Raw genomic sequence first — 141237 nt, 5'->3', positions numbered from 1 at the left:
CTCTATGCTACTTTCTCCACACCCCGCCCTCCTGTCATATATCTATCCACCCTTCAGGCACCGTGCCTGTATTGCTGATGAAAGGCTTTTGCCCGAAACGTCGATTTTACTGCTCCTTGAATGCTGCCTGAACTTCTGTGATTTTCCAGCTCCACTAATCTAGAATTCGTTCCAAGTTTGTTGCTCCCAATATTTCACACTGCATCCCTATTTTGATTCAGACAGACAGAGGCCGAAACCAACTTATGATGTGGTTAATTCTCATTTTAGTCAGGTTTTATGGAGGGGGTTTCTCTCCACAAAGTGAAGTGCATTTTCTCATGATACCATCCCCAATCTGCCTCATTAACTACCCTTCCTGCCCACGTAGTTGTCTTCTCATCTGACACTAACGCAATGATTTTTCCCCTTCATCGTAACAGCTGCCCACTGCCTGGATATCCCAGAATGCAGTGGCCTCCCTGTTCCAGGTGCCATTTGTAAAAAGACATTACACTCTTAGATTGTCAATCTGAAACTACCCTGGACATGGCAGAGGGGTAAAACTGCGGCTTCACTTTGTGGACAAGCCCCTGAGGTTCTGGTGAATGACATGGTGCAAGAGAGGGACATTATCTTCCTCCAGGACTGGCAGGGAAGGCTATGACACCAGACTATGCCAGCTTTGTACGAGCCTGACCCCTGGGTGAATGCCCAGCAGAGTAGGAAGAAGGTCAGTGACCTTCCCCACTCCACCAGGGGAAGTGCCACCATCTGCATTTTGTGACCTTGCCCTCACTCTATCTCTGTTACTGCACCCACCTCCCACCAAGGCTCATGTTCTCCCACTGTCACTGAATGCAGCACCTTCTGTCAGTCTCTCCAATCTCATCACTGCCCCTCTACCCAACTCTGCCTGGTGTCTGTGCTGCTTAATCATCATTCAGGACACCTCACTAGCTTATCCCCCAGCTGTACCAGCACTAACAGCAGCACCAACCTTTTCCATCTCCCTTAATACCTCTTGCTAATTTTTACATTCCAGAAGGAACCATCCCACAATAGGAGAGAAAGAGCCAAGAGAGATAGGCATTTCCCAACATTCAGCTCCTCACCCCCTCACAGGGGAGGGATCCTGACCCTAACAACCACGATAAGCTGACTGACCGTGTCCAAGCTCCCGGATTTGGACCTGAGACTCCCGTTGACTGACTGTGCTGGGCACCGTGACTGACTGTGGACAATGATATCAAGCATCCTGTGTTTGTGTCTGTGCTAAATACCAAGACAATACAGCAGGCGGATGAGTCTGGTAGCTCTGGCTGAGGGGAAACACTGCTAAAGGCAGGGTAAGGCAAGGCAATAATTCTGTAAGTATTCAAGTCTGCTCAAAGTGAGTGTACAAACACGGAGTGAGCACACCAGCGGGACAGTCCATGAGCTGAGTGTATGTCCCTGAGAACAGTGTCCTTGTGGCAGCATTGAGTGTGTACAAACATGGAGTGAGCAGCCCAGCAGGACAGGCCATGATCTAGTTGTGTATCCCTGAGCACAGAGTCCTTGCACCGGTATTGAGTATATACAAACACACAGTGAGCAGCCCAGAGGGACAGTCCATGAGTTGTGTGTGTATCCCTGAGCAGTGTCCTTACAATTAGAGTTGTCAGTCCACCCCGAGCTGCAGCATTGAAGTACAGAAGTGTACTGTCAGTGGGTCGGAGATGTGCTAGGAATACATGGTGAGGCTGGCATGTGACAGATGCCAGCATTGGTGGGTGTGGAGTACATGTAGTTTCTGTTCGTGCATTGTCACCCGAGACGTTGGTGTCCAAGAGAGAAGGCCGCAAGATCAAGGTGCAAGATGGAGTCACCAGTTACCAACTCTGGCATTCATGTCAAATTCTCCATATTGAGCTTCCCCACAGTGGGAGGGAGGATATGAAGTTGAAAATTGATGAGGAGAGATCTACAATAATGTGGCTGTTGATCATCAGTCATCATTCAGTCAGCACCTCGCCACTGCTGCGCTCAAATCTTGACTTAAAGAACAGTCCAGCACAGGAACAGGCCATCCCGCCCAGCAAGCCCACACTGACACATGATGCCCTTCGAAAGTTCAAACGAAAGTTTTTGCTTCTACACATTCTATGTCATTCTTTTCGCTGCTTTCTTTTCTCTGTGCCAAGATACCTCTTAATTCTTGCTATATTAGCTTCTTCCCCTCTATCAGTGCATCCCAGTCACTTGCACATTCTGTCTGAAAAAGCCAAAAAAACTTACCTATTATGTCTCCTGAACTTTCTCCATTTTACATAAAACCTATGGTTCCCCCTAGTAATTGATATTTCTCCTCTTGGAAAAAGCCTCTAACTGTCCTTCTATCCATGCCTCTGATAGTTTTGTAAATATCTATCAGGTAGCCCCATAGTCAATGATGCCCAGGTGCAAACAAACCATGTGTGTTCAATTTCTCCTTCTGGCTAATACCCTCCAAACCAGACAACACGCTGGTAAACCTTTTCCATATCCTCTCCAACACTTCCACATCATGTGGCAAACAGTACTCGACAGAATATTCCAATGTGCCCAAACTAATTTCCTCTACAGCTGCAATATGGCCTGCTAATTTTCATACTTCATGCTTCCATGCCTGTCTGCAAGTTTGCCATCAGTCTTCTTGATCACCCTGTCCACCCGCGTTGCCACTTTCAGGGAACTGTGGAGCTATACACCTAGATCTCTTTGGATGTTGATGCGGCCACTAGTTTTTCCATCCACTTCTCTCCTTCATTATATATTCAAAAACACATCACGTCACAGTTGTCCAAATAAAGTTACACCTGTGTTTTCTCTGTCCAAGTCTGCAGCTGACCTATATCCTGCTGTATTCTCTGGCAATCATCCTCACAATCTGCAACTCCACCATCTATTTACAGATCTCCAGTCACACAAACACTGTTCCACCACTACTCTGTCTTCTATGACCAAGCAGTTCTCTATGCACCTTACTAACTGACCGCTGATCCCATTTCACTTCACCTTCTGTATGAGCCTGCCATAAGGAACCTTATCAAAGGCCATGCTAAGATCCAAACGGCTAGCATCCATGCCCTCATCAATCAATTTTCCCACTTCCTCAAAATAATCAATCAAGTTTGTGAGACAGGATCTTCCCCACACAACTGTGTTGCCTGTTGCAAGTAAGTCCATACTAGAGTATTGTTGGAGCTGCACTAATTCAGATAACTGATTATTCCATCATATTCCCGACTTGAACATTGAAGAGTAGATTAGATTCCCTACAGTGTGGAAACAGGACCAGCGGCCCAACCAGTCCACACCAACCTTCCGAGGAGTCACCCACCCAGACCCATTTGCCTCTGACTAAAGCACCTAACAGTATGGGCAATTTAGCATGGCCAATTCACCTGACCTACACATCTTTTGCCTTTGGGAGGAAACCCACGAAGACACAGCGGGGGTGGGGTGGGGAGAGGAAACGAGCAAACTCCACACATTCACCCTAGGTCCGTGGTGCTGTGAGGCAGCAGAGCTAACGACTGAACCACCATGTCGCTCTTGATGGTTACCGTAGAGAAGGAGGCATGTTGGAACGTGATGGTTACTGTACAGTGGGGGGTATGTCAGGCCGTGATGGTTACTGTACAGTGAGAGGTATGTCGGGGTGTGATGTTTACTGTACAGTGGGAGGTATGTCAGGCCGTGATGGTTACTGTACAGTGGGAGGTATGTTGGGCCGTGATGGTTACTGTACAGTGGGGGCTATGTTGGGCTGTGTGGTTGCAGACTATATGAGTTGTGCAGAATATGATTCTGCTCCTGCCGATGGCCCTCTACACTTCATGGATGCATCATTATTAGCTTCTCAATCTATTTAAAGACTGTGCCATTCACTGCCCAGGGGGCTACATATCATGGTGAGGTGGGTCTGCAAAATGTAAAGATAGCCCTTGCTCCCCATAAGGACTGTGCAGTGACCATTCTTACCGATGTATGAAATGGAGGGGTGTACCTGCAGCTGGCAGATCGGTGATGATGTGGTCAATTATAGGTTTCCTTTTTATTGATTCCCCCATAACCAGCCACAGAGCAGTCTAGCAGCCACAGGATCCAGCATCAATACCGAGCACTATACTGACTATATACCAAGGAGCTGCCCCCTCAGCCTGGCTATGTGCTGCCAGTGGGGCAGACCCCACCAGAGAGGGTGATGATGTTGCCTGGGATATAGTCCTGTTTACAGAATCCTGCTTTACAGACAATATCTGACTGTTGCTTGATTAGTCCTTGGGAAATATAAAACAGATCACTTTTCCTTTTTGTATAATGAAGAGTTAACATCACTTTTCTTACATATTTAAAAGAAACCAAACATCATTATTTTTCAGTTGAAAACAATTGAAGTGAACTATAATTGAAATACCAGAGCGCACACCTAACTATTACACAATTCAGTGACTGTAGTAAACAGCTCATTGATGTTCAGATGAATGAACACACCATCTTGCAGGCAGCAAAGCTGTTGAAAAAGACTTTCAGAAAAAGCCTGAATTCAGACACAGTGTTACTGGGCCTCACCATGACCTCCAAAACACTGGCCATCTCCAACATCTGTCCAGAGAGCTTCCAAACTGGAGCTGGGCAGTTACTGACATAATCCCTCACAATGGACTGGTAGAGACATATCTGCACAGCAGGGAGATGTGAGTGGGGAAAACTGGTCAATGTACTAGCACATGGCGCTGGTCTAGACCCAGTTCAACATTTGTAACAATGACCTATGAACAACCATGTCTTGCAAGTATATCTCTTCTGATATGGCCCCTAAACTCTGTAATTCTGCACCTTGGACCCGATCCTGAATGAAGGTGTTATAAAGGTGATGGGCTCCTGCAGCACATGGCATCATACATTGAATCCCTCATAAAACATATCCAGTGTTATAATATCCAATATCCAAACAGAATTGTGCAGCTCCATTGATGGCCAGTATGATCCCAGCCCAACAATCTTATGTGTAACTTGAGCTGGAAATGTCTGTGTAAATGTTTACAGCGTTGTTTTAACCGTTAACTGCAAAGTCTCTTTACTGAAGGAATGATAGCCTTTCATAATACCAACTTTTAGATTGTCCAAAAAGCCCAAAATCCACCCATTTATTCCGTTCACTTTTATAACAACGATATGATGAAAACAGTGCCCAACTCACGGTAAGGAGCATTGAAATGTTGAGATGCATTACCACACCCAAGACCAAATTATTATTAAGTGCAAGGACTTTGAAAATATGCAATTATTTTCCTTTGTATTACTATTGTGAACTAATAGTTGACCCTCCTGTTCCTCAGATGCTGCCTGAATGGCTGTGCTTTTCCAGAACCACACTCTTTGACTCTGATCTGCAGCATCTGCAGTCCTCACTTTCTCCCTGCTAATATCCATTCATAATCATTTTCGTGGCAACAATATCACTGTGTGTTTAAACATGTTACAGTCAGATATGGATATATTTTCAATTGCTTCTGCCTATCTTAGAGCGTAGTAATGTGGGATGTGAATGTCAGTGTATGTGTGATGCTCGGTATGTAGGCCATGCGTCTGAAAGATTGACAGATTATTTCAAACAATATATCCCTTCAGCTGTTCAGAACAAGCAAGATACTGCCTAGACCCAACCAGCCTGAGCTCACAAAGTCCAATAGTCAGGGTCCAGCATTTGGCATGTTTGGACAATATTTTTCATTTTAATTTCTTCATGGAATATGATTGGGACGGTATTTCTTGCCTGTTTCGCGTTGCCCTTGAGAAGGTGGCGTTGAGCTGTCACATTGACCCGTTGCAGTTCATATGCTGTAGATGTGCATTAGCGAGGGTCTTTGAAACAGTGGCACTGAAGGAACAGCAATATACTTCCTAAATCAGGATGGTGGATGGCTGGGATCGGAACGTGAACATGGTGGGGGTCCCATGTATCTGTTTCCTTTGTCCTTGTTGATGGTCGGGCTTCAAAGGTACGTTGTAAGGAGCCTTGGTAAATTTCTGCAGAGCACCGTGTAGATGGCAGGTATTGCTGCTATTGAGTGTCAGTGGATGAGGGGTGAAGCTGCACTAACACAGGCAAACGGTGGGTATTTCATCACACACACATTCAGTGTGTGTCTTCTAGATGGGTGACAGGCTTTTGGAAATCATGAGGTAAGTTACTTCTGCAGGATTCCTCGCCCCTGGCATATTATTGTAGTCGACTAATTTATATGCGTCAAAGTGTAACGCTGGAAAAGCACAACAGATCAGGCAGCACTGAGGTACAGGAAACTCGACGTTTTAGCATTAGCCCTTCACAGGAATGGGTAATGAAATTATACGGTCAGTCCAGTTCTGGTTAATGGTAATCCCCGGGATATTGCTAGGTGGGAGTTCAGTGATGGTGGTGGCATTGAACATTAGAGAATATGGTGCAATTTTCTATTGTTAGAGGTAATCGTTGTCTGGCACATGTGTAATGGAAATGGTACTTGTCACTATTAAGCACAAACCCGCATATTTCCAGGTCCTTGTTGCATTTGGATAAGGATTGCTTCAGTACCTGAGTAAATCACAAATAGTGTTGAACATTGTCCAATCATTAGCAAGCATCTCCACTTGTGATTTTAGAGCTTAGGGATGGTCATTTATGATTAGGCTTAGGGCAGAGAGCACTCTGAGAGCTCACTGATTCTGCCCCTCTCTCTGAACTAGGAAGCTGGCTTCGAGTTCGACCTGCTCCAGAGGTTTCTGACAACATATCTGAACGGATTAATGTTACAATATTTATCCCAAGAAGCTGAGTGAGGACTTGGTTAGCTCAATCGGTTGGACGGTTAGTTATTAATGCCAACAATACGGGTTCAATTCCTGTACTGACTGGGGTGACTAACGGACTGTCCTACTCAACCTCTCCCTTACTTGATGCATGATGACTGTCCAGTTAAATTGCCACCAGTCGTCTCTGTCTAACAAGAGAGCACCCCTATCATCCTGTAGGAGTATGGTGGCTTACTCTTCAATTTCTGATCTGCAGGCTTACCCAGAAACCCCTCCCCCGGAGAACTGGAGCTGAGATGGCTGCTCCCCACCAACCCCAGCCACGTTCCTTTGTACCAGGTATCACTTCAGCCAGTGCAGACGATTCCTGTTTGCTCCAATTTTGCCGTCAATCCTGGATACAACACTTGATCAAATGCGGTTATGATGATGTTAAGTTCAGTCCCTGTCGCCTCATCTCTAGAATTCAGCAGTGTGTTTTCTTGTTGTACATAGTTAAACCAAGGCTTCAATGAGCACAAGGGATGAGAGCCCAAACTGAGCTTTAGTGAGCAGGTTGGTGCTGAGGAAGTGCTGCTTGATCCCACTGTGAGTGACATCTGCCATCACTTTATTAATGATAGGGATTAGAGCAATGGGGCAGTCATTGATTGTCTGATGTTTTGTCTGTGTGAGTACAGGACCCGCGCGGATAGTTTCCCACATTGTCAGGTAGGACCAGTGCAATATCCCTGCTGGAACAATTTGAATGGAATGCTATCAGAGCCCATATCCTTTGCATTATCCCATCCCATCAGCGTTTGGATTTACCACACACACTGAATCAAATTAGCTGAAGACTCCCATCTGGAGAAGACTAAAATAGATCAACCTATCGACACTTCGGTCTGAACATTGTTGTGAATGTTTCATCCTTAGCTTTTCCATTGTTGTGCTGGGCCCTTCCATAGTTGAGGAAGGTGATATTTGTGTATCCTACTCTTCCAGTGAGTTGTTTAATTGACCACGCAATTCACGCTGATTGCATGTGACAGGATTGCAGAAATTAGATCTGATTTGTTCGTTAGATCTGTCTGTCACTGGCTTTTTATGCTATTTGGTGAGTAAGTGGTCCTGTTTGGTAATGTCACATCATTGTGAGGTGTACCTAGTGCTGCTCTTGACCGGCCATCCTGTGTTCTTCATTGAACAAGGGTTTATCCCCTGGCCTGATGGTCAGGGTATTGTGGAGCACATGTCAGGCAGTTACAGTGAAAATTGTGCAGGTGTACAATTCTGCTGCTGTTGGTAATGTCCCGCATCACCTCACACATGCCAGTGCTGAGTTCTAGATCTCTTTGAAGTTTGTTCCGTTGAACATGTTGATAGTATCTCTCACATGTGTGCTCATGTGTATGCACACACTCACACTCTCACTCTCACTCTCACTGTCACTCTCACTCTCACTCTCACACTCACGCTCACACACTCACTGTCACTGTCACTGTCACTGTCATTCTGACTCTCACACTCACTCTCACAATCACAAACACAATCACACTCACACTCTCACTCTCACTCTCACATTCTCTCACTCTCTCACTCTGACTCTTTCACTCTGACTCTCACTCTCTCACTCTCTCTCTGTCACTCACTCACTCTCTCACACTCTCACACTCACAAAATTCACAATGTAAAATCGGGACTTTGTCTATAGAAATACTGTGTGTGGTAGTCACCTTTCCCAATACTGTCATCGATCAATGTGCCTGCAGCCCGTAGGTTGGTAATGACAAGGTCAAGAATGTTTCTCCCTCTCAGTCGTTCCCTTTCCACTCCGTGCAGTCCCTGTCTTGCAGCTATGTCCTTTTGGACCCGACCGTCTTGATGTGCAATGCTGCTGCTGAGCCCCTCTGGGAGGTGGTTCTGAAATGGCCCACCCAGTATATCTTCTCCAGCTTTGTCACTCTCGGCTTCCATCAGAGGGAAACTGATCCATCAGCTGAGGGAAGGGAGTCAGCAGGAGGTTTCCGTGTCAGTGTTTGATCTGACATAATGAGGTTTTGTTATGACACATTGTTGCTTGAGGAGTCTGTAGGACGCCTCTCCCACATTTAGCCCTAGCCCCCAGATGTTAGGAAGTAGGGATTTCCAGGGTCTGCAGGGCTTTTATTTTTTGTCACGATCAATCGAAGGGCCTCTTCTGTGCTGTATGACGCCCACTCTATGACTCTTGTGATTGGACAGTCCAAGGTCTCACTCCTTCAGTTCCTCCAAGTGCCTTGTCTATTCCACAGATTTCTACAATATTTTCTCCATAACGGCATTGCATAATTCCGTTTTTAAACTATCTACGTGTATTTCTGTTTCTTTCCCTGTCAGCTGCTCCAGTTGCAACATTCATTTGTATCTCAGTAACCCACCGTATCACTACAATCTTTATCTATTACTCTAGTACCATCTATCGCTGTAAATTCGGCCAGCCCCTACAACGGTCCCTATCTCTCTAATCTTCAGTTGCTTCATCTTTCCCCATATTCTGTAAATGAATATAAATATATCTCGCTAACCTAGTCTAGCATTAACACGTCACACTATCTCTGTAACATTTCCAGCCTTGCTTTCCTGTGTCTGCAACATCCCAAGCCTTGTTTTCCTATCTCTGTAACACCTCCAGTCTTGCTTTCTTCTCTCTCTGTCACATCTCCAGACTTGCTTTTCTATCTCTGTAGCATCGCCAGCCTTGCTTTTCTCTCTCTCTTTGATATCTCCAGCCTTGCATTCCTTTCTCTCTGTCACATCTCCAGACTTGCTTTCCCATCTCTTTAATATCTCCAGCATTGCTTTCATCTCTTTGAGTCATCTCCAGCCTTTCTTTTCTCTCTCTCTTTGATATCTCCAGCCTTGCTTTCCTATCTCTCTGTAACATCTCCAGCCTTGTTTTCCTCTCTCTGTAACATCTCCAGCCTTGTTTTCCTCTCTCTGTAACATCTCCAGCCTTGCTTTCCTCTCTCTGTAACATCTCCAGCCTTGCTTTTCTCTCTCTCTTTGATATCTCCAGCCTTGCATTCCTTTCTCTCTGTCACATCTCCAGACTTGCTTTCCCATCTCTTTAATATCTCCAGCCTTGCTTTCCTCTCTTTGAGTCATCTCCAGCCTTTCTTTTCTCTCTCTCTTTGATATCTCCAGCCTTGCTTTCCTATCTCTCTGTAACATCTCCAGCCTTGTTTTCCTCTCTCTGTAACATCTCCAGCCTTGCTTTCATCTCTTTGTGTCATCTCCAGCCTTGCTTTTCTCTCTCTCTTTGATATCTCCAGCCTTGTTTTCCTCTCTCTCTGTAACGTCTCCAGCCTTGCTTTTCTCTCTCTTTAATATCTCCAGCCTTGCTTTCCTCTCTTTGTGTCATCTCCAGCCTTGCTTTTCTATCTCTGTAACATCTCCACCCTTGCATTTCTCTCTCTTTAATATCTCCAGCCTTGCTTTACTGTCCCTCTGTAACATCTCCAGGTTGCTTTTCTATCTCTGTAACATCTCCAGCCGTGCTTCTCTCTCTTTAATATCTCCAGCCTTGCTTTTCGGTCTCCCTGTAACATCTCCAGCCTTGCTTTCCTCTCTCTGTAACATCTCCAGCCTTGCCTTTCTCTCTGTCTTTAACACCTCCAGCCTTGCTTTCCTTTCTTTGTGTCATCTCCATCCTTGCTTTTCTCTCTCTCTCTCTGACATCTCCAGCCTTGCTTTTCTCTCTCTGTGTAACATCTCCAGCCTTGCTTTCCTCTCTTTGTGTCATCTCCATCCGTGCTTTTCTATCTCTCTTTGATATCTCCAGTCTTGCTTTCCTCCCTCTGTAACATCTCCAGCCTTGCTTTTCTGTCTCTGTAACATCCCCAGCCTTGCTTTTCTGTCTCTCTGTAACATCTTCAGCCTTGCTTTCCTCTCTCTGTAACATCTCCAGCCTTGCCTTCCTTTCTCTGTAACATCTCCAGCCTTGCTTTCCTCCCTCTGTAACATCTCCAGCCTTGCTTTTCTGTCTCTGTAACATCTCCAGCCTTACCTTTCCATATCTGTAACATCTCCAGCCTTGCTTTCCTCTCTCTGGAACATCTCCAGCCTTGCCTTCCTTTCTCTGTAACATCTCCAGCCTTGCTTTTCTATCTCTGTAACATCTCCAGCCGTGCTTTTCTCTCTCTTTATTATCTCCAGCCTTGCTTTTCTGTCTCTCTGTAACATCTTCAGCCTTCCTTTCCTCTCTTTCTGTAACATCTCCAGCCTTGCTTTTCTCTCTCTTTGATATCTCCAGCCTTGCTTTCCTCTCTCTGTAACATCTCCAACCTTGCTTTTCTCTCTCTTTGACATCTCCAGCCTTGCTTTCCTCTCTCTGTAACATCTCCAGCCTTGCTTTTCTATCTCTGTAACATCTCCAGCCGTGCTTTTCTCTCTCTTTATTATCTCCAGCCTTGCTTTTCTGTCTCTCTGTAACATCTTCAGCCATCCTTTCCTCTCTTTCTGTAACATCTCCAGCCTTGCTTTTCTCTCTCTTTGACATCTCCAGCCTTGCTTTCCTCTCTCTGTAACATCTCCAGCCTTGCTTTTCTATCTCTGTAACATCTCCAGCCGTGCTTTTCTCTCTCTTTAATATCTCCAGCCTTGCTTTTCTGTCTCTCTGTAACATCTTCAGCCATCCTTTCCTCTCTCTCTGCAACATCTCCAGCCTTGCTATTCTGTCTCTCTGTAACATCTCCAGCCTTGCTTTTCTCACTCTTTGATATCTCCAGCCTTGCTTTCCTCTCTCTGAAACATCTCCAGCCTTGCTTTCCTATCTCTGTAATATCTCCAGCCTTGCTTTCCTATCTCTGTAACATCTCCAGCCTTGCTTTCCTGTCTCTGTAACATCTCCAGCCTTGCTTTCATTTCTCTGTAACATCTCCAGCCTTGCTTTCCTATCTCTGTAACATCTCCAGCCTTGCTTTCCTGTCTCTGTAACATCTCCAGCCTTGCTTTCATTTCTCTCTTTAACATCTCCAGCCTTGCTTTCCTCTCTTTAATATCTCCAGCCTTGCTTTACTGTCTCTCTGTAACATCTCCAGCCTTGCTTTCCTCTCTCTGCAACATCTCCAAGTTGCTTTTCTATCTCTGTAACATCTCCAGCCTTGCTTTCATTTCTCTCTTTAACATCTCCAGCCTTGCTTTCCTCTCTTTAATATCTCCAGCCTTGCTTTTCTCTCTCTCTGTAACATCTCCAGCCTTGCTTTTCTCTCTCTGTAACATCTCCAGCCTTGCTTTTCCGTCTCTCTGTAACATCTCCAGCCTTGCTTTTCTATTTCTGTAACATCTCCAGCCTTGCTTTCCTCTCTCTTTAATATCTCCAGCCTTGCTCTACTGTCTCTCTGTAACATCTCCAGCCTTGCTTTTCTATCTCTGTAACATCTCCAGCCTTGCTTTTCTATCTCTGTAACATCTCCAGCCTTGCCTTCCTCTCTCTGTAACATCTCCAGCCTTGCATTTCTATCTCTGTAACATCTCCAGCCTTGCTTTTCTATCTCTGTAACATCTCCAACCTTGCCTTTCTCTCTGTCTTTAACATCTCCAGCCTTGCTTTCCTCTCTTTGTGTCATCTCCATCCTTGCTTTTCTCTCTCTCTCTCTGACATCTCCAGCCTTGCTTTTCTCTCTCTGTGTAACATCTGCAGCCTTCCTTTTCTCTCTCTCTTTAACATCTCCAGCCTTGCTTTCCCATCTCTGTAACATCTCCAGCCTTGCTTTCCTCTCATTGTGTCATCTCCATCCGTGCTTTTCTATCTCTCTTTGATATCTCCAGTCTTGCTTTTCTATCTCTGTAACATCTCCAGCCTTGCTTTCCTCCCTCTGTAACATCTCCAGCCTTGCTTTTCTGTCTCTGTAACATCTCCAGCCTTGCTTTCCCCTCTCTGTAACATCTCCAGCCTTGCCTTCCTTTCTCTGTAACATCTCCAGCCTTGCTTTTCTATCTCTTCATTATCTCCAGCCTTGCTTTTCTGTCTCTCTGTGACATCTTCAGCCTTCCTTTCCTCTCTTTCTGTAACATCTCCAACCTTGCTTTTCTCTCTCTTTGACATCTCCAGCCTTGCTTTCCTCTCTCTGAAACATCTCCAGCCTTGCTTTTCTATCTCTTTGATATCTCCAGCCTTGCTTTTCTGTCTCTCTGTAACATCTCCAGCCTTGCTTTCCTCTCTCTGTAACATCTCCAGCCTTGCTTTTCTATCTCTTTAATATCTCCAGCCTTGCTTTGCTGTCTCTCTGTAACATCTTCAGCCTTCCTTTCCTCTCTTTCTGTAACATCTCCAGCCTTGCTTTTCTATCTCTTTGATATCTCCAGCCTTGCTTTTCTGTCTCTCTGTAACATCTTCAGCCTTGCTTTCCTATCTTTCTGTAACATCTCCAGCCTTGCTTTTCTCTCTCTGTAACATCTCCAGCCTTGCTTTTCTCTCTCTCTGTAACATCTCCAGCCTTGCTTTTCTCTCTCTGTAACATCTCCAGCCTTGCTTTTCTCTCTCTCTGTAACATCTCCAGCCTTGCTTTTCTGTCTCTCTGTAACATCTTCAGCCTTGCTTTTCTCTCTCTTTAATATCTCCAGCCTTGCTTTCCTATCGCTCTGAAACATCTCCAGCCTTGCTTTTCTCTCTCTCTTTAACATCTCCAGCCTTGCTTTCCTATCTCTAACATCTCCGGCCTTGCTTTCCTCTCTTTGTTTCATCTCCAGCCTTGCTTTTCTATCTCTGTAACATCTCCAGCCTTGCTTTTCTCTCTCTTTAATATCTCCAGCCTTGCTTGACTGTCTCTCTGTAACATCTCCAGCCTTGCTTTCCTCTCTCTGCAACATGTCCAGATTGTTTTTCTATGTCTGTAACATCTCCAGCCGTGCTTCTCTCTCTTTAATATCTCCAGCCTTGCTTTTCCGTCTCTCTGTAACATCTTCAGCCTTGCTTTTCTATCTCTGTAACATCTCCAAACTTGCCTTTCTCCCTGTCTTTAAGATCTCCAGCCTTGCTTTTCTCTCTTTGTGTCATCTCCAGCCTTGCTTTTCTATTTCTGTAACATCTCCAGCCTTACTTTCCTCTCTCTTTAATATCTCCAGCCTTGCTTGTCCGTCTCTCTGTAACATCTCCAGCCTTGCTTTCCTCTCTCTGTAACATCTCCAGCCTTGCTTTCCTCTCTCTGTAACACCTCCAGCCTTGCTTTTCTCTCTCTTTAATATCTCCAGCCTTGCTTTTCTATCTCTGTAACATCTCCAGCCTTGCTTTTCTATCTCTGTAACATCTCCAGCCTTGCTTTCCTCTCTTTGTGTCATCTCCAGCCTTGCTTTTCTATCTCTGTAACATCTCCAGCCGTGCTTTTCTCTCTCTTTAATATCTCCAGCCTTGCTTTTCTATCTCTGTAACATCTCCAACCTTGCCTTTCTCTCTGTCTTTAACATCTCCAGCCTTGCTTTCCTCTCTTTGTGTCATCTCCATCCTTGCTTTTCTCTCTCTCTCTCTGACATCTCCAGCCTTGCTTTTCTCTCTCTGTGTAACATCTGCAGCCTTCCTTTTCTCTCTCTCTTTAACATCTCCAGCCTTGCTTTCCCATCTCTGTAACATCTCCAGCCTTGCTTTCCTCTCATTGTGTCATCTCCATCCGTGCTTTTCTATCTCTCTTTGATATCTCCAGTCTTGCTTTTCTATCTCTGTAACATCTCCAGCCTTGCTTTCCTCCCTCTGTAACATCTCCAGCCTTGCTTTTCTGTCTCTGTAACATCTCCAGCCTTGCTTTCCCCTCTCTGTAACATCTCCAGCCTTGCCTTCCTTTCTCTGTAACATCTCCAGCCTTGCTTTTCTATCTCTTCATTATCTCCAGCCTTGCTTTTCTGTCTCTCTGTGACATCTTCAGCCTTCCTTTCCTCTCTTTCTGTAACATCTCCAACCTTGCTTTTCTCTCTCTTTGACATCTCCAGCCTTGCTTTCCTCTCTCTGAAACATCTCCAGCCTTGCTTTTCTATCTCTTTGATATCTCCAGCCTTGCTTTTCTGTCTCTCTGTAACATCTCCAGCCTTGCTTTCCTCTCTCTGTAACATCTCCAGCCTTGCTTTTCTATCTCTTTAATATCTCCAGCCTTGCTTTGCTGTCTCTCTGTAACATCTTCAGCCTTCCTTTCCTCTCTTTCTGTAACATCTCCAGCCTTGCTTTTCTATCTCTTTGATATCTCCAGCCTTGCTTTTCTGTCTCTCTGTAACATCTTCAGCCTTGCTTTCCTATCTTTCTGTAACATCTCCAGCCTTGCTTTTCTCTCTCTGTAACATCTCCAGCCTTGCTTTTCTCTCTCTCTGTAACATCTCCAGCCTTGCTTTTCTCTCTCTGTAACATCTCCAGCCTTGCTTTTCTCTCTCTCTGTAACATCTCCAGCCTTGCTTTTCTGTCTCTCTGTAACATCTTCAGCCTTGCTTTTCTCTCTCTTTAATATCTCCAGCCTTGCTTTCCTATCGCTCTGAAACATCTCCAGCCTTGCTTTTCTCTCTCTCTTTAACATCTCCAGCCTTGCTTTCCTATCTCTAACATCTCCGGCCTTGCTTTCCTCTCTTTGTTTCATCTCCAGCCTTGCTTTTCTATCTCTGTAACATCTCCAGCCTTGCTTTTCTCTCTCTTTAATATCTCCAGCCTTGCTTGACTGTCTCTCTGTAACATCTCCAGCCTTGCTTTCCTCTCTCTGCAACATGTCCAGATTGTTTTTCTATGTCTGTAACATCTCCAGCCGTGCTTCTCTCTCTGTAACATCTTCAGCCTTGCTTTTCTATCTCTGTAACATCTCCAAACTTGCCTTTCTCCCTGTCTTTAAGATCTCCAGCCTTGCTTTTCTCTCTTTGTGTCATCTCCAGCCTTGCTTTTCTATTTCTGTAACATCTCCAGCCTTACTTTCCTCTCTCTTTAATATCTCCAGCCTTGCTTGTCCGTCTCTCTGTAACATCTCCAGCCTTGCTTTCCTCTCTCTGTAACATCTCCAGCCTTGCTTTCCTCTCTCTGTAACACCTCCAGCCTTGCTTTTCTCTCTCTTTAATATCTCCAGCCTTGCTTTTCTATCTCTGTAACATCTCCAGCCTTGCTTTTCTATCTCTGTAACATCTCCAGCCTTGCTTTCCTCTCTTTGTGTCATCTCCAGCCTTGCTTTTCTATCTCTGTAACACCTCCAGCCTTGCTATTCTATATCTGTAACATCTCCAGCCGTGCTTTTCTCTCTCTTTAATATCTCCAGCCTTGCTCTACTGTCTCTCTGTAACATCTCCAGCCTTGCTTTTCTATCTCTGTAACATCTCCAGCCTTGCTTTCCTCTCTTTGTGTCATCTCCAGCCTTGCTTTTCTATCTCTGTAACATCTCCAGCCTTGCTTTTCTCTCTCTTTAATATCTCCAGCCTTGCTTTTCTGTCTCTCTGTAACATCTCCAGAATTGCTTTCCTATCTCTCTGAAACATCTCCAGCCTTGCTTTTCTCTCTCTCTTTAACATCTCCAGCCTTGCTTTCCCATCTCTGTAATATCTCTAGCCTTGTTTACCTCTCTCTCTGACATCTCCAGCCTTGCTTTTCTCTCTCTCTGTAACATCTCCAGCCTTGCTCTTCTGTCTCTCTGTAACATCTCCAGAATTGCTTTCATATCTCTCTGAAACATCTCCAGCCTTGCTTTTCTCTCTCTCTTTAACATCTCCAGCCTTGCTTTCCTCTCTTTGTGTCATCTCCATCCTTGCTTTTCTATCTCTCTTTGATATCTCCAGTCTTGCTTTTCTATCTCTGTAACATCTCCAGCCTTGCTTTCCTCCCTCTGTAACATCTCCAGCCTTGCTTTTCTGTCTCTGTAACATCTCCAGCCTTGCTTTCCCCTCTCTGTAACATCTCCAGCCTTGCCTTCCTTTCTCTGTAACATCTCCAGCCTTGCTTTTCTATCTCTTCATTATCTCCAGCCTTGCTTTCCTCCCTCTGTAACATCTCCAGCCTTGCTTTTCTGTCTCTGTAACATCTCCAGCCTTGCTTTCCCCTCTCTGTAACATCTCCAGCCTTGCCTTCCTTTCTCTGTAACATCTCCAGCCTTGCTTTTCTATCTCTTCATTATCTCCAGCCTTGCTTTTCTGTCTCTCTGTGACATCTTCAGCCTTCCTTTCCTCTCTTTCTGTAACATCTCCAACCTTGCTTTTCTCTCTCTTTGACATCTCCAGCCTTGCTTTCCTCTCTCTGAAACATCTCCAGCCTTGCTTTTCTATCTCTTTGATATCTCCAGCCTTGCTTTTCTGTCTCTCTGTAACATCTCCAGCCTTGCTTTCCTCTCTCTGTAACATCTCCAGCCTTGCTTTTCTATCTCTTTAATATCTCCAGCCTTGCTTTGCTGTCTCTCTGTAACATCTTCAGCCTTCCTTTCCTCTCTTTCTGTAACATCTCCAGCCTTGCTTTTCTATCTCTTTGATATCTCCAGCCTTGCTTTTCTGTCTCTCTGAAACATCTTCAGCCTTGCTTTCCTATCTTTCTGTAACATCTCCAGCCTTGCTTTTCTCTCTCTGTAACATCTCCAGCCTTGCTTTTCTCTCTCTCTGTAACATCTCCAGCCTTGCTTTTCTCTCTCTGTAACATCTCCAGCCTTGCTTTTCTCTCTCTCTGTAACATCTCCAGCCTTGCTTTTCTGTCTCTCTGTAACATCTTCAGCCTTGCTTTTCTCTCTCTTTAATATCTCCAGCCTTGCTTTCCTATCGCTCTGAAACATCTCCAGCCTTGCTTTTCTCTCTCTCTTTAACATCTCCAGCCTTGCTTTCCTATCTCTAACATCTCCAGCCTTGCTTTCCTCTCTTTGTGTCATCTCCAGCCTTGCTTTTCTATCTCTGTAACATCTCCAGCCTTGCTTTTCTCTCTCTTTAATATCTCCAGCCTTGCTTTTCTGTCTCTCTGTAACATCTCCAGCCTTGCTTTCCTCTCTCTGCAACATGTCCAGATTGTTTTTCTATGTCTGTAACATCTCCAGCCGTGCTTCTCTCTCTTTAATATCTCCAGCCTTGCTTTTCCGTCTCTCTGTAACATCTTCAGCCTTGCTTTTCTATCTCTGTAACATCTCCAAACTTGCCTTTCTCTCTGTCTTTAAGATCTCCAGCCTTGCTTTTCTCTCTTTGTGTCATCTCCAGCCTTGCTTTTCTATTTCTGTAACATCTCCAGCCTTGCTTTCCTCTCTCTTTAATATCTCCAGCCTTGCTTGTCCGTCTCTCTGTAACATCTCCAGCCTTGCTTTCCTCTCTCTGTAACATCTCCAGCCTTGCTTTCCTCTCTCTGTAACACCTCCAGCCTTGCTTTTCTATCTCTGTAACATCTCCAGCCTTGCTTTTCTCTCTCTTTAATATCTCCAGCCTTGCTTTTCTATCTCTGTAACATCTCCAGCCTTGCTTTTCTATCTCTGTAACATCTCCAGCCTTGCTTTCCTCTCTTTGTGTCATCTCCAGCCTTGCTTTTCTATCTCTGTAACATCTCCAGCCGTGCTTTTCTCTCTCTTTAATATCTCCAGCCTTGCTTTCCTGTCTCTGTAACATCTCCAGCCTTGCTTTCCTCTCTTTGTGTCATCTCCAGCCTTGCTTTTCTATCTCTGTAACACCTCCAGCCTTGCTATTCTATCTCTGTAACATCTCCAGCCGTGCTTTTCTCTCTCTTTAATATCTCCAGCCTTGCTCTACTGTCTCTCTGTAACATCTCCAGCCTTGCTTTTCTATCTCTGTAACATCTCCAGCCTTGCTTTCCTCTCTTTGTGTCATCTCCAGCCTTGCTTTTCTATCTCTGTAACATCTCCAGCCTTGCTTTTCTCTCTCTTTAATATCTCCAGCCTTGCTTTTCTGTCTCTCTGTAACATCTCCAGAATTGCTTTCCTATCTCTCTGAAACATCTCCAGCCTTGCTTTTCTCTCTCTCTTTAACATCTCCAGCCTTGCTTTCCCATCTCTGTAATATCTCTAGCCTTGTTTACCTCTCTCTCTGACATCTCCAGCCTTGCTTTTCTCTCTCTCTGTAACATCTCCAGCCTTGCTCTTCTGTCTCTCTGTAACATCTCCAGAATTGCTTTCCTATCTCTCTGAAACATCTCCAGCCTTGCTTTTCTCTCTCTCTTTAACATCTCCAGCCTTGCTTTCCTCTCTTTGTGTCATGTCCATCCTTGCTTTTCTCTCTCTCTTTGATATCTCCAGCCTTGCTTTTCTATCTCTGTAACATCTCCAGCCTTGCTTTCCTATCTCTATAAAATCTCCAGCCTTGCTTTCCTCTCTTTGTGTCATCTTCATCCTTGCTTTTCTCTCTCTCTCTTTAACATCTCCAGCCTTGCTTTTCTATCTCTGTAACATCTCCAGCCTTGCTTTTCTCTCTTTGTGTAACATCTGCAGCCTTGCTTTTCTCTCTCTCTTTAACATCTCCAGCCTTGCTTTCCCATCTCTGTAATATCTCTAGCCTTGCTTTCCTCTCTCTCTGAAATCTCCAGCCTTGCTTTTCTCTCTCTGTGTAACATCTGCAGCCTTCCATTTCTCTCTCTCTGTAACATCTCCAGCCTTGCTTTCCCATCTCTGTAACATCTCCAGCCTTGCTTTCCTCTCTTTGTGTCATCTACATCCTTGCTTTTCTCTCTCTCTTTGATATCTCCAGCCTTGCTTTTCTGTCTCTCTGTTACATCTCCAGCCTTGCTTTTTTCTCTCTCTCTGACATCTCCAGACTTGCTTGCCTCTCTCTGTAACATCTCCAGCCTTGCTTTTCTATCTCGGTAACATCTCCAGCCTTGCTTTTTTCTCTCTCTCTGACATCTCCAGACTTGCTTGCCTCTCTCTGTAACATCTCCAGCCTTGCTCTCCTCTCTCTGTAACATCTCCAGCCTTGCTTTTCTATCTCTGTAACATCTCCAGCCTTGCTTTCCTCTCTCTGTAACATCTCCAGCCTTGCTTTTCTATCTCGGTAACATCTCCAGCCTTGCTTTCTCTCTCTCTGTAACATCTCCAGCCTTGCTTTTCTGTCTCTCTTTCACATCTTCAGCCTTGCTTTTCTATCTCTCTTTAACATCTCCAGCCTTGCTTTCCTCTCTTTGTGTCATCTCCAGCCTTCCATTTCTCTCTCTTTGATATCTCCAGCGTTGCTTTTCTGTCTCTCTTTAACATCTCTAGCCTTGCTTTCCTCTCTCTGTCACATCTCCAGCCTTGCGTTTCTGATTCTCTTTAACATCTCCAGCCTTGCTTTCCTATCTCTCAAACATCTCCATCCTTGCTTTTCTCTGTCTCTCTTTGATATCTCCAGCCTTGCTTTTCTCTCTCTCTTTAACATCTCCAGCCTTGCTTTCCTCTCTCTCTGTAACATCTCCAGCCTTGCTTTCCTCTCTCTGAAATCTCCAGCCTTGCTTTTCTCTCTCTGTGTAACATCTGCAGCCTTCCATTTCTCTCTCTCTGTAACACCTCCAGCCTTGCTTTCCTCTCTTTGTGTTATCTCCATCCTTGCTTTACTCTCTTTGATATCTCCAGTCTTGCTTTTCTGTCTCTCTGTAACATCTCCAGCCTTGCTTTCCTCTCTCTGTAACATCTCCAGCCTTGCTTTCTCTCTCTCTGTAACATCTCCAGCCTTGCTTTCTCTCTCTCTGTAACATCTCCAGCCTTGCTTTCTCTCTCTCTGTAACATCTCCAGCCTTGCTTTCCTCTCTCTGTAACATCTCCAGCCTTGCTTTTCTCTCTCTCTGTAACATCTCCAGCCTTGCTTTCTCTCTCTCTGTAACATCTCCAGCCTTGCTTTCTCTCTCTCTGTAACATCTCCAGCCTTGCTTTCCTCTCTCTGTAACATCTCCAGCCTTGCTTTTCTATCTCGGTAACATCTCCAGCCTTGCTTTCTCTCTCTCTGTAACATCTCCAGCATTGCTTTCCTCTCTCTCTGTAACATCTCCAGCCTTGCTTTCTCTCTCTCTGTAACATCTCCAGCATTGCTTTCCCCTCTCTCTGTAACATCTCCAGCCTTGCTTTCCTCTCTCTCTGTAACATCTCCAGCATTGCTTTCCTATCTCTGTAACATCTCCAGCCTTCATTTCCTACCTCTGTATCATCTCCCGCCTTGCTTTCCTACCTCTGTAACATCTCTAGCCTTGCTTTCCTCTCTCTGTAGCATCTCTAGCCTTGCTTTCCTCTCTCTGTATCATCTCCAGCCTTGCCTTCCTGTCTCTGTATCATCTCCCGCCTTGCTTTCCTACCTCTGCAACATCTCCAGCCTTGCTTTCCTACCTCTGTAACATCTCCAGCCTTGCTTTCCTACCTCTGTAACATCTCTAGTCTTGCTTTCCTCTCTCTGTATCATCTCCAGCCTTGCTTTCCTGTCTCTGTAACATCTCCAGCCTTGCTTTCCTGTCTCAGTAATATCTCCAGCCTTGCTTTCCTGTCTCTGTAATATCTCCAGCCTTGCTTTAATATCTCTGCTTTCCTTCACACCTCAGTGAATTTGATTTTACGTACCTCAGTGAATTGTTTATATATCTGCTTCCTGAATTTTCATCTTCCTGGGGCTCTATAAAATATCCCCAGCAGTGTGTTTGTCATCATTTTGACACTAACCTCGACCCATAAAGCCTCATTTGAATACACTTCCAAGATATCGTCCCTCCTTATTGCAGTAGCTGTTCCTTAATTAATAATGCAATACCTTCTCCTCTTCAAAACCCTCTCCCGTCCTGCCTGTAGTTCCAGTACAGCAGAGTATTGAGTTGTTAGTCCTGATCTCCCTCAAACACGTCTCTGTGATGGCAAAAATGTTCCACCTCCACATGTCAATTCATGCTATTATCACATCAGTCTGTCTGATAATGCTCCCAGCATTAAGGTAAGCTGGATTATAACACCTGGAATACTCTGTATCTCGGAGTTCCTCAATAATTCACTATTTATTAATAGGCTGCCCAAACCATGAACCAAAATTGTAACGCTGGGACTGAATGACTATTTGTTGAATTGTAATTTCTTTTTTAAAAATGTATTTCTCAAGTGCAACTTTCCAGATCTGAGCAGTCAGCTCCACATACAATGAGTTTCTGATGGTTAATTCCCCGCTCAGTGTGTAGAGGGGATAGCCCTCAGTAATGGAGAAAGCAAGGACTACAGTTGATGGAGATCAGAGTCGAAAAGTGTGGTGCTGGAAATGCATAGCTGATCAGGCAGCATCCCAGGATCAGGAGATTCAATGGTTCGAGTATGAGCTTTTTATCAGGAAGGGATTGGTGCATTTCTTTTGTTTTTTTCTGTGATTCGAAGGACGTTGGAAACCATACTTGCTTAGGAAGGCAGCACTATATATTGCACTGAAATGGAAAGCAGTCAGTCAGTTGGTTGGACAGGGGGTAGTCAAGTTGAGTGGAAGTACAGACTGATTGAAGTACAAACATTTCCTGGGCCAGATCGGGTATACACGAGGTTACTCCAGGAAGTGATGGCAGAGATTGGTGTTCCTTTGGTGATGATCATTGTGTCTTCACTGTGAACTAGAGTGGTGCCAGATGATTGGAGTATGGCAAATGTTATTCCCTTGTTCAGGGAAGGGAATAGGGATAGCCCTGGGAATGACCAAACAGTCAGTCTTACATCAGTGGTGGGCAAAGTATTGGAGTCGCTTCTGAGAGACAGGACTTACAATTACTCAGAAAATGATAATTTGATTAGAGATAGTCAGCATGGCTTTTTGAGGAGCAGGTCATGCCTCACAAACCTTATTGAATTATTTGAAGATGTGAAAAAAAACATGTTAATGAAGGTAGACCGGTAGATGTGGTGAACATGAATTTTAGCAAGGCGTTTGATTAGGCTCCCCATTGTAGGCTCATTCAGACGTTGAGGAGGAATGGGACACGGAAATGACACGGAAATTTGGCTGTCTGCATACGGGCATGACTGGCCCATAAAAGACAGAGGATGGTAGCAGATGGAAAGTATTCAGCCTGGAGGTCAGTGGCCAGTGGTGTTCCACAGGGATCGGCTCTGGGACCTGTGCTGTTTGTGATTTTTATAAATGACTTTGATGAGGAAGTGGAATAGTGGGTTAGTAAGTTTACCGAAGACATGCAGATTGATGTAGTTGTGGATAGTGTTGTAGGTTGCAACAGAACATTGACAGGATGCAGCACTGGGCTAATAAGTGGCAGATAAAGTTCAACCTTATAAAGTGTGAAGTGATTTGTTTTAGAAGGTTGCATTTGAAACAGAATACAGGGTTAAAGGCAGAATTCTTGGCAATGGAGAGGAACAGAGGGATCTTGGGGTCCATGTCCATAGATCCCACAAAATTGTCACCCAAGTTGATAAGGCTATTAAGAAGGTGTATGGCGTGTTGGCTTTCATTATGGGGAATTGAATTTAAGAGCGACGAGTTTAATGCTAAGGTCAATAAAGCTGTGGTTCAACCACACTTGGAATATTGTGTTCAGATCTGGTAGCCTCAGTATAGGAAACATGTGGAAGCCTCAGAGAGTGTGCAGATGAGATTTACCAGGATGCTGCCTGGACTGGAGGACATGTCTTAGGAAGAAAGTTTGAGGGAGCTAGGGCTTTTCTCCCTGGAGCGAAGATGAATGACAGCTGACTTGATAGAGGTGTACAAATGCTGAGAGACAAAGATTGGATAGCCAGAGTCTTTTCCCATGGCAGAAATGGCTATCGACAAGGATCATAATTTTAAGGTGATTGGAGGAAGGTTTAGGGATGATGTCAGAGGTAGCTGCTTTACACAGAGTATGGTGGGGTTGGAATGCACCGCCAGTGATAGAAGTAGTGTCAGATACATTAGGGATAACTAAGAAGACTCTTGAATAGGCACATGGAAGGTAGTGCATTGAAGGTTATGTAGGTTAGTCTGATCTTAGAGTAGGATAAAAGTATTGAGGGCTGAAGGGCTCTTAATGTGCTGTACTGTTCCATATTCCAAGTTTCTCTCAGCTGGTAGATTCGCATCAATTGATGAATGTGTGAGGGAGTGAGGTGTGTGAGGTCAGGAAGCTGGAAGGGGCGTGAGGCCAAGACTTCCAGTTATGGTGTGCATGGTTACAATCAACTGAGTGCCAGCACAATATGTGTGGTTACCTCGACCAGACAAAATCCACCAAGTTTAGTTATTAAACTGATTTTTGGTTTGTCGTTAGCTCCTGTTTTCTTCAGATACATTCTGATGGGTGACCAATGTATTAATATCTGATCATCCACAGACATGTACAATTTTATTTTGATACTGGTGAATGTGAAGGTACATTTATTGGATATAATTTCAGAGGATTCACTGTGAGACACAAGATGCTGCAGAAAGCTGTCAATTGTGAACATTTTCACACAGCGTCTGGACCAGGGAGCAGATGTAGGAAGTATGGGGAACATGCCAGATGTCAGCACCGTAAGCTGTACCATGTGATTCTGACACTCCATGTCCAGACAATGCTCTCTGGGTCATGCTGTGACTGAAGATGAATTTGTAAGACCTGGTTCCTGATCAAACATTGATATCTAATATAGACAGTATTTGTAACTACACTGAGAACATTGATAGGTAAAAACAAGGACTGCAGCTGCTGGAAACCAGAGTCTATATTAGAGCGGTGCTGGAAGAGCACAGCAGGTCAGGCAGCATCCCAGGTGCAGGAAAGTCAGCGTTTCGGGCAAAAGCCCTTCATCAGGAATGATGACTGATAGCCTGTTGGTCAGTTTCCTCCTGCCCAAGGTGGAATCCAAATGATTTCCTTTGAAGGAATGTTTGAATGATTGTCCTGAGGAGAAAGTGAGGACTGCAGATGCTGGAGATCAGAGCTGAAAAATGTGTTGCTAGAAAAGCGCAGCAGGTTAGGCAGCATCCAAGGAGCAGGAGAATCGACGTTTCATGCGTCTCCGCCTCCACGCCGACCTCCTGATTGTCCTGACCCAGGTTGGAATCGTTCTGGTCAGATTCTGGAGCAGGCCAGTATCTCACTCAGTGTCACAGGCAGCTGTGAGGTCCAGTAGCACGTGCCTGATTGCAACGTGGTGGGTTTACTGACTTGAACAATAATCAGGAGTTAGCCATGTTTGTGAATTGGGCAATGATGAGATATGAACTACAATTATTCAACTGAACAATAATTGCATCATCTCTGAAAACAATTAAGTTGGTTCTCTATTGCAGGAACTAAAATGTAAACACCCAACAACATTTTATGATACAAAAGTAAAGAGTGCGCGTTTTGTTTTATACCAAAAAGAAAATGTTGTCTGATCATTCTGGTGATCACAATTACACATTGAATGCCAGTATTCAAATCTATACATTGTCGCTATATCATTTACAAAGTGGTTAACCTCTGACTGATTGCATATTCAGAGTGAGCAAACGATTGAACAATCGATAGAATTATCATTCTGACACATTTATATATAATCAATCGATTTAATTCTCACTGAAGTGTGTGAGCTTCAGCTATTTGTCAACAATTCTATTAGTTTTAAAATAGTGATGGAAACTGATGGGCCAGATCTAAAAGTTGAAGTTCTAAATTGGAGTAAGGCTAATTTTGATGATATTAGGCAAGAACTTTCAAAAGCTGACTGGAGGCAGATGTTCGCTGATAAAAGGGCAGCTGGAAAGTGGGAAACATTCAGAAATTAGGTAAGGAGAGTCCAGAGACAGTATATTCCTGTTACGGTAAAATGAAAGGTTGGTAGATATAGGGAATGCAGGATGGCTAAAGAAATTGAGGGTCTGGTTAAGAAAAAGAAGGGACCATGTATCAGATACAGACAAGGTAGATCGAGTGAACCCTTAGAAGAGTACAAAGGCAATATGAGTATATGCAAGGTTTGTAGCTCAGGTTGAGGTTTAGGGTGTAGGTTTGTTCGCTGAGCTGTAGGTTTGATATCCAGACGTTTCATTACCTGGCTAGGTAACATCATCAGTGGCGACCTCCAAGTGAAGCGAAGCTGTTGTCTCCTGCTTTCTATTTATATGTTTGTCCTGGATGGGGTTCCTGGGGTTTGTGGTGATGTCATTTCCTGTTCATTTTCAGCGGGGTTGATAGATGGCTTCAAGATCTATGTGGTTGTTTATGGCGTTGTGGTTGGAGTGCCAGGCCTCTAGGAATTCTCTGGCATGTCTTTGCTTGGCCTGTAACAGGATAAAAGTGTTGTCCCAGTCGAAATGGTGGTGGGGTTTTCATTCGTGTGTAGGGCTACGAGGGAGAGAGGGTCGTGTCTTTTTGAGGCTAGCTGGTGTTCGTGTATCCTGGTGGCTAACTTTCCTCCTGTTTGTCCTATGTAGTGCTTGTGGCAGTCCTTGCATGGAATTTTATAGATGACGTTGGTTTTGTCCATAGGTTGTACTGGGTCTTTTAAGTTTGTTACTTTTTGTTTGCGAGTGTTGGTGGATTTGTATGCTACTAGGATTCTGAGGGGTCTTAGTAGTCTGGCTGTCATTTCTGAAACATCTTTGATGTATGGTAAGGTGGTTAGGGTTTCTGGCTGTGTTTGGTCTGCTTGTCGTGGTTTGTTCTTGAGGAATCTGCGCACTGTATTTTTGAGTATCCGTTCTTCTTGAATACATTGAGTATAATATGAGTATACTTAGGAGGGAAATCAGGAGGTCGAAAAGAGGACATGAGATAACATTGGTAAATAGAATTAAGGAAAATCCAAGGGTAAATAGGGAAAGAATAGTGCCCCACAAAGATCGGTTTGGAGGCATTTGTGTGGAATGGAGGAGTTGCGGGCAATACTAAATGAGTATCTTGCATCGATGTTTACTGTTGGAAAGGACATGGAAGATATAGAATGTAGGGAAGTAAATGGTGACATCTACAAAAATGTTCATATTACAGAAGAGGATGTGCTGGATGTCTTGAAACGTATAAAAGTGGATACATCCCCGGAACCTAATCAGGTGTACAGAGAACTCTGTGGGAAGCCAGGGAACGGATTGCTGGGCCTGTTACTGAGATATTTGTATAATTGATAGTCATAGGTGAGGTGCCAGAAGACTGGAGGTTGGCAAATGTGGTGCCAATGTTTAAGAAAGTTGGTAAGGCCAAGCCAGGGAACTATAGACCAGTGAGCCTGACAGTGGTGGTGGGCAAGTTGATGGAGGGAATCTTGAGGGACAGGATGGACACGTATTTCGAAAATCATGTCTCACAACCTTCTTTGAATTTTTTGCAAAAGTAACAATGATCATTGATGAGAGCAGAGTGGTGGATGTGATTTATTTGAACTTCAGTAAGTCGTTCGACCAGGTTCTCCATGGGAGACTGATTAGTAAGGTTAGATCTCATGGAATACAGGGAGAAGTAGCCATTTGGATCCAGAAATGGCTCAAAGGTAGAAGGCAGAGGGTTGTTTTACAGACTGGAGGCCTGTGACCAGTGCAGTACCACCAGGATCGGTGCTGGGTCCAATACTTTTCGTCATTTATATAAATGATTTGAATGTGAGCATAAGAGGTATAATTAGTAAGTTTGCAGACAACACCAAAATTGGAGTGTAGAGAATAGCAAAGAAGATTACCTCGGATTGCAACATGATCAGATTGGCCAATGGGCTTAGGAGTGGCAGATGGAGTTGAATTTACGTTAATGTGAGGTGTTGCATTTTGGGAAAGCAAATCTTAGCAGGAGTAATACTCCTAATGGTGTTGTCCTAGGGCGTGTTGCTGACCAAAGAAACCTTGGAGTACAGGTTCATTGAAAGTAGAGTCAGCTCTCTCTCACCCCTCTCTCTCTTACGTCTCTCTCTCACCCCCTCTCTATTCCCCACTCTCACTCACCCCCTTTCGCTTTCTCACCCGCTCTCTCCCCCACCCCAATCTTTGTCATCCTCCCTCTCTGTCTCACCCTCTCACCCTTCTCCTTCTTTCCCCCTCTCTCTTACCCCCTCTCTCACACCTCTCTCTCACCTTCTCTCTCTCACCCTCTCTTTCTCTGCCTGTCTCTCTCACCCCCTCTCTCTTTATCACCCGCTCTCCCTTCCACTCCAATCTCTCTCACACCCCCTCTCTCTCTCATCCCTCTCTCTCTCTCTCACCCCTCTCTCTCTCACCCCTCTCTCTCAGCCCTCTCTCTCTCTCAGCACCCCTCCCTCTCTCCCCAGTCTCTCCCACCCTGATCTCTCTCACACGCGTCTCTCTCTCTCACCCTCTCTCTCTCTTTCCCCTCTCTCTATCTCACCCCCTCTCTCTCACGCCCTTTCTCTCTCAGCCCCTCTCTCTTTCACCCCTATCTCTATCTCTCTCTCTTAACTTCCTCTCACCCTCTCTCTCTCACCCCTGTCTCTCTAACTCAGCCTGTCTCTCTCACCCCCGTCTCTTTCTCACCCGCTCTCTCTTCCACCCCGATCTCTCTCTCACACCCTCCATCGCCTCACCCCTCTCTCTCCCTCACCCTTCTCTCCCTCTCACCCCTCTCTCTCTCTCTCACTCACGCCTCTCTCTCCCCCTCTCTCTTAACCCTCTCTGTCACCCCCTCTCTCTCACCCTCTCTCTCTCACCTCCTCTCTCTTATCCCCTCTCTCTCACCCCTTGTCTCTAACCCCCCCCTCTTTCACCCTCCCCCCTCTCAGCCTGTCTCTCTCTCACCCCCTCTCTCTTTCACACCCGCTCTCTCTTTCACCCTGATTTCTCTCACACCCGCTCTCTAACTCACCCCTCTCTCACACTCACCCCTCTCTCTCTCACCCCTCTTTCTCTCACCCCTCTCTCTCTCACCCTTCTCTCTCTCCCCTTCTCTCTCACATCCCCCTCTCTCTCGCCCTCTCTCACTCCTACCGCTCTCTCTCTTACCCCCTCTCTCTCACACACCTCCCTCTCACCCACCTCTCTCTCAACCCCTCTCTCTCACCTCCTCACTCATCCTCTCTCTCTCCTACCCCTCTATTTCTTACCCTCTCTCTCTCTCACCTCTCTCTCCCACCCTCTCTCACCCCTTCTCTCTCACCCCCTCTCTCTCACGCCCACTCTTTCAGCCCCTCTCTCTAATACACCCCTCCCTCTCACCCACCTCTCTCTCAACTCTGTCTCTCTCACACCCCTCTCTCTCTCTCACCCCCCCTCTCTCTCTCCCCCTCTCTCTTAGCCCTCTCTCACACCGCTTCTCTCTCTCACCCTCTCTCTCTCACCCCTCTCTCTTACCCCTCTCTCTCTCTCACCCTGTCTCTCTCACCCCCCTCTCTCACACCCTGTTTCTCTCACATCTCTCTCTCTCACCCCCTCTCTCTCACCCCCTCTCACTCTTACACCCCTCTCTCTCACACCTCCTCTCTCTCACCCTTCTCTCTCTCACCCCTCTCTCTCTCAACCTTGTCTCTCTTTCTCCTCTCTCTTACCCCATCTCTCTCACGCCTCTCTCTCACCTTCTCTCTCTCACCCTCTCTTTCTCTGCCTGTCTCTCTCTCACCCCCCTTTCTCTCTTACCCCCTCTCTCTCTCACACACCTCTCTCTCATCCTCTCTCTCTCACCGCTTCTCTCTCACCCCTCTCTCTCACCCCAGTCTCTCACTCCCAGATCTCTCTCTCACACCTTCTCTCTCACATCTCTCTCTCTCAGCCCTCTCTCTCTCCCCAGTCTCTCCCACGCTGATCTCTCTCTCACACCTCTCTCTCTCACCCTCTCTCTGTTACCCGTCTCTCTTTCACCCCCCTCTATCTCTTACGTCTCTCTCACCCCGTCTCTCTCCCCCCTCTCACTCACCCCCTTTCTCTTTCGCACCCGCGCTCTCCCCCACCCCGATCTTTCTCATTCTCCCTCTCTCTCTCACCCTCTCACCCTTCTCTCTCTCTCATTCCCTCTCTCTCTCGCATTCGCTCTCTCCAAACTCCTCTCTCCCACTCCCTCTCTCTCACCCCCTCACCTCCACTCTTTCTCTGACCCCCTCTCATTCCTCCCCCTCTCTCTTTCTCCCCCTCTCTCCCTTTTTCACTCTCCTCTCTCTCTCTCACCCTCTCATCCCACCGTCTCTCTCACATCCCCTCATCCACTCTCTCTCTGCACCCTCTCTCTCCCCCTCTCTCTTTCCCCCTCCCTCACACACCCTTTACTCTCCCCCCTCTCTGACACCCCCTCTCTCCCTACCCCCTCTCTCTCTCAGCCCCCTTTCTCTCTCAGCCCACTCGCTCTCTCACCCCACTCTCTCACCCCCTCTCTCCCTCCCCCCTCTACCTCAGCCCCCTTTCTCTCTCAGCCCACTCGCTCTCTCACCCCGCTCTCTCTCACCCCTCTCTCTCTCTCAGCCACCTTTCTCTCAGCCCCCTTTCTCTCTCATACCATGCTCTCTCTCTCATCTCACCCCTCTCTCACACACTCTCTCTCTCACCCTCTTAACCTCTCACTCTCTCTCTCTGTTCCTCACACCCCTCTCTCTCTCACACACACCTTTCTCTCTCACCCCCTTTCTCTCTCAACCACCTCTCTCTCGCCCCGCTCTCTCTCTCATCTCCTCTCTCTGCCCCTCTCTCTCACTCTCTCTTTTCATCTCACGCCCTCTCTCTCACCCCCTCTCTCTCACCCCCTCTCTCTCACCCCCTCTCTCTCAGCCCCCTCTCACTCAGCCCGCTTTCTCTCTCAACCCCCCTCACCCCACTCCCTCTCTCATCTCTCCCCTCTCTCTCATCCCCTCACTCTCTCTCACCCCCTCAACTCCCCCTCTCTCTCCCCTCTCTCACACCCTCTCTCTCACTGCCTTCTCTCTCACACCCTTCACCCCATCTCTCACCACCCCTCTCTCACACCCCTCTCTCTCACCCTCTCTCTCCCACACTCTCACCCCCACTTTCTCACCTGCTCTCTCGCTCTCTCAAACCAACTCTCTCTCTCAACCCCTCTCTCTCTCTCACGCCCTCTCTCCCACCCCCTCTCAGTCTCACCTCCGCTCTTTCTCTCCCCCTTTGTCTCTCCCCCTTTGTCTCTCCCTCTTTCTCTCTCAACCCCCTCACATCACCCCCTCTCTCACACCCCTCTCTCTCACTCACCCGCGCGCTCTGTCTCACCCCACTCTCTCTCACACCCTTCTCTCTCCCTCACCCTCTCATCTCACCCCTCTCTCTCAACGACTTCTCATCCCCTCTCTCTCACCTGCTCTCTCAAACTATCTCTCTCTTACCCCCTCTCTCTCATTCCTCTCTCTTTCTCTCTCACTCCTCTCTCTTTCTCAGCATCTCTATCTCACCCCCTTCTCTCTCTCAACCCCCTTTCTCACTCCCCTCTCAACCCCTCACCCACGCTCTCTCTCACCTCTCTCTCTCGCTCTCAAACCTCCTCTCTCTCTTACCCTTCTCTCTCTCACTCCCTCCCTCTCTCCCCCTCAGTGTCTCTCTCTCTCACCCCATCTCACTCACACTGTCACTCTCTCTCTCTCAACCCCTCTCTCTCCCACGCCCTCTCTCCCAGCCCCTCTCTATCTCACTCCACTCTTTCTCTGACCCACTCTCACACCCCCTTTGTCTCTCCCCTTTTCTCTCTCACGCCCCTCACATCGCCCTCTCTCTCTCTCACCCCTCTCTCTCACTCACCCGCTGTCTCTCCCACCCCACTCTCTCTCCCACCCCTCTCTCTCTCCCACCCACTCTCTCTCACCCTCTCTCTCTCTCACACCCTTCTCTCTCTCTCACCCCTCTCTCCCATCCCCATCGCTCTCCCACCCTGTCTCTCTCAAACCCCTTTCTCTCTCACACCCTCTCTCTCAACCCCCCCGCTCATCCTTCTCTCCCATCCCCCTCTCTCTCATCCCCCTCTCTCTCGATCCCTCTCTCTCAACCCCTCTCTCTCACTCCTCTCCCTCACTCTCTTCTCTCTCTCAACCCGTCACTCTTTCTCCCCCTCTCTCTCTCTCACCCCTCTCTCTCTCTCACCCCCTCTGTCTCACCCCCTCTCTTTCTCACTCCGTCTCTCTTTTACCCCTCTCTCTCTTCCCCCTCTCTCTCACACCCCCTCTCTCCCCCCTCCCCCTCTCTCTCCCACTCTCTCCCACCCCCTCCCACCCCGTCTCGTTCACATTCCCTCTCTTTCTCACCCCCACTCTCCCTCACTCTCTATCTCACCCTTCTCTCTCTCACCCCGCTCTCTCTCACCGCGCCTCTCTCTCACCCCCCTTTCTCTCACCCCCCTCTCTCTCACCGCCCCTCTCTCGCTCTCTCTCTCACACCTCTCTCTCACACCTCTCTCTCTCTCACCCTACTCTCTCTCACCGCGCCTCTCTCTCACCCCCCTTTCTCTCATCCCCTCTCTCTCAGCCCCACTCTCTCTCTCTCACCCCCTCTCTCTCAGCCCTCTCTCTCTCACCCCGCTCTCTCTCACCGCCCCTCTTTCTCAACCCCCTCTCTCTCTCACCCCGCTCTCTCTCACCGCGCCTCTCTCTCACCCCCCTTTCTCTCACCCCCCTCTCTCTCACCGCCCCTCTCTCGCTCTCTCTCTCACACCTCTCTCTTACACCTCTCTCTCTCTCACCCTACTCTCTCTCACCGCGCCTCTCTCTCACCCCCCTTTCTCTCATCCCCTCTCTCTCAGCCCCACTCTCTCTCTCTCTCACCCCCTCTCTCTCAGCCCTCTCTCTCTCACCCCGCTCTCTCTCACCGCCCCTCTTTCTCAACCCCCTCTCTCTCTCACCCCCCTCTCTCTCACCGCCCCTCTCTCGCTCTCTCTCTCACACCTCTCTCTCACACCTCTCTCTCTCTCACCCTACTCTCTCTCACCGCGCCTCTCTCTCACCCCCTTTCTCTCATCCCCATCTCTCTCTCATCCCTTCTCTCTCAGCCCCACTCTCTCTCTCACCCTTCTCTCTTTCACCCTTCTCTCTCTCACCCCGCTCTCTCTCACCGCGCCTCTCTCTCACCCCCCTTTCTCTCACCCCCCTCTCTCTCTCATCCCCTCTCTCTCAGCCCCACTCTCTCTCACTCTCTCTCACCCCCTCTCTCTCAGCCCTCTCTTTCTCACCCCGCTCTCTCTCACCGCCCCTCTTTCTCAACCCCCTCTCTCTCACCACCCTCTCTCTCACCGCCCCTCTCTCTCGCTCTCTCTCTCACCCTTCTCTCTCTCACACCTCTCTCTCTCTCACCCCACTCTCTCTCACCCCACTCTCTCTCACCGTCCCTCTCTCTCAACCCCCTCTCTCACTCCCCTTTCTCTCACCCACCTCTGTCTCTCTCATCCCTTCTCTCTCACCCCCACTCTCTCTCTCACCCTGCTCTCTCTCACCGCGCTCTCTCACCGCCCCTCTCTCTCACCGCCCCTCTCTCTCACCCCACCCCCCCACACTCCCCTTTCTCTCACCCCCCTCTCTCTCTCATCCCCTCTCTCTCACCCCACTCTCTCTCTCACTCTCTCTCTCTCACCCCTCTCTCACCCCGCTCTCTAACCCCCTCTCTTTCTCACTCCCTCTCTCCACCCACTCTCTCTCACTGCCCCTCTCTCTCAACCCCCCACTCACCCCTCTGTCTCTCCCCCTCTCTCTCTCACCCACTCTCTCCCAAACCCCTCTCTACTCCCCCACTCTCACTCCCTCTCTCTCACCCCCTCTCTATCTCACCGCCCCTCTGTCTCACCCCCTTTCTCTCTCAACCCCCATCTCTCAACCTCCATCTCTCAACCCCCATCTCTCAACCCCCTTCCTCTCTCCCACCTCACTCCCTCTCTCACCCCCTCACCCTCTCTCTCTGTCACCCCTCTCTCTCTCTCCCACCCCAATCTCTCTTATTCTTATTCCCCTCTCTCTCACCTGCCTCTCTCACTCTCTCTCTCACACACACTCACACACACCCTCCCTCTCTCCCACCCCTCTTTCTGTCTCTTTCTAATCCCCTATCCGTCCTTCTCACCCCGCTCGCTCTAACCCCCTCTCACTCTCACCCGCTCTCTCTCACCCCTCTCTCATAACCCCCTCTCTCTCACTCTCATCTCTCTCTCAGCACCCCCCTCACCCTCCCCTCTCCCATCCCCGCTCTCTCACCAACCTCTCTCTCACCCCCACTCTGTCTCTTTCTCATCCCCTCTCCCTCCTTCTCACTCCCTCTCTCTCACCACCCTCTCCCACACCCCCTCTCTCACCCCCCTTATCCACTCTTTCTCTGACCCCTTCTCTTTCTCCACGTCTCTCTCTCCCCCTCCCCCTTTCTCACCCCTCTCTCCCTTTCTCGCCCCTCTCTCTTTCACCCACTCTCTCACCCTTTCTCTCTCACACCCTCTCATCTCACTCTCTCTCTCTCACACCCCCTCATCCCCCTCTCTTTCACCCGCTCTCTCTTGCTCTATCAAACATCCCTCTCTCTTACCCCCTCTTTCTCACCCCCTTTCTCTTTCTCAGCCCCTCACTCTCTCACCCCTTTCTCTCTCACACCTACCTCACCAGTCCACCCCCTCACCCGCTCTCTCTCCCCTCTCTCTCTCAAACCTCCTCTCCCTCTTACCCCCTCACCCGCACTGTCTCTCACACCCTCTCTCTCTCTCTCACCCTCTCTCTCTCACATCCTCCCTCTCTCCCACCCTCTCTCTGTCTCTTTCTCATCCCCCCTCTCTCTCACTCCCTCTCACTCTCACCCCATCTCACTCTCACCCTCTCTTTCTCCCCCACATCTTCTCTCCCACCCCCTCTCTGTCTCACCTCCACTCTTTCTCTGACCCACTCTCTCTCCCCTTTGTGTCTCCTCCCCTTTGTATCTCCCCCTTTCTCTCTTACACCCACCTCACATCGCCATCTCTCTCTCACACCCCTCTCTCTCACTCACCCACACTCTCTCTCACCCCACTCTCTCTCTCACCCCCTTCTCTCTCTCTCACCCTCTCTCTCACCCCCGATCCCTTCTCTCTCTCTTGCCTGCTGTCTCAAACCCCTCTCTCTCACCCTCTCTCTCAATCCCATATCTCACCCCCTTATTGCCCCCTCACCCGCTCTGTCTCTCACCCTTCTCTCTCTCTCTGTCAAACCTCCTCTCTCTCTTAACCCCTCACCCACTCTCTTTCACACCCCCTCTTCCTTACCCTTCTCTGTGTCTCACTCCCTCCCTCTCTCTCTGTCTCTTTCTCATCCCCTCTCTCTCCTCCTCACTCCCTCTCTCTTTTACCCCATCTCACTCTTACCATCTCTCTCTCAACCCTTCTCTCTCTCTCTCTCTCACCCCTCTTGCTCCCATCCCCATCTCTCTCTCTCCTCCCTCTCTCGAACCATCTCTCTCTCTCTCACCCCTCGCTCTCACCCCCCCAACCCCTCTCTCTCACCCCCTCTCTCAACCTCTCTCTCTCTACCCTCTCTCTCAAACCTTCTCTCTCTCTTACTTCCTCACACCACCACTCTCTCTTACCCTTATCTCTCTCAATCCCTCCCTCTCTCCCACCCTCTCTCTGTCTCTTTCTCATCCCCTCTCTCACCTCTCTCTCTTACCCCATCTCTCTCTCACCGTCTCTCTCTCTCAGCCCCCTCACTCTCAGCCCCTCTCTCTCACACCCCCTTTCTCTCTCACCTTATTATCTCTCTCACCCCTCTCTCTCTCACCCCCTCTCTCACACCCGCTCTCTCTCTCCCCCTCTCTCTCCACCCTGCTCTCTCACCTCTCACTCTCACCCGTCTCTCTGTCACCCCTCACCCCCTCTCCCCTTTACACCCTGTCTCACCCGTCTCTCTCTCTCTCTTACTCCTTCACCCTATCTCCCCCGCACACACCCTCTCTCTCTTACCCACTCTCTGTCTCTCTCTCCCCCGCCCTCTCTCTCATCCACCCCCCTCTCGCTCTATTACCTTCTGTCTCTCACTCCCTTTTTCTCTCTCTCATTACCCTTCCCTCTTTCTCTCGTTCACCCCATTTCTCTTTCTCTTTTGACTCCTTTCTTCTTCCCTCATCCTTGCTCTCGTTCGGTCTCTCTCTAGCACCCACTCTCTCACGCCATCTCCCTCACACCCCTCCACCTCTCTCATCCTTTCACTCGTTCTCTCTCTCTATCTGTCTCTCTCTCAACCCATCATTCACTGTCTATCTCACCCCCTCTCACACCCCTTTCGCGCTCTCTCTCGCGTCCCATCTCTCTGATCCCTCTTTCTCTCGCTGCCCCCCTTTCTCTCTCACCCATTCTCTATCTCACCCCCTTTCTCTCAATCCCTCTCTCACCCCCTCTCTCTCCCACTCTCTCTCCCACCTCCTCTCTCTCTCACCTGCCACACTTTCACTCTTTCTCGGACCCCGTCTCCTTATCATCCCCTCTCTCTCATTCTCAGCTCTCTCTCTCCCCTCTCTCTTTCTACCCCCTCTGCCTTTCTCAGCCCTCTCTCCCTTTCTCTCTCACACACGCTCTCAAACCCTCTCTCTCACCCTCTCTCTCTCACCCCCCTCATTCTCCTCTCTCTCCCTCTCACCCGTGAGCTCTCGCTATCTCAAACCCCCTCTCTCTCAACCCAACTCTCTCACCCTCTCTCTCACACACACCTCTCCTCGTCCTCCTCTCTCTCTAACCCGCTCTTTCTCGCTCTCTCAAAACTCTCTCTCTCTATCTCACCCCCCTCATCCACCTCTCTCTCTCTCACCCGCTCTCTCTCACGCTCTCAAACCCCCTCTCTCTAAAACCCCTCTCTCTCACCCTCTCTCTCACACCCAACATCCTCCTCTCTCTCTCTCTCACCCGCTCTCTCTCGATCTCTCAAACCTCCTCTCTCTCTAAAACCCCTCTCTCTCACCCTCTCTCTCTCTCACCTCCTCATCCTCCTCTCTCTCTCACCCGCTCTCTCTCGCTCTCTCCAACCCCCTCTCACTCTGAAATCCCTCTCTCTCACCCTCTCTCTCTCACCCCCCTCATCCTCCTCTCTCTCTCTCACCCGCTCTCTCTCGCTCTATCAAACCCCCTCTCTCTCTATACCCCTCTCTCTCACCCTCTATCTCACCCCCCCTCATCCTCCTCTCTCTCTCTCTCACCCGCTCTCTCTCGCTCTCTCAAAACCCCTCTCTCTCTCAACCCCTCTCTCACCCTCTCTCTCTCACCCCCCTCATCCTCCTCTCTCTCTCTCTCACCCGCTCTCTCTCGCTCTCTCAAACCCCCTCTCTCTCTCAACCCCTCTCTCTCACCCTCTCTCTCTCACTCCCCTCATCCTCCTCTCTCTCTCTCACCCGCTCTCTCTCGCTCTCTCAAACCTCCTACCTCTAAAACCCCTCTCTCTCACCCTCTCTCCCTCTCTCACCCCCTCATCCTCCTCAACCTCTCTCAACCGCGCTCTCTCTCGCTCTCTCAAACTCCCTCTCTCTCTAAAACCGCTCTCTCTCACCCTCTCATTCTCACCCCCCTCATCCTCCTCTCTCTCTCTCACCCGCAATCTCTCGCTCTCTCAAACCTCCTACCTCTAAAACCCCTCTCTCACACCCTCTCTCCCTCTCTCACCCCCTCATCCTCCTCTCTCTCTCTCTCACCCGCTCTCTCTCGCTCTCTCAAACCCCTCTCTCTCTAAAACCCCTCTCTCTCACCCTCTCACTCTCACCCACCTCATCCTCCTCTCTCTCTCTCACCCGCTCTCTCAAGCCCCCTCTCTCTTTAAAACCCCCTCTCTCACCCTCTCTCTCTCTCTCACCCACCCATCCTCCTCTCTCTATCACCCACTCTCTCTCGTGCTCTCAAATCCCCTCTCTCTCTGAACCCCTTGCTCTCACCCTCTCTCTCTCACCCCCCTCATCCTCCTCACTCTCTCTCACCCGCTCTCACTCGCGCTCTCAAACCCCCTCTCTCTCTCAAACCCTCTCTCTCACCCTCTCTCTCTCACCCCGCTCAACCTCCTCTCTCTCTCTCACCCGTTCTCTCTCGCTCTCTCAAACACCCTCTCTCTCTAAACCCTTTCTCTCTCACCCTCTCTCTCACAAACCCCTCATCCTCTTCTCTCTCTCTCACCTTCTCTCTCACACCCCCTCATCCTCCTCTCTCTCTAACCCGCTCTCTCTCGCTCTCTCAAACCTCCTCTCTCTCTCTAAAACCCCTCTCTCTCACCCTCTCTATCTCACCCCGCTCATCATCCCCTCTCTCTCTCTCACCCGCTCTCTCTCGCTCTCTCAAACCCCCTCTCTCTCTCTAAAACCCCTCTCTCTCACCCTCTCTCTCTCATCCCGCTCATCCTCCTCTCTCTCTCACCCGCTCTCTTTCGCTCTCCCAAACCTCCTCTCTCTCTAAAAGCCCTCTGTCTCACCCTCTCTCTCTCACCCCCTCATTCTCCTCTCTCTCTCACACACGCTCTCTCTCGCTCTCTCAAACCCCCCTCTCTCTCAACCCCTCGCTCTCACCCTCTCTCTCTCACCCCCTCATCCTCCTCTCTCTTTCTCACCCGTTCTCTCTCGCTCTCACAAACACCCTCTGTCTCTAAACCCTTTCTTTGTCACCCTCTCTCTCTCAACCCCCTCGTCCTCCTCTCTCTCTAACCCGCTCTCTCTCGCTCTCTCAAGCCCCTCTCTCTCTCTCTCACCCCCCTCATTCTCCTCTCTCTATCACCCACTCTCTCTCGTACTCTCAAATCCCCTCTCTCTCTCAACCCCTTGCTCTCACCCTCTCTCTCTCACCCCCCTCATCCTCCTCACTCTCTCTCACCCGCTCTCACTCGCGCTCTCAAACCCCCTCTCTCTCTCAAACCCTCTCTCTCACCCTCTCTCTCTCACCCCGCTCAACCTCCTCTCTCTCTCTCACCCGTTCTCTCTCGCTCTCTCAAACACCCTCTCTCTCTAAACCCTTTCTCTCTCACCCTCTCTCTCACAAACCCCTCATCCTCTTCTCTCTCTCTCACCTTCTCTCTCACACCCCCTCATCCTCCTCTCTCTCTAACCCGCTCTCTCTCGCTCTCTCAAACCTCCTCTCTCTCTCTAAAACCCCTCTCTCTCACCCTCTCTATCTCACCCCGCTCATCATCCCCTCTCTCTCTCACCCGCTCTCTCTCGCTCTCTCAAACCCCCTCTCTCTCTCTAAAACCCCTCTCTCTCACCCTCTCTCTCTCATCCCGCTCATCCTCCTCTCTCTCTCACCCGCTCTCTTTCGCTCTCCCAAACCTCCTCTCTCTCTAAAAGCCCTCTGTCTCACCCTCTCTCTCTCACCCCCTCATTCTCCTCTCTCTCTCACACACGCTCTCTCTCGCTCTCTCAAACCCCCCTCTCTCTCAACCCCTCGCTCTCACCCTCTCTCTCTCACCCCCTCATCCTCCTCTCTCTTTCTCACCCGTTCTCTCTCGCTCTCACAAACACCCTCTGTCTCTAAACCCTTTCTTTGTCACCCTCTCTCTCTCAACCCCCTCGTCCTCCTCTCTCTCTAACCCGCTCTCTCTCGCTCTCTCAAGCCCCTCTCTCTCTATCTCACCCCCCTCATCCTCCTCTCTCTCTCTCACCCGCTCTCTCTCACTCTCTCAAACCCCCTCTCTCTCTAAAACCCCTCTCTCTCACCCTCTCTCTCTCACCCCCCACATCCTCCTCTCTCTCTCTCACCCGCTCTCTCTCACTCTCTCAAACCTCCTCACTCTCTAAAACCCCTCTCTCTCACCCTCTCTCTCTCTCACCCCCTCATCCTCCTCTCTCTCTCTCACCCGCTCTCTCTCGCTCTCTCAAACCCCCTCTCACTCTCAAATCCCTCTCTCTCACCCTCTCTCTCTCACCCCCCTCATCCTCCTCTCTCTCTCTCACCCGCTCTGTCTCGCTCTCTCAAACCCTGTCTCTCTCTATACCCCTCTCTCTCACCCTCTCTCTCTCGCTCCCCTCATCCTCCTCTCTCTCTCTCACCGGCTCTCTCTCGCTCTCTCAAACCTCCTACCTCTAAAACCCCTCTCTCTCACCCTCTATCCCTCTCTCACACCCTCATCCTCCTCTCTCTCTCTTACCCGCTCTCTCTCTCGCTCTCTCAAACCCCCTCTCTCTCTAAAACCCCTCTCTCTCACCCTCTCTCTCTCACCCCCTCATCCTCCTCTCTCTCTCTCACCCGCTCACTCTCGCTCTCTCAAATCCCGTCTCTCTCTATAACCCCTCTCTCTCACCCTCTCTCTCACCCCCTCATCCTCCCCTCTCTCTCTAAACACCCCTCTCTCTCACCCTCTCTCTCTCACTCCCCTCATCCTCCTCTCTCTCACTCGCTCTCTCTCACTCTCTCAAACCCCCTCTCTCTCTAAACCCCTCTCTCTCACACCCCTCATCCTCCTCTCTCTCTCTCTCACCCGCAATCTCTCGCTCTCTCAAACCTCCTACCTCTAAAACCCCTCTCTCTCACCCTCTCTCCCTCTCTCACCCCCTCATCCTCCTCTCTCTCTCTCATCCGCTCTCTCTCGCTATCTCAAACCCATCTCTCTCTAAAATCCCTCTCTCTCACCCTCTCTCTCATCCCCCTTATCCTCCTCTCTCTCTCTCACACGCTCTCTCTCGCTCTCTCAAATCCCGTCTCTCTCAATAACCCCTCTCTCTCACCCTCTCTCTCTCACCCCCTCATCCTTCTCTCTCTCTCTAAAACCCCCACTCTCTCGCTCTCTCAAACGCCTCTCTCTCACCCGCTCTCTCTCGCTCTCTCAAATCCCGTCTCTCTCTATAACCCCTCTCTCACCCTCTCTCTCACCCCCTCATCCTCCTCTCTCTCTCTAAAACCCCCTCTCTCTCGCTCTCTCAAACCCCTCTCTCTCTCAACCGCTCTCACACACTCTCTCTCTCTCCCCTCCTCCTCCACTCTCTCTCTCACCCGCTCTCTCTAGCTCTCTCAAACCCCTCTCTCTCTAAAACCCCTCTCTCTCACCATCTCCCTCTCTCACCACCCTCATCCTCCTCTCTCTCTCTCACCCACTCTCTCTCGCTCTCTCAAACCCCCTCTCTCTCTCAACCCCTCTCTCACCCTATCTCTCTCACCCCCCTCATCCTCTTCTCTCTCTCTCTCACCCGCTCTCTCTCACTCTCTCAAACCCCCTCTCTCTCTAAAACCCCTCTCTCTCACCCTCTCTCTCTCACCCCCTTCATCCTCCTCTCTCTCTCTCATCCGCTCTCTCTCGCTCTCTCAAACCCCGTTGCTCTCTATAACCCCTCTCTCTCACCCTCTCTCTCTCGCTCTCTCAAACACCCTCTCTCTCTCAACCCCTCTCTCTCACCCTCTCACTCTCACCCCCCTCATCCTCCTCTCTCTCTCTCTCACCCGCTCTCTCAAACCCCCTCTCTCTTTAAAACCCCTCTCTCTCACCCTCTCTCTCACCCCCCTCATCCTCCTCTCTCTATCACCCACTCTCTCTCTTGCTCTCAAATCCCCTCTCTCTCAACCCCTTGCTCTCACCCTCTCTCTTTCACCCCCCTCATCCTCCTCACTCTCTCTCACCCGCTCTCACTCACGCTCTCAAACCCCCGCTCTCTCTCAAACCCTCTCTCTCACCCTCTCTCTCTCACCCCGCTCAACCTCCTCTCTCTCTCTCTCACCCGTTCTCTCTCGCTCTCTCAAACACCCTCTCTCTCTAAACCCTTTCTCTCTCACCCTCTCTCTCACAACCCCCTCATCCTCTTCTCTCTCTCACCTTCTCTCTCACACCCCCTCATCCTCCTCTCTCTCTAACCCGCTCTCTCTCGCTCTCTCAAACCTCCTCTCTCTCTAAAACCCCTCTCTCTCACCCTCTCTATCTCACCCCGCTCATCATCCTCGCTCTCTCTCACCCGCTCTCTCTCGCTCTCTCAAACCCCCTCTCTCTCTAAAACCCCTCTCTCACCCTCTCTCTCTCATCCCCCTCATCCCCCTCTCTCTCTCTCTCACCCGCTCTCTTTCGCTCTCTCAAACCTTCTCTCTCTCTAAAAGCACTCTGTCTCACCCTCTCTCTCTCTCACCCCCTCATTCTCCTCTCTCTCTCTCACACGCTCTCTCTCGCTCTCTCAAGCCCCCTCTCACTCTAAAACCCCTCTCTCTCACCCTCTCTCTCTCATACCCCTCATCATCATGTCTCTCTCTCTCACCCGTTCTCTCTCGCTCTCACAAACACCCTCTGTCTCTCAACCCCCTTGTCCTCCTCTCTCTCTAACCCGCTCTCTCAAACCCCTCTCTCTCTATCTCACACCCCTCATCCTCTTCTCTCTCTCTCTCACCCGCTCTCTCTCACTCTGTCAAACCCACTCTCTCTCTAAAACCCCTCTCTCTCACCCTCTCTCTCTCACCCCCTTCATCCTCCTCTCTCTCTCTCATCCGCTCTCTCTCGCTCTCTCAAACCCCGTTGCTCTCTATAACCCCTCTCTCTCACCCTCTCTCTCTCGCTCTCTCAAACACCCTCTCTCTCTCAACCCCTCTCTCTCACCCTCTCACTCTCACCCCCCTCATCCTCCTCTCTCTCTCTCTCACCCGCTCTCTCAAACCCCCTCTCTCTTTAAAACCCCTCTCTCTCACCCTCTCTCTCACCCCCCTCATCCTCCTCTCTCTATCACCCACTCTCTCTCTTGCTCTCAAATCCCCTCTCTCTCAACCCCTTGCTCTCACCCTCTCTCTTTCACCCCCCTCATCCTCCTCACTCTCTCTCACCCGCTCTCACTCACGCTCTCAAACCCCCGCTCTCTCTCAAACCCTCTCTCTCACCCTCTCTCTCTCACCCCGCTCAACCTCCTCTCTCTCTCTCTCACCCGTTCTCTCTCGCTCTCTCAAACACCCTCTCTCTCTAAACCCTTTCTCTCTCACCCTCTCTCTCACAACCCCCTCATCCTCTTCTCTCTCTCACCTTCTCTCTCACACCCCCTCATCCTCCTCTCTCTCTAACCCGCTCTCTCTCGCTCTCTCAAACCTCCTCTCTCTCTAAAACCCCTCTCTCTCACCCTCTCTATCTCACCCCGCTCATCATCCTCGCTCTCACTCACCCGCTCTCTCTCGCTCTCTCAAACCCCCTCTCTCTCTAAAACCCCTCTCTCACCCTCTCTCTCTCATCCCCCTCATCCCCCTCTCTCTCTCTCTCACCCGCTCTCTTTCGCTCTCTCAAACCTTCTCTCTCTCTAAAAGCACTCTGTCTCACCCTCTCTCTCTCTCACCCCCTCATTCTCCTCTCTCTCTCTCACACGCTCTCTCTCGTTCTCTCAAGCCCCCTCTCACTCTAAAACCCCTCTCTCTCACCCTCTCTCTCTCATACCCCTCATCATCATGTCTCTCTCTCTCACCCGTTCTCTCTCGCTCTCACAAACACCCTCTGTCTCTCAACCCCCTTGTCCTCCTCTCTCTCTAACCCGCTCTCTCAAACCCCTCTCTCTCTATCTCACCCCCCTCATCCTACTCTCTCTCTCTCACCCGCTCTCTCTCACTCTCTCAAAGCCCCTCTCTCTAAAACCCCTCTCTCTCACCCTCTCTCTCTCTCTCACCACCCTCATCCTCCTCTCTCTCTCTCACCCACTCTCTCTCGCTCTCTGAAACCCCCTCTCTCTCTCAACCCCTCTCTCACACTCTCTCTCTCACCCCGCTCATCCTCTTCTCTCTCTCTCTCACCCGCACTCTCTCGCTCTCCCTAACCCCTCTCTCTCTAAAACCCCTCTCTCTCACCCTCTCTCTCTCACCCCTTCATCCTCCTCTCTCTCTCTCTCACCCGCTCTCTCTCGCTATCTCAAACCCCGTTGCTCTCTATAACCCCTCTCTCTCACCCTCTCTCTCTCTCACCTCCTCATCCTCCTCTCTCTCCCTCTCACACGCTCTCTCTCGCTCTCTCAAACCCCCTCTCTCTCTCAACCCCTCTCTCACCCCACTCATCCTCTTCTCTCTCTCACCCGCTCTCTCTCGCTCTCTCAAACCCCCTCTCTCTCTAAAACCCCTCTCTCTCACCCTCTCTCTCACCACCCTCATCCTCTTCTCTCTCTCACCTTCTCTCTCACACCCCCTCATCCTCCTCTCTCTCTAACCCGCTCTCTCTCGCTCTCTCAAACCTCCTCTCTCTCTAAAACCCCTCTCTCTCACCCTCTCTATCTCACCCCGCTCATCATCCTCGCTCTCTCTCACCCGCTCTCTCTCGCTCTCTCAAACCCCCTCTCTCTCTAAAACCCCTCTCTCTCACCCTCTCTCTCTCACCACCCTCATCCTCCTCGCTCTCTCTCACCCACTCTCTCTCGCTCTCTCAAACCCCCTCTCTCTCTCAACCCCTCTCTCACCCTCTCTCTCACACCCCGCTCATCCTCTTCTCTCTCTCACTCACCCGCTCTCTCTCGTTCTCTCAAAGCCCTCTCTCTCTAAAACCCCTCTCTCTCACCCTCTCTCACCCCCTTCATCCTCCTCTCTCTCTCTCTCACCCGCTCTCTCTCGCTCTCTCAAACCCCGTTGCTCTCTATAACCCCTCTCTCTCACCCTCTCTCTCTCGCCCCCTCATCCTCCTCTCTCTCCCTCTCACCAGTTCTCCCTCGCTCTCTCAAACCCCCTCTCTCTCTCAAACCCTCTCTCTCATCCTCTCTCTCTCACCACCCTCATCCTCCTCTTTCTCTCTCACCCTCCCTCTCTCACCACCCTCATCCTCCTCAACCTCTCTCAACCGCGCTCTCTCACTCTCTAAAACCCCCTCTCTCTCTAAAACCCCTCTTTCTCACCCTCTCACTCTCTCCCCCTCATCCTCCTCTCTCTCTCTCTCACCCGCTCTCTCAAACCCCCTCTCTCTTTAAAACCCCTCTCTCTCACCCTCTCTCTCCCTCTCACCCCCCTCATCCTCCTCTCTCTCCCTCTCACCCGCTCTCTCTCGCTCTCTCAAACCCCCTCTCTCTCTCAACCCCTCTCTCACCCTCTCTCTCTCACCCCACTCATCCTCTTCTCTCTCTCACCCACTCTCTCTCGCTCTCTCAAACCTCCTCTCTCTCTAAAACCCCTCTCTCTCAGCCTCTCTATCTCACCCCGCTCCTCCTCCTCGCTCTCTCTCACCCGCTGTCTCTCGCTCTCTCAAACCTCCTCTCTCTCGAAAACCCCTCTGTCTCACCCACTCTCTCTCATCCCCCTCATCCTCCTCTCTCTCTCTCAACCGCTCTCTTTCGCTCTCTTAAACCTCCTCTCTCTCTAAAACCCCTCTGTCTCACCCTCTCTCTCTCACCCCCTCATTCTCCTCTCTCTCTCACACACGCTCTCTCTCGCTCTCTCAATCCCCCTCTCACTCTAAAACCCCTCTCTCTCACCCTCTCTCTCTCATACCCCTCATCCTCCTCTCTCTCTCTCACCCGCTCTCTCTCGCTCTCTCAAACCCCCCCTCTCTCTCAACCCCTCGCACTCACCGTCTCTCTCTCACCCCCTCATCCTCCTCTCTCTCTCTCACCCGCTCTCTCTCGCTCTCTCAAACCTCCCCTCTCTCTCAACCCCTCTCTCTCACCCTCTCTCTCTCACTCCCCTCATCCTCCTCTCTCTCACCCGCTCTCTTGCTCTCTCAAACACCTTCTCTCACACCCTCTCTCACCCCCCTCATCCTCCTCTCTCTCTCTTACCCGCTCTCACTCGCTCTCTCAAACACCTTCTCTCTCTCAACCCCTCACTCTCACCCTCTCTCTATCACCCCCCCGTCCTCCTCTCTGACTCTCAACCGCTCTCTCTCACCCGCTCTCTATCGCGCTCTCAAACCCCCTCTCTCTCTCAACCCCTCTCTCTCATCCTCCTCTCTCTCACCCGCTCTCTCTCGCTCTCTCAAACCCTCTCTCTCTCCAAAAACCCTCTCTCTCACCCTCTCTCTCACCCCCCCATCCTCCTCTCTCTCTCACCCTCTCTCTCCCACCGCCCTCATCCTCCTCAAACTCTCTCACCCGCTCTCTCTCGCTCTCTCAAACCCTCTCTCTCTCCAAAAACCCTCTCTCTCACCCCCCTCATCCTCCTCTCTCTCTCTCACCCACTCTCTCCCACGGTCCTCATCCTCCTCAACCTCTCTCACCCGCTCTCTCTCGCTCTCTCAAACGCCTCTCTCACTAAAACCACTCTCTCTCGCCCTCTCTAGTCCAGCCCCTCAACCCTTCTCTCTCACCCACTCTCTCCCACGGCCCTCATCCTCCTCAACCTCTCTCACCCGCTCTCTCTCGCTCTCTCAAACCCCCTCTCTCTCAACCTCTCTCTCTCACTCGCCCTCATCCTCCACTCTCTCTCTCACCCGCTCTCTCTCGCTCGAAAACCCCTCTCTCTCTAAAACCCCTCTCTCACCCTCTCTAGTCCAGCCCCTCATGCTCCACTCTCTCTCTCACTCGCTCTCTCTCACCCCTCTCTCTCTAAAACCCCTCTCTCTCACCCTCGCTCTCTCTCTCTCCCCCCTCATCATCCTCACTCTCTCTCACCCGCTCTCTGTCGCTCTCTCAAACGCTCTCTCTCTCAACTCCTGTCTCTCACCGTCTCTCTCTCACCCCCCTCATCCTCCTCTCTCTCTCTCACCCGCGCTCTCTTGCTCTCTCAAACTCCTTCTCTCACACCCTCTCTCACCCCTCTCATCCTCCTCTCTCTCACCCGCTCTCACTCGCTCTCTCAAACCCCTCTCTCGCTCAACCCCTCTCTCTCACCCTCTCTCTCTCCCCCCTCATTCTCCACTCTCTCTCTCACCCGCTCTCTCGCGCTCTCAAACCCCCTCTCTCTCTAAAACCACTCTCTCTCACCCTCTCTCTCTCACCCCCCTCATCCTCCTCTCTCTCTCTCCCGCTCCCTCTCACCCGCTCTCATTCGCTCTCTCAAACACCCTCTCTCTCTCAACCACTCTCTCTCACCCTCTCTCTCTCATACACCTCATCCTCCTCTCTCTCACACCCGCTCTCTCTCGCTCTCTCAAACCCCCTCTCTCTCTAAAACCCCTCTCTCTCACCCTCTCTCTCTCACCCCCCTCATCCACCTCTCTCTCTCACCGGCCTCATCCTACTCACTCTCTCTCTCCCGCACTCTCTCGCTCTCTCAAACCCCCTCTCTCTCTAAACCCCTCTCTCTCACCCTCTCCCTCTCTCACCCCCCTCATCCCCCTCTCACTCTGCCTCTCTCTCACCCGCTCTCTCTCGCTCTCTCAAACCCCCTCTCTCTCAACCCCTCTCTCTCACCCTCTCTCTCTCACTCCCCTCATTCTCCTCTCTCTCTCTCTCACCCGCTTTCTCTCGCTCTCTAAAACCCCCCTCTCTCTAAAACTCCTCTCTCTCACCCTCTCTCTCTCACCACCCTCATCCTCCTCTCTCTCTCACCCGCTCTCTCTCGCTTTCTCATAACCCCGCTCTCTTTCAACCCCTCTCCCACCCTGTTTCTCTCACACCCCTCATTCTCTAAAACTCCTCTCTCTCACCCGCTCTCTCTTGCTCTATCAAACACCTTCTCTCACACCCTCTCCCACCCCCCTCATCCACCTCTCTCTCTCTCACCCGCTCTCTCTCTCTCTCAAACCCCCTCTCTCTCTCAACCCCTCTCAATCACCCTCACTCTCATATTTCCCTCATCCTCCTCTCTCTCTCACCCGCGCTCTCTCGCTCTCTCAAACCCCCTCTCTCTCTCTCTCTCAACCCCCCTCTCTCACCCTCTCTCTCTCATGCCCGTCATCCTCCTCTCTCTTACCCGCTCTCTCTCGCTCTCTCAAACCCTCTCTCTCTCCAAAATCCCTCTCTCTCACCCTCTCTCTCTCACGACCCCATCCCCCTCAACCTCTCTCACCCGCTCTCTCTCGCTCTCTCAAAATCCCTCTCTCTCTCAACCCCTCTCTCTCTCACCCTCTCTCTATCAACCCCTCCTCCTCCTTTCTCTCCTCACCCGCTCTCTCTCGCTCTCTCAAGCCCCCTCTCTCTCACCCTCTCTCTCGCACCCACACTCATTCCCCTGTCTCTCTCTCACACACACACGCTCTCACTCACTCTCTCAAGCCTCCTCTCAACCTAAAACCCGTCTCTCTCACCCTCTCTCTCTCATCCCCCTCATCCTCCTCTCTCTCTCACCCGCTCTCTCTCGCTCTCTCAAACCCCCCTCTCTCTCAACCCCTCGCTCTCACCCTCTCTCTCTCACCCCCCTCATCCTCCTCTCTCTCTCTCTCACCCGCTCTCTCTCGCTCTCTCAAACCTCCCCTCTCTCTCTACCGCTCTCTCTCACCCTCTCTCTCTCACTCCCCTCATCCTCCTCTCTCTCTCACCCGCTCTCTCTTACTCTCTCAAACATCTTCTCTCACACCCTCTCTCACCCCCTCATCCTCCTCTCTCTCTCTTACCCGCTCTCACTCACTCTCTCAAACTCCCTCTCACTCTAAAGCCCCTCTCTCTCACCCTCTCTCTCATCCCCTTCATCCTCCTCTCTCTCTCACCCGCTCTCTCAAACACCCCCTCTCTCTCAACCCCTCGCTCTCACCCTCTCTGTCACCCCCTCATCCTCCTCTCTCTCTCTCTCACCCGCTCTCTCTCGCTCTCTCAAACCTCCCCTCTCTCTCAAACCCTCACTCTCACCCTCTCTCTATCACCCCCTCGTCCACCTCTGTCTCTCTCACCCGCAATCTCTCGCTCTCTCAAACCTACTACCTCTAAAAACCCTCTCTCTCACCCTCTCTCCCTCTCTCACCCCCTCATCCTCCTCTCTCTCTCTCACCGCTCCCTCTCGCTCTCTCAAACCCCCTCTCTCTCTAAAACCCCTCTCTCTCACCCTCTCTCTCTCACCCCCCTCATCCTCCTCTCTCTGTCACCCGCTCTCTCTCGCTCTATCAAATCCCGTCTCTCTCTATAACCCCTCTCTCTCACCCTCTCTCTCTCACCCCCTCATCCTCCACTCTCTCTCTAAAACCCCCTCTCTCTCGCTCTCTCAAACCCCTCTCTCTCAACAGCTCTCACACACTCTCTCTCTCTCCCCTCATCCTTCTCTCTCTCTCTCACCCGCTCTCTCTAGCTCTCTCAAAGCCCCTCTCTCTAAAACGCCTCTCTCTCACCCTCTATCTCTCTCTCACCACCCTCATCCTCGTCTCTCTCTCTCACCCACTCTCTCTCGCTCTCTCAAACCCCTCTCTCTCTCAACCCCTATCTCACACTCTCTCTCTCACCCCGCTCATCCTCTTCTCTCTCTCTCTCACCTGCTCTCTCTCGCTCTCTCAAACACCCTCTCTCTCTAAAACCCCTCTCTCTCACGCTCTCTCTCTCACCCCCTTCATCCTCCTCTCTCTCACTCACACGCTCTCTCTCGCTCTCTCAAACCCCGTTGCTCTCTATAACCCCTCTCTCTCACCCTCTCTCTCTCGCCCCCTCATCCTCCTCTCTCTCCCTCTCACCCGCTCTCTCTCGCTCTCTCAAAACCCCTCTCTCTCAACCCCTCTCTCTCATCCTCTCTCTCTCACCACCCTCATCCTCCTCTCTCTCTCTCACCCTCTCTCTCTCACCGCCCACATCCTCCTCAACCTCTCTCAACCACGCTCTCTCGCTGTCTGAAACCCCTCTTTCTCACCCTCTCACTCTCTCCCCATCATCCTCCTCTCTCTCTCTCTCACCCGCTCTCTCAAACCCCCTCTCTCTTTAAAACCCCTCTCTCTCACCCTCTCTCTCCCTCTCACCCACCTCATCCTCCTCTCTCTATCACACACTCTCTCTCGCTCTCTCAAAACTCCTCTCTCTCTAAAACCCCTCTCTCTCACCCTCCCTATCTCACCCCGCTCCTCCACCTCTCTCTATCTCACCCGCTCACTCGCTCTCTCAAACCTCCTCTCTCTCTAAAACCCCTCTGTCTCACCCACTCTCTCTCATCCCCCTCATCCTCCTCTCTCTCTCAACCGCTCTCTTTCGCTCTCTCAAACCTCCTCTCTCTCTAAAACTCCTCTGTCTCACCCTCTCTCTCTCACCCCCTCATTCTCCTCTCTCTCTCACACACGCTCTCTCGCGCTCTCTCAATTCCCCTCTCACTCTAAAACCCCTCACTCTCAGCCTCTCTCTCTCATACCCCTCAGCCTCCTCTCTCTCTCTCACCCGCTCTCTCTCGCTCTCTCAAACCCCCCCCAACCCCTCGCACTCACCGTCTCTCTCTCACCCCCTCATCCTCCTCTCTCTCTCGCCCGCTCTCTCTCGCTCTCTCAAAACTCCCCTCTCTCTCAACCCCTCTCTCTCACCCTCTCTCTCACTCCCCTCATCCTCCTCTCTCTCACCCGCTCTCTTGCTCTCTCAAACACCTTCTCTCACACCCTCTCTCACCCCCCTCATCCTCCTCTCTCTCTCTTACCCGCTCTCACTCGCTCTCTTAAACACCCTCTCTCTCTCAACCCCTCACTCTCACCCTCTCTCTATCACCCCCCCCGTCCTCCTCTCTGACTCTCAACCGCTCTCTCTCACCCGCTCTCTATCGCGCTCTCAAAACCCCTCTCTCTCTCAACCCCTCTCTCTGATCCTCTCTCTCTCACGCCCCTCATCCTCCTCTCTCTCACCCGCTCTCTCTCGCTCTCTCAAACCCTCTCTCACTCCAAAAACCCTCTCTCTCACCCTCTCTCTCACCCCCCCATCCTCCTCTCTCTCTCTCACCCTCTCTCTCCCACCGCCCTCATCCTCCTCAACCTCTCTCACCCGCTCTCTCTCGCTCTCTCAAACCCTCTCTCTCCAAAACCCCTCTCTCTCACCCCCCTCATCCTCCTCTCTCTCTCTCACCCACTCTCTCCCACGGTCCTCATCCTCCTCAACCTCTCTCACCCGCTCTCTCTCGCTCTCTCAAACCCCCTCTCTCTCAACCTCTCTCTCTCACTCGCCCTCATCCTCCTCTCTCTCTCTCACCCGCTCTCTCTCGCTCGAAAACCCCTCTCTCTCTAAAACCCCTCTCTCTCTCACCCTCTCAAGTCCAGCCCCTCATGCTCCACTCTCTCTCTCACTCGCTCTCTCTCACCCCTCTCTCTCTAAAACCCCTCTCTCTCACCCTCGCTCTCTCTCTCACCCCCTCATCATCCTCACTCTCTCTCACCCGCTCTCTGTCGCTCTCTCAAACGCTCTCTCTCTCAACTCCTGTCTCTCACCGTCTCTCTCTCACCCCCCTCATCCTCCTCTTTCTCTCTCACCCGCGCTCTCTTGCTCTCTCAAACTCCTTCTCTCACACCCTCTCTCACCCCTCTCATCCTCCTCTCTCTCACCCGCTCTCACTCGCTCTCTCAAACCGCTCTCTCTCACCATCTCTCTCTCACCCCCCTCATTCTCCACTCTCTCTCACCCGCTCTCTCGCGCTCTCAAACCCCTCTCTCTCTAAAACCACTCTCTCTCACCCTCTCTCTCTCACCCCCCTCATCCTCCTCTCTCTCTCTCCCGCTCCCTCTCACCCGCTCTCATTCGCTCTCTCAAACACCCTCTCTCTCTCAACCACTCTCTCTCACCCTCTCTCTCTCATACCCCTCATCCTCCTCTCTCTCACACCCGCTCTCTCTCGCTCTCTCAAACACCCTCTCTCTCTAAATCCCCTCTCTCTCACCCCCCTCATCTTCCTCTCTCTCTCACCGGCCTCATCCTACTCACTCTCTCTCTCCCGCACTCTCTTGCTCTCTCAAACCACCTCTCTCTCTAAACCCCTCTCTCTCACCCTCTCCCTCTCTCACCCCCCTCATCCTCCTCTCTCTCTGCCTCTCTCTCACCCGCTCTCTCTCACTCTCTCAAACCCCCTCTCTCTCAACCCCTCTCTCTCACCCTCTCTCTCTCACTCCCCTCATTCTCCTCTCTCTCTCACCCGCTTTCTCTCGCTCTCTAAAACCCCCCCTCTCTCTAAAACTCCTCTCTCTCACCCTCTCTCTCTCACCACCCTCATCCTCCTCTCTCTCACCCGCTCTCTCTCGCTTTCTCAAACCCCCTCTCTCTCTCAACCCCTCTCCCACCCTGTTTCTCTCACCCCCCTCATTCTCTAAAACTCCTCTCTCACCCGCTCTCTCTTGCTCTCTCAAACACCTTCTCTCACACCCTCTCCCACCCCCCTCATCCACCTCTCTCTCTCTCACCCGCTCTCTCTCTCTCTCAAACCCCCTCTCTCTCTCTCAACCCCTCTCTCTCACCCTCACTCTCATATTTCCCTCATCCTCCTCTCTCTCTCTCCCGCTCCCTCTCACCCGCTCTCATTCGCTCTCTCAAACACCCTCTCTCTCTCAACCACTCTCTCTCACCCTCTCTCTCTCATACCCCTCATCCTCCTCTCTCTCACATCCGCTCTCTCTCGCTCTCTCAAAATCCCTCTCTCTCTCAACCCCTCTCTCTCACACCTTCTCTCTATCAACCCCCTCTTCCTCCTCTCTCTCCTCAACCGCTCTCTCTCGCTCTCTCAAGCCCCCTCTCTCTCACCCTCTCTCTCTCACCCCCACTCATTCCCCTCTCTCTCTCTCACACACACGCTCTCACTCGCTCTCTCAAGCCTCCTCTCACTCTAAAACCCCTCTCTCTCACCCTCTCTCTCTCATCCCCCTCATCCTCCTCTCTCTCTCACCCGCTCTCTCTCGCTCTCTCAAACCCCTCTCTCACTAAAACCATTCTCTCTCACCCTCTCTAGTCCAGCCCCTCAACCCTTCTCTCTCACCCACTCTCTCCCACGGCCCTCATCCTCCTCAACCTCTCTCACCCGCTCTCTCTCGCTCTCTCAAACCCCCTCTCTCCCAACCTCTCTCTCTCACTCGCCCTCATCCGCCTCTCTCTCTCTCACCCGCTCTCTCTCGCTCGAAAACCCCTCTCTCTCTAAAACCCCTCTCTCTCTCACCCTCTCTAGTCCAGCCCCTCATGCTCCACTCTCTCTCTCACTCGCTCTCTCTCACCCCTCTCTCTCTAAAACCCCTCTCTCTCACCCTAGCTCTCTCTCTCACCCACCTCATCATCCTCACTATCTCTCACCCGCTCTCTGTCGCTCTCTCAAACGCTCTCTCTCTCAACTCCTGTCTCTCACCGTCTCTCTCTCACCCCCCTCATCCTCCTCTTTCTCTCTCACCCGCGCTCTCTTGCTCTCTCAAACTCCTTCTCTCACACCCTCTCTCACCCCTCTCATCCTCCTCTCTCTCACCCGCTCTCACTCGCTCTCTCAAACCCCTCTCTCGCTCAACCCCTCTCTCTCACCCTCTCTCTCTCACCCCCCTCATTCGTCACTCTCTCTCTCACCCGCTCTCTCGCTCTCTCAAACCCCCTCTCTCTCTAAAACCACTCTCTCTCACCCTCTCTCTCTCACCCCCCTCATCCTCCTCTCTCTCTCTCCCGCTCCCTCTCACCCGCTCTCATTCGCTCTCTCAAACACCCTCTCTCTCTCAACCACTCTCTCTCACCCTCTCTCTCTCATACCCCTCATCCTCCTCTCTCTCACACCCGCTCTCCCTCGATCTCTCAAACCCCCTCCCTCTCTAAAACCCCTCTCTCTCACCCTCTCTCTCTCACCCCCCTCATCCTCCTCTCTCTCTCACCGGCCTCATCCTACTCACTCTCTCTCTCCCGCACTCTCTCGCTCTCTCAAACCCCCTCTCTCTCTAAACCCCTCTCTCTCACCCTCTCCCTCTCTCACCCCCCTCATCCTCCTCTCTCTCTGCCTCTCTCTCACCCGCTCTCTCTCGCTCTCTCAAACCCCCTCTCTCTCAACCCCTCTCTCTCACCCTCTCTCTCTCACTCCCCTCATTCTCCTCTCTCTCTCTCACCCGCTTTCTCTCGCTCTCTAAAACCCCTCTCTCTCTAAAACTCCTCTCTCTCACCCTCTCTCTCTCACCACCCTCATCCTCCTCTCTCTCTCACCCGCTCTCTCTCGCTTTCTCAAACCCCCTCTCTCTCTCAACCCCTCTCCCATCCTGTTTCTCTCACCCCCCTCATTCTCTAAAACTCCTCTCTCACCCGCTCTCTCTTGCTCTATCAAACACCTTCTCTCACACCCTCTCCCACCCCCCTCATCCACCTCTCTCTCTCACCCGCTCTCACTCTCTCTCTCAAACCCCCTCTCTCTCTCAACCCCTCTCTCTCACCCACCCTCACTCTCATATTTCCTCATCCTCTCTCTCTCTCACCCGCGCTCTCTCGCTCTTTCAACACCCCTCTCTCTCTCTCTCAACCCCCCCTCTTCACCCTCTCTCTCATGCCCGTCATCATCCTCTCTCTCACCCGCTCTCTCTCGCTCTCTCAAACCCTCTCTCTCCAAAATTCCTCTCTCTCACCTTCTCTCTCTCACGCCCCCATCCCCCTCAACCTCTCTCACCCGCTCTCTCTCTCCTCTCTCAAAATCCCTCTCTCTCTCAACCCTCTCTCTCTCACCCTCTCTCTATCACCCCCTCCTCCTCCTCTCTCTCCTCACCCGCTCTCTCTCGCTCTCTCAAGCCCCCTCTCTCTCACCCCTCTCTCTCACCCCCACTCATTCCCCTCTCTCTCTCTCACACACACGCTCTCACTCGCTCTCTCAAGCCTCCTCTCACTCGAAAAACCCTCTCTCTCACCCTCTCTCTCTCATCCCCTCATCCTCCTCTCTCTCTCACCCGCTCTCTCTCGCTCTCTCATACCCCCCTCTCTCTCAACCCATCGCTCTCACCCTCTCTCTCTCACCCCCCTCATCCTCCTCTCTCTCTCTCTCACCCGCTCTCTCTCGCTCTCTCAAACCTCCCCTCTCTCTCAACCGCTCTCTCTCACCCTCTCTCTCTCACTCCCCTCATCCTCCTCTCTCTCTCTCACCCGCTCTCTCTTACTCTCTCAAACATCTTCTCTCACACCCTCTCTCACCCCCCTCATCCTCCTCTCTCTCTCTTACCCGCTCTCACTCGCTCTCTCAAACCCCCTCTCACTCTAAAACCCCTCTCTCTCACCCTCTCTCTCATCCCCTTCATCCTCCTCTCTCTCTCACCCGCTCTCTCGCTCTCTCAAACACCCCCTCTCTCTCAACCCCTCGCTCTCACCCTCTCTGTCACCCCCCTCATCCTCCTCTCTCTCTCTCTCACCCGCTCTCTCTCGCTCTCTCAAACCTCCCCTCTATCTCAAACCCTCACTCTCACCCTCTCTCTATTACCCCCTCGTCCACCTCTGTCTCTCTCACCCGCAATCTCTCGCTCTCTCAAACCTCCTACCTCTAAAACCCCTCTCTCTCACCCTCTCTCCCTCTCTCACCCCCTCATCCTCCTCTCTCTCTCTCACCGCTCCCTCTCGCTCTCTCAAAACCCCTCTCTCTCTAAAACCCCTCTCTCTCACCCTCTCTATCTCACCCCCCTCATCCTTCTCTCTCTCTCACCCGCTCTCTCTCGCTCTCTCAAATCCCGTCTCTCTCTATAACCCATCTCTCTCACCCTCTCTCTCTCACCCCCTCATCCTCCTCTCTCTCTCTAAAACCCCCTCTCTCGCTCTCTCAAACCCCTCTCTCTCTCTCAACCGCTCTCACACACTCTCTCTCTCTCCCCTCATCCTCCTCTCTCTCTCTCACCCGCAATCTCTCTCTCTCTCAAACCTCCTACCTCTAAAACCCCTCTCTCTCACCCTCTCTCCCTCTCTCACCCCCTCATCCTCCTCTCTCTCTCTCACCGCTCCCTCTCGCTCTCTCAAACCCCCTCTCTCTCTAAAACCCCTCTCTCTCACCCTCTCTATCTCACCCCCCTCATCCTCCTCTCTCTCTCACCCGCTCTCTCTCGCTCTCTCAAATCCCGTCTCTCTCTATAACCCATCTCTCTCACCCTCTCTCTCTCACCCCCTCATCCTCCTCTCTCTCTCTAAAACCCCCTCTCTCGCTCTCTCAAACCCCTCTCTCTCTCTCAACCGCTCTCACACACTCTCTCTCTCTCCCCTCATCCTCCTCTCTCTCTCTCACCCGCTCTCTCTAGCTCTCTCAAAGCCCCTCTCTCTAAAACCCCTCTCTCTCACCCTCTCTCTCTCTCACCACCCTCATCCTCCTCTCTCTCTCTCACCCACTCTCTCTCGCTCTCTCAAACCCCTCTCTCTCTCAACCCCTCTCTCACACTCTCTCTCTCACCCCGCTCATCCTCTTCTCTCTCTCTCTCACCTGCTCTCTCTCGCTCTCTCAAACACCCTCTCTCTCTAAAACCCCTCTCTCTCACGCTCTCTCTCTCACCCCCTTCATCCTCCTCTCTCTCCCTCTCACCCGCTCTCTCTCGCTCTCTCAAACCCCCTCTCTCTCAACCCCTCTCTCTCATCTTCTCTCTCTCTCACCACCCTCATCCTCCTCTCTCTCTCTCACCCTCTCGCTCTCACCGCCCACATCCTCCTCAACCTCTCTCAACCACGCTCTCTCGCTCTCTTAAACCCCCGCTCTCTCTAAAACCCCTCTTTCTCACCCTCACTCTCTCCCCCCATCCTCCTCTCTCTCTCTCTCACCCGCTCTCTCAAACCCCCTCTCTCTTTAAAACCCCTCTCTCTCACCCGCTCTCTCTCGCTCTCTCAAACCTCCTCTCTCTCTAAAACTCCTCTCTCACCCGCTCTCTCTTGCTCTATCAAACACCTTCTCTCACACCTTCTCCCACCCCCCTCATCCACCTCTCTCTCTCACCCGCTCTCACTCTCTCTCTCAAACCCCCTCTCTCTCTCAACCCCTCTCTCTCACCCTCACTCTCATATTTCCCTCATCCTCCTCTCTCTCTCACCCGCGCTCTCTCGCTCTTTCAAACCCCCTCTCTCTCTCTCTCAACCCCCCTCTCTCACCCTCTCTCTCATGCCCGTCATCCTCCTCTCTCTCACCCGCTCTCTCTCGCTCTCTCAAACCCTCTCTCTCCAAAATTCCTCTCTCTCACCTTCTCTCTCTCACGCCCCCATCCCCCTCAACCTCTCTCACCCGCTCTCTCTCGCTCTCTCAAAATCCCTCTCTCTCTCAACCCCTCTCTCTCTCACCCTCTCTCTATCAACCCCCTCCTCCTCCTCTCTCTCCTCACCCGCTCTCTCTCGCTCTCTCAAGCCCCCTCTCTCTCACCCTCTCTCTCTCACCCCCACTCATTCCCCTCTCTCTCTCTCACACACACGCTCTCACTCGCTCTCTCAAGCCTCCTCTCACTCGAAAAACCCTCTCTCTCACCCTCTCTCTCTCATCCCCTCATCCTCCTCTCTCTCTCACCCGCTCTCTCTCGCTCTCTCATACCCCCCTCTCTCTCAACCCATCGCTCTCACCCTCTCTCTCTCACCCCCCTCATCCTCCTCTCTCTCTCTCTCACCCGCTCTCTCTCGCTCTCTCAAACCTCCCCTCTCTCTCAACCGCTCTCTCTCACCCTCTCTCTCTCACTCCCCTCATCCTCCTCTCTCTCTCTCACCCGCTCTCTCTTACTCTCTCAAACATCTTCTCTCACACCCTCTCTCACCCCCCTCATCCTCCTCTCTCTCTCTTACCCGCTCTCACTCGCTCTCTCAAACCCCCTCTCACTCTAAAACCCCTCTCTCTCACCCTCTCTCTCATCCCCTTCATCCTCCTCTCTCTCTCACCCGCTCTCTCGCTCTCTCAAACACCCCCTCTCTCTCAACCCCTCGCTCTCACCCTCTCTGTCACCCCCCTCATCCTCCTCTCTCTCTCTCTCACCCGCTCTCTCTCGCTCTCTCAAACCTCCCCTCTATCTCAAACCCTCACTCTCACCCTCTCTCTATCACCCCCTCGTCCACCTCTGTCTCTCTCACCCGCAATCTCTCGCTCTCTCAAACCTCCTACCTCTAAAACCCCTCTCTCTCACCCTCTCTCCCTCTCTCACCCCCTCATCCTCCTCTCTCTCTCTCACCGCTCCCTCTCGCTCTCTCAAAACCCCTCTCTCTCTAAAACCCCTCTCTCTCACCCTCTCTATCTCACCCCCCTCATCCTTCTCTCTCTCTCACCCGCTCTCTCTCGCTCTCTCAAATCCCGTCTCTCTCTATAACCCATCTCTCTCACCCTCTCTCTCTCACCCCCTCATCCTCCTCTCTCTCTCTAAAACCCCCTCTCTCGCTCTCTCAAACCCCTCTCTCTCTCTCAACCGCTCTCACACACTCTCTCTCTCTCCCCTCATCCTCCTCTCTCTCTCTCACCCGCAATCTCTCTCTCTCTCAAACCTCCTACCTCTAAAACCCCTCTCTCTCACCCTCTCTCCCTCTCTCACCCCCTCATCCTCCTCTCTCTCTCTCACCGCTCCCTCTCGCTCTCTCAAACCCCCTCTCTCTCTAAAACCCCTCTCTCTCACCCTCTCTATCTCACCCCCCTCATCCTCCTCTCTCTCTCACCCGCTCTCTCTCGCTCTCTCAAATCCCGTCTCTCTCTATAACCCATCTCTCTCACCCTCTCTCTCTCACCCCCTCATCCTCCTCTCTCTCTCTAAAACCCCCTCTCTCGCTCTCTCAAACCCCTCTCTCTCTCTCAACCGCTCTCACACACTCTCTCTCTCTCCCCTCATCCTCCTCTCTCTCTCTCACCCGCTCTCTCTAGCTCTCTCAAAGCCCCTCTCTCTAAAACCCCTCTCTCTCACCCTCTCTCTCTCTCACCACCCTCATCCTCCTCTCTCTCTCTCACCCACTCTCTCTCGCTCTCTCAAACCCCTCTCTCTCTCAACCCCTCTCTCACACTCTCTCTCTCACCCCGCTCATCCTCTTCTCTCTCTCTCTCACCTGCTCTCTCTCGCTCTCTCAAACACCCTCTCTCTCTAAAACCCCTCTCTCTCACGCTCTCTCTCTCACCCCCTTCATCCTCCTCTCTCTCCCTCTCACCCGCTCTCTCTCGCTCTCTCAAACCCCCTCTCTCTCAACCCCTCTCTCTCATCTTCTCTCTCTCTCACCACCCTCATCCTCCTCTCTCTCTCTCACCCTCTCGCTCTCACCGCCCACATCCTCCTCAACCTCTCTCAACCACGCTCTCTCGCTCTCTTAAACCCCCGCTCTCTCTAAAACCCCTCTTTCTCACCCTCACTCTCTCCCCCCATCCTCCTCTCTCTCTCTCTCACCCGCTCTCTCAAACCCCCTCTCTCTTTAAAACCCCTCTCTCTCACCCGCTCTCTCTCGCTCTCTCAAACCTCCTCTCTCTCTAAAACCCCTCTGTCTCACCCGCTCTCTCTCACCCCCTCATTCTCCTCTCTCTCTCACACACGCTCTCTCTCGCTCTCTCAATCCCCCTCTCACTCTAAAACCCCTCTCTCTCACCCTCTCTCTCTCATACCCCTCATCCTCCTCTCTCTCTCTCTCACCCGCTCTGTCTCGCTCTCTCAATCCTCCCCTCTCTCTCAACCCCTATCTCTCACCCTCTCTCTCTCACTCCCCTCATCCTCCTCTCTCTCACCCGCTCTCTTGCTCTCTCAAACACCTTCTCTCACACCCTCTCTCACCCCCCTCATCCTCCTCTCTCTCTCTTACCCGCTCTCACTCGCTCTCTCAAACACCCTCTCTCTCTCAACCCCTCACTCTCACCCTCTCTCAATCACCCCCCGTCCTCCTCTCTGACTCTCAACCGCTCTCTCACCCGCTCTCTATCGCGCTCTCAAACCCCCTCTCTCTCTCAACCCCTCTCTCTCATCCTCTCTCTCTCACGCCCCTCATCCTCCTCTCTCTCACCCACTCTCTCTCGCTCTCTCAAACCCTCTCTCTCTCCAAAAACCCTCTCTCTCACCCTCTCTCTCACCCCCCATCCTCCTCTCTCTCTCTCACCCTCTCTCTCCCACCGCCCTCATCCTCCTCAACCTCTCTTACCCGCTCTCTCTCGCTCTCTCAAACCCTCTCTCTCTCCAAAGCCCCTCTCTCTCACCCCCCTCATCCTCCTCTCTCTCTCTCACCCACTCTCTCCCACGGTCCTCATCCTCCTCAACCTCTCTCACCCGCTCTCTCTCGCTCTCTCAAACCCCTCTCTCACTAAAACCACTCTCTCTCACCCTCTCTAGTCCAGCCCCTCAACCCTTCTCTCTCACCCACTCTCTCCCACGGCCCTCATCCTCCTCAACCTCTCTCACCCTCTCTCTCTCGCTCTCTCAAACCCCCTCTCTCTCAACCTCTCTCTCTCACTCGCCCTCATCCTCCTCTCTCTCTCTCACCCGCTCTCTCTCGCTCGAAAACCCCTCTCTCTCGAACACCCCTCTCTCTCTCACCCTCTCTAGTCCAGCCCCTCATGCTCCACTCTCTCTCTCACTCGCTCTCTCTCACCCCTCTCTCTCTAAAACCCCTCTCTCTCACCCTCGCTCTCTCTCTCACCCCCCTCATCATCCTCACTCTCTCTCACCCGCTCTCTGTCGCTCTCTCAAACGCTCTCTCTCTCAACTCCTGTCTCTCACCGTCTCTCTCTCACCCCCCTCATCCTCCTCTCTCTCTCTCACCTGCGCTCTCTTGCTCTCTCAAACTCCTTCTCTCACACCCTCTCTCACCCCTCTCATCCTCCTCTCTCTCACCCGCTCTCACTCGCTCTCTCAAACCCCTCTCTCGCTCAACCCCTCTCTCTCACCCTCTCTCTCTCACCCCCCTCATTCTCCACTCTCTCTCTCTCACCCGCTCTCTCGCTCTCTCAAACCCCCTCTCTCTCTAAAACCACTCTCTCTCACCCTCTCTCTCTCACCCCCAACATCCTCCTCTCTCTCTCTCCCGCTCCCTCTCACCCGCTCTCATTCGCTCTCTCAAACACCCTCTCTCTCTCAACCACTCTCTCTCACCCTCTCTCTCTCATACCCCTCATCCTCCTCTCTCTCACACCCGCTCTCTCTCGCTCTCTCAAACCCCCTCTCTCTCTAAAACCCCTCTCTCTCACCCTCTTTCTCACCCCCCTCATCCTTCTCTCTCTCTCACCGGCCTCATCCTACTCACTCTCTCTCACCCGCTCTCTCTCGCTCTCTCAAACCCCCTCTCTCTCTAAACCCCTCTCTCTCACCCTCTCCCTCTCTCACCCCCCTCATCCTCCTCTCTCTCTGCCTCTCTCTCACCCGCTCTCTCTCGCTCTCTCAAACCCCCTCTCTCTCAACCCCTCTCTCTCACCCTCTCTCTCTCACTCCCCTCATTCTCCTCTCTCTCTCTCTCACCCGCTTTCTCTCGCTCTCTAAAACCCCCTCTCTCTCTAAAACTCCTCTCTCTCACCCTCTTTCTCTCACCACCCTCATCCTCCTCTCTCTCTCACCCGCTCTCTCTCGCTTTCTCAAAGCCCCTCTCTCTCTCAACCCCTCTCCCACCCTGTTTCTCTCACCCCCCTCATTCTCTAAAACTCCTCTCTCTCACCCGCTCTCTCTTGCTCTCTCAAACACCTTCTCTCACACCCTCTCCCACCCCCCTCATCCACCTCTCTCTCTCTCACCCGCTCTCTCTCTCTCTCTCTCAAACCCCCTCTCTCTCTCAACCCGTCTCTCTCACCCTCACTCTCATATTTCCCTCATCCTCCTCTCTCTCTCACCCGCGCTCTCTCGCTCTCTCAAACCCCCCCTCTCTCTCTCAACCCCCCTCTCTCACCCTCTCTCTCTCATGCCCGTCATCCTCCTCTCTCTCACCCGCTCTCTCTCGCTCTCTAAAACCCTCTCTCTCTCCAAAATCCCTCTCTCTCACCCTCTCTCTCTCACGCCCCCATCCCCCTCAACCTCTCTCACCCGCTCTCTCTCGCTCTCTCAAAATCCCTCTCTGTCTCAACCCCTCTCTCTCACCCTCTCTCTATCAACCCCCTCCTCCTCCTCTCTCTCCTCACCCGCTCTCTCTCGCTCTCTCAAGCCCCCTCTCTCTCACCCTCTCTCTCACCCCCACTCATTCCCCTCTCTCTCTCTCACACACACGCTCTCACTCGCTCTCTCAAGCCTCCTCTCACTCTAAAATCCCTCGCTCTCACCCTCTCTCTCTCACCCCCCTCATCCTCCTCGCTCTCTCAAAACTCCCCTCTCTCTCAACCGCTCTCTCTCACCCTCTCTCTCTCACTCCCCTCATCCTCCTCTCTCTCTCTCACCCGCTCTCTCTTACTCTCTCAAACATCTTCTCTCACACCCTCTCTCACCCCCTCATCCTCCTCTCTCTCTCTTACCCGCTCTCACTCGCTCTGTCAAACCCCCCTCACTCTAAAACTCCTCTCTCTCACCCTCTCTCTCATCCCCTTCATCCTCCTCTCTCTCTCACCCGCTCTCTCGCTCTCTCAAACACCCCCTCTCTCTCAACCCCTCGCTCTCACCCTCTCTGTCACCCCCCTCATCCTCCTCTCTCTCTCTCTCACCCGCTCTCTCTCGCTCTCTCAAACCTCCCCTCTCTCTCAACCGCTCTCTCTCACCCTCTCTTTCTCACTCCCCTCATCCTCCTCTCTCTCTCTCACCCGCTCTCTCTTACTCTCTCAAACATCTTCTCTCACACCCTCTCTCACCCCCCTCATCCTCCTCTCTCTCTCTTACCCGCTCTCACTCGCTCTGTCAAACCCCCCTCACTCTAAAACTCCTCTCTCTCACCCTCTCTCTCATCCCCTTCATCCTCCTCTCTCTCTCACCCGCTCTCTCGCTCTCTCAAACACCCCCTCTCTCTCAACCCCTCGCTCTCACCCTCTCTGTCACCCCCCTCATCCTCCTCTCTCTCTCTCTCACCCGCTCTCTCTCGCTCTCTCAAACCTCCCCTCTCTCTCAACTGCTCTCTCTCACCCTCTCTCTCTCACTCCCCTCATCCTCCTCTCTCTCTCTCACCCGCTCTCTCTTACTCTCTCAAACATCTTCTCTCACACCCTCTCTCACCCCCTCATCCTCCTCTCTCTCTCTTACCCGCTCTCACTCGCTCTGTCAAACCCCCCTCACTCTAAAACTCCTCTCTCTCACCCTCTCTCTCATCCCCTTCATCCTCCTCTCTCTCTCACCCGCTCTCTCGCTCTCTCAAACATCCCCTCTCTCTCAACCCCTCGCTCTCACCCTCTCTGTCACCCCCCTCATCCTCCTCTCTCTCTCTCTCACCCGCTCTCTCTCGCTCTCTCAAACCTCCCCTCTCTCTCAACCGCTCTCTCTCACCCTCTCTGTCACCCCCCTCATCCTCCTCTCTCTCTCTCTCACCCGCTCTCTCTCGCTCTCTCAAACCTCCCCTCTCTCTCAAACCCTCACTCTCACCCTCTCTCTATCACCCCCTCGTCCACCTCTGTCTCTCTCACCCGCTCTCCCTCACCCGCTCTCTATCGCTCTCTCAAACCCCCTCTCTCTCTCAACCCCTCTCTCTCATCCTCTCTCTCTCACTCCCCTCTTTCTCCTCTCTCTCTCTCGCCCGCTCTCTCTCGCTCTCTCAAACCCTCTCTCTCTCCAAAACCCCTCTCTCTCACCCTCTCTCTCACCCCCCTCATCCTTCTCTCTCTCACCCTCTCTCTCCCACCGCCCTCATCCTCCTCAACCTCTCTCACCCGCTCTCTCTCGCTCTCTCAAACCCTCTCTCTCACACCCCTCATCCTCCTCTCTCTCTCTCACCCACTCTCTCCCACGGCCCTCATCCTCCTCAACCTCTCTCACCCGCTCTCTCATGCTCCCTCAATCCCCTCTTTCTCTAAAACCACTCTCTCTCACCCTCTCTAGTCCAGCCCCTCAACCCTTCTCTCTCACCCACTCTCTCCCACGGCCCTCATCCTCCTCAACCTCTCTCACCCGCTCTCTCTCGCTCTCAAACACCCTCTCTCTCTAAATCCCCTCTCTCTCACCCCCCTCATCTTCCTCTCTCTCTCACCGGCCTCATCCTACTCACTCTCTCTCTCCCGCACTCTCTTGCTCTCTCAAACCACCTCTCTCTCTAAACCCCTCTCTCTCACCCTCTCCCTCTCTCACCCCCCTCATCCTCCTCTCTCTCTGCCTCTCTCTCACCCGCTCTCTCTCACTCTCTCAAACCCCCTCTCTCTCAACCCCTCTCTCTCACCCTCTCTCTCTCACTCCCCTCATTCTCCTCTCTCTCTCACCCGCTTTCTCTCGCTCTCTAAAACCCCCCCTCTCTCTAAAACTCCTCTCTCTCACCCTCTCTCTCTCACCACCCTCATCCTCCTCTCTCTCACCCGCTCTCTCTCGCTTTCTCAAACCCCCTCTCTCTCTCAACCCCTCTCCCACCCTGTTTCTCTCACCCCCCTCATTCTCTAAAACTCCTCTCTCACCCGCTCTCTCTTGCTCTCTCAAACACCTTCTCTCACACCCTCTCCCACCCCCCTCATCCACCTCTCTCTCTCTCACCCGCTCTCTCTCTCTCTCAAACCCCCTCTCTCTCTCTCAACCCCTCTCTCTCACCCTCACTCTCATATTTCCCTCATCCTCCTCTCTCTCTCTCCCGCTCCCTCTCACCCGCTCTCATTCGCTCTCTCAAACACCCTCTCTCTCTCAACCACTCTCTCTCACCCTCTCTCTCTCATACCCCTCATCCTCCTCTCTCTCACATCCGCTCTCTCTCGCTCTCTCAAAATCCCTCTCTCTCTCAACCCCTCTCTCTCACACCTTCTCTCTATCAACCCCCTCTTCCTCCTCTCTCTCCTCAACCGCTCTCTCTCGCTCTCTCAAGCCCCCTCTCTCTCACCCTCTCTCTCTCACCCCCACTCATTCCCCTCTCTCTCTCTCACACACACGCTCTCACTCGCTCTCTCAAGCCTCCTCTCACTCTAAAACCCCTCTCTCTCACCCTCTCTCTCTCATCCCCCTCATCCTCCTCTCTCTCTCACCCGCTCTCTCTCGCTCTCTCAAACCCCTCTCTCACTAAAACCATTCTCTCTCACCCTCTCTAGTCCAGCCCCTCAACCCTTCTCTCTCACCCACTCTCTCCCACGGCCCTCATCCTCCTCAACCTCTCTCACCCGCTCTCTCTCGCTCTCTCAAACCCCCTCTCTCCCAACCTCTCTCTCTCACTCGCCCTCATCCGCCTCTCTCTCTCTCACCCGCTCTCTCTCGCTCGAAAACCCCTCTCTCTCTAAAACCCCTCTCTCTCTCACCCTCTCTAGTCCAGCCCCTCATGCTCCACTCTCTCTCTCACTCGCTCTCTCTCACCCCTCTCTCTCTAAAACCCCTCTCTCTCACCCTAGCTCTCTCTCTCACCCACCTCATCATCCTCACTATCTCTCACCCGCTCTCTGTCGCTCTCTCAAACGCTCTCTCTCTCAACTCCTGTCTCTCACCGTCTCTCTCTCACCCCCCTCATCCTCCTCTTTCTCTCTCACCCGCGCTCTCTTGCTCTCTCAAACTCCTTCTCTCACACCCTCTCTCACCCCTCTCATCCTCCTCTCTCTCACCCGCTCTCACTCGCTCTCTCAAACCCCTCTCTCGCTCAACCCCTCTCTCTCACCCTCTCTCTCTCACCCCCCTCATTCGTCACTCTCTCTCTCACCCGCTCTCTCGCTCTCTCAAACCCCCTCTCTCTCTAAAACCACTCTCTCTCACCCTCTCTCTCTCACCCCCCTCATCCTCCTCTCTCTCTCTCCCGCTCCCTCTCACCCGCTCTCATTCGCTCTCTCAAACACCCTCTCTCTCTCAACCACTCTCTCTCACCCTCTCTCTCTCATACCCCTCATCCTCCTCTCTCTCACACCCGCTCTCCCTCGATCTCTCAAACCCCCTCCCTCTCTAAAACCCCTCTCTCTCACCCTCTCTCTCTCACCCCCCTCATCCTCCTCTCTCTCTCACCGGCCTCATCCTACTCACTCTCTCTCTCCCGCACTCTCTCGCTCTCTCAAACCCCCTCTCTCTCTAAACCCCTCTCTCTCACCCTCTCCCTCTCTCACCCCCCTCATCCTCCTCTCTCTCTGCCTCTCTCTCACCCGCTCTCTCTCGCTCTCTCAAACCCCCTCTCTCTCAACCCCTCTCTCTCACCCTCTCTCTCTCACTCCCCTCATTCTCCTCTCTCTCTCTCACCCGCTTTCTCTCGCTCTCTAAAACCCCTCTCTCTCTAAAACTCCTCTCTCTCACCCTCTCTCTCTCACCACCCTCATCCTCCTCTCTCTCTCACCCGCTCTCTCTCGCTTTCTCAAACCCCCTCTCTCTCTCAACCCCTCTCCCATCCTGTTTCTCTCACCCCCCTCATTCTCTAAAACTCCTCTCTCACCCGCTCTCTCTTGCTCTATCAAACACCTTCTCTCACACCCTCTCCCACCCCCCTCATCCACCTCTCTCTCTCACCCGCTCTCACTCTCTCTCTCAAACCCCCTCTCTCTCTCAACCCCTCTCTCTCACCCTCACTCTCATATTTCCCTCATCCTCCTCTCTCTCTCACCCGCGCTCTCTCGCTCTTTCAAACCCCCTCTCTCTCTCTCTCAACCCCCCTCTCTCACCCTCTCTCTCATGCCCGTCATCCTCCTCTCTCTCACCCGCTCTCTCTCGCTCTCTCAAACCCTCTCTCTCCAAAATTCCTCTCTCTCACCTTCTCTCTCTCACGCCCCCATCCCCCTCAACCTCTCTCACCCGCTCTCTCTCGCTCTCTCAAAATCCCTCTCTCTCTCAACCCCTCTCTCTCTCACCCTCTCTCTATCAACCCCCTCCTCCTCCTCTCTCTCCTCACCCGCTCTCTCTCGCTCTCTCAAGCCCCCTCTCTCTCACCCTCTCTCTCTCACCCCCACTCATTCCCCTCTCTCTCTCTCACACACACGCTCTCACTCGCTCTCTCAAGCCTCCTCTCACTCGAAAAACCCTCTCTCTCACCCTCTCTCTCTCATCCCCTCATCCTCCTCTCTCTCTCACCCGCTCTCTCTCGCTCTCTCATACCCCCCTCTCTCTCAACCCATCGCTCTCACCCTCTCTCTCTCACCCCCCTCATCCTCCTCTCTCTCTCTCTCACCCGCTCTCTCTCGCTCTCTCAAACCTCCCCTCTCTCTCAACCGCTCTCTCTCACCCTCTCTCTCTCACTCCCCTCATCCTCCTCTCTCTCTCTCACCCGCTCTCTCTTACTCTCTCAAACATCTTCTCTCACACCCTCTCTCACCCCCCTCATCCTCCTCTCTCTCTCTTACCCGCTCTCACTCGCTCTCTCAAACCCCCTCTCACTCTAAAACCCCTCTCTCTCACCCTCTCTCTCATCCCCTTCATCCTCCTCTCTCTCTCACCCGCTCTCTCGCTCTCTCAAACACCCCCTCTCTCTCAACCCCTCGCTCTCACCCTCTCTGTCACCCCCCTCATCCTCCTCTCTCTCTCTCTCACCCGCTCTCTCTCGCTCTCTCAAACCTCCCCTCTATCTCAAACCCTCACTCTCACCCTCTCTCTATCACCCCCTCGTCCACCTCTGTCTCTCTCACCCGCAATCTCTCGCTCTCTCAAACCTCCTACCTCTAAAACCCCTCTCTCTCACCCTCTCTCCCTCTCTCACCCCCTCATCCTCCTCTCTCTCTCTCACCGCTCCCTCTCGCTCTCTCAAAACCCCTCTCTCTCTAAAACCCCTCTCTCTCACCCTCTCTATCTCACCCCCCTCATCCTTCTCTCTCTCTCACCCGCTCTCTCTCGCTCTCTCAAATCCCGTCTCTCTCTATAACCCATCTCTCTCACCCTCTCTCTCTCACCCCCTCATCCTCCTCTCTCTCTCTAAAACCCCCTCTCTCGCTCTCTCAAACCCCTCTCTCTCTCTCAACCGCTCTCACACACTCTCTCTCTCTCCCCTCATCCTCCTCTCTCTCTCTCACCCGCAATCTCTCTCTCTCTCAAACCTCCTACCTCTAAAACCCCTCTCTCTCACCCTCTCTCCCTCTCTCACCCCCTCATCCTCCTCTCTCTCTCTCACCGCTCCCTCTCGCTCTCTCAAACCCCCTCTCTCTCTAAAACCCCTCTCTCTCACCCTCTCTATCTCACCCCCCTCATCCTCCTCTCTCTCTCACCCGCTCTCTCTCGCTCTCTCAAATCCCGTCTCTCTCTATAACCCATCTCTCTCACCCTCTCTCTCTCACCCCCTCATCCTCCTCTCTCTCTCTAAAACCCCCTCTCTCGCTCTCTCAAACCCCTCTCTCTCTCTCAACCGCTCTCACACACTCTCTCTCTCTCCCCTCATCCTCCTCTCTCTCTCTCACCCGCTCTCTCTAGCTCTCTCAAAGCCCCTCTCTCTAAAACCCCTCTCTCTCACCCTCTCTCTCTCTCACCACCCTCATCCTCCTCTCTCTCTCTCACCCACTCTCTCTCGCTCTCTCAAACCCCTCTCTCTCTCAACCCCTCTCTCACACTCTCTCTCTCACCCCGCTCATCCTCTTCTCTCTCTCTCTCACCTGCTCTCTCTCGCTCTCTCAAACACCCTCTCTCTCTAAAACCCCTCTCTCTCACGCTCTCTCTCTCACCCCCTTCATCCTCCTCTCTCTCCCTCTCACCCGCTCTCTCTCGCTCTCTCAAACCCCCTCTCTCTCAACCCCTCTCTCTCATCTTCTCTCTCTCTCACCACCCTCATCCTCCTCTCTCTCTCTCACCCTCTCGCTCTCACCGCCCACATCCTCCTCAACCTCTCTCAACCACGCTCTCTCGCTCTCTTAAACCCCCGCTCTCTCTAAAACCCCTCTTTCTCACCCTCACTCTCTCCCCCCATCCTCCTCTCTCTCTCTCTCACCCGCTCTCTCAAACCCCCTCTCTCTTTAAAACCCCTCTCTCTCACCCGCTCTCTCTCGCTCTCTCAAACCTCCTCTCTCTCTAAAACTCCTCTCTCACCCGCTCTCTCTTGCTCTATCAAACACCTTCTCTCACACCCTCTCCCACCCCCCTCATCCACCTCTCTCTCTCACCCGCTCTCACTCTCTCTCTCAAACCCCCTCTCTCTCTCAACCCCTCTCTCTCACCCTCACTCTCATATTTCCCTCATCCTCCTCTCTCTCTCACCCGCGCTCTCTCGCTCTTTCAAACCCCCTCTCTCTCTCTCTCAACCCCCCTCTCTCACCCTCTCTCTCATGCCCGTCATCCTCCTCTCTCTCACCCGCTCTCTCTCGCTCTCTCAAACCCTCTCTCTCCAAAATTCCTCTCTCTCACCTTCTCTCTCTCACGCCCCCATCCCCCTCAACCTCTCTCACCCGCTCTCTCTCGCTCTCTCAAAATCCCTCTCTCTCTCAACCCCTCTCTCTCTCACCCTCTCTCTATCAACCCCCTCCTCCTCCTCTCTCTCCTCACCCGCTCTCTCTCGCTCTCTCAAGCCCCCTCTCTCTCACCCTCTCTCTCTCACCCCCACTCATTCCCCTCTCTCTCTCTCACACACACGCTCTCACTCGCTCTCTCAAGCCTCCTCTCACTCGAAAAACCCTCTCTCTCACCCTCTCTCTCTCATCCCCTCATCCTCCTCTCTCTCTCACCCGCTCTCTCTCGCTCTCTCATACCCCCCTCTCTCTCAACCCATCGCTCTCACCCTCTCTCTCTCACCCCCCTCATCCTCCTCTCTCTCTCTCTCACCCGCTCTCTCTCGCTCTCTCAAACCTCCCCTCTCTCTCAACCGCTCTCTCTCACCCTCTCTCTCTCACTCCCCTCATCCTCCTCTCTCTCTCTCACCCGCTCTCTCTTACTCTCTCAAACATCTTCTCTCACACCCTCTCTCACCCCCCTCATCCTCCTCTCTCTCTCTTACCCGCTCTCACTCGCTCTCTCAAACCCCCTCTCACTCTAAAACCCCTCTCTCTCACCCTCTCTCTCATCCCCTTCATCCTCCTCTCTCTCTCACCCGCTCTCTCGCTCTCTCAAACACCCCCTCTCTCTCAACCCCTCGCTCTCACCCTCTCTGTCACCCCCCTCATCCTCCTCTCTCTCTCTCTCACCCGCTCTCTCTCGCTCTCTCAAACCTCCCCTCTATCTCAAACCCTCACTCTCACCCTCTCTCTATCACCCCCTCGTCCACCTCTGTCTCTCTCACCCGCAATCTCTCGCTCTCTCAAACCTCCTACCTCTAAAACCCCTCTCTCTCACCCTCTCTCCCTCTCTCACCCCCTCATCCTCCTCTCTCTCTCTCACCGCTCCCTCTCGCTCTCTCAAAACCCCTCTCTCTCTAAAACCCCTCTCTCTCACCCTCTCTATCTCACCCCCCTCATCCTTCTCTCTCTCTCACCCGCTCTCTCTCGCTCTCTCAAATCCCGTCTCTCTCTATAACCCATCTCTCTCACCCTCTCTCTCTCACCCCCTCATCCTCCTCTCTCTCTCTAAAACCCCCTCTCTCGCTCTCTCAAACCCCTCTCTCTCTCTCAACCGCTCTCACACACTCTCTCTCTCTCCCCTCATCCTCCTCTCTCTCTCTCACCCGCAATCTCTCTCTCTCTCAAACCTCCTACCTCTAAAACCCCTCTCTCTCACCCTCTCTCCCTCTCTCACCCCCTCATCCTCCTCTCTCTCTCTCACCGCTCCCTCTCGCTCTCTCAAACCCCCTCTCTCTCTAAAACCCCTCTCTCTCACCCTCTCTATCTCACCCCCCTCATCCTCCTCTCTCTCTCACCCGCTCTCTCTCGCTCTCTCAAATCCCGTCTCTCTCTATAACCCATCTCTCTCACCCTCTCTCTCTCACCCCCTCATCCTCCTCTCTCTCTCTAAAACCCCCTCTCTCGCTCTCTCAAACCCCTCTCTCTCTCTCAACCGCTCTCACACACTCTCTCTCTCTCCCCTCATCCTCCTCTCTCTCTCTCACCCGCTCTCTCTAGCTCTCTCAAAGCCCCTCTCTCTAAAACCCCTCTCTCTCACCCTCTCTCTCTCTCACCACCCTCATCCTCCTCTCTCTCTCTCACCCACTCTCTCTCGCTCTCTCAAACCCCTCTCTCTCTCAACCCCTCTCTCACACTCTCTCTCTCACCCCGCTCATCCTCTTCTCTCTCTCTCTCACCTGCTCTCTCTCGCTCTCTCAAACACCCTCTCTCTCTAAAACCCCTCTCTCTCACGCTCTCTCTCTCACCCCCTTCATCCTCCTCTCTCTCCCTCTCACCCGCTCTCTCTCGCTCTCTCAAACCCCCTCTCTCTCAACCCCTCTCTCTCATCTTCTCTCTCTCTCACCACCCTCATCCTCCTCTCTCTCTCTCACCCTCTCGCTCTCACCGCCCACATCCTCCTCAACCTCTCTCAACCACGCTCTCTCGCTCTCTTAAACCCCCGCTCTCTCTAAAACCCCTCTTTCTCACCCTCACTCTCTCCCCCCATCCTCCTCTCTCTCTCTCTCACCCGCTCTCTCAAACCCCCTCTCTCTTTAAAACCCCTCTCTCTCACCCGCTCTCTCTCGCTCTCTCAAACCTCCTCTCTCTCTAAAACCCCTCTGTCTCACCCGCTCTCTCTCACCCCCTCATTCTCCTCTCTCTCTCACACACGCTCTCTCTCGCTCTCTCAATCCCCCTCTCACTCTAAAACCCCTCTCTCTCACCCTCTCTCTCTCATACCCCTCATCCTCCTCTCTCTCTCTCTCACCCGCTCTCTCTCGCTCTCTCAATCCTCCCCTCTCTCTCAACCCCTATCTCTCACCCTCTCTCTCTCACTCCCCTCATCCTCCTCTCTCTCACCCGCTCTCTTGCTCTCTCAAACACCTTCTCTCACACCCTCTCTCACCCCCCTCATCCTCCTCTCTCTCTCTTACCCGCTCTCACTCGCTCTCTCAAACACCCTCTCTCTCTCAACCCCTCACTCTCACCCTCTCTCAATCACCCCCCGTCCTCCTCTCTGACTCTCAACCGCTCTCTCTCACCCGCTCTCTATCGCGCTCTCAAACCCCCTCTCTCTCTCAACCCCTCTCTCTCATCCTCTCTCTCTCACGCCCCTCATCCTCCTCTCTCTCACCCACTCTCTCTCGCTCTCTCAAACCCTCTCTCTCTCCAAAAACCCTCTCTCTCACCCTCTCTCTCACCCCCCATCCTCCTCTCTCTCTCTCACCCTCTCTCTCCCACCGCCCTCATCCTCCTCAACCTCTCTTACCCGCTCTCTCTCGCTCTCTCAAACCCTCTCTCTCTCCAAAGCCCCTCTCTCTCACCCCCCTCATCCTCCTCTCTCTCTCTCACCCACTCTCTCCCACGGTCCTCATCCTCCTCAACCTCTCTCACCCGCTCTCTCTCGCTCTCTCAAACCCCTCTCTCACTAAAACCACTCTCTCTCACCCTCTCTAGTCCAGCCCCTCAACCCTTCTCTCTCACCCACTCTCTCCCACGGCCCTCATCCTCCTCAACCTCTCTCACCCTCTCTCTCTCGCTCTCTCAAACCCCCTCTCTCTCAACCTCTCTCTCTCACTCGCCCTCATCCTCCTCTCTCTCTCTCACCCGCTCTCTCTCGCTCGAAAACCCCTCTCTCTCGAACACCCCTCTCTCTCTCACCCTCTCTAGTCCAGCCCCTCATGCTCCACTCTCTCTCTCACTCGCTCTCTCTCACCCCTCTCTCTCTAAAACCCCTCTCTCTCACCCTCGCTCTCTCTCTCACCCCCCTCATCATCCTCACTCTCTCTCACCCGCTCTCTGTCGCTCTCTCAAACGCTCTCTCTCTCAACTCCTGTCTCTCACCGTCTCTCTCTCACCCCCCTCATCCTCCTCTCTCTCTCTCACCTGCGCTCTCTTGCTCTCTCAAACTCCTTCTCTCACACCCTCTCTCACCCCTCTCATCCTCCTCTCTCTCACCCGCTCTCACTCGCTCTCTCAAACCCCTCTCTCGCTCAACCCCTCTCTCTCACCCTCTCTCTCTCACCCCCCTCATTCTCCACTCTCTCTCTCTCACCCGCTCTCTCGCTCTCTCAAACCCCCTCTCTCTCTAAAACCACTCTCTCTCACCCTCTCTCTCTCACCCCCAACATCCTCCTCTCTCTCTCTCCCGCTCCCTCTCACCCGCTCTCATTCGCTCTCTCAAACACCCTCTCTCTCTCAACCACTCTCTCTCACCCTCTCTCTCTCATACCCCTCATCCTCCTCTCTCTCACACCCGCTCTCTCTCGCTCTCTCAAACCCCCTCTCTCTCTAAAACCCCTCTCTCTCACCCTCTTTCTCACCCCCCTCATCCTTCTCTCTCTCTCACCGGCCTCATCCTACTCACTCTCTCTCACCCGCTCTCTCTCGCTCTCTCAAACCCCCTCTCTCTCTAAACCCCTCTCTCTCACCCTCTCCCTCTCTCACCCCCCTCATCCTCCTCTCTCTCTGCCTCTCTCTCACCCGCTCTCTCTCGCTCTCTCAAACCCCCTCTCTCTCAACCCCTCTCTCTCACCCTCTCTCTCTCACTCCCCTCATTCTCCTCTCTCTCTCTCTCACCCGCTTTCTCTCGCTCTCTAAAACCCCCTCTCTCTCTAAAACTCCTCTCTCTCACCCTCTTTCTCTCACCACCCTCATCCTCCTCTCTCTCTCACCCGCTCTCTCTCGCTTTCTCAAAGCCCCTCTCTCTCTCAACCCCTCTCCCACCCTGTTTCTCTCACCCCCCTCATTCTCTAAAACTCCTCTCTCTCACCCGCTCTCTCTTGCTCTCTCAAACACCTTCTCTCACACCCTCTCCCACCCCCCTCATCCACCTCTCTCTCTCTCACCCGCTCTCTCTCTCTCTCTCTCAAACCCCCTCTCTCTCTCAACCCGTCTCTCTCACCCTCACTCTCATATTTCCCTCATCCTCCTCTCTCTCTCACCCGCGCTCTCTCGCTCTCTCAAACCCCCCCTCTCTCTCTCAACCCCCCTCTCTCACCCTCTCTCTCTCATGCCCGTCATCCTCCTCTCTCTCACCCGCTCTCTCTCGCTCTCTAAAACCCTCTCTCTCTCCAAAATCCCTCTCTCTCACCCTCTCTCTCTCACGCCCCCATCCCCCTCAACCTCTCTCACCCGCTCTCTCTCGCTCTCTCAAAATCCCTCTCTGTCTCAACCCCTCTCTCTCACCCTCTCTCTATCAACCCCCTCCTCCTCCTCTCTCTCCTCACCCGCTCTCTCTCGCTCTCTCAAGCCCCCTCTCTCTCACCCTCTCTCTCACCCCCACTCATTCCCCTCTCTCTCTCTCACACACACGCTCTCACTCGCTCTCTCAAGCCTCCTCTCACTCTAAAATCCCTCGCTCTCACCCTCTCTCTCTCACCCCCCTCATCCTCCTCGCTCTCTCAAAACTCCCCTCTCTCTCAACCGCTCTCTCTCACCCTCTCTCTCTCACTCCCCTCATCCTCCTCTCTCTCTCTCACCCGCTCTCTCTTACTCTCTCAAACATCTTCTCTCACACCCTCTCTCACCCCCTCATCCTCCTCTCTCTCTCTTACCCGCTCTCACTCGCTCTGTCAAACCCCCCTCACTCTAAAACTCCTCTCTCTCACCCTCTCTCTCATCCCCTTCATCCTCCTCTCTCTCTCACCCGCTCTCTCGCTCTCTCAAACACCCCCTCTCTCTCAACCCCTCGCTCTCACCCTCTCTGTCACCCCCCTCATCCTCCTCTCTCTCTCTCTCACCCGCTCTCTCTCGCTCTCTCAAACCTCCCCTCTCTCTCAACCGCTCTCTCTCACCCTCTCTTTCTCACTCCCCTCATCCTCCTCTCTCTCTCTCACCCGCTCTCTCTTACTCTCTCAAACATCTTCTCTCACACCCTCTCTCACCCCCCTCATCCTCCTCTCTCTCTCTTACCCGCTCTCACTCGCTCTGTCAAACCCCCCTCACTCTAAAACTCCTCTCTCTCACCCTCTCTCTCATCCCCTTCATCCTCCTCTCTCTCTCACCCGCTCTCTCGCTCTCTCAAACATCCCCTCTCTCTCAACCCCTCGCTCTCACCCTCTCTGTCACCCCCCTCATCCTCCTCTCTCTCTCTCTCACCCGCTCTCTCTCGCTCTCTCAAACCTCCCCTCTCTCTCAACTGCTCTCTCTCACCCTCTCTCTCTCACTCCCCTCATCCTCCTCTCTCTCTCTCACCCGCTCTCTCTTACTCTCTCAAACATCTTCTCTCACACCCTCTCTCACCCCCTCATCCTCCTCTCTCTCTCTTACCCGCTCTCACTCGCTCTGTCAAACCCCCCTCACTCTAAAACTCCTCTCTCTCACCCTCTCTCTCATCCCCTTCATCCTCCTCTCTCTCTCACCCGCTCTCTCGCTCTCTCAAACATCCCCTCTCTCTCAACCCCTCGCTCTCACCCTCTCTGTCACCCCCCTCATCCTCCTCTCTCTCTCTCTCACCCGCTCTCTCTCGCTCTCTCAAACCTCCCCTCTCTCTCAACCGCTCTCTCTCACCCTCTCTGTCACCCCCCTCATCCTCCTCTCTCTCTCTCTCACCCGCTCTCTCTCGCTCTCTCAAACCTCCCCTCTCTCTCAAACCCTCACTCTCACCCTCTCTCTATCACCCCCTCGTCCACCTCTGTCTCTCTCACCCGCTCTCCCTCACCCGCTCTCTATCGCTCTCTCAAACCCCCTCTCTCTCTCAACCCCTCTCTCTCATCCTCTCTCTCTCACTCCCCTCTTTCTCCTCTCTCTCTCTCGCCCGCTCTCTCTCGCTCTCTCAAACCCTCTCTCTCTCCAAAACCCCTCTCTCTCACCCTCTCTCTCACCCCCCTCATCCTTCTCTCTCTCACCCTCTCTCTCCCACCGCCCTCATCCTCCTCAACCTCTCTCACCCGCTCTCTCTCGCTCTCTCAAACCCTCTCTCTCACACCCCTCATCCTCCTCTCTCTCTCTCACCCACTCTCTCCCACGGCCCTCATCCTCCTCAACCTCTCTCACCCGCTCTCTCATGCTCCCTCAATCCCCTCTTTCTCTAAAACCACTCTCTCTCACCCTCTCTAGTCCAGCCCCTCAACCCTTCTCTCTCACCCACTCTCTCCCACGGCCCTCATCCTCCTCAACCTCTCTCACCCGCTCTCTCTCGCTCTCAAACCCCTCTCTCTCTCTAAAACCCCTCTCTCTCACCCTCTCTAGTCCAGCCCCTCATCCTCCACTCTCTCTCACTCGCTCGCTCTCACCCATCTCTCTAAAACCCCTCTCTCTCACCCTCTCTCTCTCACCCCCCTCATCCCCTCTCTCTCTCTCACCCGCTCTCTCTCGCTCTCTCAAACCCCCTTTCTCTCTAAACCCCTCTCTCACCCTGCCTGTCTCACCCCCCTCATCCTCCTCTCTCTCCCTCACCCGCTCTCTCTTGCTCTCTCAAACTCCTTCTCTCATAGCCTCTCACACCCCTCTCATCGCCCTCTCTCTCTCTCACCCGCTCTCACTCGCTCTCTCAAACCCCTCTCTCTCTCAACCCCTCTCTCTCACCCTCTCTCTCTCACCCAACTCATTCTCCACTCTCTCTCTCACCCGCTCTCTCTCGCTCTCTCAAACCCCCTCTCTCTCTAAAACCACTCTCTCTCACCCTCTCTTTCTCACCCCCCTCATCCTCCTCTCTCTCTCTCACCCGCTCTCTCTTACTCTCTCAAACATCTTCTCTCACACCCTCTCTCACCCCCTCATCCTCCTCTCTCTCTCTTACCCGCTCTCACTCGCTCTGTCAAACCCCCCTCACTCTAAAACTCCTCTCTCTCACCCTCTCTCTCATCCCCTTCATCCTCCTCTCTCTCTCACCCGCTCTCTCGCTCTCTCAAACACCCCCTCTCTCTCAACCCCTCGCTCTCACCCTCTCTGTCACCCCCCTCATCCTCCTCTCTCTCTCTCTCACCCGCTCTCTCTCGCTCTCTCAAACCTCCCCTCTCTCTCAACCGCTCTCTCTCACCCTCTCTTTCTCACTCCCCTCATCCTCCTCTCTCTCTCTCACCCGCTCTCTCTTACTCTCTCAAACATCTTCTCTCACACCCTCTCTCACCCCCCTCATCCTCCTCTCTCTCTCTTACCCGCTCTCACTCGCTCTGTCAAACCCCCCTCACTCTAAAACTCCTCTCTCTCACCCTCTCTCTCATCCCCTTCATCCTCCTCTCTCTCTCACCCGCTCTCTCGCTCTCTCAAACACCCCCTCTCTCTCAACCCCTCGCTCTCACCCTCTCTGTCACCCCCCTCATCCTCCTCTCTCTCTCTCTCACCCGCTCTCTCTCGCTCTCTCAAACCTCCCCTCTCTCTCAACTGCTCTCTCTCACCCTCTCTCTCTCACTCCCCTCATCCTCCTCTCTCTCTCTCACCCGCTCTCTCTTACTCTCTCAAACATCTTCTCTCACACCCTCTCTCACCCCCTCATCCTCCTCTCTCTCTCTTACCCGCTCTCACTCGCTCTGTCAAACCCCCCTCACTCTAAAACTCCTCTCTCTCACCCTCTCTCTCATCCCCTTCATCCTCCTCTCTCTCTCACCCGCTCTCTCGCTCTCTCAAACATCCCCTCTCTCTCAACCCCTCGCTCTCACCCTCTCTGTCACCCCCCTCATCCTCCTCTCTCTCTCTCTCACCCGCTCTCTCTCGCTCTCTCAAACCTCCCCTCTCTCTCAACCGCTCTCTCTCACCCTCTCTGTCACCCCCCTCATCCTCCTCTCTCTCTCTCTCACCCGCTCTCTCTCGCTCTCTCAAACCTCCCCTCTCTCTCAAACCCTCACTCTCACCCTCTCTCTATCACCCCCTCGTCCACCTCTGTCTCTCTCACCCGCTCTCCCTCACCCGCTCTCTATCGCTCTCTCAAACCCCCTCTCTCTCTCAACCCCTCTCTCTCATCCTCTCTCTCTCACTCCCCTCTTTCTCCTCTCTCTCTCTCGCCCGCTCTCTCTCGCTCTCTCAAACCCTCTCTCTCTCCAAAACCCCTCTCTCTCACCCTCTCTCTCACCCCCCTCATCCTTCTCTCTCTCACCCTCTCTCTCCCACCGCCCTCATCCTCCTCAACCTCTCTCACCCGCTCTCTCTCGCTCTCTCAAACCCTCTCTCTCACACCCCTCATCCTCCTCTCTCTCTCTCACCCACTCTCTCCCACGGCCCTCATCCTCCTCAACCTCTCTCACCCGCTCTCTCATGCTCCCTCAATCCCCTCTTTCTCTAAAACCACTCTCTCTCACCCTCTCTAGTCCAGCCCCTCAACCCTTCTCTCTCACCCACTCTCTCCCACGGCCCTCATCCTCCTCAACCTCTCTCACCCGCTCTCTCTCGCTCTCAAACCCCTCTCTCTCTCTAAAACCCCTCTCTCTCACCCTCTCTAGTCCAGCCCCTCATCCTCCACTCTCTCTCACTCGCTCGCTCTCACCCATCTCTCTAAAACCCCTCTCTCTCACCCTCTCTCTCTCACCCCCCTCATCCCCTCTCTCTCTCTCACCCGCTCTCTCTCGCTCTCTCAAACCCCCTTTCTCTCTAAACCCCTCTCTCACCCTGCCTGTCTCACCCCCCTCATCCTCCTCTCTCTCCCTCACCCGCTCTCTCTTGCTCTCTCAAACTCCTTCTCTCATAGCCTCTCACACCCCTCTCATCGCCCTCTCTCTCTCTCACCCGCTCTCACTCGCTCTCTCAAACCCCTCTCTCTCTCAACCCCTCTCTCTCACCCTCTCTCTCTCACCCAACTCATTCTCCACTCTCTCTCTCACCCGCTCTCTCTCGCTCTCTCAAACCCCCTCTCTCTCTAAAACCACTCTCTCTCACCCTCTCTTTCTCACCCCCCTCATCCTCCTCTCTCTCTCTCACCCGCTCTCTCTCGCTCTCTCAAAACCCCTCTCTCTCAAAAACCCCTCTCTCTCACCCTCTCTCTCTCACCCCCCTCATCCCCTCTCTCTCTCTCTCCCGCTCTCTCTCGCTCTCTCAAACCCCCTCTCTCTCTAAAACCCCTCTCTGTCACCCTCTCTCTCTCACCCCCCACATCCTCCTCTCTCTCTCTCACACGCTCTCTCTTGCTCTCTCAAACTCCTTCCCTCACACCCTCTCTCACCCCTCTCATCCTCCTCCTCTCTCTCTCACACGCTCTCTCTCGCTCTCTCAAACCCCTCTCTCTCTCTCTCCCCCCCCCCCTCATCCTCCTCTCTCTCTCTCACCCAATCTCTCTCACTCTCTCAAACCCCGTCTCTCTCTATACCCCTCTCTCTCACCCTCTCACTCACACCCCCTCATCCTCCTATCTCTGTCTCTCACCCGCTCTCTTTCGCTCTCTCAAAACCCCTCTCACTCTTAAACCCCTCTCTCTCACCCTCTCTCTCTCACTCCCCTCATACTCCTCTCTCTCTCTCACCCGCACTCTCACGCTCTCTCAAACCCCCCCTCTCTCTCAACCCCTCTCTCTCACCCTCTCTCTCTCACCCCCCCATCCTCCTCTCTCTCTCTCTCACCCGCTCTCTCTCGCTCTCTCAAACCCCCTCTCTCTCAACCCCTCTCTCTCACCCTCTCTCACTCGCTCCCCTCATCCTCCTCTCTCTCTCTCACCCGCTCTATCTCACTCTCTCAAACCCCCCCTCTCTCTAAACCCCTCTCTCTCACCCCCCTCATCCTTCTCTCTCTCTCTCACCCGCTCTCTCTCGCTCTCACAAACCTCCTACCTCTAAAACCCCTCTCTCTCACCCTCTCTCCCTCTGTCACCCCCTCATTCTCCTCTCTCTCTCTCACCCGCGCTCTCTCTCGCTATCTCAAACCCCCTCTCTCTCTAAAACCCCTCTCTCTCACCCTCTCTCTCTCACCCCCCTCATCCTCCTCTCTCTCTCTCACCCGCTTTATCTCGCTCTCTCAAATCCCGTTTCTCTCTATAAGCCCTCTCTCTCACCCTCTCTCTCTTACCCCCTCATCCTCCACTCTCTCTCTAAAACCCCCTCTCTCAAACCCCCTCTCTCTCTCAACCCCTCTCTCTCACCCTCTCTCTCTCTCGCTCCTCTCTCTCTAAAAGCCCTCTGTCTCACCCTCTCTCTCTCACCCCCTCATTCTCCTCTCTCTCTCACACACGCTCTCTCTCGCTCTCTCAAACCCCCCCCTCTCTCTCAACCCCTCGCTCTCACCCTCTCTCTCTCACCCCCTCATCCTCCTGTCTCTCTCTCACCCGTTCTCTCTCGCTCTCACAAACACCCTCTGTCTCTAAACCCTTTCTTTGTCACCCTCTCTCTCTCAACCCCCTCGTCCTCCTCTCTCTCTAACCCGCTCTCTCTCGCTCTCTCAAACCCCTCTCTCTCTATCTCACCCCCCTCATCCTCCTCTCTCTCTCTCACCCGCTCTCTCTCACTCTCTCAAACCCCCTCTCTCTCTAAAACCCCTCTCTGTCACCCTCTCTCTCTCACCCCCCACATCCTCCTCTCTCTCTCTCACCCGCTCTCTCTCACTCTCTCAAACCTCCTCACTCTCTAAAACCCCTCTCTCTCACCCTCTCTCTCTCTCACCCCCTCATCCTCCTCTCTCTCTCACCCGCTCTCTCTCGCTCTCTCAAACCCCCTCTCACTCTCAAATCCCTCTCTCTCACCCTCTCTCTCTCTCACCCCCCTCATCCTCCTCTCTCTCTCTCACCCGCTCTGTCTCGCTCTCTCAAACCCTGTCTCTCTCTATACCCCTCTCTCTCACCCTCTCTCTCTCACCCCCCCATCCTCCTCTCTCTCTCTCTCACCCAATCTCTCTCCCTCTCTCAAACCCCCTCTCTCTCTCAACCCCTCTCTCTCACCCTCTCTCTCTCGCTCCCCTCATCCTCCTCTCTCTCTCTCACCGGCTCTCTCTCGCTCTCTCAAACCTCCTACCTCTAAAACCCCTCTCTCTCACCCTCTCTCCCTCTCTCACCCCCTCATCCTCCTCTCTCTCTCTTACCCGCTCTCTCTCGCTCTCTCAAACCCCTTCTCTCTCTAAAACCCCTCTCTCTCACCCTCTCTCTCTCACCCCCCTCATCCTCCTCTCTCTCTCTCACCCGCTTTATCTCGCTCTCTCAAATCCCGTCTCTCTCTATAAGCCCTCTCTCTCACCCTCTCTCTCTTACCCCCTCATCCTCCTCTCTCTCTCTAAAACCCCCTCTCTCTCGCTCTCTCAAACCCCTCTCTCTCTCAACCGCTCTCACACACACTCTCTCTCTCCCCTCATCCTCCTCTCTCTCTCTCACCCGCTCTCTCTAACTCTGTCAAACCCCCTCTCTCTCTAAAACCCCTCTCTCTCACCCTCTCTCTCTCTCTGTCACCACCCTCATCCTGCTCTCTCTCTCTCACCCACTCTCTCTCGCTCTCTCAAACCCCCTCTCTCTCTCAACCCCTCTCTCACCCTCTCTCTCTCACCCCGCTCATCCTCTTCTCTCTCTCTCTCACCCGCTCTCTCTCGCTCTCTCAAACCCCCTCTCTCTCTAAAACCCCTCTCTCTCACCCTCTCTCTCTCATCCCCTTCATCCTCCTCTCTCTCTCTCACCCGCTCTCTCTCGCTCTCTCAAACCCTTTTGCTCCCTATAACCCCTCTCTCTCATCCTCTCTCTCTCTCGCCCCCTCATCCTCCTCTCTCTCCCTCTCACCCGCTCTCTCTCGCTCTCTCAAACCCCCTCTCTCTCTAAAACCCCTCTCTCTCATCCTCTCTCTCTCATCCCCTTCATCCTCGTCTCTCTCTCTCACCCGCTCTCTCTCGCTCTCTCAAACCCTGTTGCTCCCTATAACCCCTCTCTCTCATCCTCTCTCTCTCTCGCCCCCTCATCCTCCTCTCTCTCCCTCTCACCCGCTCTCTCTCGCTCTCTCAAACCCCCTCTCTCTCTCAATCCCTCTCTCTCATCCTCTCTCTCTCAACACCCTCATCCTTCTCTCTCTCTCTCACCCTCTCTCTCTCACCGCCCTCATCCTCCTCAACCTCTCTCAACCGCGCTCTCTCGCTCTCTCAAACCGCCCCCTCTCTAAAACCCCTCTCTCTCACCCTCTCACTCTCACCCTCCTCATCCTCCTCTCTCTCTCACCCGCTCTCTCAAACCCCCTCTCTCTTTAAAACCCCTCTCTGTCACCCTCTCTCTCTCTCTCACACCCCTCATCCTCCTCTCTCTATCACCCACTCTCTCTCGTACTCTCAAATCCCCTCTCTCTCTCAACCCATTGCTCTCACCCTCTCTCTCTCACCCCCCTCATCCTCCTCACTCTCTCTCACCCGCTCTCACTCGCGCTCTCAAACCCCCTCTCTCTCTCAAACCCTCTCTCTCACCCTCACTCTCACCCCGCTCAACCTACTCTCTCACCCCCACCCGTTCTCTCTCGCTCTCTCAAACACCTGCTCTCTCTAAACCCTTTCTCTCTCACGCTCTCTCTCTCAACCCCCTCATCCTCTTCTCTCTCTCTCACCTTCTCTCTCACACACCCTCATCCTTCTCTCTCTCTAACCCGCTCTCTCTCGCTCTCTCAAACCTCCTCTCTCTCTAAAACCCCTCGCTCTCACCCTCTCTCTCTCACCACCCTCATCCTCCTCTCTCTCTCTCACCCACTCTCTCTCGCTCTCTCAAACCCCCTCTCCCTCTCTCAACCTCTCTCTCACCCGCTCTCTTGCTCTCTCAAACATATTCTCTCACACCCTCTCTCACCCCCCTCATCCTCCTCTCTCTCTCTCATCCGCTCTCTCTCGCTCTCTCTAACCCCGTCTCTCTCTATACCCCTCTCTCTCACCCTCTCTCTCACCCCCCCTCATCCTCCTCTCTCTCTCTTACCCCCTCTCTCTCGCTCTCTCAAACCCCCTCTCTCTCTAAAACCCCTCTCTCTCACCCTCTCCCTCTCACCCCCCTCATCCTCCTCTCTCTCTCTCACCCGCTTTATCTCGCTCTCTCAAATCCCGTCTCTCTCTATAAGCCCTCTCTCTCACCCTCTCTCTCTTACCCCCTCATCCTCCTCTCTCTCTCTAAAACCCCCTCTCTCTCGCTCTCTCAAACCCCTCTCTCTCTCAACCGCTCTCACACACACTCTCTCTCTCCCCTCATCCTCCTCTCTCTCTCTCACCCGCTCTCTCTAACTCTGTCAAACCCCCTCTCTCTCTAAAACCCCTCTCTCTCACCCTCTCTCTCTCTCTGTCACCACCCTCATCCTGCTCTCTCTCTCTCACCCACTCTCTCTCGCTCTCTCAAACCCTCTCTCTCACCCCTCCTCATCCTCCTCTCTCTCTCTCTCACCCGCTCTTTCTCGCTCTCTCAAAACCCCTCTCACTCTTAAACCCCTCTCTCTCACCCTCTCTCTCTCACTCCCCTCATCCTCCTCTCTCTCTCTCTCACCCGCTCTCTCGCTCTCTCAAACACCCTCTCTCTCTCAACCCCTCTCTCTCACCCTCTCTCTCTCGCTCCCCTCATCCTCCTCTCTCTCTCTCACCCGCTCTCTCACTCTCTCAAACCCCCTCTCTCTCTAAACCCCACTCTCTCACCCCCATCATCCTCCTCTCTCTCTCTCTCACCCGCTCTCACAAACCTCCAGCTCTAAAACCTCTCTCTCTCACACTCTCTCCCTCTCTCTCTCACCCGCTCTCTCTCTCGCTCTCTCAAACCCCTCTCTCTCTAAAACCCCTCTCTCTCACCCTCTCTCTCTCACCCCCCTCATCCTCCTCTCGCTCTCTCACCCGCTCTCTCTCGCTCTCTCAAATCCGGTCTCTCTCTATAACCCCTCTCTCTCAGCCTCTCTCTCTCACCCCCTTCATCCTCCTCTCTCTCTCTCACCCGCTCTCTCTCGCTCAATCAAACCCTGTTGCGCTCTATAACCCCTCTCTCTCACCCTCTCTCTCTCGCCCCCTCATCCTCCTCTCTCTCCCTCTCACCCGCTCTCTCTCACCGCCCTCATCCTCCTCTCTCTCTCTCAGCCGCTCTCTCTTGCTCTCTCAAACCCCCTCTCACTCTAAAATCCCTCTCTCTCACCCTCTCTCTCTCACCCCCCTCATCCTCCTCTCTCTCTCTCACCCGCTCTCTCGCTCTCTCAAACCCCGTCTCTCTCTATACCCCTCTCTCTCACCCTCTCTCTCAACCCCCTCATCCTCCTCTCTCTCTCTCTCACCCGCTCTCTCTCGCTCTCTCAAAACCCCTCTCACTCTTAAACCCCTCTCTCTCAACCTCTCTCTCTCACTCCCCTCATCCTCCTCTCTCTCTCTCTCACACGCTCTCTCTCTCTCTCAAACCCCCTCGCTCTCTCAACCCCTCTCTCTCGCTCCCCTCATCCTCCTCTCTCTCTCTCACTCGCTCTCTCACTCTCTCAAACCCCCTCTCTCTCTAAACCCCTCTCTCTCACCCCCATCATCCTCCTCTCTCTCTCTCTCACCCGCTCTCTCTCGCTCTCACAAACCTCCTACCTCTAAAACCTCTCTCTCTCACCCTCTCTCCCTCTCTCACCCCCTCATCCTCCTCTCTCTCTCTCACCCGCTCTCTCTCGCTCTCTCAAACGCCCTCTCTCTCTAAAACCCCTCTCTCTCACCCTCTCTCTCTCACCCCCTTCATCCTCCTCTCTCTCTCGCACCCGCTCTCTCTCGCTCTCTCAAACCCTGTTGCGCTCTATAACCCCTCTCTCTCACCCTCTCTCTCTCGCCCCCTCATCCTCCTCGCTCTCCCTCTCACCCGCTCTCTCTCACCGCCCTCATCCTCCTCTCTCTCTCTAAGCCGCTCTCTCTTGCTCTCTCAAACCCCCTCTCTCTCTCAACCTCTCTCTCTCACCCTCTCTCTCTCTCACCCCCTTCATCCTCCTCTCTCTCTCTCACCCGCGCTCTCTCGCTCTCTCAAACCCTGTTGCGCTCTATAACCCCTCTCTCCCACCCTCTCTCTCTCACCCCCTTCATCCTCCTCTCTCTCTCGTACCCGCTCTCTTTCGCTCTCTCAAACCCCATTGCTCTCTATAACCCCTCTCTCTCACCATCTCTCTCTATCGCCCCCTCATCCTCCTCTCTCTCCCTCTCACCCGCTCTCTCTCGCTCTCTCAAACCCCCTCTCTCTCTCAACCCCTCTCTCTCATCCTCTCTCTCTCACCCCCCTCATCCTCCTCTCTCTCTCACCCTCTCTCTCTCACCGCCCTCATCCTCCTCAACCTCTCTCAACCGCGCTCTCTCGCTCTCTCAAAACCCCTCTCTCTCTAAAACCCCTCTCTCTCACCCTCTCTCTCTCTCACCCCCCTCATCCTCCTCTCTCTATCACCCACTCTCTCTCGTACTCTCAAACCCCCTCTCTCTCTCAAACCCTCTCTCTCACCCTCTCTCTCTCACCCCGCTCAACCTCCTCTCTCTCTCACCCGTTCTCTCTCGCTCTCTCAAACACCCTCTCTCTCTAAACCCTTTCTCTCTCACCCTCTCTCTCTCAACCCCCTCATCCTCTTCTCTCTCTCTCACCTTCTCTCTCACACCCCCTCATCCTCCTCTCTCTAACCCGCTCTCTCTCGCTCTCTCAAAACTCCTCTCTCTCGAAAACCCCTCTCTCTCACCCTCTCTCTCATCCCCCTCATCCTCCTCTCTCTCTCTCTCACCCGCTCTCTTTCGCTCTCTCAAGCCTCCTCTCTCTCTAAAAGTCCTCTGTCTCGCCCTCTCTCTCTCACCCCCTCATTCTCCTCTCTCTCTCTCACCCGCTCTCTCTCGCTCTCTCAAACCCCCCTTCTCTCTCTAAAACCCCTCTCTCTCACCCTCTCTCTCTCATCCCCCTCGTCCTCTCTCTCTCTCTCTCACCCGCTCTCTTTCGCTCTCTCAAACCTCCTCTCTCTCTAAAAGCCCTCTGTCTCACCCTCTCTCTCTCACCCCCTCATTCTCCTCTCTCTCTCACACACGCTCTCTCTCGCTCTCTCAAGCCCCCTCTCACTCTAAAACCCCTCTCTCTCACCCTCTCCGTCTCATACCCCTCATCCTCCTCTCTCTCTCAGCCGCTCTCTCTCGCTCTCTCAAACCCCCCCTCTCTCTCAACCCCTCGCTCTCACCCTCTCTCTCTCACCCCCTCATCCTCCTCTCTCTCTCTCACCCGTTCTCTCTCGCTCTCACAAACACCCTCTGTCTCTAAACCCATTCTTTCTCACCCTCTCTCTCTCAACCCTCTCGTCCTCCTCTCTCTCTAACCCGCTCTCTCTCGCTCTCTCAAACCCCCTCTCTCTCTATCTCACCCCACTCATCGTCCTCTCTCTCTCTCACCCGCTCTCTCTCACTCTCCCAAACCCCCTCTCTCTAAAACCCCTCTCTCTCACCCTCTCTCTCTCTCACACCCCACATCCTCCTCTCTCTCTCTCTCACCCACTCTCTCTCGCTCTCTCAAACCTCCTATCTCTCTAAAACCCCTCTATCTCACCCTCTCTCTCTCTCACCCTCTCATCCTCCTCTCTCTCTCCCACCCGCTCTCTCTCGCTCTCTCAAACCCCCTCTCACTCTAAAATCCCTCTCTCTCACCCTCTCTCTCTCACCCCCCTCATCCTCCTCTCTCTCTCTCACCCGCTCTCTCGCTCTCTCAAACCCCGTCTCTCTCTCTATACCCCTCTCTCTCACCCTCTCTCTCCCACCCCCCTCATCCTCCTCTCTCGCTCTCTCACCCGCTCTCTCGCTCTCTCAAAACCCCTCTCACTCTTAAACCCCTCTCTCTCACCCTCTCTCTCTCACTCCCCTCATCCTCCTCTCACTCTCTCTCACCCGCTCTCTCTCGCTCTCTCAAACCCCCTCTCTCTCTCAAACCCTCTCTCTCACCCTCTCTCTCTCGCCCCCCTCATCCTCCTCTCTCTCTCTCTCACCCGCTCTCTCTCGCTCTCTCAAATCCCCTCTCTCTCTCAACCCCTCTCTCTCACCCTCTCTCTCTCGCTCCCCTCATCCTCCTCTCCCTCTCTCACCCACTCTCTCTCGCTCTCTCAAACCCCCTCTCTCTGTCAACCCCTCTCTCACCCTCTCTCTCACCCCGCTCATCCTCTTCTCTCTCTCTCTCACCCGCTCTCTGTCGCTCTCTCAAACCCCTCTCTCTAAAACCCCTCTCTCTCACCCTCTCTCTCTCACCCCCTTCATCCTCCTCTCTCTCTCTTACCCGCTCTCTTTCGCTCTCTCAAACCCCGTTGCTCTCTATAACCCCTCTCTCTCACCATCTCTCTCTATCGCCCCCTCATCCTCCTCTCTCTCCCTCTCTCTCTCGCTCTCTCAAACCCCCTCTAACTCTCAACCCCTCTCTCTCATCCTCTCTCTCTCACCCCCCTCATCCTCCTCTCTCTCTCTCTCACCCTCTCTCTCTCACCGCACTCATCCTCCTCAACCTCTCTCAACCGCGCTCTCTCGCTCTCTCAAACCCCCTCTCTCTCTAAAACCCCTCTCTCTCACCCTCTCTCTCTCTCACCCCCCTCATCCTCCTCTCTCTATCACCCACTCTCTCTCGTACTCTCAAATCCCCTCTCTCTCAACCCCTTGCTCTCACCCTCTCTCTCTCACCCCCCTCATCCTCCTCACTCTCTCTCACCCGCTCTCACTCGCGCTCTCAAACCCCCTCTCTCTCTCAAACCCTCTCTCTCACCCTCTCTCTCTCACCCCGCTCAACCTCCTCTCTCTCTCTCACCCGTTCTCTCTCGCTCTCTCAAACACCCTCTCTCTCTAAACCCTTTCTCTCTCACCCTCTCTCTCTCAACCCCCTCATCCACTTCTATCTCTCTCACCTTCTCTCTCACACCGCCTCATCCTCCTCTCTCTAACTCGCTCTCTCTCGCTCTCTCAAACCTCCTCTCTCTCTAAAACCCCTCTCTCTCACCCTCTCTCTCTCATCCCCCTCATCCTCCTCTCTCTCTCTCTCACCCGCTCTCTTTCGCTCTCTCAAGCCTCCTCTCTCTCTAAAAGTCCTCTGTCTCGCCCTCTCTCTCTCACCCCCTCATTCTCCTCTCTCTCTCTCACCCGCTCTCTCTCGCTCTCTCAAACCCCCCTTCTCTCTCTAAAACCCCTCTCTCTCACCCTCTCTCTCTCATCCCCCTCGTCCTCTCTCTCTCTCTCTCACCCGCTCTCTTTCGCTCTCTCAAACCTCCTCTCTCTCTAAAAGCCCTCTGTCTCACCCTCTCTCTCTCACCCCCTCATTCTCCTCTCTCTCTCACACACGCTCTCTCTCGCTCTCTCAAGCCCCCTCTCACTCTAAAACCCCTCTCTCTCACCCTCTCCGTCTCATACCCCTCATCCTCCTCTCTCTCTCAGCCGCTCTCTCTCGCTCTCTCAAACCCCCCCTCTCTCTCAACCCCTCGCTCTCACCCTCTCTCTCTCACCCCCTCATCCTCCTCTCTCTCTCTCACCCGTTCTCTCTCGCTCTCACAAACACCCTCTGTCTCTAAACCCATTCTTTCTCACCCTCTCTCTCTCAACCCTCTCGTCCTCCTCTCTCTCTAACCCGCTCTCTCTCGCTCTCTCAAACCCCCTCTCTCTCTATCTCACCCCACTCATCGTCCTCTCTCTCTCTCACCCGCTCTCTCTCACTCTCCCAAACCCCCTCTCTCTAAAACCCCTCTCTCTCACCCTCTCTCTCTCTCACACCCCACATCCTCCTCTCTCTCTCTCTCACCCACTCTCTCTCGCTCTCTCAAACCTCCTATCTCTCTAAAACCCCTCTATCTCACCCTCTCTCTCTCTCACCCTCTCATCCTCCTCTCTCTCTCCCACCCGCTCTCTCTCGCTCTCTCAAACCCCCTCTCACTCTAAAATCCCTCTCTCTCACCCTCTCTCTCTCACCCCCCTCATCCTCCTCTCTCTCTCTCACCCGCTCTCTCGCTCTCTCAAACCCCGTCTCTCTCTCTATACCCCTCTCTCTCACCCTCTCTCTCCCACCCCCCTCATCCTCCTCTCTCGCTCTCTCACCCGCTCTCTCGCTCTCTCAAAACCCCTCTCACTCTTAAACCCCTCTCTCTCACCCTCTCTCTCTCACTCCCCTCATCCTCCTCTCACTCTCTCTCACCCGCTCTCTCTCGCTCTCTCAAACCCCCTCTCTCTCTCAAACCCTCTCTCTCACCCTCTCTCTCTCGCCCCCCTCATCCTCCTCTCTCTCTCTCTCTCACCCGCTCTCTCTCGCTCTCTCAAATCCCCTCTCTCTCTCAACCCCTCTCTCTCACCCTCTCTCTCTCGCTCCCCTCATCCTCCTCTCCCTCTCTCACCCACTCTCTCTCGCTCTCTCAAACCCCCTCTCTCTGTCAACCCCTCTCTCACCCTCTCTCTCACCCCGCTCATCCTCTTCTCTCTCTCTCTCACCCGCTCTCTGTCGCTCTCTCAAACCCCTCTCTCTAAAACCCCTCTCTCTCACCCTCTCTCTCTCACCCCCTTCATCCTCCTCTCTCTCTCTTACCCGCTCTCTTTCGCTCTCTCAAACCCCGTTGCTCTCTATAACCCCTCTCTCTCACCATCTCTCTCTATCGCCCCCTCATCCTCCTCTCTCTCCCTCTCTCTCTCGCTCTCTCAAACCCCCTCTAACTCTCAACCCCTCTCTCTCATCCTCTCTCTCTCACCCCCCTCATCCTCCTCTCTCTCTCTCTCACCCTCTCTCTCTCACCGCACTCATCCTCCTCAACCTCTCTCAACCGCGCTCTCTCGCTCTCTCAAACCCCCTCTCTCTCTAAAACCCCTCTCTCTCACCCTCTCTCTCTCTCACCCCCCTCATCCTCCTCTCTCTATCACCCACTCTCTCTCGTACTCTCAAATCCCCTCTCTCTCAACCCCTTGCTCTCACCCTCTCTCTCTCACCCCCCTCATCCTCCTCACTCTCTCTCACCCGCTCTCACTCGCGCTCTCAAACCCCCTCTCTCTCTCAAACCCTCTCTCTCACCCTCTCTCTCTCACCCCGCTCAACCTCCTCTCTCTCTCTCACCCGTTCTCTCTCGCTCTCTCAAACACCCTCTCTCTCTAAACCCTTTCTCTCTCACCCTCTCTCTCTCAACCCCCTCATCCACTTCTATCTCTCTCACCTTCTCTCTCACACCGCCTCATCCTCCTCTCTCTAACTCGCTCTCTCTCGCTCTCTTAAACCTCCTCTCTCTCTAAAACCCCTCTCTCTCACCCTCTCTCTCTCATCCCCCTCATCCTCCTCTCTCTCTCTCTCACCCGCTCTCTTTCGCTCTCTCAAGCCTCCTCTCTCTCTAAAAGTCCTCTGTCTCGCCCTCTCTCTCTCACCCCCTCATTCTCCTCTCTCTCTCTCACCCGCTCTCTCTCGCTCTCTCAAACCCCCCTTCTCTCTCTAAAACCCCTCTCTCTCACCCTCTCTCTCTCATCCCCCTCGTCCACTCTCTCTTTCTCTCACCCGCTCTCTTTCGCTCTCTCAAACCTCCTCTCTCTCTAAAAGCCCTCTGTCTCACCCTCTCTCTCTCACCCCCTCATTCTCCTCTCTCTCTCACACACGCTCTCTCTCGCTCTCTCAAGCCCCCTCTCACTCTAAAACCACTCTCTCTCACCCTCTCCGTCTCATACCCCTCATCCTCCTCTCTCTCTCAGCCGCTCTCTCTCGCTCTCTCAAACCCCCCCCTCTCTCTCAACCCCTCGCTCTCACCCTCTCTCTCTCACCCCCTCATCCTCCTCTCTCTCTCTCACCCGTTCTCTCTCGCTCTCACAAACACCCTCTGTCTCTAAACCCATTCTTTCTCACCCTCTCTCTCTCAACCCTCTCGTCCTCCTCTCTCTCTAACCCGCTCTCTCTCGCTCTCTCAAACCCCCTCTCTCTCTATCTCACCCCACTCATCGTCCTCTCTCTCTCTCACCCGCTCTCTCTCACTCTCCCAAACCCCCTCTCTCTAAAACCCCTCTCTCTCACCCTCTCTCTCTCACACCCCACATCCTCCTCTCTCTCTCTCTCACCCACTCTCTCTCGCTCTCTCAAACCTCCTATCTCTCTAAAACCCCTCTATCTCACCCTCTCTCTCTCTCACACCCCACATCCTCCTCTCTCTCTCCCACCCGCTCTCTCTCGCTCTCTCAAACCCCCTCTCACTCTAAAATCCCTCTCTCTCACCCTCTCTCTCTCACCCCCCTCATCCTCCTCTCTCTCTCTCACCCGCTCTCTCGCTCTCTCAAACCCCGTCTCTCTCTCTATACCCCTCTCTCTCACCCTCTCTCTCCCACCCCCCTCATCCTCCTCTCTCGCTCTCTCACCCGCTCTCTCGCTCTCTCAAAACCCCTCTCACTCTTAAACCCCTCTCTCTCACCCTCTCTCTCTCACTCCCCTCATCCTCCTCTCACTCTCTCTCACCCGCTCTCTCTCGCTCTCTCAAACCCCCTCTCTCTCTCAAACCCTCTCTCTCACCCTCTCTCTCTCACCCCCTCATCCTCCTCTCTCTCTCTCTCTCTCACCCGCTCTCTCTCGCTCTCTCAAATCCCCTCTCTCTCTCAACCCCTCTCTCTCACCCTCTCTCTCTCGCTCCCCTCATCCTCCTCTCCCTCTCTCACCCACTCTCTCTCGCTCTCTCAAACCCCCTCTCTCTGTCAACCCCTCTCTCACCCTCTCTCTCACCCCGCTCATCCTCTTCTCTCTCTCTCTCACCCGCTCTCTGTCGCTCTCTCAAACCCCTCTCTCTAAAACCCCTCTCTCTCACCCTCTCTCTCTCACCCCCTTCATCCTCCTCTCTCTCTCTTACCCGCTCTCTTTCGCTCTCTTAAACCCCGTTGCTCTCTATAACCCCTCTCTCTCACCATCTCTCTCTATCGCCCCCTCATCCTCCTCTCTCTCCCTCTCTCTCTCGCTCTCTCAAACCCCCTCTAACTCTCAACCCCTCTCTCTCATCCTCTCTCTCTCACCCCCCTCATCCTCCTCTCTCTCTCTCTCACCCTCTCTCTCTCACCGCACTCATCCTCCTCAACCTCTCTCAACCGCGCTCTCTCGCTCTCTCAAACCCCCTCTCTCTCTAAAACCCCTCTCTCTCACCCTCTCTCTCTCTCACCCCCCTCATCCTCCTCTCTCTATCACCCACTCTCTCTCGTACTCTCAAATCCCCTCTCTCTCAACCCCTTGCTCTCACCCTCTCTCTCTCACCCCCCTCATCCTCCTCACTCTCTCTCACCCGCTCTCACTCGCGCTCTCAAACCCCCTCTCTCTCTCAAACCCTCTCTCTCACCCTCTCTCTCTCACCCCGCTCAACCTCCTCTCTCTCTCTCACCCGTTCTCTCTCGCTCTCTCAAACACCCTCTCTCTCTAAACCCTTTCTCTCTCACCCTCTCTCTCTCAACCCCCTCATCCACTTCTATCTCTCTCACCTTCTCTCTCACACCCCCTCATCCTCCTCTCTCTAACTCGCTCTCTCTCGCTCTCTCAAACCTCCTCTCTCTCTAAAACCCCTCTCTCTCACCCTCTCTCTCTCATCCCCCTCATCCTCTCTCTCTCTCTCTCACACGCTCTCTCTCGCTCTCTCAAGCCCCCTCTCACTCTAAAACCCATCTCTCTCACCCTCTCCCTCTCATACACCTCATCCTCCTCTCTCTCTCAGCCGCTCTCTCTCGCTCTCTCAAACCCCCCTCTCTCTCAACCCCTCGCTCTCACCCTCTCTCTCTCACCCCCTCATCCTCCTCTCTCTCTCACCCGTTCTCTCTCGCTCTCACAAACACCCTCTGTCTCTAAACCCATTCTTTCTCACCCTCTCTCTCTATCTCACCCCACTCATCGTCCTCTCTCTCTCTCACCCGCTCTCTCTCACTCTCCCAAACCCCCTCTCTCTAAAACCCCTCTCTCTCACCCTCTCTCTCTCACCCCCCACATCCTCCTCTCTCTCTCTCTCACCCACTCTCTCTCTCTCTCTAAAACCCCTCTATCTCACCCTCTCTCTCTCTCTCACCCTCATCCTCCTCTCTCTCCCACCCGCTCTCTCTCGCTCTCTCAAACCCCCTCTCACTCTAAAATCCCTCTCTCTCACTCTCTCTCTCTCACACCCCTCATCCTCCTCTCTCTCTCTCACCCGCTCTCTCTCGCTCTCTCAAACCCCGTCTCTCTCTCTATACCCCTCTCTCTCACCCTCTCTCTCCCACCCCCACTCATCCTCCTCTCTCGCTCTCTCACCCGCTCTCTCGCTCTCTCAAAACCCCTCTCACTCTTAAACCCCTCTCTCTCACCCTCTCTCTCTCACTCCCCTCATCCTCCTCTCACTCTCTCTCACCCGCTCTCTCTCGCTCTCTCAAACCCCCTCTCTCTCTCAAACCCTCTCTCTCACCCTCTCTCTCTCACCCCCTCATCCTCCTCTCTCTCTCTCACCCGCTCTCTCTCGCTCTCTCAAATCCCCTCTCTCTCTCAACCCCTCTCTCTCACCCTCTCTCTCTCGCTCCCCTCATCCTCCTCTCTCTCTCTCACCCGCTCTCTCACTCTCTCAAAACCCCTCTCTCTCTAAACCCCTCTCTCTCACCCCCCTCATCCTCCTCTCTCTCTCTCTCACCCGCTCTCTCTCGCTCTCTCAAACCTCCTACCTCTAAAACCCCTCTCTCTCACCCTCTCTCCCTCTCTCACCCCCTCATCCTCCTCTCTCTCTCTCACCCGCTCTCTCTCGCTCTCTCAAAACCCCACTCTCTCTAAAACCCCTCTCTCTCACCCACTCTCTCTCTCACCCCTCATCCTCCTCTCTCTCTCTCACCCGCTCTCTCTCGCTCTCTCAAACCTCCTACCTCTAAAACCCCTCTCTCTCACCCTCTCTCCCTCTCTCACCCCCTCATCCTCCTCTCTCTCTCTCACCCGCTCTCTCTCGCTCTCTCAAACCCCCACTCTCTCTAAAACCCCTCTCTCTCACCCTCTCTCTCTCACCCCCCTCATCCTCCTCTCTCTCTCTCACCCGCTCTCTCTCGCTCTCTCAAATCCCGTCTCTCTCTATAACCCCTCTCTCTCACCCTCTCTCTCTCACCACCTCATCCTCCTCTCTCTCTCTAAAACCCCCTCTCTCTCAACCGCTCTCACACACTCTCTCTCTCTCCCCTCATCCTCCTCTCTCTCTCTCACCCGCTCTCTCTAGCTCTCTCAAACCCCTCTCTCTCTAAAACCCCTCTCTCTCACCCTCTCTCTCTCACCCCTTCATCCTCCTCTCTCTCCCTCTCACCCGCTCTCTCTCGCTCTCTCAAACCCCCTCTCTCTCTCAACCCCTCTCTCTCATCCTCTCTCTCTCACCACCATCATCCTCCTCTCTCTCTCTCACCCTCTCTCTCTCACCGCCCTCATCCTCCTCACCATCTCTCAAACGCGATCTCTCGCTCTCTCAAACTCCGTCTCTCTCTAAATCCCCTCTTTCTCACCCTCTTACTCTCACCCCCTCATCCTCCTCTCTCTCTCTCACCCGCTCTCTCAAACCCCCTCTCTCTTTAAAACCCCTCTCTCTCACCCTCTCTCTCTCTCTCTCACCACCCTCATTCTCCTCTCTCTATCACCCACTCTCTCTCGTACTCTCAAATCCCCTCTCTCTCTCAACCCCTTGCTCTCACCCTCTCTCTCTCACCCCCCTCATCCTCCTCACTCTCTCTCACCCGCTCTCACTCGCGCTCTCAAACCCCCTCTCTCGCTCAAACCCTCTCTCTCACCCTCTCTCTCTCTCCCCGCTCAACCTCCTCTCTCTCTCCCACAAGTTCTCTATCGCACTCTCAAACACCCTCTCTCTCTAAACCCTTTCTCTCTCACCCTCTCTCTCTCAACCCCCTCATCCTCTTCTCTCTCTCTCACCTTCTCTCTCACACCCCCTCATCCTCCTCTCTCTCTCACCCGCTCTCTCTCGCTCTCTAAAATCTCCTCTCTCTCTAAAACCCCTCTCTCTCATCCTCTCTATCTCACCCCCCTCATCCTCCTCTCTCTCTCTCACCCGCTCTCTCTCGCTCTCTCAAATCCCGTCTCTCTCTATAACCCCTCTCTCTCACCCTCTCTCTCTCACCCCCTCATCCTCCTCTCTCTCTCTAAAACCCCCTCTCTCTCACTCTCAAACACCTCTCTCTCTCAACCGCTCTCACACACCTCTCTCTCCCCTCATCCTCCTCTCTCTCTCTCACCCGCGCTCTCTAGCTCTCTCAAACCCCTCTCTCTCTAAAACCCCTCTCTCTCACCCTCTCTCTCTCTCACCCCTTCATCCTCCTCTCTCTCCCTCTCACCCGCTATCTCTCGCTCTCTCAAACCCCCTCTCTCTCTCAACCCTCTCTCTCATCCTCTCTCTCTCACCACCATCATCCTCCTCTCTCTCTCTCACCCTCTCTCTCTCACCGCCCTCATCCTCCTCAACATCTCTCAAACGCGATCTCTCGCTCTCTCAAACTCCGTCTGTCTCTAAAACCCCTCTTTCTCACCCTCTCACTCTCACCCCCTCATCCTCCTCTCTCTCTCTCACCCGCTCTCTCAAACCCCCTCTCTCTTTAAAACCCCTCTCTCTCACCCTCTCTCTCTCTCTCTCTCTCACCCCCCTCATTCTCCTCTCTCTATCACCCACTCTCTCTCGTACTCTCAAATCCCCTCTCTCTCTCAACCCCTTGCTCTCACCCTCTCTCTCTCACCCCCCTCATCCTCCTCACTCTCTCTCACCCGCTCTCACTCGCGCTCTCAAACCCCCTCTCTCGCTCAAACCCTCTCTCTCACCCTCTCTCTCTCTCCCCGCTCAACCTCCTCTCTCTCTCTCACAAGTTCTCTATCGCACTCTCAAACACCCTCTCTCTCTAAACCCTTTCTCTCTCACCCTCTCTCTCTCAACCCCCTCATCCTCTTCTCTCTCTCTCACCTTCTCTCTCACACCCCCTCATCCTCCTCTCTCTCTCACCCGCTCTCTCTCGCTCTCTAAAATCTCCTCTCTCTCTAAAACCCCTCTCTCTCATCCTCTCTATCTCACCCCGCTCATCCTCCTCTCTCTCTCTCACCCGCTCTCTCTCGCTCTCTCAAACCCCTCTCTCTCTAAAACCCCTCTCTCTCACCCTCTCTCTCTCATCCCCCTCATCCTCCTCTCTCTCTCTCTCACCCGCTCTCTTTCGCTCTCTCAAACCTCCTCTCACTCTAAAACCCCTCTCTCTCACCCTCTCTCTCTCTCACCCCCTCATCCTCCTCTCTCTCTCTCTCACCCGCTCTCTCTCGCTCTCTCAAACCCCCCCTCTCTCTCAACCCCTCGCTCTCACCCTCTCTCTCTCACCCCTTCATCCTCCTCTCTCTCTCCCTCACCCGCTCTCTCTCGCTCTCTCAAACCTCCCCTCTCTCTCAACCCCTCTCTCTCACCCTCTCTCTCTCACTCCCCTCATCCTCCTCTCTCTCACTCCCCTCATCCTCCTCTCTCTCTCTCACCCGCTCTCTTGCTCTCTCAAACACCTTCTCTCACACCCTCTCTCACACCCCTCATCCTCCTGTCTCTCTCTTACCCGCTCTCGCTCGCTCTCTCAAACGCCCTCTCTCTCAAAAACCCCTCTCTCTCACCCTCTCTCTCTCACCCCCCTCATCCCCTCTCTCTCTCTTACCCGCTCTCACTCGCTCTCTCAAACACCCTCTCTCTCTCAATCCCTCACTCTCACCCTCTCTCTATCATCCCCCTCGTCCTCCTCTCTCTCTCTCACCCGCTCTCTCTCACCCGCTCTCTATCACTCTCTCAAACCCCCTCTCTCTCTCAACCCCTCTCTCTCATCCTCTCTCTCTCACGCCCCTCATCCTCCTCTCTCTCACCCGCTCTCTCTCGCTCTCTCAAACCCTCTCTCTCCAAAACCCCTCTCTCTCATCCTCTCTCTCACAACCCCATCCTCCTCTCTCTCTCTCACCCTCTCTCTCCCACCGCCCTCATCCTCCTCAATCTCTCTCACCCGCTCTCTCTCGCTCTCTCAAACCCTCTCTCTCTCCAAAGCCACTCTCTCTCACCCCCCTCATCCTCCTCTCTCTCTCTCTCACCCACTCTCTCCCACGGCCCTCATTCTCCTCAACCTCTCTCACCCGCTCTCTCTCGATCTCTCAAACCCCTCTCTCTCTAAAACCACTCTCTCACCCTCTCTAGTCCAGCCCCTCAACCCTTCTCTCTCACCCACTCTCTCCCACGGCCCTCATCCTCCTCAAACTCTCTCACCCGCTCTCTCGCTCTCTCAAACCCCCTCTCTCTCAACCTCTCTCTCTCACTCGCCCTCATCCTCCTCTCTCTCTCTCACCCGCTCTCTCTCGCTCAAAAACCCCTCTCTCTCTAAAACCCCTCTCTCTCACCCTCTCTAGTCCAGCCCCTCATCCTCCACTCTCTCTCTCACTCGCTCTCTCTCACCCCTCTCTCTCTCCACAACCCCTCTCTCTCACCCTCGCTCTCTCTCTCACCCCCCTCATCATCCTCACTCTCTCTCACCCGCTCTCTGTCGCTCTCTCAAACGCTCTCTCTCAACCCCTGTCTCTCACCCTCTCTCTCACCCCTCTCATCCTCCTCTCTCTCTCTCACCCGCTCTCTTGCTCTCTCAAACTCCTTCTCTCACACCCTCTCTCACCCCTCTCATCCTCCTCTCTCTCACCCGCTCTCACTCACTCTCTCAAACCCCTCTCTCTCTCAACCCCTCTCTCTCATCCTCTCTCTGTCACCCCCCTCATTCTCCACTCTCTCTCTCACCCGCGCTCTCGCTCTCTCAATCCCCCTCTCTCTCTCAACCCCTCTCTCTCACCCTCTCTCTCTCACTCCCCTCATTCTCCTCTCTCACTCTCACCCGCTTTCTCTCGCTCTCTAAAACCCCCCCTCTCTCTAAACCTCCTCTCTCTCACCCTCTCTCTCTCACCACCCTCATCCTCCTCCTCTCTCTCACCCGCTTTCTCTCGCTTTCTCAAACCCCCTCTCTCTCTCAGCCCCTCTCCCACCCTGTTTCTCTCACCCCCCTCATTCTCTAAAACTCCTCTCTCTCACCAGCTCTCTCTCTTGCTCTCTCAAACACCTTCTCGCACACCCTCTCTCACCCCCCTCATCCTCCTCTCTCTCTCTCACCCGCTCTCTCGCGCTCTCTCAAACCCCCTCTCTCTCTCAACCCCTCTCTCTCACCCTCACTCACATATCCCCCTCATCCTCCTCTCTCTCTCACCCGCGCTCTTTCGCTCTCTCAAACCTCCTCTCACTCTAAAACCCCTCTCTCTCACCCTCACTCACATATCCCCCACATCCTCCTCTCTCTCTCACCCGCGCTCTCTCGCTCTCTCAAACCCCCTCTCTCTCAACCCTTCTCTCTCACCCTCTCTCTCTCATGCCCGTCATCCTCCTCTCTCTCACCCGCTCTCTCTCGCTCTCTCAAACCCTCGCTCTCTCCAAAATCCCTCTCTCTCACCCTCTCTCTCTCACCCCCTCATCCTCCTCAACCTCTCTTACCCGCTCTCTCTCGCTCTCTCAAACCCCCTCTCTCTCTCAACCCCTCTCTCACTCACCCTCTCTCTATCACCCCCCTCCTCCTCCTCTCTCTCTCCTCACCCGCTCTCTCTCGCTCTCTCAAGCCCCCTCTCTCTCACCCTCTCTCTCTCACCCCCACTCATTCCCCTCTCTCTCTCTCACACACACGCTCTCTCTCGCTCTCTCAAGCCTCCTCTCACTCTAAAACCCTTCTCTCTCACCCTCTCTCTCTCATCCCCCTCATCCTCCTCTCTCTCTCACCCGCTCTCTCTCGCTCTCTCAAACCCCCCCTCTCTCTCAAACCCTCGCTCTCACCCTCTCTCTCACACCCCTCTCATCCTCCTCTCTCTCTCTCTCATCCGCTCTCTCTCGCTCTCTCAAACCTCCCCTCTATCTCAACCGCTCTCTCTCACCCACTCTCTCTCACTCCCCTCATCCTCATCTCTCTCTCTCACCCGCTTTCTCTTGCTCTCTCAAACATCTTCTCTCTCACCCTCTCTCACCCCCCTCATCCTCCTCTCTCTCTCTCACCCGCTCTCTCTTGCTCTCTCAAACACCTTCTCGCACACCCTCTCTCACCCCCCTCATCCTCCTCTCTCTCTCACCCGCTCTCTCGCGCTCTCTCAAACCCCCCCTCTCTCTCAACCCCTCTCTCTCACCCTCACTCACATATCCCCCTCATCCTCCTCTCTCACCCGCGCTCTCTCGCTATCTCAAACCCCCTCTCTCTCAACCCCTCTCTCTCACCCTCTCTCTCTCATGCCCGTCATCCTCCTCTCTCTCACCCGCTCTCTCTCGCTCTCTCAAACCCTCTCTCTCCAAAATCCCTCTCTCTCACCCTCTCTCTCTCACCCCCCTCATCCTCCTCAACCTCTCTTACCCGCTCTCTCTCGCTCTCTCAAACCCCCTCTCTCTCTCAACCCCTCTCTCACTCACCCTCTCTCTATCACCCCCCTCCTCCTCCTCTCTCTCTCCTCACCCGCTCTCTCTCGCTCTCTCAAGCCCCTCTCTCTCACCCTCTCTCTCTCACCCCCACTCATTCCCCTCTCTCTCTCTCTCACCCGCTCTCTCTCGCTCTCTCAAACCTCCTACCTCTAAAACCCCTCTCTCTCACCCTTTCTCCCTCTCTCACCCCCTCATCCTCCTCTCTCTCTCTCTCACCCGCTCTCTCTCGCTCTCTCAAACCTCCTACCTCTAAAACCCCTCTCTCTCACCCTTTCTCCCTCTCTCACCCCCTCATCCTCCTCTCTCTCTCACCCGCTCTCTCTCACTCTCCCAAACCCCCTCTCTCTAAAACCCCTCTCTCTCACCCTCTCTCTCTCACCCCCACATCCTCCTCTCTCTCTCTCTCTCACCCACTCTCTCTCGCTCTCTCAAACCTCCTCTCTCTAAAACCCCTCTATCTCACCCTCTCTCTCTCTCACCCTCTCATCCTCCTCTCTCTCTCCCACCCTCTCTCTCTCGCTCTCTCAAACCCCCTCTCACTCTAAAATCCCTCTCTCTCACCCTCTCTCTCTCACCCCCCTCATCCTCCTCTCTCTCTCTCACCCGCTCTCTCTCGCTCTCTCAAACCCCGTCTCTCTCTCTATACCCCTCTCTCTCTCTCTCACCCTCTCTCCCACACCCCCATCCTCCTCTCTCGCTCTCTCACCCGCTCTCTCGCTCTCTCAAAACCCCTCTCACTCTTAAACCCCTCTCTCTCACCCTCTCTCTCTCACTCCCCTCATCCTCCTCTCACTCTCTCTCACCCGCTCTCTCTCGCTCTCTCAAACACCCTCTCTCTCTCAAACCCTCTCTCTCACCCTCTCTCTCTCACCCCCCTCATCCTCCTCTCTCTCTCTCACCCGCTCTCTCTCGCTCTCTCAAATCCCCTCTCTCTCTCAACCCCTCTCTCTCATCCTCTCTCTCTCGCTCCCCTCATCCTCCTCTCTCTCTCTCACCCGCTCTCTCACTCTCTCAAAACCCCTCTCTCTCTAAACCCCTCTCTCTCACCCCCTCATCCTCCTCTCTCTCTCTCTCACCCGCTCTCTCTCGCTCTCTCAAACCTCCTACGTCTAAAACCCCTCTCTCTCACCCTCTCTCCCTCTCTCACCCCCTCATCCTCCTCTCTCTCTCTCACCCGCTCTCTCTCGCTCTCTCAAACCCCCACTCTCTCTAAAACCCCTCTCTCTCACCCTCTCTCTCTCACCCCCCTTATCCTCCTCTCTCTCTCTCACCCGCTCTCTCTCGCTCTCTCAAATCCCGTCTCTCTCTATAACCTCTCTCTCTCACCCTCTCTCTCACCCCCTCATCCTCCTCTCTCTCTCTAAAACCCCTCTCTCTCTCAAACACCTCTCTCTCTCAACCGCTCTCACACACACTCTCTCTCCCCCCTCATCCTCCTCTCTCTCTCTCACCCGCTCTCTCTAGCTCTCTCAAACCCCTCTCTCTCACCCTCTCTCTCTCTCACCCCCTCATCCTCCTCTCTCTCCCTCTCACCCGCTCTCTCTCGCTCTCTCAAAACCCCTCTCTCTATCAACCCCTCTCTCTCATCCTCTCTCTCTCACCACCATCATCCTCCTCTCTCTCTCTCACCCTCTCTCTCTCACCGCCCTCATCCTCCTCAACATCTCTCAAACGCGATCTCTCGCTCTCTCAAACCCCCTCTGTCGCTAAAACCCCTCTTTCTCACCCTCTCACTCTCACCCCCTCATCCTCCTCTCTCTCTCTCACCCGCTCTCTCAAACCCCCTCTCTCTTTAAAACCCCTCTCTCTCACCCTCTCTCTCTCTCTCTCTCTCACCCCCCTCATTCTCCTCTCTCTATCACCCACTCTCTCTCGTACTCTCAAATCCCCTCTCTCTCTCAACCCCTTGCTCTCACCCTCTCTCTCTCACCCTCTCATCCTCCTCTCTCTCTCTCACAAGTTCTCTATCGCTCTCTCAAACACCCTCTCTCTCTAAACCCTCTCTCTCACCCTCTCTCTCTCCCCGCTCAACCTCCTCTCTCTCTCTCACAAGTTCTCTACCGCTCTCTCAAACACCCTCTCTCTCTAAACCCTTTCTCTCTCACCATCTCTCTCTCAACCCCCTCATCCTCTTCTCTCTCTCTCACCTTCTCTCTCACACCACCCCATCCTCCTCTCTCTCTCTTACCCGCTCTCACTCGCTCTCTCAAACCCCCTCTCACTCTAAAACTCCTCTCTCACCCTCTCTCTCATCCCCCTCATCCTCCTCTCTCTCTCAACCCCTCGCTCTCACCCTCTCTCTCTCTCACCCCCCTCATCCTCCTCTCTCTCTCTCACCCGCTCTCTATCGCTCTCTCAAACCTCCCCTCTCTCTCAACCCCTCACTCTCACCCTCTCTCTATCACGCCCCTCGTCCTCCTCTCTCTCTCTCACCCGCTCTCTCTCACCCGCTCTCTATCGCTCTCTCAAACCCCCTCTCTCTCTCAACCCCTCTCTCTCATCCTCTCTCTCTCACTTCCCTCATTCTCCTCTCTCTCTCACACCCGCTCTCTATCGCCCTCTCAAACCCTCTCTCTCTCCAAAACCCCTCTCTCTCACACCCCTCATTCTCCTCTCTCTCATCACCCACTCTCTCCCACGGCCCTCATCCTCCTCAACCTCTCTCACCCGCTCTCTCTCGCTCTCTCAAACCCCTCTCTCTCTAAAACCACTCTCTCTCACCCTCTCTAGTCCAGCCCCTCAACCCTTCTCTCTCACCCACTCTCTCCCACGGCCCTCATTCTCCTCTCTCTCTCTCACCGCTCTCTCTCGCTCTCTCAAACCGTCTCTCTCGCCAAAACCCCTCTCTCTCACCCTCTCTCTCACCCCCCTCATCCTCCTCTCTCTCTCTCACCCACACTCTCCCACGGCCCTCATCCTCCTCAACCTCTCTCAACCGCTCTCTCTCGCTCTCTCAAACCCTCCCTCTCACACCTCTCATCCTCCTCTCTCTCTCTCACCCACTCTCTCCCACGGCCCTCATCCTCCTCAACCTCTCTCACCCGCTCTCTCTCGCTCTCTCAAACCCCCCTCTCTCTCAACCCCTCGCTCTCACCCTCTCTCTCACACCCCTCTCATCCTCCTCTCTCTCTCTCTCATCCGCTCTCTCTCGCTCTCTCAAACCTCACCTCTCTCTCAACCGCTCTCTCTCACCCACTCTCTCTCACTCCCCTCATCCTCCTCTCTCTCTCACCCGCTTTCTCTTGCTCTCTCAAACATCTTCTCTCTCACCCTCTCTCACCCCCCTCATCCTCCTCTCTCTCTCTCACCCGCTTTCTCTTGCTCTCTCAAACACCTTCTCGCACACCCTCTCTCACCACCCTCATCCTCCTCTCTCTCTCTCACCCGCTCTCTCTCGCTCTCTCAAACCCCCTCTCTCTCTCAACCCCTCTCTCTCACTCTCACTCACATATCCCCCACATCCTCCTCTCTCTCTCACCCGAGCTCTCTCGCTCTCTCAAACCCCCTCTCTCTCAAACCTTCTCTCTCACCCTCTCTCTCATGCCCGTCATCCTCCTCTCTCTCACCCGCTCTCTCTCGCTCTCTCAAAGCCTCTCTCTCTCCAAAATCCCCCTCTCTCACCCTCTCTCTCTCTCAGCCCCCTCATCCTCCTCAACCTCTCGCACCCGCTCTCTCTCGCTCTCTCAAACCCCTCTCTCTCTAAAGCCACTCTCTCTCTCACCCTCTCTAGTCCAGCCCCTCAACCCTTCTCTCTCACCCACTCTCTCCCACGGCCCTCATCCTCCTCAACCTCTCTCACCCGCTCTCTCTCGCTGTCTCAAACCCCCTCTCTCTCAACCTCTCTCTCTCACTCGCCCTCATCCTCCTCTCTCTCTCTCACCCGCTCTCTCTCGCTCTCAAACCCCTCTCTCACTCTAAAACCCCTCTCTCTCACCCTCTCTCTCTCTCAACCCCCTCATCATCCTCACTCTCTCTCACCCACTCTCTCTCGCTCTCTCAAACCCCTCTCTCTCTCAACCCCTCTCTCTCACCCTCTCTCTCTCACCCCCTCATTCTCCACTCTCTCTCTCACCCGCGCTCTCTCGCTCTCTCAAACCCATCTCTCTCTAAAACCCCTCTCTCTCACCCTCTCTCTCTCTCCCCCCTCATCCCCCTCTCTCACTCACCCGCTCTCTCTCGCTCTCTCAAACCCCCTCTCTCTCTCAACCCCCCTTTCTCACCCTCTCTGTCTCACCACCCTCATCCTCCTCTCTCTCTCACACACGCTCTCTCTTGCTCTCTCAAACTCCTTCTCTCACACCCTCTCTCACCCCTCTCATCCTCCTCTCTCTCTCTCACCCGCTCTCACTCGCTCTCTCAAACCCCTCTCTCTCTCATCCCCTCTCTCTCACCCCCTCTCTCTCACCCTCTTTCTCTCATCCCCCTCATTCTCCACTCTCTCTCTCACCCGCTCTCTCGCTCTCTCAAACCCCTCTCTCTCTAAAACCACTCTCTCTCACCCTCTCTCTCTCACCCCCCTCATCCTCCTCTCTCTCTCTCTCTCCCGCTCCCTCTCACCCGCTCTCTCAAACCCCCTCTCTCTCTCCACCACTCTCTCTCACACTCTCTCTCTCACGCCCCTCATCCTCCTCTCTCTCTCTCACCCGCTCTCTCGCGCTCTCTCAAACACCTTCTCGCACACCCTCTCTCACCACCCTCATCCTCCTCTCTCTCTCTCACCCGCTCTCTCTCGCTCTCTCAAACCCCCTCTCTCTCTCAACCCCTCTCTCTCACCCTCACTCACATATCCCCCACATCCTCCTCTCTCTCTCACCCGAGCTCTCTCGCTCTCTCAAACACCCTCTCTCTCAACCCTTCTCTCTCACCCTCTCTCTCTCATGCCCGTCATCCTCCTCTCTCTCACCCGCTCTCTCTCGCTCTCTCAAAGCCTCTCTCTCTCCAAAATCCCCCTCTCTCACCCTCTCTCTCTCACCCCCCTCATCCTCCTCAACCTCTCGCACCCGCTCTCTCTCGCTCTCTCAAACCCCTCTCTCTCTAAAGCCACTCTCTCTCTCACCCTCTCTAGTCCAGCCCCTCAACCCTTCTCTCTCACCCACTCTCTCCCACGGCCCTCATCCTCCTCAACCTCTCTCACCCGCTCTCTCTCGCTGTCTCAAACCCCCTCTCTCTCAACCTCTCTCTCTCACTCGCCCTCATCCTCCTCTCTCTCTCACCCGCTCTCTCTCGCTCTCAAACCCCTCTCTCTCTCTAAAACCCCTCTCTCTCACCCTCTCTCTCTCTCAACCCCCTCATCATCCTCACTCTCTCTCACCCACACTCTCTCGCTCTCTCAAACACCTCTCTCTCTCAACCCCTCTCTATCACCCTCTCTCTCTCACCCCCTCATTCTCCACTCTCTCTCTCACCCGCGCTCTCTCGCTCTCTCAAACCCATCTCTCTCTAAAACCCCTCTCTCTCACCCTCTCTCTCTCTCCCCCCTCATCCCCCTCTCTCACTCACCCGCTCTCTCTCGCTCTCTCAAACCCCCTCTCTCTCTCAACCCCCCTTTCTCACCCTCTCTGTCTCACCACCCTCATCCTCCTCTCTCTCTCACACACGCTCTCTCTTGCTCTCTCAAACTCCTTCTCTCACACCCTCTCTCACCCCTCTCATCCTCCTCTCTCTCTCTCACCCGCTCTCACTCGCTCTCTCAAACCCCTCTCTCTCTCATCCCCTCTCTCTCACCCCCTCTCTCTCACCCTCTTTCTCTCATCCCCCTCATTCTCCACTCTCTCTCTCACCCGCTCTCTCGCTCTCTCAAACCCCTCTCTCTCTAAAACCACTCTCTCTCACCCTCTCTCTCTCACCCCCCTCATCCTCCTCTCTCTCTCTCTCCCGCTCCCTCTCACCCGCTCTCTCAAACCCCCTCTCTCTCTCAACCACTCTCTCTCACACTCTCTCTCTCACGCCCCTCATCCTCCTCTCTCTCACCCGCTCTCTCTCGCTCTCTCAAACCCTCTCTCTCTCCAAAACCCCTCTCTCTCACCCTCTCTCCCATCCCCCCATCCTCCTCACTCTCTTTCACCCGCTCTCACTCGCTCTCTCAAACCCCTCTCTCTCTCAACCCCTCTCTCTCACCCTCTCTCTCTCACCCCCCTCATTCTCCACTCTCTCTCTCACCCGCGCTCTCTCGATCTCTCAAACCCATCTCTCTCTAAAACCCCTCTCTCTCACCCTCTCTCTCTCTCCCCCTCATCCCCCTCTCTCACTCACCCGCTCTCTCTCGCTCTCTCAAACCCCCTCTCTCTCTCAACCCCCCTTTCTCACCCTCTCTGTCTCACCACCCTCATCCTCCTCTCTCTCTCACACACGCTTTCTCTTGCTCTCTCAAACTCCTTCTCTCACACCCTCTCTCACCCCTCTCATCCTCCTCTCTCTCTCTCACCCGCTCTCACTCGCTCTCTCAAACCCCTCTCTCTCTCAACCCCTCTCTCTCACCCCCTCTCTCTCACCCTCTTTCTCTCACCCCCCTCATTCTCCACTCTCTCTCTCACCCGCTCTCTCTCGCTCTCTCAAACCCCTCTCTCTCTAAAACCACTCTCTCTCACCCTCTCTCTCTCACCCCCCTCATCCTCCTCTCTCTCTCTCTCCCGCTCCCTCTCACCCGCTCTCTCAAACCCCCTCTTTCTCTCAACCACTCTCTCTCACACTCTCTCTCTCACGCCCCTCATCCTCACTCTCTCTCACCCGCTCTCTCTCGCTCTCTCAAACCCCCTCTCTCTCTCAACCCCTCTCTCCCACCCTCTCTCTATCACCCCCTCCTCCTCCTGTCTCTCTCTCACCCGCTCTCTCTTGCTCTCTCAAACACCCTCTCTTTCTAAACCTCCTCTCTCTCAACCCCCTCATCCTCCTCTCTCTCTCTCACCCGTTCTCTCTCGCTCTCTCAAACAATCTCTCTCTCTAAACCCTTTCTCTCTGACCCTCTCTCTCACCCCCCTCAACCTCCTCTCTCTCTCTCACCCGCTCTCTCTCGCTCTCTCAAACCCCCTCTCTCTCTCTAAAACCCCTCTCGCTCACCCTCTCTCTCTCACCCCTCTCATCCTCCTCTCTCTCTCTCACCCGCTCTCTCTCGCTCTCTCAAACCCCCTCTCTCTCTATCTCACCCCCTCATCCTCCTCTCTCTCTCACCCGCTCTCTCTCACTCTCTCAAACCCCCTCTCTCTCTAAAACGCCTCTCTCTCACCCTCTCACTCTCAACCCCCACATCCTCCTCTCTCTCTCACCCGCTCTCTCTCGCTCTCTCAAACCTCCTCTCTCTCTAAAACCCCTCTCTCTCACACTCTCTCTCCCTCTCACCCCCTCATCCTCCTCTCTCTCTCTCACCCGCTCTCTCTCGCTCTCTCAAACCCCATCTCACTCTAAAATCCCTCTCTCTCACCCTCTCTCTCTCACCCCCCTCATCCTCCTCTCTCTCTCTCACTCGCTCTCTCTCGCTCTCTCAAACCCCGTCTCCCTCTATACCCTTCTCTCTCACCCTCTCTCTCACCCCCCATCCTCCTCTCTCTCTCTCTCTCACCCGCTCTCTCTCGCTCTCTCAAAACCCCTCTCACTCTTAAACCCCTCTCTCTCACCCTCTCTCTCTCACTCCCTTCATCCTCCTCTCTCTCTCTCTCACCCGCTCTCTCTCGCTCTCTCAAACCCCCTCTCTCTCTCAACCCCTCTCTCTCACCCTCTCTCTCTCTCACCCCCTCATCCTCCTCTCTCTCTCTCTCTCACCCGCTCTCTCTCGCTCTCTCAAACACCCTCTCTTTCTAAACCTCCTCTCTCTCAACCCCCTCATCCTCCTCTCTCTCTCTCACCCGTTCTCTCTCGCTCTCTCAAACACCCTCTCTCTCTAAACCCTTTCTCTCTGACCCTCTCTCTCTCACCCTCCTCAACCTCCTCTCTCTCTCTCACCCGCTCTCTCTCGCTCTCTCAAACCCCCTTCTCTCTAAAACCCCTCTCTCTCACCCTCTCTCTCTCACCCCTCTCATCCTCCTCGCTCTCTCTCACCCGCTCTCTCTCACTCTCTCAAACCCCCTCTCTCTCTATCTCACCCCTCATCCTCCTCTCTCTCTCTCACCCGCTCTCTCTCACTCTCTCAAACCCCCTCTCTCTCTAAAACGCCTCTCTCTCACCCTCTCACTCTCACCCCCCACATCGTCCTCTCTCTCTCTCTCACCCGCTCTCTCTCGCTCTCTCAAACCTCCTCTCTCTCTAAAACCCCTCTCTCTCACCCTCTCTCTCTCTCACCCCCTCATCCACCTCTCTCTCTCTCACCCGCTCTCTCTCGCTCTCTCAAACCCCCTCTCACTCTAAAATCCCTCTCTCTCACCCTCTCTCTCTCACCCCCCTCATCCTCCTCTCTCTCTCTCACCCGCTCTCTCTCGCTCTCTCAAACCCCGTCTCCCTCTATACCCTTCTCTCTCACCCTCTCTCTCACCCCCCCATCCTCCTCTCTCTCTCTCTCACCCGCTCTCTCTCGCTCTCTCAAAACCCCTCTCACTCTTAAACCCCTCTCTCTCACCCTCTCTCTCTCACTCCCCTCATCCTCCTCTCTCTCTCTCTCACCCGCTCTCTCTCGCTCTCTCAAACCCCCTCTCACTCTTAAACCCCTCTCTCTCACCCTCTCTCTCTCACTCCCCTTATTCTCCTCTCTCTCTCTCAACCGCTTTCTCTCGCTCTCTAAAACCCCTCTCTCTCTAAAACTCCTCTCTCACCCTCTCTCTCTCACCACCCTCATCCTCCTCTCTCTCACCCGTTCTCTCGCTTTCTCAAACCCCCTCTCTCTCTCAACCCCTCTCCCACCCTGTTTCTCTCACCCCCCTCATTCTCCTCCCTCTCTCTCACCCGCTCTCTCTTGCTCTCTCAAACACCTTCTCTCACACCCTCTCTCACCCCCCTCATCCTCCTCTCTCTGTCTCTCACCCGCTCTCACTCGCTCTCTCAAACCCCCCCTCTCTCTCAACCCCTCTCTCTTACCCTCTCTCTCTCACCCCCTCATCCTCCTCTCTCTCGCTCTCTCAAACCCCCTCTCTCTCTCTCAACCCCTCTCTCTCACCCTCTCTCTCTCACGCCCGTCATCCTCCTCTCTCTCACCCGTCATCCTCCTCTCTCTCACCCGCTCTCTCTCGCTCTCTCAAACGCTCTCTCTCCAAAATCCCTCTCTCTCACCCTCTCCCTCTCACCCCGCTCATCCTCCTCAACCTCTCTCACCCGCTCTCTCTCGCTCTCTCAAACCCCCTGTCTCTCTCAACCCCTCTCTCTCACCCGCTCTCTCTCGCTCTCTCAAACCCCCTCTCTCTCTCAACCCCTCTCTCTCACCCTCACTCTCATATCCCCCTCATCCTCCTCTCTCTCTCACCCGCGCTCTCTCGCTCTCTCAAACCCCCTCTCTCTCTCTCAACCCCTCTCTCTCACCCTCTCTCTCTCACGCCCGTCATCCTCCTCTCTCTCACCCGCTCTCTCTCGCTCTCTCAAAAACCCCCTCTCTCTCTAAAACCCCTTTCTCTCACCCTCTCTCTCACCAACCTCATCCTCCTCCCTCTCTCTCACGCACTCTCACTCGCTGTCTCAAACCCCCTCTCTCTCAACCCCTAGCTCTCACCCTCCCTCCCTCACCCCCCTCATCTTCCTCCCTCTCTCTCACCCGCTCTCTCTTGCTCTTTCAAACACCCCCTCTCTCTCTAAAACCCCTTTCTCTCACCCTCTCTCTCACCAACCTCCTCCTCCTCCCTCTCTCTCACGCACTCTCTCTTGCTCTCTCAAACACCTTCTCTCACACCCTCTCTCACCCCCCTCATCCTCCTCTCTCTCTCTCTCACCCGCTCTCACTCGCTGTCTCAAACCCCCTCTCTCTCAACCCCTCGCTCTCACCCTCTCTCTCTCACCCGCTCTCTCTCGCTCTCTCAAACCTCCCCTCTCTCTCAACCCCTCACCCTCACCCTCTCTCTATCACCCCCCTCCTCCTCCTCTCTCTCTCTCTCACCCGCTCTCTCTCACCCGCTCTCATTCGCTCTCTCAAACCCCCTCTCTCTCATCCTCTCTCTCTCACTCCCCTCATTCTCCTCTCTCTCTCTCGCCCGCTCTCTCTCGCTCTCTCAAACCGTCTCTCTCTCCAAAACCCCTCTCTCTCACCCTCTCTCTCACCCCCCTCATCCTCCTCTCTCTCTCTCACCCACACTCTCCCACGGCCCTCATCCTCCTCACCCTCGCTCTCACCCTCCCTCCCTCACCCCCCTCATCTTCCTCTCTCTCTCACCCCCTCTCTCTCACCCTCTCTCTCTCACTCCCCTTATTCTCCTCTCTCTCTCTCACCCGCTTTCTCTCGCTCTCTCAAACCCCCTCTCTCTCTCAACCCCCCTTTCTTACCCTCTCTGTCTCACCACCCTCATCCTCCTCTCTCTCTCACACACGCTCTCTCTTGCTCTCTCAAACTCCTTCTCTCACACCCTCTCTCACCCTTCTCATCCTCCTCTCTCTCTCTCACCCGCTCTCACTCACTCTCTCAAACCCCTCTCTCTCTCAACCCCTCTCTCTCACCCCCTCTCTCTCACCCTCTTTCTCTCACCCCCCTCATTCTCCTCCCTCTCTCTCACCCGCTCTCTCTTGCTCTCTCAAACACCTTCTCTCACACCCTCTCTCACCCCCTCATCCTCCTCTCTCTCTCTCTCACCCGCTCTCACTCGCTCTCTCAAACCCCCTCTCGCTCTCAACCCCTCTCTCTTACCCTCTCTCTCTCACCCCCCTCATCCTCCTCTCTCTCTCACCCGCTCTCTCTCGCTCTCTCAAACCCCGTCTCTCTCTCACCCCTCTCTCTCACCCTCACTCTCATATCCCCCTCATTCTCCTCTCTCTCCCACCCGCGCTCTCTCAAACCCCCTCGCTCTCTCTCAACCCTCTCTCTCACCCTCTCTCTCTCACGCCCGTCATCCTCCTCTCTCTCACCCGCTCTCCCTCGCTCTCTCAAACCTTCTCACTCTCCAAAATCCCTCTCTCTCACCCTCTCTCTCTCACCCCCTCATCCTCCTCAACCTCTCTCACCCGCTCTCTCTCGCTCTCTCAAACCCCTGTCTCTCTCAACCCCTCTCTCTCTCACCCTCTCTCTATCACCCCCCTCCTCCTCCTCTCTCTCTCCTCACCCGCTCTCTCTCGCTCTCTCAAGCCCCCTCTCTCTCACCCTCTCTCTCACCCCCACTCATTCCCCTCTCTCTCTCTCACCCGCTCTCTCGCTCTCTCAAAGCCACTCTCTCTCTAAAACCCCCCTCTCTCACCCTCTCTCTCCCCACACCCTCATCCTTTTCTCTCTCTCTCACCCGCTCTCTCAAACCCCCTCTCTCTAAAACCCCTCTCTCTCACCCTCTCTCTCTCGCACACCCCTCATTATCCTCTCTCTCTCTCCCCCACTCTCTCTCGTATTCTCAAAACCCCTCTCTCTCTCAACCCCTCGCTCTCACCCTCTCTCTCTCACCCCCCTCATCCTCCTCACTCTCTCTCAAGCGCTCTCTCTCGCTCTCTCAAACCCCAACTCTCTCTCTCAACCCCTCTCTCTCACCCTCTCTCTCTCATTCCGCTCATCCTCCTCTCTCTCTCTCTCACCCGTTCTCTCTCGCTCTCTCAAACACACTCTCTCTCTAAACCCTTTCGCTCTTACCCTCTCTCTCTCAACCCACTCATCCTCCTCTCTCCTCTCACCCTCTCTGTCTCACTCCCTCATCCTCCTCTCTCTCTAACCCGTTCTCTCTCGCTCTCTCAAGCCCCTCTCTCTCTAAAACCCCTGTGTCACCCTCTCCATCTCAACCCCCCATCCACCTCTCTTTCTCTCACCTACTCTCTCTCGCTCTCTCAAACCCCTCTCTCTCTAAAACCCCTCTCTCTCACCCTCTCTCTCTCACCCCCCTCATCCTCCTCTCTCTCTCTTACCCGCTCTCTCTCGCTCTCTCAAACCACCTCTCTCTCTCTAAAACACCTCTCTCTCAACCCTCTCTCTCTCACCCCCCATCCTTCTCTCTCTCACCCACTCTCTCTCGCTCTCTCAAACCCCTCTCTCTCTAAAACCCCTCTCTCTCACCCTCTCTCTCTCACCCCCTCATCCTCCTCTCTCTCTCTCACCCGCTCTCTCTTGCTCTCTCAAAAACCCCCTCTCTCTCTAAAACCCCTTTCTCTCACCCTCTCTCTCACCAACCTCATCCTCCTCCCTCTCTCTCACGCACTCTCACTCGCTGTCTCAAACCCCCTCTCTCTCAACCCCTCGCTCTCACCCTCCCTCCCTCACCCCCCTCATCTTCCTCCCTCTCTCTCACCCGCTCTCTCTTGCTCTCTCAAACACCCCCTCTCTCTCTAAAACCCCTTTCTCTCACCCTCTCTCTCACCAACCTCCTCCTCCTCCCTCTCTCTCACGCACTCTCTCTTGCTCTCTCAAACACCTTCTCTCACACCCTCTCCCTCCCCCCTCATCCTCCTCTCTCTCTCTCTCACCCGCTCTCACTCGCTGTCTCAAACCCCCTCTCTCTCAACCCCTCGCTCTCACCCCCTCTCTCTCACCCGCTCTCTCTCGCTCTCTCAAACCTCCCCTCTCTCTCAACCCCTCACCCTCACCCTCTCTCTATCACCCCCCTCCTCCTCCTCTCTCTCTCTCACCCGCTCTCTCTCACCCGCTCTCATTCGCTCTCTCAAACCCCCTCTCTCTCATCCTCTCTCTCTCACTCCCCTCATTCTCCTCTCTCTCTCTCGCCCGCTCTCTCTCGCTCTCTCAAACCGTCTCTCTCTCCAAAACCCCTCTCTCTCACCCTCTCTCTCACCCCCCTCATCCTCCTCTCTCTCTCTCACCCACACTCTCCCACGGCCCTCATCCTCCTCACCCTCGCTCTCACCCTCCCTCCCTCACCCCCCTCATCTTCCTCTCTCTCTCACCCCCTCTCTCTCACCCTCTCTCTCTCACTCCCCTTATTCTCCTCTCTCTCTCTCACCCGCTTTCTCTCGCTCTCTCAAACCCCCTCTCTCTCTCAACCCCCCTTTCTTACCCTCTCTGTCTTACCACCCTCATCCTCCTCTCTCTCTCACACACGCTCTCTCTTGCTCTCTCAAACTCCTTCTCTCACACCCTCTCTCACCCCTCTCATCCTCCTCTCTCTCTCTCACCCGCTCTCACTCACTCTCTCAAACCCCTCTCTCTCTCAACCCCTCTCTCTCACCCCCTCTCTCTCACCCTCTTTCTCTCACCCCCCTCATTCTCCTCCCTCTCTCTCACCCACTCTCTCTTGCTCTCTCAAACACCTTCTCTCACACCCTATCTCACCCCCCTCATCCTCCTCTCTCTCTCTCTCACCCGCTCTCACTCGCTCTCTCAAATCCCCTCTCGCTCTCAACCCCTCTCTCTTACCCTCTCTCTCTCACCCCCCTCATTCTCCTCTCTCTCTCACCCGCTCTCTCTCGCTCTCTCAAACCCCCTCTCTCTCTCAACCCCTCTCTCTCACCCTCACTCTCATATCCCCCTCATTCTCCTCTCTCTCTCACCCGCGCTCTCTCAAACCCCCTCGCTCTCTCTCAACCCCTCTCTCTCACCCTCTCTCTCTCACGCCCGTCATCCTCCTCTCTCTCACCCGCTCTCCCTCGCTCTCTCAAACCCTCTCACTCTCCAAAATCCCTCTCTCTCACCCTCTCTCTCTCACCCCCTCATCCTCCTCAACCTCTCTCACCCGCTCTCTCTCGCTCTCTCAAACCCCCTGTCTCTCTCAACCCATCTCTCTCTCACCCTCTCTCTATCACCCCCCTCCTCCTCCTCTCTCTCTCCTCACCCGCTCTCTCTCGCTCTCTCAAGCCCCCTCTCTCTCACCCTCTCTCTCACCCCCACTCATTCCCCTCTCTCTCTCACCCGCTCTCTCGCTCTCTCAAAGCCCCTCTCTCTCTAAAACCCCCCTCTCTCACCCTCTCTCTCCCCACACCCTCATCCTTTTCTCTCTCTCTCACCCGCTCTCTCAAACCCCCCTCTCTAAAACCCCTCTCTCTCACCCTCTCTCTCTCGCACACCCCTCATTATCCTCTCTCTCTCTCACCCACTCTCTCTCGTATTCTCAAAACCCCTCTCTCTCTCAACCCCTCGCTCTCACCCTCTCTCTCTCACCCCCCTCATCCTCCTCACTCTCTCTCAAGCGCTCTCTCTCGCTCTCTCAAACCCCAACTCTCTCTCTCAACCCCTCTCTCTCACCCTCTCTCTCTCATTCCGCTCATCCTCCTCTCTCTCTCTCTCACCCGTTCTCTCTCGCTCTCTCAAACACACTCTCTCTCTAAACCCTTTCGCTCTTACCCTCTCTCTCTCAACCCACTCATCCTCCTCTCTCCTCTCACCCTCTCTGTCTCACTCCCTCATCCTCCTCTCTCTCTAACCCGTTCTCTCTCGCTCTCTCAAGCCCCCTCTCTCTCTAAAACCCCTGTGTCACCCTCTCCATCTCAACCCCCCATCCACCTCTCTTTCTCTCACCCACTCTCTCTCGCTCTCTCAAACCCCTCTCTCTCTAAAACCCCTCTCTCTCACCCTCTCTCTCTCACCCCCCTCATCCTCCTCTCTCTCTCTTACCCGCTCTCTCTCGCTCTCTCAAACCACCTCTCTCTCTCTAAAACACCTCTCTCTCAACCCTCTCTCTCTCACCCCCCATCCTTCTCTCTCTCACCCACTCTCTCTCGCTCTCTCAAACCCCTCTCTCTCTAAAACCCCTCTCTCTCACCCTCTCTCTCTCACCCCCCTCATCCTCCTCTCTCTCTCACCCGCTCTCTCTTGCTCTCTCAAAAACCCCTCTCTCTCTAAAACCCCTTTCTCTCACCCTCTCTCTCACCAACCTCATCCTCCTCCCTCTCTCTCACGCACTCTCACTCGCTGTCTCCAACCCCCTCTCTCTCAACCCCTCGCTCTCACCCTCCCTCCCTCACCCCCCTCATCTTCCTCCCTCTCTCTCACCCGTTCTCTCTTGCTCTCTCAAACACCGCCTCTCTCTCTAAAACCCCTTTCTCTCACCCTCTCTCTCACCAACCTCCTCCTCCTCCCTCTCTCTCACGCACTCTCACTCGCTGTCTCAAACCCCCTCTCTCTCAACCCCTCGCTCTCACCCTCTCTCTCTCACCCCCCCTCCTCCTCCTCTCTCTCTCTCTCACCCGCTCTCTCTCACCCGCTCTCATTCGCTCTCTCAAACCCCCTCTCTCTCATCCTCTCTCTCTCACTCCCCTCATTCTCCTCTCTCTCTCTCACCCGCTCTCTCTCGCTCTCTCAAACCCTCTCTCTCTCCAAAACCCCTCTCTCTCACCCTCTCTCTCACACCCCTCATCCTCCTCTCTCTCTCTCACCCTCTCTCTCCCACGGCCCTCATCCTCCTCCACCTCTCTCACCCGCTCCCTCTTGCTCTCTCAAACCCTCTCTCTCACACCCCTCATCCTCCTCTCTCTCTCTCACCCACTCTCTCCCACGGCCCTCATCCTCCTCAACCTCTCTCACCCGCTCTCTCTCGCTCTCTCAAACCCCCTGTCTCTCTCAACCCCTCTCTCTCTCACCCTCTCTCTATCACCCCCCTCCTCCTCCTCTCTCTCTCCTCACCCGCTCTCTCTCGCTCTCTCAAGCCCCCTCTCTCTCACCCTCTCTCTCACCCCCACTCATTCCCCTCTCTCTCTCTCACCCGCTCTCTCGCTCTCTCAAAGCCCCTCTCTCTCTAAAACCCCCCTCTCTCACCCTCTCTCTCCCCCACACCCTCATCCTCCTCTCTCTCTCTCACCCGCTCTCTCAAACCCCCTCTCTCTAAAACCCCTCTCTCTCACCCTCTCTCTCTCGCACACCCCTCATTATCCTCTCTCTCTCTCACCCACTCTCTCTCGTATTCTCAAACCCCCTCTCTCTCTCAACCTCTCGCTCTCACCCTCTCTCTCTCACCCCCCTCATCCTCCTCACTCTCTCTCAAGCGCTCTCTCTCGCTCTCTCAAACCCCAACTCTCTCTCTCAACCCCTCTCTCTCACCCTCTCTCTCTCATTCCGCTCATCCTCCTCTCTCTCTCTCTCACCCGTTCTCTCTCGCTCTCTCAAACACCCTCTCTCTCTAAACCCTTTCGCTCTTACCCTCTCTCTCTCAGCCCACTCATCCTCTTCTCTCTCTCTCACCTTCTCTCTCACACCACCCCATCCTCCTCTCTCTCTCTTAACCGCTCTCACTCGCTCTCTCAAACCCCCTCTCACTCTAAAACTCCTCTCTCACCCTCTCTCTCATCCCCCTCATCCTCCTCTCTCTCTCACCCGCTCTCTCTCGCTCTCTCAAACACCCCCTCTCTCTCAACCCCTCGCTCTCACCCTCTCTCTCTCACCCCCCTCATCTTCCTCTCTCTCTCTCTCACCCGCTCTCTATCGCTCTCTCAAACCTCCCCTCTCTCTCAACCCCTCACTCTCACCCTCTCTCTATCTCGCCACTCGTCCTCCTCTCTCTCTCTCTCACCCGCTCTCTCTCACCCGCTCTCTATCGCTCTCTCAAACCCCCTCTCTCTCAACCTCTCTCTCTCATCCTCTCTCTCTCACTTCCCTCATTCTCCTCTCTCTCTCACACCCGCTCTCTCTCGCTCTCTCAAACCCTCCCTCTCTCCAAAACCCCTCTCTCTCACACCCCTCATTCTCCTCTCTCTCATCACCCACTCTCTCCCACGGCCCTCATCCTCCTCAACCTCTCTCACCCGCTCTCTCTCGCTCTCTCAAACCCCTCTCTCTCCAAAACCCCTCTCTCTCACACCCCTCATTCTCCTCTCTCTCATCACCCTCTCTCTCTCACCCCCCTCATCCTCCTCAACCTCTCTTACCCGCTCTCTCTCGCTCTCTCAAACCCCCTCTCTCTCTCAACCCCTCTCTCACTCACCCTCTCTCTATCACCCCCCTCCTCCTCTCTCTCTCCTCACCCGCTCTCTCTCGCTCTCTCAAGCCCCCTCTCTCTCACCCTCTCTCTCTCACCCCCACTCATTCCCCTCTCTCTCTCACACACACACGCTCTCTCTCGCTCTCTCAAGCCTCCTCTCACTCTAAAATCCCTCTCTCTCACCCTCTCTCTCTCATCCCCCTCATCCTCCTCTCTCTCTCACCCGCTCTCTCTCGCTCTCTCAAACCCCCCTCTCTCTCAAACCCTCGCTCTCACCCTCTCTCACACACCCCTCTCATCCTCCTCTCTCTCTCTCATCCGCGCTCTCTCGCTCTCTCAAACCTCCCCTCTCTCTCAACCGCTCTCTCTCACCCACTCTCTCACTCCCCTCATCCTCCTATCTCTCTCTCACCCGCTTTCTCTTGCTCTCTCAAACATCTTCTCTCTCACCCTCTCTCACCCCCCTCATCCTCCTCTCTCTCTCTTACCCTCTCTCACCCGCTCTCTCAAACCCCCTCTCACTCTAAAACTCCTCTCTCACCCTCTCTCTCATCCCCCTCATCCTCCTCTCTCTCTCACCCGCTCTCTCTCGCTCTCTCAAACACCCCCTCTCTCTCAACCCCTCGCTCTCACCCTCTCTCTCTCTCAACCCCCTCATCCTCCTCTCTCTCTCTCTCACCCGCTCTCTATCGCTCTCTCAAACCTCCCCTCTCTCTCAACCCCTCACTCTCACCCTCTCTCTATCACGCCCCTCGTCCTCCTCTCTCTCTCTCTCACCCGCTCTCTCTCACCCGCTCTCTATCGCTCTCTCAAACCCCCTCTCTCTCTCAACCCCTCTCTCTCATCCTCTCTCTCTCACTTCCCTCATTCTCCTCTCTCACACCCGCTCTCTCTCGCTCTCTCAAACCCTCTCTCTCTCCAAAACCCCTCTCTCTCACACCCCTCATTCTCCTCTCTCTCTCACCCACTCTCTCCCACGGCCCTCATCCTCCTCAACCTCTCTCACCCGCTCTCTCTCGCTCTCTCAAACCCCTCTCTCTCTAAAACCACTCACTCTCACCCTCTCTAGTCCAGCCCCTCAACCCTTCTCTCTCACCCACTCTCTCCCACGGCCCTCATTCTCCTCTCTCTCTCTCACCCGCTCTCTCTCGCTCTCTCAAACCGTCTCTCTCTCCAAAACCCCTCTCTCTCACCCTCTCTCTCACCCCCCTCATCCTCCTCTCTCTCTCTCACCCACACTCTCCCACGGCCCTCATCCTCCTCAACCTCTCTCACCCGCTCTCTCTCGCTCTCTCAAACCCCTCTCTCTCTAAAACCACTCTCTCTCACCCTCTCTAGTCCAGCCCCTCAACCCTTCTCTCTCACCCACTCTCTCCCACGGCCCTCATCCTCCTCAACCTCTCTCACCCGCTCTCTCTCGCTGTCTCAAACCCCCTCTCTCTCAACCTCTCTCTCTCACTCGCCCTCATCCTCCTCTCTCTCTCTCACCCGCTCTCTCTCGCTCTCAAACCCCTCTCTCTCTCTAAAACCCCTCTCTCTCACCCTCTCTCTCTCTCAAGCCCCTCATCATCCTCACTCTCTCTCACCCACTCTCTCTCGCTCTCTCAAACCCCCCTCTCTCTCAACCCCTCTCTCTCACCCTCTCTCTCTCACCCCCTCATTCTCCACTCTCTCTCTCACCCGCGCTCTCTCGCTCTCTCAAACCCATCTCTCTCTAAAACCCCTGTCTCTCACCCTCTCTCTCTCTCCCCCCTCATCCCCCTCTCTCACTCACCCGCTCTCTCTCGCTCTGTCAAACCCCCTCTCTCTCTCAACCCCCCTTTCTCACCCTCTCTGTCTCACCACCCTCATCCTCCTCTCTCTCTTACACACGCTCTCTCTCGCTCTCTCAAACTCCTTCTCTCACACCCTCTCTCACCCCTCTCATCCTCCTCTCTCTCTCTCTCACCCGCTCTCACTCGCTCTCTCAAACCCCTCTCTCTCTGACCCTCTCTCTCTCACCCCCCTCATCCTCCTCTCTCTCTCTCACCCACACTCTCCCACGGCCCTCATCCTCCTCAACCTCTCTCACCCGCTCTCTCTCGCTCTCTCAAACCCCTCTCTCTCTAAAACCACTCTCTCTCACCCTCTCTAGTCCAGCCCCTCAACCCTTCTCTCTCACCCACTCTCTCCCACGGCCCTCATCCTCCTCAACCTCTCTCACCCGCTCTCTCTCGCTGTCTCAAACCCCCTCTCTCTCAACCTCTCTCTCTCACTCGCCCTCATCCTCCTCTCTCTCTCTCACCCGCTCTCTCTCGCTCTCAAACCCCTCTCTCTCTCTAAAACCCCTCTCTCTCACCCTCTCTCTCTCTCAAGCCCCTCATCATCCTCACTCTCTCTCACCCACTCTCTCTCGCTCTCTCAAACCCCCCTCTCTCTCAACCCCTCTCTCTCACCCTCTCTCTCTCACCCCCTCATTCTCCACTCTCTCTCTCACCCGCGCTCTCTCGCTCTCTCAAACCCATCTCTCTCTAAAACCCCTGTCTCTCACCCTCTCTCTCTCTCCCCCCTCATCCCCCTCTCTCACTCACCCGCTCTCTCTCGCTCTGTCAAACCCCCTCTCTCTCTCAACCCCCCTTTCTCACCCTCTCTGTCTCACCACCCTCATCCTCCTCTCTCTCTCACACACGCTCTCTCTCGCTCTCTCAAACTCCTTCTCTCACACCCTCTCTCACCCCCCTCATTCTCCACTCTCTCTCTCACCCGCTCTCTCTCGCTCTCTCAAACCCCTCTCTCTCTGACCCTCTCTCTCTCACCCCCCTCATCCTCCTCTCTCTCTCTCTCCCGCTCCCTCTCACCCGCTCTCTCAAACCCCCTCTCTCTCTCAACCACTCTCTCTCACACTCTCTCTCTCACGCCCCTCATCCTCCTCTCTCTCACCCGCTCTCTCTCGCTCTCTCAAACCCTCTCTCTCTCCAAAACCCCTCTCTCTCACCCTCTTTCCCATCCCCCCATCCTCCTCACTCTCTTTCACCCGCTCTCACTCGCTCTCTCAAACCCCTCTCTCTCTCAACCCCTCTCTCTCACCCTCTCTCTCTCACCCCCCTCATTCTCCAGTCTCTCTCTCACCCGCGCTCTCTCGCTCTCTCAAACCCATCTCTCTCTAAAACCCCTCTCTCTCACCCTCTCTCTCTCTCCCCCCTCATCCCCCTCTCTCACTCACCCGCTCTCTCTCGCTCTCTCAAACCCCCTCTCTCTCTCAACCCCCCTTTCTCACCCTCTCTGTCTCACCACCCTCATCCTCCTCTCTCTCTCACACACGCTCTCTCTTGCTCTCTCAAACTCCTTCTCTCACACCCTCTCTCACCCCTCTCATCCTCCTCTCTCTCTCTCACCCGCTCTCACTCGCTCTCTCAAACCCCTCTCTCTCTCAACCCCTCTCTCTCACCCCCCTCTCTCACCCTCTTTCTCTCACCCCCCTCATTCTCCACTCTCTCTCTCACCCGCTCTCTCTCGCTCTCTCAAACCCCTCTCTCTCTAAAACAACTCTCTCTCACCCTCTCTCTCTCACCCCCCTCATCCTCCTCTCTCTCTCTCTCCCGCTCCCTCTCACCCGCTCTCTCAAACCCCCTCTCTCTCAACCACTCTCTCTCACACTCTCTCTCTCACGCCCCTCATCCTCCTCTCTCTCACCCGCTCTCTCTCGCTCTCTCAAACCCTCTCTCTCTCCAAAACCCCTCTCTCTCACCCTCTCTCCCATCCCCCCATCCACCTCACTCTCTCTCACCCGCTCTCTCTCGCTCTCTCAAATCCCCTCTCTCTCTCACCCCCCATCCTCCTCTCTCTCTCTCTCTCACCCGCTCTCTCTCGCGCTCTCAAACCCCTCTCTCTCTCTAAAACCCCTCTCGCTCACCCTCTCTCTCTCACCCCTCTCATCCTCCTCTCTCTCTCACCCGCTCTCTCTCGCTCTCTCAAACCCCCTCTCTCTCTATCTCACCCCCTCATCCTCCTCTCTCTCTCACCCGCTCTCTCTCACTCTCTCAAACCCCCTCTCTCTCTAAAACGCCTCTCTCTCACCCTCTCACTCTCACCCCCCACATCCTCCTCTCTCTCTCTCTCACCCGCTCTCTCTCGCTCTCTCAAACCACCTCTCTCTCTAAAACCCCTCTCTCTCACACTCTCTCTCCCTCTCACCCCCTCATCCTCCTCTCTCTCTCTCTCACCCGCTCTCTCTCGCTCTCTCAAACCCCCTCTCACTCTAAAATTCCTCTCTCTCACCCTCTCTCTCTCACCCCCCTCATCCTCCTCTCTCTCTCTCACCCGCTCTCTCTCGCTCTCTCAAACCCCGTCTCCCTGTATACCCTTCTCTCTCACCCTCTCTCTCACCCCCCATCCTCCTCTCTCTCTCTCTCACCCGCTCTCTCTCGCTCTCTCAAAACCCCTCTCACTCTTAAACCCCTCTCTCTCACCCTCTCTCTCTCACTCCCCTCATCCTCCTCTCTCTCTCTCTCACCCGGTCTCTCTCGCTCTCTCAAACCGCCTCTCTCTCTCAACCCCTCTCTCTCACCCTCTCTCTCTCTCACCCCCTCATCCTCCTCTCTCTCTCTCACCTGCTCTCTCTCGCTCTCTCAAACCCCCTCTCTTTCTAAACCTCCTCTCTCTCAACCCCCTCATCCTCCTCTCTCTCTCTCACCCGTTCTCTCTCGCTCTCTCAAACACCCTCTCTCTCTAAACCCTTTCTCTCTGACCCTCTCTCTCTCACCCCCCTCAACCTCCTCTCTCTCTCTCACCCGCTCTCTCTCGCTCTCTCAAACCCCTCTCTCTCTAAAACCCCTCTCTCTCACCCTCTCTCTCTCACCCCTCTCATCCTCCTCTCTCTCTCTCACCCGCTCTCTCTCACTCTCTCAAACCCCCTCTCTCTCTATCTCACCCCCTCATCCTCCTCTCTCTCTCTCACCCGCTCTCTCTCACTCTCTCAAACCCCCTCTCTCTCTAAAACGCCTCTCTCTCACCCTCTCACTCTCACCCCCCACATCCTCCTCTCTCTCTCTCTCACCCGCTCTCTCTCGCTCTCTCAAACCTCCTCTCTCTCTAAAACCCCTCTCTCTCACCCTCTCTCTCTCTCACCCACTCATCCACCTCTCTCTCTCTCACCCGCTCTCTCTCGCTCTCTCAAACCCCCTCTCACTCTAAAATCCCTCTCTCTCACCCTCTCTCTCTCACCCCCCTCATCCTCCTCTCTCTCTCTCACCCGCTTTCTCTCTCGCTCTCTCAAACCCCGTCTCCCTCTATACCCTTCTCTCTCACCCTCTCTCTCACCCCCCCATCCTCCTCTCTCTCTCTCTCACCCGCTCTCTCTCGCTCTCTCAAAACCCCTCTCACTCTTAAACCCCTCTCTCTCACCCTCTCTCTCTCACTCCCCTCATCCTCCTCTCTCTCTCTCTCACCCGCTCTCTCTCGCTCTCTCAAACCCCCTCTCACTCTTAAACCCCTCTCTCTCACCCTCTCTCTCTCACTCCCCTTATTCTCCTCTCTCTCTCTCACCCGCTTTCTCTCGCTCTCTAAAACCCCCTCTCTCTCTAAAACTCCTCTCTCACCCTCTCTCTCTCACCACCCTCATCCTCCTCTCTCTCACCCGTTCTCTCGCTTTCTCAAACCCCCTCTCTCTCTCAACCCCTCTCCCACCCTGTTTCTCTCACGCCCCTCATTCTCCTCCCTCTCTCTCACCCGCTCTCTCTTGCTCTCTCAAACACCTTCTCTCACACCCTCTCTCACCCCCCTCATCCTCCTCTCTCTGTCTCTCACCCGCTCTCACTCGCTCTCTCAAACCCCCTCTCTCTCTCAACCCCTCTCTCTTACCCTCTCTCTCTCACCCCCCTCATCCTCCTCTCTCTCGCTCTCTCAAGCCCCCTCTCTCTCACCCTCTCTCTCTCACGCCCGTCATCCTCCTCTCTCTCACCCGTCATCCTCCTCTCTCTCACCCGCTCTCTCTCGCTCTCTCTCTCTAAAACTCCTCTCTCACCCTCTCTCTCTCGCCACCCTCATCCTCCTCTCTCTCACCCGTTCTCTCGCTTTCTCAAACCCCCTCTCTCTCTCAACCCCTCTCCCACCCTGTTTCTCTCACGCCCCTCATTCTCCTCCCTCTCTCTCACCCGCTCTCTCTTGCTCTCTCAAACACCTTCTCTCACACCCTCTCTCACCCCCCTCATCCTCCTCTCTCTGTCTCTCACCCGCTCTCACTCGCTCTCTCAAACCCCCTCTCTCTCTCAACCCCTCTCTCTTACCCTCTCTCTCAACCCCCTCATCCTCCTCTCTGTCGCTCTCTCAAACCCCTCTCTCTCACCCTCTCTCTCTCACGCCCGTCATCCTCCTCTCTCTCACCCGTCATCCTCCTCTCTCTCACCCGCTCTCTCTCGCTCTCTCAAACGCTCTCTCTCCAAAATCCCTCTCTCTCACCCTCTCCCTCTCACCCCGCTCATCCTCCTCAACCTCTCTCACCCGCTCTCTCTCGCTCTCTCAAACCCCCTGTCTCTCTCAACCCCTCTCTCTCACCCGCTCTCTCTCGCTCTCTCAAACCCCCTCTCTCTCTCAACCCCTCTCTCTCACCCTCACTCTCATATCCCCCTCATCCTCCTCTCTCTCTCACCCACGCTCTCTCGCTCTCTCAAACCCCCTCTCTCTCTCAACCCCTCTCTCTCACCCTCTCTCTCTCACGCCCGTCATCCTCCTCTCTCTCACCCGCGCTCTCTCGCTCTCTCAAAAACCCCCTCTCTCTCTAAAACCCCTTTCTCTCACCCTCTCTCTCACCCCCCCATCCTCCTCTCTCTCTCTCTCTCACCCGCTCTCTCTCGCTCTCTCAAAACCCCTCTCACTCTTAAACCCCTCTCTCTCACCCTCTCTCTCTCACTCCCCTCATCCTCCTCTCTCTCTCTCTCACCTGCTCTCTCTCGCTCTCTCAAACCCCCTCTCACTCTTAAACCCCTCTCTCTCACCCTCTCTCTCTCACTCCCCTTATTCTCCTCTCTCTCTCTCACCCGCTTTCTCTCGCTCTCTAAAACCCCCTCTCTCTCTAAAACTCCTCTCTCACCCTCTCTCTCTCACCACCCTCATCCTCCTCTCTCTCACCCGTTCTCTCGCTTTCTCAAAACCCCTCTCTCTCTCAACCCCTCTCCCACCCTGTTTCTCTCACGCCCCTCATTCTCCTCCCTCTTTCTCACCCGCTCTCTCTTGCTCTCTCAAACACCTTCTCTCACACCCTCTCTCACCCCCCTCATCCTCCTCTCTCTGTCTCTCACCCGCTCTCACTCGCTCTCTCAAACCCCCTCTCTCTCTCAACCCCTCTCTCTTACCCTCTCTCTCTCACCCCCCTCATCCTCCTCTCTCTCGCTCTCTCAAACCCCCTCTCTCTCACCCTCTCTCTCTCACGCCCGTCATCCTCCTCTCTCTCACCCGTCATCCTCCTCTCTCTCACCCGCTCTCTCTCGCTCTCTCTCTCTAAAACTACTCTCTCACCCTCTCTCTCTCACCACCCTCATCCTCCTCTCTCTCACCCGTTCTCTCGCTTTCTCAAACCCCCTCTCTCTCTCAACCCCTCTCCCACCCTGTTTCTCTCACCCCCCTCATTCTCCTCCCTCTCTCTCACCCGCTCTCTCTTGCTCTCTCAAACACCTTCTCTCACACCCTCTCTCACCCCCCTCATCCTCCTCTCTCTGTCTCTCACCCGCTCTCACTCGCTCTCTCAAAACCCCTCTCTCTCTCAACCCCTCTCTCTTACCCTCTCTCTCTCAACCCCCTCATCCTCCTCTCTCTCGCTCTCTCAAACCCCTCTCTCTCACCCTCTCTCTCTCACGCCCGTCATCCTCCTCTCTCTCACCCGTCATCCTCCTCTCTCTCACCCGCTCTCTCTCGCTCTCTCAAACGCTCTCTCTCCAAAATCCCTCTCTCTCACCCTCTCCCTCTCACCCCGCTCATCCTCCTCAACCTCTCTCACCCGCTCTCTCGCTCTCTCAAACCCCCTGTCTCTCTCAACCCCTCTCTCTCACCCGCTCTCTCTCGCTCTCTCAAACCCCCTCTCTCTCTCAACCCCTCTCTCTCACCCTCACTCTCATATCCCCCTCATCTTCCTCTCTCTCTCACCCGCGCTCTCTCGCTCTCTCAAACCCCCTCTCTCTCTCTCAACCCCTCTCTCTCACCCTCTCTCTCTCACGCCCGTCATCCTCCTCTCTCTCACCCGCTCTCTCTCGCTCTCTCAAAAACCCCCTCTCTCTCTAAAACCCCTTTCTCTCACCCTCTCTCTCACCAACCTCATCCTCCTCCCTCTCTCTCACGCACTCTCACTCGCTGTCTCAAACCCCCTCTCTCTCAACCCCTCGCTCTCACCCTCCCTCCCTCACCCCCCTCATCTTCCTCCCTCTCTCTCACCCGCTCTCTCTTGCTCTCTCAAACACCCCCTCTCTCTCTAAAACCCCTTTCTCTCACCCTCTCTCTCACAAACCTCCTCCTCCTCCCTCTCTCTCACGCACTCTCTCTTGCTCTCTCAAACAACTTCTCTCACACCCTCTCTCACCCCCCTCATCCTCCTCTCTCTCTCTCTCACCCGCTCTCACTCGCTGTCTCAAACCCCCTCTCTCTCAACCCCTCGCTCTCACCCTCTCTCTCTCACCCGCTCTCTCTCGCTCTCTCAAACCTCCCCTCTCTCTCAACCCCTCACTCTCACCCTCTCTCTTTCACCCCCCCTCCTCCTCCTCTCTCTCTCTCTCACCCGCTCTCTCTCACCCGCTCTCATTCGCTCTCTCAAACCCCCTCTCTCTCATCCTCTCTCTCTCACTCCCCTCATTCTCCTCTCTCTCTCTCACCCGCTCTCTCGCGCTCTCTCAAACCGTCTCTCTCTCCAAAACCCCTCTCTCTCACCCTCTCTCTCACCCCCCTCATCCTCCTCTCTCTCTCTCACCCACACTCTCCCACGGCCCTCATCCTCCTCACCCTCGCTCTCACCCTCCCTCCCTCACCCCCCTCATCTTCCTCTCTCTCTCACCCCCTCTCTCTCACCCTCTCTCTCTCACTCCTCTTATTCTCCTCTCTCTCTCTCACCCGCTTTCTCTCGCTCTCTCAAACCCCCTCTCTCTCTCAACCCCCCTTTCTTACCCTCTCTGTCTCACCACCCTCATCCTCCTCTCTCTCTCACACACGCTCTCTCTTGCTCTCTCAAACTCCTTCTCTCACACCCTCTCTCACCCCTCTCATCCTCCTCTCTCTCTCTCTCACCCGCTCTCACTCGCTCTCTCAAACCCCCTCTCTCTCTCAACCCCTCTCTCTTACCCTCTCTCTCTCACCCCCCTCATCCTCCTCTCTCTCTCTCACCCGCTCTCACTCACTCTCTCAAACCTCTCTCTCTCTCAACCCCTCTCTCTCACCCCCTCTCTCTCACCCTCTTTCTCTCACCCCCCTCATTCTCCTCCCTCTCTCTCACCCGCTCTCTCTTGCTCTCTCAAACACCTTCTCTCACACCCTCTCTCACCCCCCTCATCCTCCTCTCTCTCTCTCACCCGCTCTCACTCGCTCTCTCAAACCCCCTCTCTCTCTCAACCCCTCTCTCTTACCCTCTCTCTCTCACCCCCCTCATCCTCCTCTCTCTCTCACCCGCTCTCTCTCGCTCTCTCAAACCCCCTCTCTCTCTCAACCCCTCTCTCTCACCCTCACTCTCATATCCCCCTCATTCTCCTCTCTCTCTCACCCGCGCTCTCTCAAACCCCCTCGCTCTCTCTCAACCCCTCTCTCTCACCCTCTCTCTCTCACGCCCGTCATCCTCCTCTCTCTCACCCGCTCTCCCTCGCTCTCTCAAACCCTCTCACTCTCCAAAATCCCTCTCTCTCACCCTCTCTCTCTCACCCCCTCATCCTCCTCAACCTCTCTCACCCGCTCTCTCTCGCTCTCTCAAACCCCCTGTCTCTCTCAACCCCTCTCTCTCTCACCCTCTCTCTATCACCCCCTTCCTCCTCCTCTCTCTCTCCTCACCCGCTCTCTCTCGCTCTCTCAAGCCCCCTCTCTCTCACCCTCTCTCTCACCCCCACTCATTCCCCTCTCTCTCTCTCACCCGCTCTCTCGCTCTCTCAAAGCCCCTCTCTCTCTAAAACCCCCCTCTCTCACCCTCTCTCTCCCCCACACCCTCATCCTTTTCTCTCTCTCTCACCCGCTCTCTCAAACCCCCTCTCTCTAAAACCCCTCTCTCTCACCCTCTCTCTCTCGCACACCCCTCATTATCCTCTCTCTCTCTCACCCACTCTCTCTCGTATTCTAAAACCCCCTCTCTCTCAACCCCTCGCTCTCACCCTCTCTCTCTCACCCCCCTCATCCTCCTCACTCTCTCTCAAGCGCTCTCTCTCGCTCTCTCAAACCCCAACTCTCTCTCTCAACCCCTCTCTCTCACCCTCTCTCTCTCATTCCGCTCATCCTCCTCTCTCTCTCTCTCACCCGTTCTCTCTCGCTCTCTCAAACACCCTCTCTCTCTAAACCCTTTCGCTCTTACCCTCTCTCTCTCAACCCACTCATCCTCCTCTCTCCTCTCACCCTCTCTGTCTCACTCCCTCATCCTCCTCTCTCTCTAACCCGTTCTCTCTCGCTCTCTCAAGCCCCCTCTCTCTCTAAAACCCCTGTCTCACCCTCTCTATCTCAACCCCCTCATCCACCTCTCTTTCTCTCACCCACTGTCTCTCGCTCTCTCAAACCCCTCTTGTCTAAAACCCCTCGCTCTCTCTCAACCCCTCTCTCTCACCCTCTCTCTCTCACGCCCGTCATCCTCCTCTCTCTCACCCGCTCTCCCTCACTCTCTCAAACCCTCTCACTCTCCAAAATCCCTCTCTCTCACCCTCTCTCTCTCACCCCCTCATCCTCCTCAACCTCTCTCACCCGCTCTCTCTCGCTCTCTCAAACCCCCTGTCTCTCTCAACCCCTCTCTCTCTCACCCTCTCTCTCTCACCCCCCTCATCCTCCTCTCTCTCTCTTACACGCTCTCTCTCGCTCTCTCAAACCACCTCTCTCTCTCTAAAACACCTCTCTCTCAACCCTCTCTCTCTCACCCCCCATCCTTCTCTCTCTCACCCACTCTCTCTCGCTCTCTCAAACCCCTCTCTCTCTAAAACCCCTCTCTCTCACCCTGTCTCTCTCACCCCCCTCATCCTCCTCTCTCTCTCTCACCCGCTCTCTCTTGCTCTCTCAAAAACCCCCTCTCTCTCTAAAACCCCTTTCTCTCACCCTCTCTCTCACCAACCTCATCCTCCTCCCTCTCTCTCACGCACTCTCACTCGCTGTCTCAAACCCCCTCTCTCTCAACCCCTCGCTCTCACCCTCCCTCCCTCACCCCCCTCATCTTCCTCCCTCTCTCTCACCCGCTCTCTCTTGCTCTCTCAAACACCCCCTCTCTCTCTAAAACCCCTTTCTCTCACCCTCTCTCTCACCAACCTCCTCCTCCTCCCTCTCTCTCACGCACTCTCACTCGCTGTCTCAAACTCCCTCTCTCTCAACCCCTCGCTCTCACCATCTCTCTCTCACCCCCCCTCCTCCTCCTCTCTCTCTCTCTCACCCGCTCTCTCTCACCCGCTCTCATTCGCTCTCTCAAACCCCCTCTCTCTCATCCTCTCTCTCTCACTCCCCTCATTCTCCTCTCTCTCTCTCACCCGCTCTCTCTCGCTCTCTCAAACCCTCTCTCTCCCCAAAACCCCTCTCTCTCACCCTCTCTCTCACACCCCTCATCCTCCTCTCTCTCTCTCACCCTCTCTCTCCCACGGCCCTCATCCTCCTCCACCTCTCTCATCCGCTCCCTCTTGCTCTCTCAAACCCTCTCTCTCACACCCCTCATCCTCCTCTCTCTCTCTCACCCACTCTCTCCCACGGCCCTCATCCTCCTCAACCTCTCTCACCCGCTCTCTCTCGCTCTCTCAAACCCCTCTCTCTCTAAAACCACTCTCTCACCCTCTCTAGTCCAGCCCCTCAACCCTTCTCTCTCACCCACTCTCTCCCACGGCCCTTATCCTCCTCAACCTCTCTCACCCGCTCTCTCTCGCTGTCTCAAACCCCCTCTCTCTCAACCTCTCTCTCTCACTCGCCCTCATCCTCCTCTCTCTCTCTCACCCTCTCTCTCGCTCTCAAACCCCTCTCTCTCTAAAACCACTCTCTCTCTCACCCTCTCTAGTCCAGCCCCTCATCCTCCACTCTCTCTCTCACTCGCTCTCTCTCACCCCTCTCTCTCTAAAACCCCTCTCTCTCACCCTCTCTCTCTCTCAACCCCCTCATCATCCTCACTCTCTCTCACCCACTCTCTCTCGCTCTCTCAAACCCCCTCACTCTCTCAACCCCTCTCTCTCACCCTCTCTGTCTCACCCCCCTCATCCTCCTCTCTCTCTCTCACCCGCTCTCTCTTGCTCTCTCAAAAAACCCCTCTCTCTCTAAAACCCCTTTCTCTCACCCTCTCTCTCACCAACCTCATCCTCCTCCCTCTCTCTCACGCACTCTCACTCGCTGTCTCAAACCCCCCCTCTCTCTAAAACCACTCTCTTTCACCCTCCCTCCCTCACCCCCCTCATCTTCCTCCCTCTCTCTCACCCGCTCTCTCTTGCTCTCTCAAACACCCCCTCTCTCTCTAAAACCCCTTTCTCTCACCCTCTCTCTCACCAACCTCCTCCTCCTCCCTCTCTCTCACGCACTCTCACTCGCTGTCTCAAACCCCCTCTCTCTCAACCCCTCGCTCTCACCCTCTCTCTCTCTCACCCGCTCTCTCTCGCTCTCTCAAACCTCCCCTCTCTCTCAACCCCTCACTCTCACCCTCTCTCTATCACCCCCTCCTCCTCCTCTCTCTCTCTCTCACCCGCTCTCTCTCACCCGCTCTCATTCGCTCTCTCAAACCCCCTCTCTCTCATCCTCTCTCTCTCTCACTCCCCTCATTCTCCTCTCTCTCTCTCACCCGCTCTCTCTCGCTCTCTCAAACCGTCTCTCTCTCCAAAACCCCTCTCTCTCACCCTCTCTCTCACCCCCCTCATCCTCCTCTCTCTCTCTCACCCACACTCTCCCACGGCCCTTATCCTCCTCAACCTCTCTCAACCGCTCTCTCTCGCTCTCTCAAACCCTCCCTCTCACACCCCTCATCCTCCTCTCTCTCTCTCACCCACTCTCTCCCACGGCCCTCATCCTCCTCAACCTCTCTCACCCGCTCTCTCTCGCTCTCTCAAACCCCTCTCTCTCTAAAACCACTCTCTCTCACCCTCTCTAGTCCAGCCCCTCAACCCTTCTCTCTCACCCACTCTCTCCCACGGCCCTCATCCTTCTCAACCTCTCTCACCCGCTCTCTCTCGCTGTCTCAAACCCCCTCTCTCTCAACCTCTCTCTCTCACTCGCCCTCATCCTCCTCTCTCTCTCTCACACCCGCTCTCTCTCGCTCTCAAACCCCTCTCTCTCTCTCTAAAACCCCTCTCTCTCACCCTCTCTCTCTCTCAACCCCCTCATCATCCTCACTCTCTCTCACCCACTCTCTCTCGCTCTCTCAAACCCCCTCTCTCTCAACCCCTCTCTCTCACCCTCTCTGTCTCACCCCCCTCATCCTCCTCTCTCTCTCTCACCCGCTCTCACTCGCTCTCTCAAACCCCTCTCTCTCTCAACCCCTCTCTCTCACCCTCTCTCTCTCACCCCCCTCATTCTCCACTCTCTCTCTCACCCGCGCTCTCTCGCTCTCTCAAACCCATCTCTCTCTAAAACCCCTCTCTCTCACCCTCTCTCTCTCTCCCCCCTCATCCCCCTCTCTCACTCACCCGCTCTCTCTCGCTCTCTCAAACCCCCTCTCTCTCTCAACCCCCCTTTCTCACCCTCTCTGTCTCACCACCCTCATCCTCCTCTCTCTCTCACACACGCTCTCTCTTGCTCTCTCAAACTCCTTCTCTCACACCCTCTCTCACCCCTCTCATCCTCCTCTCTCTCTCTCACCCGCTCTCACTCGCTCTCTCAAACCCCTCTCTCTCTCAACCCCTCTCTCTCACCCCCTCTCTCTCACCCTCTTTCTCTCACCCCCCTCATTCTCCACTCTCTCTCTCACCCGCTCTCTCTCGCTCTCTCAAACCCCTCTCTCTCTAAAACCACTCTCTCTCACCCTCTCTCTCTCTCACCCCCCTCATCCTCCTCTCTCTCTCTCTCCCGCTCCCTCTCACCCGCTCTCTCAAACCCCCTCTCTCTCTCAACCACTCTCTCTCACACTCTCTCTCTCACGCCCCTCATCCTCCTCTCTCTCACCCGCTCTCTCTCGCTCTCTCAAACCCTCTCTCTCTCCAAAACCCCTCTCTCTCACCCTCTCTCCCATCCCCCCATCCTCCTCACTCTCTCTCACCCGCTCTCTCTCGCTCTCTCAAAAACCCCATCTCTCTCTAACACCCCTTTCTCTCACCCTCTCTCTCACCAAGCTCATCCTCCTCCCTCTCTCTCACGCACTCTCACTCGCTGTCTCAAACCCCCTCTCTCTCAACCCCTCGCTCTCACCCTCCCTCCCTCACCCCCCTCATCCTCCTCTCTCTCTCACCCCCTCTCTCACCCTCTCTCTCTCACTCCCCTTATTCTCCTCTCTCTCTCTCACCCGCTTTCTCTCGCTCTCTCAAACCCCCTCTCTCTCTCAACCCCCTTTCTCACCCTCTCTGTCTCACCACCCTCATCCTCCTCTCTCTCTCACACACGCTCTCTCTTGCTCTCTCAAACTCCATCTCTCACACCCTCTCTCACCCCTCTCATCCTCCTCTCTCTCTCTCACCCGCTCTCACTCACTCTCTCAAACCCCTCTCTCTCTCAACCCCTCTCTCTCACCCCCTCTCTCTCACCCTCTTTCTCTCACCCCCCTCATTCTCCTCCCTCTCTCTCACACGCTCTCTCTTGCTCTCTCAAACACCTTCTCTCACACCCTCTCTCACCCCCCTCATCCTCCTCTCTCTCTCTCTCGCCCGCTCTCACTCGCTCTCTCAAATCCCCTCTCTCTCTCAACCCCTCTCTCTTACCCTCTCTCTCTCACCCCCCTCATCCTCCTCTCTCTCTCACCCGCTCTCTCTCGCTCTCTCATACCCCCTCTCTCTCTCAACCCCTCTCTCTCACCCTCACTCTCATATCCCCCTCATTCTCCTCTCTCTCTCACCCGCGCTCTCTCAAACCCCCTCGCTCTCTCTCAACCCCTCTCTCTCACCCTCTCTCTCACGCCCGTCATCCTCCTCTCTCTCTCACCCGCTCTCCCTCGCTCTCTCAAACCCTCTCACTCTCCAAAATCCCTCTCTCTCACCCTCTCTCTCTCTCACCCCCTAATCCTCCTCAACCTCTCTCACCCGCTCTCCCTCGCTCTCTCAAACCCCCTCTCTCTCTCAACCCCTCTCTCTCACCCTCACTCTCATATCCCCCTCATTCTCCTCTCTCTCTCACCCACGCTCTCTCAATCCCCCTCGCTCTCTCTCAACCCCTCTCTCTCACCCTCTCTCTCTCACGCCCGTCATCCTCCTCTCTCTCACCCGCTCTCCCTCGCTCTCTCAAACCCTCTCACTCTCCAAAATCCCTCTCTCTCACCCTCTCTCTCTCACCCCCTCATCCTCCTCAACCTCTCTCACCCGCTCTCTCTCGCTCTCTCAAACCCCCTGTCTCTCTCAACCCCTCTCTCTCTCACCCTCTCTCTATCACCCCCCTCCTCCTCCTCTCTCTCTCCTCACCCGCTCTCTCTCGCTCTCTCAAGCCCCCTCTCTCTCACCCTCTCTCTCACCCCCACTCATTCCCCTCTCTCTCTCTCACTCCCCTTATTCTCCTCTCTCTCTCACCCGCTTTCTCTCGCTCTCTCAAACCCCCTCTCTCTCTCAACCCCCTTTCTCACCCTCTCTGTCTCACCACCCTCATCCTCCTCTCTCTCTCACACACGCTCTCTCTTGCTCTCTCAAACTCCTTCTCTCACACCCTCTCTCACCCCTCTCATCCTCCTCTCTCTCTCTCACCCGCTCTCACTCACTCTCTCAAACCCCTCTCTCTCTCAACCCCTCTCTCTCACCCCCTCTCTCTCACCCTCTTTCTCTCACCCCCCTCATTCTCCTCTCTCTCTCTCACCCGCTCTCTCTTGCTCTCTCAAACACCTTCTCTCACACCCTCTCTCACCCCCCTCATCCTCCTCTCTCTCTCTCTCACCCGCTCTCACTCGCTGTCTCAAATCCCCTCTCTCTCTCAACCCCTCTCTCTTACCCTCTCTCTCTCACCCCCTCATCCTCCTCTCTCTCTCACCCGCTCTCTCTCGCTCTCTCAAACCCCCTCTCTCTCTCAACCCCTCTCTCTCACCCTCACTCTCATATCCCCCTCATTCTCCTCTCTCTCTCACCCGCGCTCTCTCAAACCCCCTCGCTCTCTCTCAGCCCCTCTCTCTCACCCTCTCTCTCACGCCCGTCATCCTCCTCTCTCTCTCACCCGCTCTCCCTCGCTCTCTCAAACCCTCTCACTCTCCAAAATCCCTCTCTCTCACCCTCTCTCTCTCACCCCCTCATCCTCCTCAACCTCTCTCACCCGCTCTCTCTCGCTCTCTCAAACCCCCTCTCTCTCTCAACCCCTCTCTCTCACCCTCACTCTCATATCCCCCTCATTCTCCTCTCTCTCTCACCCACGCTCTCTCAAACCCCCTCGCTCTCTCTCAACCCCTCTCTCTCTCACCCTCTCTCTATCACCCCCCTCCTCCTCCTCTCTCTCTCCTCACCCGCTCTCTCTCGCTCTCTCAAGCCCCCTGTCTCTCTCAACCCCTCTCTCTCTCACCCTCTCTCTATCACCCCCCTCCTCCTCCTCTCTCTCTCCTCACCCGCTCTCTCTCGCTCTCTCAAGCCCCCTCTCTCTCACCCTCTCTCTCACCCCCACTCATTCCCCTCTCTCTCTCTCACCCGCTCTCTCGCTCTCTCAAAGCCCCTCTCTCTCTAAAACCCCTCTCTCTCACCCTCTCTCTCCCCCACACCCTCATCCTTTTCTCTCTCTCTCACCCGCTCTCTCAAACCCCCTCTCTCTAAAACCCCTCTCTCTCACCCTCTCTCTCTCGCACACCCCTCATTATCCTCTCTCTCTCTCACCCACTCTCTCTCGTATTCTCAAACCCCCTCTCTCTCTCAACCCCTCGCTCTCACCCTCTCTCTCTCACCCCCCTCATCCTCCTCACTCTCTCTCAAGCGCTCTCTCTCGCTCTCTCAAACCCCAACTCTCTCTCTCAACCCCTCTCTCTCACCCTCTCTCTCTCATTCCGCTCATCCTCCTCTCTCTCTCTCACCCGTTCTCTCTCGCTCTCTCAAACACCCTCTCTCTCTAAACCCTTTCTCTCTTACCCTCTCTCTCTCAACCCACTCATCCTCCTCTCTCCTCTCACCCTCTCTGTCTCACTCCCTCATCCTCCTCTCTCTCTAACCCGTTCTCTCTCGCTCTCTCAAGCCCCCTCTCTCTCTAAAACCCCTGTCTCACCCTCTCTATCTCAACCCCCTCATCCACCTCTCTTTCTCTCACCCACTCTCTCTCGCTCTCTTAAACTCCTCTCTCTCTAAAACCCCTCTCTCTCACCCTCTCTCTCTCACCCCCCTCATCCTCCTCTCTCTCTTACCCGCTCTCTCTCGCTCTCTCAAACCACCTCTCTCTCTAAAACGCCTCTCTCTCAACCCTCTCTCTCTCACCCCCCTATCCTTCTCTCTCTCACCCACTCTCTCGCTCTCTCAAACCCCTCGCTCTCTAAAACCACTCTCTCTCACCCTCTCTCTCTCACCCCCTTCATCCTCCTCTCTCTCTCCCCCGCGCTCTCTCGCTCTCTCAAACCCCCTTTCTCTCTCAACCCCTCTCTCTTACACTCCCTCCCTCACCCACCTCATCTTCCTTCCTCTCTCTCACCCGCTCTCTCTTGCTCTCTCAAACCCCCTCTCTCTCTCTAAAACCCCTCTCTCTCACCCTCTCTCTCTCACCACCCTCATCCTCCTCCCTCTCTCTCACGCACTCCCACTCGCTGTCTCAAACCCCATCTCTCTCAACCCCTCGCACTCACCCTCTCTCTCTCACCCCCTCATCCTCCTCTCTCTCTCTCTCACCCGCTCTCTCTCGCTCTCTCAAACCTCCCCTCTCTCTCAACCCCTCACTCTCACCCACTCTCTATCACCCCCCCTCCTCCTCTCTCTCTCTCTCACCCGCTCTCTCTCACCCGCTCTCATTCGCTCTCTCAAACCCCCTCTCTCTCATCCTCTCTCTCTCACTCCCCTCATTCTCCTCTCTCTCTCTCACCCGCTCTCTCTCGCTCTCTCAAACCCTCTCTCTCTCCAAAACCCCTCTCTCTCACCCTCTCTCTCACACCCCTCATCCTCCTCTCTCTCTCTCACCCTCTCTCTCCCACGGCCCTCATCCTCCTCCACCTCTCTCACCCGCTCCCTCTTGCTCTCTCAAACCCTCTCTCTCACACCCCTCATCCTCCTCTCTCTCTCTCACCCACTCTCTCCCACGGCCCTCATCCTCCTCAACCTCTCTCACCCGCTCTCTCTCGCTCTCTCAAACCCCTCTCTCTCTAAAACCACTCTCTCACCCTCTCTATTCCAGCCCCTCAACCCTTCTCTCTCACCCACTCTCTCCCACGGCCCTTATCATCCTCAACCTCTCTCACCCGCTCTCTCTCGCTGTCTCAAACCCCCTCTCTCTCAACCTCTCTCTCTCACTCGCCCTCATCCTCCTCTCTCTCTCTCACCCTCTCTCTCTCGCTCTCAAACCCCTCTCTCTCTAAAACCACTCTCTCTCTCTCACCCTCTCTAGTCCAGCCCCTCATCCTCCACTCTCTCTCTCACTCGCTCTCTCTCACCCTCTCTCTCTCTCAACCCCCTCATCATCCTCACTCTCTCTCACCCACTCTCTCTCGCTCTCTCAAACCCCCTCACTCTCTCAACCCCTCTCTCTCACCCTCTCTGTCTCACCCCCCTCATCCTCCTCTCTCTCTCTCACCCGCTCTCTCTTGCTCTCTCAAACTCCTTCTCTCACACCCTCTGTCACCCTTCTCATCCTCCTGTCTCTCTTTCACCTGCTCTCACTCGCTCTCTCAAACCCCTCTCTCTCTCAACCCCTCTCTCTCACCCTCTCTCTCACCCCCCTCATTCTCCACTCTCTCTCTAACCCGCTCTCTCTCGCTCTCTCAAAACCCCTCTCTCTCTAAAACCACTCTCTTTCACCCTCTCTCTCTCACCCCACTCATCTTCCTCCCTCTCTCTCACCCGCTCTCTCTTGCTCTCTCAAACACCCCCTCTCTCTCTAAAACCCCTTTCTCTCACCCTCTCTCTCACCAACCTCCTCCTCCTCCCTCTCTCTCACGCACTCTCTCTTGCTCTCTCAAACACCTTCTCTCACACCCTCTCTCACCCCCCTCATTCTCCTCTCTCTCTCTCTCTCTCACCCGCTCTCACTCGCTGTCTCAAACCCCCTCTCTCTCAACCCCTCGCTCTCACCCTCTCTCTCTCACCCGCTCTCTCTCGCTCTCTCAAACCTCCCCTCTCTCTCAACCCCTCACTCTCACCCTCTCTCTATCACACCCCTCCTACTCCTCTCTCTCTCTCTCACCCGCTCTCTCTCACCCGCTCTCATTCGCTCTCTCAAACCCCCTCTCTCTCATCCTCTCTCTCTCACTCCCCTCATTCTCCTCTCTCTCTCTCACCCGCTCTCTCTCGCTCTCTCAAACCGTCTCTCTCTCCAAAACCCCTCTCTCTCACCCTCTCTCTCACCCCCCTCATCCTCCTCTCTCTCTCTCACCCACACTCTCCCACGGCCCTCATCCTCCTCACCCTCGCTCTCACCCTCCCTCCCTCACCACCCTCATCTTCCTCTCTCTCTCACCCCTCTCTCTCACCCTCTCTCTCTCACTCCCCTTATTCTCCTGTCTCTCTCTCACCCGCTTTCTCTCGCTCTCTCAAACCCCCTCTCTCTCTCAACCCCCCTTTCTTACCCTCTCAGTCTCACCACCCTCATCCTCCTCTCTCTCTCACACACGCTCTGTCTTGCTCTCTCAAACTCCTTCTCTCACACCCTCTCTCACCCCCCTCATCCTCCTCTCTCTCTCTCTCACCCGCTCTCACTCGCTCTCTCAAACCCCCTCTCTCTCTCAACCCCTCTCTCTTACCCTCTCTCTCTCACCCCCCTCATCCTCCTCTCTCTCTCTCACCCGCTCTCACTCACTCTCTCAAACCCCTCTCTCTCTCAACCCCTCTCTCTCACCCCTCTCTCTCACCCTCTTTCTCTCACCCCCCTCATTCTCCTCCCTCTCTCTCACCCGCTCTCTCTTGCTCTCTCAAACACCTTCTCTCACACCCTCTCTCACCCCCCTCATCCTCCTCTCTCTCTCACCCGCTCTCACTCGCTCTCTCAAACCCCCTCTCTCTCTCAACCCCTCTCTCTTACCCTCTCTCTCTCACCCCCTCATCCTCCTCTCTCTCTCTCACCCGCTCTCACTCACTCTCTCAAACCCCTCTCTCTCTCAACCCCTCTCTCTCACCCCTCTCTCTCACCCTCTTTCTCTCACCCCCCTCATTCTCCTCCCTCTCTCTCACCCGCTCTCTCTTGCTCTCTCAAACACCTTCTCTCACACCCTCTCTCACCCCCCTCATCCTCCTCTCTCTCTCACCCGCTCTCACTCGCTCTCTCAAACCCCCTCTCTCTCTCAACCCCTCTCTCTTACCCTCTCTCTCTCACCCCCTCATCCTCCTCTCTCTCTCACCCGCTCTCTCTCGCTCTCTCAAACCCCCTCTCTCTCTCAACCCCTCTCTCTCACCCTCACTCTCATATCCCCCTCATTCTCCTCTCTCTCTCACCCACGCTCTCTCAAACCCCCTCGCTCTCTCTCAACCCCTCTCTCTCACCCTCTCTCTCTCACGCCCGTCATCCTCCTCTCTCTCACCCGCTCTCCCTCGCTCTCTCAAACCCTCTCACTCTCCAAAATCCCTCTCTCTCACCCTCTCTCTCTCACCCCCTCATCCTCCTCAACCTCTCTCACCCGCTCTCTCTCGCTCTCTCAAACCCCCTGTCTCTCTCAACCCCTCTCTCTCTCACCCTCTCTCTATCACCCCCCTCCTCCTCCTCTCTCTCTCCTCACCCGCTCTCTCTCGCTCTCTCAAGCCCCCTCTCTCTCACCCTCTCTCTCACCCCCACTCATTCCCCTCTCTCTCTCTCACCCGCTCTCTCGCTCTCTCAAAGCCCCTCTCTCTCTAAAACCCCTCTCTCTCACCCTCTCTCTCCCCCACACCCTCATCCTTTTCTCTCTCTCTCACCCGCTCTCTCAAACCCCCTCTCTCTAAAACCCCTCTCTCTCACCCTCTCTCTCTCGCACACCCCTCATTATCCTCTCTCTCTCACCCACTCTCTCTCGTATTCTCAAACCCCCTCTCTCTCTCAACCCCTCGCTCTCACCCTCTCTCTCTCACCCCCCTCATCCTCCTCACTCTCTCTCAAGCGCTCTCTCTCGCTCTCTCAAACCCCAACTCTCTCTCTCAACCCCTCTCTCTCACCCTCTCTCTCTCATTCCGCTCATCCTCCTCTCTCTCTCTCACCCGTTCTCTCTCGCTCTCTCAAACACCCTCTCTCTCTAAACCCTTTCACTCTTACCCTCTCTCTCTCAACCACTCATCCTCCTCTCTCCTCTCACCCTCTCTGTCTCACTCCCTCATCCTCCTCTCTCTCTAACCCGTTCTCTCTCGCTCTCTCAAGCCCCCTCTCTCTCTAAAACCCCTGTCTCACCCTCTCTATCTCAACCCCCTCATCCACCTCTCTTTCTCTCACCCACTCTCTCTCGCTCTCTCAAACCCCTCTCTCTCTAAAACCCCTCTCTCTCACCCTCTCTCTCTCACCCCCTCATCCTCCTCTCTCTCTCTTACCCGCTCTCTCTCGCTCTCTCAAACCACCTCTCTCTCTCTAAAACACCTCTCTCTCAACCCTCTCTCTCTCACCCCCCATCCTTCTCTCTCTCACCCACTCTCTCTCGCTCTCTCAAACCCCTCTCTCTCTAAAACACCTCTCTCTCACCCTCTCTCTCTCACCCCCTCATCCTCCTCTCTCTCTCTCACCCGCTCTCTCTTGCTCTCTCAAAAACCCCCTCTCTCTCTAAAACCCCTTTCTCTCACCCTCTCTCTCACCAACCTCATCCTCCTCCCTCTCTCTCACGCACTCTCACTCGCTGTCTCAAACCCCCTCTCTCTCAACCCCTCGCTCTCACCCTCCCTCCCTCACCCCCCTCATCTTCCTCCCTCTCTCTCACCCGCTCTCTCTTGCTCTCTCAAACACCCCCTCTCTCTCTAAAACCCCTTTCTCTCACCCTCTCTCTCACCAACCTCCTCCTCCTCCCTCTCTCTCACGCACTCTCACTCGCTGTCTCAAACCCCCTCTCTCTCAACCCCTCGCTCTCACCATCTCTCTCTCACCCCCCCTCCTCCTCCTCTCTCTCTCTCTCACCCGCTCTCTCTCACCCGCTCTCATTCGCTCTCTCAAACCCCCTCTCTCTCATCCTCTCTCTCTCACTCCCCTCATTCTCCTCTCTCTCTCTCTCCCGCTCTCTCTCGCTCTCTCAAACCCTCTCTCTCTCCAAAACCCCTCTCTCTCACCCTCTCTCTCACACCCCTCATCCTCCTCTCTCTCTCTCACCCTCTCTCTCCCACGGCCCTCATCCTCCTCCACCTCTCTCACCCGCTCCCTCTTGCTCTCTCAAACCCTCTCTCTCACACCCCTCATCCTCCTCTCTCTCTCTCACCCACTCTCTCCCACGGCCCTCATCCTCCTCAACCTCTCTCACCCGCTCTCTCTCGCTCTCTCAAACCCCTCTCTCTCTAAAACCACTCTCTCACCCTCTCTAGTCCAGCCCCTCAACCCTTCTCTCTCACCCACTCTCTCCCACGGCCCTTATCCTCCTCAACCTCTCTCACCCGCTCTCTCTCGCTGTCTCCAACCCCCTCTCTCTCAACCTCTCTCTCTCACTCGCCCTCATCCTCCTCTCTCTCTCTCACCCTCTCTCTCTCGCTCTCAAACCCCTCTCTCTCTAAAACCACTCTCTCTCTCACCCTCTCTAGACCAGCCCCTCATCCTCCACTCTCTCTCTCACCTGCTCTCTCTCACCCCTCTCTCTCTAAAACCCCTCTCTCTCTCAACCCCCTCATCATCCTCACTCTCTCTCACCCACTCTCTCTCGCTCTCTCAAACCCCCTCACTCTCTCAACCCCTCTCACTCACCCTCTCTGTCTCATCCCCCTCATCCTCCTCTCTCTCTCTCACCCGCTCTCTCTTGCTCTCTCAAAAACCCCCTCTCTCTCTAAAACCCCTTTCTCTCACCCTCTCTCTCACCAACCTCATCCTCCTCCCTCTCTCTCACGCACTCTCACTCGCTGTCTCAAATCCCCTCTCTCTCAACCCCTGGCTCTCACCCTCCCTCCCTCACCCCCCTCATCTTCCTCCCTCTCTCTCACCCACTCTCTCTTGCTCTCTCAAACACCCCCTCTCTCTCTAAAACCCCTTTCTCTCACCCTCTCTCTCACCAACCTCCTCCTCCTCCCTCTCTCTCACGCAATCTCACTCGCTGTCTCAAACCCCCTCTCTCTCAACCCCTCGCTCTCACCCTCTCTCTCTCACCCGCTCTCTCTCGCTCTCTCAAACCTCCCCTCTCTCTCAACCCCTCACTCTCACCCTCTCTCTATCACCCCCCTCCTCCTCCTCTCTCTCTCTCTCACCCGCTCTCTCTCACCCGCTCTCATTCGCTCTCTCAAACACCCTCTCTCTCATCCTCTCTCTCTCTCACTCCCCTCATTCTCCTCTCTCTCTCTCACCCGCTCTCTCTCGCTCTCTCAAACCGTCTCTCTCTCCAAAACCCCTCCCTCTCACCCTCTCTCTCACCCCCCTCATCCTCCTCTCTCTCTCTCACCCACACTCTCCCACGGCCCTCATCCTCCTCAACCTCTCTCAACCGCTCTCTCTCGCTCTCTCAAACCCTCCCTCTCACACCCCTCATCCTCCTCTCTCTCTCTCTCTCTCACCCACTCTCTCCCACGGCCCTCATCCTCCTCAACCTCTCTCACCCGCTCTCTCTCGCTCTCTCAAACCCCTCTCTCTCTAAAACCACTCTCTCTCACCCTCTCTAGTCCAGCCCCTCAACCCTTCTCTCTCACCCACTCCCTCCCACGGCCCTCATCCTCCTCAACCTCTCTCACCCGCTCTCTCTCGCTGTCTCAAACCCCCTCTCTCTCAACCTCTCTCTCTCACTCGCCCTCATCCTCCTCTCTCTCTCTCACCCGCTCTCTCTCGCTCTCAAACCCCTCTCTCTCTCTAAAACCCCTCTCTCTCACCCTCTCTCTCTCTCAACCCCCTCATCATCCTCACTCTCTCTCACCCACTCTCTCTCGCTCTCTCAAACCCCCTCTCTCTCAACCCCTCTCTCTCACACTCTCTGTCTCACCCCCCCATCCTCCTCTCTCACTCACCCGCTCTCTCTTGCTCTCTCAAACTCCTTCTCTCACACCATCTCTCACCCTTCTCATCCTCCTCTCTCTCTTTCACCCGCTCTCACTCGCTCTCTCAAACCCCTCTCTCTCTCAACCCCTCTCTCTCACCCTCTCTCTCTCACCTCCCTCATTCTCCACTCTCTCTCTCACCCGCGCTCTCTCGCTCTCTCAAACCCATCTCTCTCTAAAACCCCTCTCTCTCACCCTCTCTCTCTCTCCCCCCTCATCCCCCTCTCTCACTCACCCCGCTCTCTCTCGCTCTCTCAAACCCCCTCTCTCTCTCAACCCCCCTTTCTCACCCTCTCTGTCTCACCACCCTCATCCTCCTCTCTCTCTCACACACGCTCTCTCTTGCTCTCTCAAACTCCTTCTCTCACACCCTCTCTCACCCCTCTCATCCTCCTCTCTCTCTCTCACCCGCTCTCACTCGCTCTCTCAAACCCCTCTCTCTCTCAACCCCTCTCTCTCACCCCCTCTCTCTCACCCTCTTTCTCTCACCCCCCTCATTCTCCACTCTCTCTCTCACCCGCTCTCTCTCGCTCTCTCAAACCCCTCTCTCTCTAAAACCACTCTCTCTCACCCTCTCTCTCTCACCCCCCTCATCCTCCTCTCTCTCTCTCTCCCGCTCCCTCTCACCCGCTCTCTCAAACCCCCTCTCTCTCTCAACCACTCTCTCTCACACTCTCTCTCTCACGCCCCTCATCCTCCTCTCTCTCACCCGCTCTCTCTCGCTCTCTCAAACCCTCTCTCTCTCCAAAACCCCTCTCTCTCACCCTCTCTCCCATCCCCCCATCCTCCTCACTCTCTCTCACCCGCTCTCTCTCGCTCTCTCAAATCCCCTCTCTCTCTCAACCCCTCTCTCCCACCCTCTCTCTATCACCCCCTCATCCTCCTCTCTCTCTCTCACCCGCTCTCTCTTGCTCTCTCAAAAACCCCTCTCTCTCTAACACCCCTTTCTCTCACCCTCTCTCACCAAGCTCATCCTCCTCCCTCTCTCTCACGCACTCTCACTCGCTGTCTCAAACCCCCTCTCTCTCAACCCCTCGCTCTCACCCTCCCTCCCTCACCCCCCTCATCCTCCTCTCTCTCTCACCCCCTCTCTCACCCTCTCTCTCTCACTCCCCTTATTCTCCTCTCTCTCTCTCACCCGCTTTCTCTCGCTCTCTCAAACCCCCTCTCTCTCTCAACCCCCTTTCTCACCCTCTCTGTCTCACCACCCTCATCCTCCTCTCTCTCTCACACACGCTCTCTCTTGCTCTCTCAAACTCCTTCTCTCACACCCTCTCTCACCCCTCTCATCCTCCTCTCTCTCTCTCACCCGCTCTCACTCACTCTCTCAAACCCCTCTCTCTCTCAACCCCTCTCTCTCACCCCCTCTCTCTCACCCTCTTTCTCTCACCCCCCTCATTCTCCTCCCTCTCTCTCACCCGCTCTCTCTTGCTCTCTCAAACACCTTCTCTCACAGCCTCTCTCACCCCCCTCATCCTCCTCTCTCTCTCTCTCGCCCGCTCTCACTCGCTCTCTCAAATCCCCTCTCTCTCTCAACCCCTCTCTCTTACCCTCTCTCTCTCACCCCCCTCATCCTCCTCTCTCTCTCACCCGCTCTCTCTCGCTCTCTCAAACCCCCTCTC

The sequence above is a fragment of the Chiloscyllium plagiosum genome, unplaced genomic scaffold (assembly GCF_037043375.1).
Source record: "Chiloscyllium plagiosum isolate Xiang-an unplaced genomic scaffold, Cpla_swu_hap1 HiC_scaffold_20, whole genome shotgun sequence".
Classification (NCBI taxonomy): domain Eukaryota; kingdom Metazoa; phylum Chordata; class Chondrichthyes; order Orectolobiformes; family Hemiscylliidae; genus Chiloscyllium; species Chiloscyllium plagiosum.
The sequence above is the reverse complement of the archived record's forward strand: the minus strand, read 5'-3'. Positions refer to the sequence as shown.